At 37.2% G+C, this 114,623-nt stretch overlaps 1 protein-coding gene across 1 annotated transcript; it reads left to right on the forward strand.

The window, feature by feature from the left end:
- The first annotated feature begins 9,470 nt into the window (after nt 1-9,470).
- LOC132118511 (teashirt homolog 2-like) lies at nt 9,471-64,931 on the forward strand. The gene is made up of 2 exons (XM_059528395.1): nt 9,471-10,055; nt 61,143-64,931. Exons 1-2 carry the CDS (start codon nt 10,016-10,018, stop codon nt 64,157-64,159), a joined length of 3,057 nt encoding a protein of 1,018 aa, XP_059384378.1. The 5' UTR covers nt 9,471-10,015; the 3' UTR covers nt 64,160-64,931.
- The last annotated feature ends 49,692 nt before the right edge of the window (nt 64,932-114,623 follow it).

Consider the following 114,623-nt stretch of genomic DNA (forward strand, 5'->3'; position numbering starts at 1 on the left):
TGAGTAATCATCTTAGCATATACATAGTAATGTTTAGATTAAACTCTTCTCCACCTCACATATGAGTAAGTCCTGCTGTTGTGTGTGAACACGTGTATTTATGAATATATGGTGGATAGACATTTACATATTAAAATATAATAGTAAATATACTCTGAGAAAAGAAAAGGTGGACTTCAAAGAAGGGCTATGATGGCACAAAAGCTTAAATAGTAATTTTCTGGGCTTGTATTGTTAGTGATTTTTTATGTTTTATTTAGTAATGGCAGGAAGTATTATAGTTAAACTGTCCAGTTTGAAAGCATTTCTCTCATCAGACGCATTGATTACATAAACCATAATAGTTCATCTAAACATATGTGACAGACATAAGGGTGTGTTTTTGTATGGATAGGTGCATGTTGTGGCAAAACTGTGTTTAAAAAAACTGTAACACCTGTATTGCATATACCGGTTGTTAAGCATTGGAATAAGATTTTGTGCAATATGCATAACCAAATGCTGGAATAATGAGCCATCTGCATGTGTGGTCCCCTCCTCAGAGATGCCAAGAGCAGCACCATCTGTGATACAGCTACCAGCTGTTTTCTTTCTTATTACATGTTTATTAAAAGCCAGAGTTGTCCTCCTAAAAAAGGATGGAAAAGAGACCGTGAATATGGGTGGCAATCCAATCCATCACCTTTAAAAGGAAATGGCTGTCAGACTTTTTCCAACAGCGAGCAATGCATTTTTAAATTGAAAAATAGTGATTTATGCTATAAGAAGATTACAGGAATAGTTCACCCAAAATATTAGAATTCTCTGGAAAATTTACTCACCATTAGACCATCCAAGATGTAGATGAGTTTGTTTCTTCATCAGATTTGAAGAAATGTAGCATTGCATCACTTGCTCACCAATGGTTCCTCTGCAATGAATGGGTGCCGTCAGAATAAGAGTCTAATAAAAACACCACAATAATTCACAAGTAATCCACACCACTCCTGTCCATCAGTTATTGCCTTGTAAAGTGAAAAACTGCATGCTTGTAAGAAACAAATCCGTCATTAAGGCGATTTAAAGTTTAAACCCATCACAGTCTATGATCGAAAATAATGCTTCCTCCAGTAAATAAGTTCATCTGCTGTTGTTCTCTCACATCAAAATCAACCCACATATTTTGTTTAGAACAGTTTAGCTAGCGAAAGGTGCTTGATCTGTGCATATTTCTCTCTTGATTCAGACTAGATGACTTTTTTCACTAGAGAAAATAGTATTATGGATTGAGGGTTTTTTATGTTTTTATCAGCTGCTTGGACTCTCATTCTGACGGCACCCATTCACTGCAGAGGATCCATTGGAGAGCAAGTGATGTACTTCAAAATGTCTCCAAATCTGATGAAGAAACTAACTCATCTATATCTCGGATGGCCTGAGGGTGAGTGGATTTTCAGCAAATGTTCATTTTTTAAGTGAACTACCCCTGTAAGTCTGGATGAAAAACCAGATTGAGCAAGTGTTGTGACACATAACCGCAAATATGGTTTAGTTAACTTTCTGAAAACTTGGTTGGAAAAAACATTATGCAGATTCTTTGACCCTTAACCTGATATGAAACATGTCCTTTTCAGTGACTAAAGATGACTGTTAAGCACATAAGGTTATTTTAAGTCATAAATTATAGCAGATATCACAGTCAACATGAAATTATGTTTACTTCTGTACTGTGACACATAAATATTTATTGGCTCATGAGAAGTGTCTATATGACAGGCGTTTGAAAATTAAGAGAGATTCATTATGTCAGTCCAAAGAGCATTTCGATAAACAGACAAACGTGTTTTCTTTAGAATAACGTGCCTCAATGACTCATTTAAAACAATTCGAAAAATGTATTAAAGTAAATAGTGTCAGTTTTGTTCTCATGACTTTATCATTGTGGAGGTTAATTTTAATTTAAAGCTGTAAAGCTTTAAATGCGTAAGTTGTTCAGACATCTCGACTATTTTTTATATTGTAAGAAGATGCTGTTGATGCTTGGATGCTTTTGAGCTGTATGATGTGACATTAGCACTGAAGTGTTTTATCATTGTACACGTTTTGTCATTGCATGTTGGAAGAGAAATTCAGCAGCCAAAGTGGACTGGACAGATTTCACAAACCATTTGGTGAAGAAAATCTTTTTTGAAGGGGGTGAATATTTTTAAATGTTTCACTTGATGCAAATATAGTGTCGCAAATGCTCTTTAATCTTGAAGATGCACTTTATTTTTCTTTTTTTAATTATTCCAGAAGTCAAAGTGGATAGTTTTCACAATTTGTTTCAAATTTCATTGCAATTATTTTTATTGTCATAAAAATATTTATAATGGTTTATAATGGCACAGATGCACTGTTTTCATTCAAATCAAAGTGTAAATACACATAGAAAACATATCCATATGTTTGGATTCAGCAAATATTCACACATTTTCAGTATCGGACTATTACATTTAGCTCAAGTTATCACATCAAAGTTTCCATGTTTCCTCCAACAAGAGTTTATGAAAGTTATCATTTGACTTTTTATTTTTATTTTTATAAATGCATTCAAATTTTGCACTATTAAAAATTTGTAATAAACAAATATTTGGCACGGGAAGGTTTCCTATTTCTTCAGAATCCTCATTAGCAGCATTAGTCATGTTGTGTTTTCACTCATAATTTTAGTTTCAGGTTGTTCACTTCACTATTTTCACGTTTCCCCCAACAAGAGTACCTTTGAGATGTTTTGCTTCCAGCCAAAGCGTAAAACTGTAATCGGCACGCAGTCGACTGAACACAAAGTGTCCCTCTTTGCGCAGCAAGTGTTCTGAACGCTCGCTGTCAGACCAGAACCCCTCTGATCCAGTTTGGCAGAACTGCAGACCACCCTCTGCAGCTGTCAAAAAATTTCAAAAGCTCCGCTCTCGGACTCTGAAGTGGCACTGACACATTCCAGCTTTTGATGGACACAGAGGAGCAGTGCTGGAAACATCCATCAGTATTCACATCCGTGCACGGAAGCTGACAGCTCAGGTCTGGACAGACAGTGACAAACCTGGCTTGGACGCCCTGTCGCTGCGCACCATGGCCGTGCCGGGGAGGAAGTGACAGATCGGGCTTGGGCCTTACCTTTCTGCACGGGGCGACACTCAAATGTGTGTGTCCACGTAACAATAAATACGCAAACATGCATCTATCATTCTCCGATGATGAGCAGTCAGATGACAGGAGCAGAACCCTGGTCTGCATGTCGTCTGTTTTCAATCATTTGACACTCCACACTGAGTCTTGCTCGACCCGGATCAAATTCGATTTGTCAAAACATTGCAAGACAATGTCTATATGAGATGGCAGTTCTGTTTTATTGCTTACAGTAAGTAGTTATTTTGTAGATTAAGTACATCTTCTGTTTTTATGTTTTAAAGGGATAGTTCATTTAAAAAAAAATGTAAGTAATTATTTACTCACCATTGTTTAGTTTTGAACCTGAATGACGTAATTTCTTCTGAAAAGGCAGAATAATTCAAATATTCAGAATATTCAAAAATAGTTGTGAAATGTAAAATGAAGCTCTAGCATGATTTGTTTGCTGATGCCTTGGTTTGATATTTTGTATCCGTTGCATTGACATTTAGTTTGCTTTAAGTGTCCGAACACTATTTTGAGGTCACTTTTTTTGTGCAGAAAGACTTTTGGGAAATCAGAAGGGTAATATGGAAAATATTCTTCCTTCAAACTGATTACTCAAGGATCACTCAGTCTTCCTCAAATGTGCTTCAGATGTGTGTCACTTCACACTATATCAAATTTTCCAGTTCTGTTTGCATAATGCCTAGTGCATGCCAGCCATAGACCGAGACCGTGTGTGTGTGTGTGAGACATGGACATTTATCTTCTGAGCAGCACTAACACCTTAATGCAGACTACAGACTGAACACAGCGGCGGTTGTGTCGGTGAACAGGCCGTCGGCGCGGAGCTCAGTATGTGTGCTTGTAGGAACAGCGTTGTGTGTGTCAGTCCTCCCGTGGAGCCACGTTGCTTAAGCACCATACTTTGAAATCAAGCATTAATAATGAAGTCATTTCACAAGGCTGCTTTAACGATACATTACATGAGAGGAAATAGGTCAAGTGCTAGTGTTGGAAACACCGCCAGCATGGATCCTTATTGAGGTGAAAAAACTCCTTATGTTGGGTCGCAGTAACTACTTTGACTCAACCCCCCACCGGCAGGAATTTAAATGATTAATATTAGCATTATTATTTCTCATAAGATAAACGATGGTAAATGAGGCTATCCTGAAGCACTTTGTTTTGTTGCAGATCTTGTTTATTGTTTATCTATGGAAGCCCGTTCCACTGAGGTTATTGAAAAGATTAGGTAAATAAAAAAGGTAATTAGGATTTATTGTCTTGCCATTTTGACTTTTTATTCTTGCAATTCTTACAAAGAAGATTTTAACTTGACAGAATTGCTTGTTATTTATTGCATTTGTGAGATATCAACTTTTTTTTTTGAGTTATAGTTGTACTGTATTTCACAATTCTTACGATTTTTCCTTTATAATTATGATTTAGAAAAAAGTCACAGTTAACTTTTTTCATTTTATTTATTTATTAATTCTGTGGCAAAAGTGAATGGATTCTATACATATTTTCTAAGCATTATATTGGGTAAAGGTTCCTTCTTTGATGATTATCCTGATTTTATTCCGCATATAATAAATAAATAATAGATTTTTGTTAATAATCCACAATCAAGATACCTATAACTATCTAAAAGCAGACTACCATAAAAATTGTTGTAAAATGTTATAAAAAAAGGTTAATGTTATATAATATATTTTTTATTTGTCATTTATAGTTGATCCTCCATTTTTTTCCAGGAGTCTTTCGTGAGCAGAAAGTTCAAAAGAAAAACATTTATTAGAAATAAAAATATTTCATGACATTAGAAATGTCTTTACTATTACAATTTAATGCTAAAAACAATAAATAAATAAAATAATCACTGACCCTAAACTTTTAAACTTGTGTATAGGATTGAACAACATTAATTTTCTTTTTTTGAACTATGTATTATTTTATTATTTATTTATTCTTTTGTCTGATAAAGGTACATCATGCATGTTTACATTATCAGCCATTGTGCATGTAAAGGTACTAATTGTCTTCAGCTACAGTTGGTTTTGCTGAACAGAGCATGTCATTTGGTCAGAACAGAGCAGATACCATTCTGTTGATCTGTTTTTCTCTTCATCTCAAGGCAGGAAAATCTGTGATCGTAGCCTCTGCTACTGGAAACACACGATTGTTCCCCTCAGCTAATTCAACATCCTGTGAAAACACATCTTTACATACACAAACAATATGTTTGCATGCGCACAGGAAAAGGTCACGTTCTCTGTTATGCAGCCTTGACAAGCAGAGGCCTATTAGTTCATCAGGAGGAGCAGTTACGCGTTTGAGGTTCATTTGTGCTGTTTCCTGCACTTCAGCAAATATTTGCTGCACTGGCTTTCTGCTATAGGGAACTGAAACATTCTATCTATCTATCTATCTATCTATCTATCTTCCTTCCTCAAGTTGAAAACCACTTAAGGGAACCAAAATATAGAACGTGGCACAACATCCTACATGTGGCAGCCGGGTGTTAATTATCGCGCACGAATATTGATCGCTCAGCTGAGATTCTCGATGAAAATATCAGGCAAAACATTCTGGTCTTGAAAGGTTTCAAGCAGCACGGCAGCCTATTTAATTTCACTCGTTCTTTTCCTCGTCTTTTAATTGGGTTATATGCATTAGATTTTCAAATTAAGCATCTGCTGTTAACAGTATGCATATGTTGTTGTTCTACTTTGAAAATTGCAGCTCTCAAGACTTCAATCACCGCCTGTCCGTATCACATGAAATTTCAGCTTTGAATCAGAAGCAGGTTTGGAATCCCCAGGCCTTGACTCTTTCATCATGGGGAGTGCATTTTAATTAGCTCTCCTCGGCTCAGCGCAGAACTGACGATTTGCACCAGGGCTGCGGAACAAAACATTGAAAACCCCTGCCATGCAAATTAACACTGTGTCGCATTCATTGGCAACAGTTGCAAATATTTTGCTATGTCAGTCAGCTTCAAACTGAAACTTACAAGTTCTTTTTTTTAGACTGCACACTTAAGTTTACGTGTGTTATGAAGGCTTGTAAACTGATATGAACGGAACTATCAGCAGTGTCAATGCTCCGAGATTTCAGTGTCAAGATCTTACATTTGTTTGTTTGCATTATTTATTATGAGCCTCTGTTCTTTCAATCTGTTCTTTTTTTCCACTTGTTCATTTCTAGGCTTAAGTTTATTTCTTTACTGGCTCAGCTCAATGGAGACCTTTTTTTTACATTTTTTTTTTTTTTGACAGAATCATAAATCTTGTAACTGCTTGGTTTGATGAATCATTCATGTCTATAACTTAAATAGTTTTAAAAAATGTTGGGCTATCTGTCTATCTATTCCGATTGTTCAAACGTTCCATCTATTCTTTTATTTTTCTATCTAATGTTTGAAGGATTGTTCAATCTTGTTACTACAATTCTATCTATCTATCTATCTATCTATCTATCTATCTATCTATCTATCTATCTATCTATCTATCTATCTATCTATCTATCTATCTATCTATCTATCTATCTATCTATCTATCTATCTGTCTGTCTGTCTGTCTGTCTGTCTGTCTGTCTGTACTATCTTCTATCCATCACTCTGTCTGTCTGTCTGTCTGTCTGTCTGTCTATCTGTCTGTCTATCTATCTATCTATCTATCTATCTATCTATCTATCTATCTATCTATCTATCTATCTATCTATCTATCTATCTATCTATCTATCTATCTATCTATCTATCTATCTATCTATCTATCTATCTATCTATCGTTCTGTTTCTCTATCATTCTGTCATTCTATCTGTTGTTCTATCATTCTATTGTTTTGTTTTTCTCTATTGTTCTTTTTAACATTCTATATTAATTCTATATTCTACCCATCATTCTATGTCTGTCTGTCTGTCTATTCACTAGTCCTATACACCTTCAAAAAATGTTAAACCTCTGCCTTAATAAAAAAAAAAACAAATCTTGTTAAATAAATAAATAATACAGTTTAAGGAATTTCTTTAAATTTCACTTCATTTTAATTCTACATCCCAACATTCAGGTTAATTCCGCAACCTTTTTTGGATCTTCAGTTCATATCGAATTTGAATATGAAAGACATTCTGATTCCAGTCTGAAGCACACTAAACACACCTGTGGACTGTTAACAGATCTTAACGTCATACTGGCCTTTTGGCATCACACATGACAAAATACCCCTATGTAGGACACATAACGCTGGTCAAAAGATGGCTGGTGTATGTTGTAGGCAGTGTGCCAGCAGTACAATACATGCAGGTAGAGCTATAGTGCTGTCTTGTGTGTGTGTGTGTGTGTGAAGTGAAGTGAAGTGACATTCGGCCAAGTATGGTGACCCATACTCAGAATTTGTGCTCTGCATTTAACCCATCCGAAGTGCACACACACAGAGCAGTGAACACACACACACACTCTGTCATACAGTGTGTGTGTGTGTGTGTGTGTGTGTGTTAGCGTTTATACACAGAGGGTGTTAAAAGCTGTCAGACAGGTATGGTCAGAGTGGAGGACCAACACTGATTGATCGGCGGAGTTCATGTCAGGTTCACGGGAGGTCTCTGCCATCATCGCTCGGTGACTGGCATCCGCTCATCAGCACACAGAGAGGGAGAAAAGCAGGCTAGAAAACAGGAGGATCGAGTAACGTCACCACATAACAGATGAACAAAGGCAGCATCATCTCTCTGTATGACAGCGGGATCATTTATCACACAGCAATGGTGGGAGGGGGCGTGTGCGCTGAGGTCATCTGTAGTCTGTGAGTAATGGCCACTCATTTGTTTATCGGTGACCTCAATAATCAGAGATGGTGAGAGGTCGGGACACAAATGGTGAGACACTGAAGAGCTTCAAAAAGACGAACCATTCTGCTTCACCTTGTAGGACTACAGTTACGCTGTAATGAAGCTGTGCTGAACAATGTACCATGATGCTCATTGTGTGCGGCTCATTGTTGCTGTTACTATGACATCATAAAGGTTTTTCAGCTGAAAGATTTCAATGTTTCTATGGTTTTGGTTTAAATCAAATCACTTGTCTGGGCTCGTGTCATTATGCTGGATGAATTCGGGGAAATCGGACCACTTTTTGACATTGAGATGACTGATGAGAAGGCATGAGATCATGCCACTATTCAGTTTTGATAGAATATAGGCCTTTTCAAAAACCAGACACAAAGAACACTTTGAAAACACGGTCACACTGTACATCGCAGCGTTCATGATACTGTGTATTGCATGATATGTACTGAGTAATATAAATGAACATGTATTTAATATACTGTAATGTAAAAACGTATACAGTTGTGTTTTTTCTTTGAATTACCTTTTTAATACAAAACCTATTTATTTATTTATTTGTTTGTTTGTTTGCTGTTACTCTGGAAAGTACAGTACATATATATATATATATATATATATATATATATATATATATATATATATATATATATATATATATATGCCTAATTTGTAGCAGCTACTGAAAATAACTACAGTCTGCATGGTCCTTGTTATCAGTTCTCATAGACTACATATAGCATGGTCACTTAACATTTTCTCTTTGTTTACACACAACATCTAGTTTTTGTATTCCATGTTTTAATTTTTGGTCATATACCTTCATAAACATTTCTGGAAATGCTCAACCGTTATACCTATTACACTTAGTTGCTATAGTAGGCCAACGATAACAGGCCTAATATTTAATTTCATTCGGTACGTACAAGTGGTTGATTCATTATTAGCATTCATAAACTACACTAAAATATTTTTCTATAATAGTTTTACCAGGACTTTTTGTATATTTACACTTGAACTCTTGGCACAGTGTCTTTATAAACATGTCTAAATACATGTAATATAGGCTACACAATATAAAGTCATTGCTGATTGATGACAACAACAATCACTCATGTTTAACAGCTACAGAAAATAAGCTCTTCACACTGACTGTAACATGGATCTTTATTTTTTATACCTTTATTTAACCAGGAAGAGACTCATTGACATCTTTTTCAAGAGTTTACTTACCAAGTATAACATTTTAAGTTTTGTCTCTTTGCATTTTTTATGCCTATGCAGAATCCCGCTTATGCATATAGACACGTTAATGTAAGTAATTACCACAGCAATAGCAATTATATCTCACTTCTGGCAGCTACTAAAAATAACTCCACATCGCATGCACGTTATTCATTATTACTATGCACTGTGTCATTGCACCGAAGCGTTCTTGATTTCTCGCGCTCAGTTTCCAGCATCTGTAAACTCCAGCCTGAAGCGGCAGATAGACAGTATGAGGCTGCTCTTGTGGGCTGTCTCATGTTTTCTCCGGCCTCTGTCTCTTTAATAAACTCGTGGTTATCTAGTGTAACAAATGTCTCGCTGCCATCATCAAGTCCAGAGGAGGAGGAGGAGGAGTTTTTAATGTTCGGTTTGTTCTATGGATCGATGTTTGCTGCTGGCATCGCCGCGTGTGTATGTGTGTGATATACACTCTTTTTTTCTGCCCTTTTCTCACTACGTTTCATACGAGACCGAGAGTCTAAGCGATTGACAGCGTTCGTCCTTTCGGCTGGGGAAACAAAAAAAGAAAAGAAGAAGAAGAGACGGAAAGAAAAGCAATGCAAAACAATCCGCCATAGATCTGTCTATCTAGGAAGGAGAGGTATATTAAAAAGAGACACCTTATTTCTGGACAGCGTTTCTGAAATACTGGATTGTACGGAACTGAAGTGCATTAGAGAGTCGCTATTGCGTGTGTATCAGAGCACTTATACTGAATTTCACCTGGGCTCATTTTCACTGTACGTGAACTAAAGAGAGTTGAACATGCCAAGGAGGAAACAGCAGGCACCCAAAAGGGCTGCGGGTAAGATTCAACCTGACACCTATCATTTCACATTTATCCCGACATGAATATTGCTATTCATCCGCGTTTTCAGCTCACGAGCACACGGGGTTGTATCTGAATGAACCTCTTTTTATCTTGCAAAACAGTAGGATGAAAGTGATAGCGCTGTCTTAGAAAGAGGATGTGTTTTAATATCAGAGAACGATGCTTTGAGACGCTGCATGCGAAAGGATACGCATCGGTTCCCGACTAAATCCGGCGAAAGTTTTTAAACTTTCGAGTGCAACGAACTATTTCACGTTTAAATGAACGTAAACACGCCTGTTTAAAACGTAAACAACGTTCGTTTTACCTCATAAAATGAACGGCGTGCTTGAAAATCGCAACGTTTTGGCATTCTAAACGGACCAAGTAGTGAACCTTGTGTAACCCCTTTAACGTCTGTTATACGCTGCGAAAAAAATCATGCTCTTAATCAATATTTTTGTCACGTTTACCAGTAATAAATATGTATATTCTCTAAACAAAACCAGTTTACGTCATATTTGCAGATCGTATCTTAAAACGAGTATTAAGTATACAATTTTAAAGATTTGTCTCATTTTAAAGATGTTTGTGTGTATGAGTAGCCTATATAAATGAAGTGAATTAGAGTTTAAGCGAGGCTCACTTCTTGGCCTATTTGTATTGTTATTTTACTGCTGTTGCCAATGGCTGCTGTTCATATAATGAGGTAAAACGAATCATATTTTCATTTTAAACTAATGTGATTATATTTATTTACACATTACATAGTTTTTTTGGAGTTTAAAAGTTCAACCTTTAGCCAGAGTTTGTTGGGAAACGAAGCGTGGCGCCTTTCTTTTGCTAAATACACAGAGAGGAAATACGGAGTGATTTTGGATAGATGTGCTGTTTGGGATCCGAATATCGGTTGAACTTCCTATGAACCCATAATATCTCATAGACAAACTGACACACACACACAAACGGGGTGAATGCACGCAGACACGCGCGGGAGCGCGCGCTCGAGAGCGCGAAATATGCCAGAATAAAAACGTTTCGATCGTTTATTTAGGTTTCAGTAGCATGATGGGCGAGCTCTCTTATTTTTCTTTAACTTGTTAACTGTAGCCCATTCCAATGTTGTCAAAACACTTGTCTGTTTCAAAGACTGTCTCAAAGCCTAGTGAACTATCTAGACAGCATTTTTGAGAGCATCACTTATATAATGACAGTGATTATGTCTAGACAAGAATAATCAAGAAGCATCTTTAGTTTACCTGAAACAATGAATGAAATACAATTTTGCTTACCTTAATTGTATAACAGTGTTAGCAGTACAGTTTCTTTCACAGACCGTGTATCAAATCTCAGTGATCTCCCTACTTAGCATGTGCATGTCCTGTAGCATTCTGAATAGTATTCATAAAGCACCTATGGGTCCAAAAAATGCTGTCTAGGTAGGAAACTCGCTAGGTTTTGAAACACAGCCATAATCTTGTCATGCACAGCAACGCAACTGGCAGTTTACCAGAAGGCTATTCAGTGAAACATTTTCTTTTTTCCTTTCCCCCTCGGGCTTTCACTTGGCATATGATTGATCACAAGTCACGTTGGATTTATTGATAGATTAATTTCTAATAGATGCATTTATCACCAGTTCTTTGTTAGCCTTCCCATGACCTCAGGTGGTGGCTGATCAGATTATCAAAATGACTTTACAGCATAACTTTGACGATGCTCCCTTAACCAGGTTTTTTTTTTTTTTTGTAAAATGTAGGGTATGAATATTTTTGGAACAGAATGTGCATTTCAATCATTTGTTATTAATAATGCATTTTAAAATGTTCATTTAAATGTAAATATCTTGACCAAACTAGAAACCCATACGCCACCGTTTAAAGTGCCAATATTAAATTTGGTTGTGCTTTTCTAGACAAAGCCCATTGTTTTCTTTTCGTTTTAGAGAAGTACGCTACAATTGCAAGGAGCCAAACTTTGCTTTGTAATGCGCGTATGGCTGGTTATTGTTTTTGTGTATGTTGACGCCAGATGCTTCGGACTCTTTATGAGGTGGAAGGATGATCACTCTTTATAATAACAGTAGACAAACCACACAGATGGTCATCACACTCTGCCAGCAATGGCGGATCTTAAAAGCCCCTGAAGATGCTAAGTCCCTTCTTCCTCATTTCTACTTTGTCTGTCACTTTCCCTCGCGCGCACACACATTTGTCGCTCCCCCTAAAAGCCCCTTTCCCTCTAACAAAGGCGGCGCAATTATTGGGTGAACTTTTGCGAAGATTCCTAAGCGATCCCTTTACACGCTCTGGGCCTGCTCGCCTGTAATCTGGTAAATGTGTCAGCCCTATGGAGAAATAAGCCTTCCAGAAGAGTTTCTTCATTGTTGAGGTAATTGTCTTCTCTTTGACAGGCACATTCATCAGTGGCTTAATGGTCAATCAAAAGTTGGCAGGCAGAGTGTTTTCATTCTTTCCTATCCACTACATTAGGAATACTTAATCAAAATGTCTCCCGGTAATGGCTATGAAGAGTTCATGACTGACTGATCTGTTGTCTGCGCAGATAGAAAATTAACAGCTCGGTGCAGGAGAGACGTGGGCCCGCAGATAAACAAATTGTGCATTAATATTTCATCTTCGAGACCTGGGATGTACTATCAGCGGCAGAATATTCCAGGCCCGTGTTGTCATTTCCACCCCCCCCACCCCACCATCTCCTGACCCCCCACCTATATTCCACCCCTCAAACCCCCACCTATATTCTTGAAGGCTTTTTGCAGCTGTAACTCATTTCCCTTGATGACTTTACTGGGGTTACAGAGAGTGACGACAAATTGATTACCTGGCAGAGCAAGAATGGAGCGGCGAGAGAGACGCAAGCTGACAGTCATGTTATAATAATATGTTTAATGATGTGTGGAGGGGTGAACAAGGAGAGGGAGAGGTATTAAAATAAGACCAGAGAAGATGCAAGGAATGAGGTTTTTTTTTTACTCCAGCCCCCTCCTTTTCCCATTTTTCGTACAGTCGTTTTAAGATGTACTGGGTATAAAATGGCTTTCATTTCGTTATGCGGGCACGGTTATCCTTTTTTTTTTGGCGCTGTGGAAATACGGCTATTTAGAGTAAAGACGAATCCCTGCGGTGATGCACAGTTAATATTTGTTGTGTGACTTTAGTTAGCAGTCACTGAAGGTCAGATGTATTGGAATTACAGTATCTATCATATATGAAATGAACTGACATGCTTTTCACTCCAGTGTTATTTTGGTATAACTGATGTACTATTTATAATACATATTTTTAATTAGATGTAAGTTTTAGATTATAATTTGAAAGTTTTGGTAATTTTTATTTATTATTTTTTCAGTTTTCTTTATTTTCTTTTACTTAATCTTAGTTAACGACAAGTAACAATATTTTTGGTTCTTTCACAAAAAAACTGAAAAAGTAATGAATAAAAATCAATCAATAAATAAAGACAAAACTCTCTAATGAGATTCATGGTGTTTATATTGAATATTTGTTATTATTTTGCTGGAGATCTTGAATTTAGTAGCATTATAATTGATGAGGATTTATTTTATTATGCTTTTATTTGGCCATTAAGCTTCCTAAAGTTCACATAACTAGTTTTGCAATTATCTGAGCATTGTTTCAATGATGATATAGTAGTGTCTAATTAAAAAACAACAAAAAAAACCCTATCTTTTCAGTCGGTAGGTTTGACTCATTTTTGTCAGTCAGTTCAATGAATCGATTCTTCAGTTCACTCTGACTTCATTTATTTGGTTGCGTCACTTAATAAAAAGCGTTCAGGGAAATCTCTGAAAGGGTAGACAAATATCTTTCATTAGTATGCATTCATATATGGGTGCATATAAAAGAAAATGATTCTGAATCTAGTGAAAGCTAGTGCAGAAAACACTTGATTGTTGATTCCTAGACTTTTACGATATTAATCAAGAATTTGGAATCTACTTGGCAACAGTGTTTGTTTAGTGGAAACGATGGTTCCTATGATTGAAATAAATGACTCTTTTACACCCTTTCAGAATGAATACTAGTCACCACATTGCCCAGCCCAGTCCAGTGCACAGACACATGACTGTACGGGATTATTAGTGTGCAGCGCAGTGATATTATGTTTCTAATCAGTTTTTGAATAGCCCGTGCGTCAAACTGCTAGCCCAATTTGTTTTTAACAAGATAAATTGGAGTACAGACAAAGGCATTAAGTGTTGCATTGCCAATAAGTGAGTGACAGGGGCTTCTGGGAATTGGCTAGCTCAAAGTCCTCTAAAATGGTTCGTTCTGGAAACATCAGCGGTTGCTGCTACTCTAGTCCAGGTAGAGACGGTCCAGCACTGAATTTGCTAATCATATTCTTGTCATAGCACGTGAAGTGTTTGTTTGATAATATCATTAACCTCTCGAACGGCAGAGAGGAGTGTCCGAGGCCACGCCGCTAACATGTAGCTGTCTTTCCAGTGTTTGCTATGTCTTTGTGTCCCGTATCGCACTAATACCCCAGTGTTTGTTTATATGAGTGTAACAGTTAAACCACAGCAACGTTTATCCTGTCTCCGTGGCGGTGATGTCATGATATATCCACCAGCATGCAGGTGGAGCTGGCAGTATCACTTTGTGAGGCTTTGCTCCAGGAGTCAGACAGGGCGGTGCTGCGTCTAGGTGAGAGAGGAGAAGCTCCCGTGCCCCTGAGCGCTCAGCGCTCTACTCCTCTCCTTAAAAGAGGGGAAAAAAACCCTGCGTCCTGATTGGACCCGAGCACCGCGTCGCCTCGTACCCCCGCTGCAGCAACCGTGCGTTCACCTTGCCTTCCCTCCGAGACCTGCACCAGTTTCCAGCTAAATGACACAATTTGATACGCCAGCGGGACGATCGAGGAGGATAATGTTTTTACGTGATCATCTCGGCAAAAAGCCATTTCTATTGCTTTTTTCTTCATTAAACACAACAATGATGAGGTTACAGAGAGACTTTATTGCTCTCGGGCTAAAACTCATTACTCCTGCCAGACATCCGAGTATAAAAGAAATTACAAAATGGCATTTTGTACCCGCTCTCCGCAGATACAGCATGTCTGGGAGATTGAGGTCGAGGGGGAAAGGGAGAGTTGATCTGTGTCAATTTCTCGAGTGAAAGTCAGACAGGGGGGAAAAGGCCTAACGATAACACAAAACACCTTTTGTGCGAGCCGTATTTGATTACAGGCAGGAATTTTGATGGTGTCGCAGTGTATTTAAAACGGGATGGCGAACAGTTCTTACTCTGCAATGGACTTATTTCGGTAATTGTGGGCTCACCATATACTTCCAAAGTTGCTCAAAATAATCAGTATGTGCTCATGTTACCGTGTCCAGATGGATTTCAGACAGGGTGCTGCATCCGGACCGAGAACTGTGGCTTGGGATCAGGTTTCACATCTTGCTGTCATATTTACCCCTCTCCTCCGAGATAGGATCCTGTTGATATGAACACAAAGCTTTATTCTGTTTTTAAAGATGTTGTGATCACAAGGGAACCAGACAGACACAGTGTACCCATTACTTATTACACAAGACACTCATGTTTTCTCTTTGTTTTTTGTCTGCAGAGCCACATAAATATGACTGGTTTAAGGACAGATATATTGGCCTGGCCGATTATTAGGCCTTTAAGATATTGACCATATCTGCTTTGCTGAAAAACACAGATGTGTTAGATATCCTTGTATAAGCTTGTATTAAATCTTTTTTTTTTTTCAATTTTAAATATTTGAAATACATTTATTTATTAATTATTTGTAATAATTATTATATAATTATATATAATTATCTGCTGTTAATTATTATAATTTTTTAATTCATGGACTATAGTAACAAATGCTATACAAGGCCTGTTACTTAATATTTTTTAGCTGTTTTTACAGTGATTTTTAATCAGTACACAGTATTTTGGATCATATATTTTGAACTATATATATATATATATATATATATATATATATATAGAGAGAGAGAGAGAGAGAGAGAGAGAGAGAGAGAGAGAAAGCGAGAAAGGTAGAGAGAGACAGATAGCCTAGATATTTATTATTTATTTCTTAGTGGTCAATATGCAGTTGCATATGCAAAATATACATTTGTTAAAAAGATCTAAATATAATATATACTGTATAACTATATAATATATATATATATATATATATATATATATATATATATATATATATATATATATATATATATATATATATATATATATATATATATTTATTTTAGTATATTTTATTATATATATATATAATAATAGTATATATATATAATATATAGTATTATTATAATATATAGTATTTATTTTACATGTTCAGCACGTGTATCCATTCGTTGATCTGTGTACCAAGCCTGTCTAACCATGTTTGATTACGTTATTTTTCATCTGGTGAGACGTGTGTGTAACTCGACCTCTTGTTGCTCATGTTCCTGTGAGAATCCTTGTTTCACATCTGGCCTCCTGAGTCCCGACAGTTCATGAGAAGATGGGAGAAAACTGTACCTTAAAACAGACAGAAACTTCATTAATCTAAAAACTGTCCACTGTGTACCTGATTTGCTTCCAATCAAGTGCTTAATGAGTCTCAATTAAGATTTATTATGCAAATTAACCCCGGCCTGCTGCAGTCTATGGGGCAGGAGCTATGACAATATTTTGCTAATGGCACAATCTGTACCAATTAGAAGGGAAAACTTTCACAAGATCAGGTTTAGTTGTGGGGCCTGAGGGTCTACAGGACAATAAGAAGTGTTTCTAAATTATAACTTCTATTTAATTTCTTATATATGTTTTTTTTATTAGATTTTTATCCTTTATTTTATTTGATTTTTTTATTAATTATTTTTTACCTAGACAGCACATCATTTTTTTTTACCAAACACTTGCTGCAGCTGTTTTCAGACTATATCATCGATGTATGTAATTATGTTTTTTTTTTCTTTTTTTTTCTAGATTTTATTGCCACAAACAACAGCCTTGCAAAATTATCTCTAATTGGATGCATTTTTCATATTTACCAAATATGTGTCATCTTATTTTTACAAGCACTATATCAAATTTTAATTTCACATTATTATTAAACCTTAGCCTTGACTAAGATGCGTTAGAAAGGAATATTTAATTAAAGCATCTGCGGAAATCAAATTGATTAATGCACGCAATAAATGGATAGCTACAATACTCGCACAGATAAGAGTGCCCCCGTCTGAAATCTTAAAGGCGTCCGTCTCCTCACTACTTCTCTGGCGAGTTTCCAAACAGCACCGAGTCATAAACCTCAGGCCTTTTTTGTGTCTTCATTTAACATGGCCGCTGATGGCTTCCCGACAGCTTTATAGCTGACAAGTTTCATGGCACGTCATGCCGTGCAATTACACGGGAACTAATTTGATGAATCAACTCGATATTCCCGAGTCCTGGCTGGCCTTTCAGTCCATTTTCTACCTAGAGGTCAGCGGGAGCGCAGAGCTGTAATGCCTGCTCGGGCTGAATCGGGAAGTTTTTGTAGACAAAGATCAGGAGAGCATGAGCATGATACGATATGCAAACACAATTGTTATTCATACTTATGTTGGAGGACCATTTTAGAGTAGATCGTTTGCATATTTTTGCATGTTTTAGAGTATTTTAGAGTGAATCATTTACATATTTGTGCTCTTTAGTGAACATAACAAATAACAACAGTCAAGTGAATTTCTCCAAGCGCTAGGTGCTTGTTTCTCACTCTTTAATCACAGAAGGACAACATTTTGTGGTTAATTGTAGCCAGCCACTCAAACCACCGTAGGCTCCTAAACTAGATAGTGCAACTTTTTTTTTGCGCCAAACAGATGTTTTAAGAATGTAAAATGCTGCTTTGATGCCCGAATAGCTCACATGTGTACTATTTTGAAAACTAATTCCAAATTGTAACGATGACGTCTCTCTCATATTTTAGTGCTCTGATTGGAAACTCAAAGATGCCGGTTTTGATGGAGCGAGTCTGCCATAATAAAATGTCTTGTTTGTGTCCTTGCAGAGCTCTGAGTAGACGCCCGCACAAGCCGCGCCGTTCTTCTGAAACTAACAGCTTAATTGAAACTCATTAAACAGCTCTGACAGCTTAGGTGTCCTTGTAGGATATAGAATAATTCAGTTGTACTTACAACTTGATTAAGAGAACCGGATGAACATATTAATGGTTGGAGGCATTGTGCTGGTACAGGATTTAACAATGCAGCAGTGTGTGAATTTACATTTTTTAAATTATACTACCATTGGTACAAGTGTTTTGGACAGAGGCTCTTATGCTCACCAAGGCTGATCAAAATACAGGAAAAATTGTTAAATAATTTTACAATTTAAAATAACACTTCTATGTGAATATATTTTAAAATTTAATTTATTTTTTTGCGATAAAAAGCTGAATTTTCAGCATCATTACTCCAGTCTTCAGTGTCACATGATCCATCAGAAATCATTCTAATATGATGATTGATGAGTTCAATGTTGAAAACAGTTGTTGCTTAATATTACTCAATATTTTTATTTATTTTTATTAAGGATTATTGAAAAGGATTTTCATGGGAACAGCATTTATTTTAAATAGAACAAAAAGAATATAATCATGGGTGCACATACTGTATTTTTCAGACTATAATTGCACCTAAGTATAAGTCGCATCAGTCCAAAAATACGTCATGACGAGGAAAAAAACATATATAAGTCGCACTGGACTATAAATCGCATTTATTTAGAACCAAGAACCAAGAGAAAAGATTACCGTCTACAGCCGCGAGAGGGCACTCTATGTTTTCAGTGTAAACTACAGGAGCACTGAGCAGCATAGAGCGCCCTCTCGCGGCTGTAGACGGTAATGTTTTCTCTTGGTTTATGTTTCTTGGTTCATGTCAAATTAATCTTGATAAATAAGTCGCACCTGACTATAAGTGCGACTTAAAGTCCGGAAAATACGGTAAGTGGTACCAAAATAAGAAATGTGCGGTGTAAATAAGTAAATAAGACCACTCATTGCGTAACGACATGGTTGAAAGCTGTTACCATGCACATTACTGTTTTACTTTAGATCGACAAACTGTAATACTGTGTAAGATTTCTATTTGGACTGAAACCGTCTCGGGTTACGAATGTAATGATGGTTCCCTGAGTAAGGAACAAGGCACTGCGTCCTCTAGGGGTCGCTATGGGGAACACCTCGTTGTGACTCTCCCAGCGCCTATTTATCCATAGTTGCGCCGGTAGTGATGTCAGAGGCTGTCGCCGGCCAACTCGTTGGTGTTTTTTCAATGTACGCTTCAGACACAGGCCATGACGAGTTGTTCCCCATAGCGCCCCCTAAAGGACACAGTTCGAGGTTCCCTTGAAAGGGAACATAAATCTAGGCTATCCGCGCCATTTTCAAAGCACATTACAAAACATTTCATGAAATTTTGTTCCTTGACTCTCTTCAGTCGGAAACGCTAAACCTGGCAGCACGTACTTATTTGCCACCATCCTGCCAAAATAAAACCTTGCTGATTGTAAGTTTGAAAATGCTTAAAATTCATATAAAAATATATCGATAAGTAAATATTAGAGCTGAAACAACGAATCGATTTAATCGATTAAAATCGATTATTAAAATAGTTGTCAACTAATTTAGTCATCGATTCGTTGCTAAATAACTTTTATTTGCCGTAAGCAGCTCATTTCGTGCATATTTCAAATCTGCGGTGACCAAAGTGTGGCAGTAATGAGCCACCGGAGGTTTTACTCAGCCAGTACAACAGGAGAAGTAGCGAATAGCCAATAGCTGGCCTTGTTTTATGTCACGTGCTTCCCGAACAGCGTCTCTGCAGCCATAGACATCATATGATGTCTATGTCTGCAGCATTCAGCGTGATGTGGGAGTACTTTACATTGAGCCTTTAAAAAAGAAGAGTAACCTGTAAACTCTGCACTACTAAACTGTTTAAGGGGACGTTCACATATCGCGTCTTTTGCGCGCTCAAGTTCGTTATTTCCAACACTGCACCGCATCGAGTTAAAAACATTTCAACTTTTCAGAATGCAGCAACCGCACCGCGGGTCATGTGACAAGAACTAACCAATCAGCTTCATCCTTTCCCGTAACAACGTTAAAAGCTCAGTCAAGATGAAAGGAACAGCTGATCATAGTTGTATATGGATTTCCATTTTGAAATAAATTTAGTAGCAGAGCTACTGCAAGCGATTTTTTGAGCTGCAAATCCATTTATCCTTTGCTGAAATTTCCGCGTCTTCAAGGAGAGAGCACGTCATGGTTGCTTAGCAAAGGCAGACGCCTCAGGGGCGCTTCTGCACGAGCGCTTTGGAAAGAAGGAGAAAGCGGTGCGCCTAGCGTTTTCCACGCGTTTTTAGGCGCGATTTGTGAACTAAGACTTTCATTTGTGCAGATTCTCCAGTACAATGTTGTTTGCAAATGTTTAGTCGTGAAAGCTGATAACATTGCTTTTTAACAGTTAACATTTAAAGCTTTACAAACATGTTCTGTGATCAGTTTGTCGTTTACCAGTTCAAAATTCAGTCGTGCAGCCTAATTATGACTGAATGAGAGAGGTAAATGTAGATATTTGAAATGCACTTTTTTTCTAAGTATTATTCACTGCTCTTTTTCACACAGCAGGTTTTTTGTGTGTGTCCTATTTTTTTTTTTTACTTTAAATTGTGAGTTCCATTCAGGTGTCATGCCATTGGCACTTTTTTTGAAGGATTGTTTACAATTTCACAGCAAAAGCTATAAAGCTTTTTCCCAGTATATAATAAAATACAATGCACTGCAATTTTATTCTGTTTTATCCTTATTCTTCGTGAAAATATGTTCTGAAAGATTCCTTAAGCTTTGTTCGGGATGTTAAACTACTTTAGGAGCTCTAAGGACTGCCATGGTGAAAACATTATTTGAAATCTCCTTGTGAAATTTGCTAGAGTATGGGTCAGTGTTCTGATTGCAGAAGAGTTCGACAAAGGATTACTAACACAATAAAACAACTCCAGGTATATTTTTGATGAGGATATGACAGTGCAAAATGGTTAAAATCTCTTAAATCTATGCTGAATGATAAAGACCCTTTATTAATAATTTACTTGGGGAAAAAATGGAAAAAACTAAAATATAAGTACATAAACCGATTAATCGATTAATCGTAAAAATAATCGACAGATTAATCGATTATCAAAATAATCGTTAGTTGCAGCCCTAGTAAATATTAGCATTTTATTTGTATGTTTTCTATAAAAAGCTGTATTTTAATTTAATGCTATTTAATACTTTTATTAAATATTAGCACACTATATTATTTTGTTTATTATTTAATTAAAAATAAATAAATAAATAATATTATTATCACTATTATTTTTTTTTTTTGTATAGTTATATTTAATGGGCAACACTATGTGCAGTGTGAGGACCAAACCAAATCTTCAGGTGCTCTAATGAGAACTTCTGAATATAATAGTACAATATAAATTCTGTAGCTGGTGAATGATATTTCATGTCATCTATACTTTTTTGGAGCAAATAACCAGGTATGTGTGCAAATGCACAGGCCTTGTCGGTTAGATAATGGCAAATGATTCAGCGACACAGTGACAAAAGATTCAATACTTGACATGAGCCTGAAAAAAAAAAACACACACATCCCGCATCGTCTCTGTTGGAAATGAACGGCAATAGGAATTTGCCAAGAACTGATGGCCCCTATAATGAGTGTATGACTAATATTGCAATTTAGCAAAAGAAAATAAATGTGAGCAAACCAGTGAAATTATGCAGCATTACACTCCGCTGTGAAGAAGAACTCTCTCCGCTAAAGATCCCAGCAAATGTAATTTCTCCTATTAATTGCCGTGCCCTCTTGAAACATTTTCCAACTTTGTGAAAGCCTCGATCATTTTAGTGAGAGTGAGAGGAATGAGTGTGATGGTGCTCCTTTTATCTTATTCTACAAGACTTCAAGTCAAATAGAAAGTTGAACTTCACGTGATTAGAAACTTGCTGAGGCTCACAGTTCTTTCACTCTCCGCAGACATGTTAATCGACATTATTAACATTAACTTCTCTGCTGCAATTCACACCTTTTTTACATTTAAAGGAATAGTTCTTTCCAAAAATGGAAATTCTTTTATTATTTTTTCTCTCTCAAGTCTGTATTTTCTTTTACAGTAGGTGACAAAATGAGAATTTTTGAGAAATCGTCACTCAGCACTTTTCCATACAATGACGTTTCATGCAAACAGTAGCTGGTAGCTTACCAGCAACAACAGCATGGCAATAATGTCTATCAAGTTCTAAAAACTCAATAAAACAGTGTTTTGGCACTGTATTCAAAGTCATATGAAGCTTTATGATCATTTTTGAGAGGAACAGATTGAAGTACGTCATTTAATTTAATCAGTCTAGTCAAATGAACTAAGTCTATGTAAGATTCTGGCAAAATTCTCTCAGAGTAAGGAACAAACTTTCTTCCATTTAATGTGAATAGAACATTAAGTACAATTATCTGAAATAAATATATGGTGCTTTTATATCCTTGACAGACAGACACTAATAATAACAATGATTTATTTGTATAAAAAAGAGCTGTGTAAAGATTCCGAATTTCTCCTTTAGTGTTCCATGAAAAAAAAGCCATGTGGGTTTGGATGAATAAATAACGGTAAAAAAGATTGTTTTTTTTTTTTTTTTACAGTGAACTGTCCCTTTAAACCTTGCCTGTGTTTTAAAGTTGAAAAATTCCACTGGCGTCCTAAATGAATTCTAACATGGCACGCCAAATCCACCGTATTATTGACATTACGAGTACATTTCCCCTTTGGCATGACTGAATTCTACACAAACAGCTAATTTTTAAATTCAGATTCTCCCATAAAACTTTACATGGCCCCTGTCGACCAAACAGCAAATCAAATCCACGCGCTTCTGTTGATATCTGTCAATACGTGCATTCCTGCAATATTCCGGCGGGCAATACGCACCCCTCACCATTTTGTAAATCTGAAAGGGGGGATTTCCTCAAAGAAGGGATTTATAGCTTCATGCCGGCTTCACATGATTGATAGCACACAGTGAAGCCTTTGTACAGGAAGAAGCATGCCTCACTGTGGGCCAACTGCATCTGTCTGAAACAAAACATGATGCCAGGCCTTCCTGAACGCTCCGTCTTGAGTCATTGCGAGAAGGTTCCAGTAACCTCCTCGTGGGTGTAGTGTGAAGTCGCTCGCTGGATGTGAAAGTGGCTGCTATCGGGATGTGAATGGAGAAATGCAGATGAGCTGCTCAGAGTTTGACTGGTAGCTCTCGTGGCGATCTGAACTCTGTTCCCTTTGATTCACTGAGATTTGACTCATGTTTTGACTCACGAGTGGTTTCTACATCCTGTGATTTGCTTGTTTTTATACCTGTGTGGAAATGTTGGTGTTTCCAGTTACTAGATTGTAGGGGTGTAAAACGGTTCGGGAAATTGAGCATCTGTGGATGACTTGCTTTTTAAGTTCATACTTTATTTTGGACTCAATATAATATTTTTATTTATCCTATTTTAGAGTCAACATCAAAATGTTGACTTTTAAACACATTAACTTCCGTAATGGGACTTAAAAAAAACAAAACTATATTCATATACTGAAATTTGTAGTTTTGAAAATGAAAGGGGTTTGGGGTGGGATTATTTTTAATAATAATAATAATAAATTATTATTATTATTATTATTATTATTATTATTATGATATTGCTTTATTTTATTGATTACTTTTTATTTTGGAATCATTTGCACATGGATCAAGCACAAAAAGGATAAATAATGATTCTGAAAAATGTCATATTTAATATTGTTATTATTATTATTATTATTTAATATTATTTTGTTGTGTTTTTAGTGCGATAAATAATGATTCTGAAAAATGTAATATTTATTATTATTATTATTGTTGTTGTTCAGTATTATATAATATTACTTAATTTATTTAAAATCTTTTTATTTTTTTATTTATTTTGTAATAATGTGGCTGGATAATACATGCCAAAAAAAAAAAAAATATATATATATATATATGACTTTATGATTACATGTTGAAATTAGAAATTAAACTTGACCCAATTGGCCTTAGTAAAATAAAAATAATGTAATCTGGGTATTAATTTAAGTGTTAACATATTTTTGTATTCGTATTATTTAATCAGTTTCTTTGCCTCTGAAATTACCTTCCTTTTCTGACATCATGAAGATTGAACAAAAATATCACCCAATAATATTGTTCTATTGTTCCAATATTGTGAATAATTTGCACCTTTCATTATTTCCACTTAACATTCTGTCTTTATTGGAAACATTTTGCATTATGAAAGTGTTTTGAGTGTCATTTCATGTTGACTTAAAATATTTAAAAACTCTTTAAACCTTAATTCTGGCCGACATATTTTAGATGTTCTTACTGGTAGTAAGCTTGTGGCTTTCAAGAGGTCAAAAAGGAACCCGTTTCAACTCGTAGCCGATCAAATCAGCATATAAATTACGAACGGATGCAGATCCATCTCTCGCTCCACCCCGGAATCCCAGAATCGTTCCTTCAGTGTGCTCATCTCCTTCCCCGGTGGTGTTTCACCTCTGTGTTTGGAGAGGTCTCTCACAGGGGGCTCACATCTGTCTCCCTGCCCTTCAGTAGGCCCTCTTGACTTTCCCCTCCAAGGCGCACTGTTTAAAGATGTGCAGCTGCCTCACCGAGAGCCAGGATGGCCAGCGTGGAGGCCTGTAGTTAGTCCATCAGTGGCTGGCTTTGCTTGAGTGGATCCATGTGCGGCTGAGGTCCTCGCTGAGATAAGCGCTTTAATACCTGCCATTACGCTGCCAGAGGGAGTCATTAGGAGCCAGCAGATCTCAGTCAAATGAAGGCCGGCCTGGACGACTCCCATCAGAGCTGCAGTGAGACCCAGTGACCCTCAAGAGCACGCCTCTGCTCTCCAAACACACGCTTTCGTTTTTTGCCGTCGCTTCTCTGTTACTGTAGGCGTGTATTTTGTTAGTCGTGATTTATGTTTTGGGAATTTTTTTCTGTCGTGCATTTTGGAAATTTATTGGAGTGTCTGAATGGGAAGCTCAATAGTCTTTTGGTTGAAATTGCTCCCATTCGTCATGATAGTGACACTTTAAGTTTGTTTTAATTTCTTCTTCAGTTTCAGTTTCTCAGACTGGATGTTCACATTCAGAAAGCTTTGTAGCGTGTTGATATGCGGTTGCTAGGGTGTTCTGGGTGGTTGCTAGGTGACCGCTATATGTAATGTTATTGTTAATCTGTCTGTCTGTCTGTCTGTCTGTCTGTCTGTCTATCTATCATGATTCTGTCCTTCTCACATATTATTGTTAAGCTGTTCCATCCATCCATACATCCATACATCCATCCATCCATCGTTCTGTTGTTCTCTTGTTTTATTGTTAAGTTCTATATTTTATATCTATTCCATCATTATAGTCACTTTGATTTTGTAGTTGAAAATTGGTTTTATAAATAAAGTTTCTTATAAATTCTCAGATTAAAAAATATATTTTGAGACATTGTAAGTTATTACTTCAAATACTTTTTTTGGGAATTTTAATTTTTTATTTTACTTAAGTTTTGGTTTTTGTTCTAATCGTTGTAATATGGATGATGAAGATCTGTGGCTAAAGCGGGAATCTTGACACCTCCTTGACTTTGATATGGTCTCCGCAGGCCTTGTTGACTGCGATCCTCCCGTCTCATTGGTCAGCAGCACCCAGCAGGAGGGTGTAGAGGTCAGACGCCTCTAGATGTGTAACACCAGGGCCATCTGAACACATTAGTGTCCAGTACAGCATCAGTACCGCACACGTAATAGCCGAGAGCTCTTCTATGATCGTGTGTGATTTTATTTTACACAGTTGGTGGAAATGTACTGCATTGTGTTTTTGCCTGCATGAGCGCCACGCTCCCGTGAGCTGGCACGCGCCAGAGAATCACAGAAATGTGGGCTATTTTAGAGAGGGACTTCCTGGTGATTGTACAGATACACACAACCGTGTGCCAACCTGCTAGCAGATGGCATGAGGATGACGTCGCCTTCGTGGTCTACTTATACTACATCCATTTCCTGTCTGAGGCTTGAAGCTGATGTAATCAGACCAGGGATCTGATTAATTGTGTTTTCAAAGGATTTTTATAATGTTGCAGATGTTCACATGCACGTAACACATGTGAAGCCCAAATAAAAAATAAAATAATTTTTTTTTTTTTATTAAATGTCTAAATATTTAAATTAACAAAAAAGAACAATGAACAAATATGTACTATGAATAATTTATCTAACCAAACAAAGTGATGAATGAAAATGTTTGTACTCATTTAGAACTTTTATTTAGAGATTTACAGTGTAATTTATACATTTCTCTGTATCCAGCTTTGCTGCATTTTTTATTTATTTATTTTTTTAATAGAGTAGTTGATGCAAAACAAGTACCCAATTAGTTGATTACTGATGCAAATCCCTATTAAACATGTAAGGATCTATACTTTACTATACTATACTTATTAACAGTGATATTTTGAATACAAATAATTTTTTTTGAAAATAACTCATTTTCATCATGAGTTTATTTTTTATTTTATTTAATGTTTCCAATCATGTCTATACACATCTTTGTCATTTTTATTGGTTTTTTTATTTTTATAGCTTCAGTTTTGATTTTATTATTATTTTTACATCTTCTATTATTATCTTTTATTTAGGTTTTTGTAATTTTAGTACTTCAACTTGAACTTATTTTGGTTAGGTGCCAATGTAACATGTCTTTTTTTTTTCTCAATGTTTTTTAAGTTTAAATAAACATGTGGTTTGTTTAGTCAATCATTTTGATCCGTCCATTAGAAGTATCGGATTTTATGCAGCAATGAGCTGTAACTAGTGACTTTATTAAACACTCAATCATGCCATTGAGCTCTGTATGGCTTTGATTCACTGCAGATTGTTCTGGGAGGGCTTGTGTAACGTTTGACCCTCCGCTGGCCCCCGTGGCCCTGTTTTGCAAAGGCCCATGGGAGCTTCCTGAAGCCCTGATTCAGATCTCATTGCTTCCTGTCTATTTTGCGTGAGCTGATCAATCACGGAGACGAATGTGTCTGTCACGGCACACGTGGCCGCCGCCACCACACCTGCTCGATACCCCCGCGCTGAAACACTGCCATCTTAGCGGCTCGTGACAGATGTACCCCCTTCAAAACGTGTCTGCATGAGTGCACATCTCCTGCTTGTGAGGGGGCAGTAAACCATACGCGTCTTCAAGATATGTTTGCGTATTTAATTGAATTAATTACATGTTATTAATCAAATGAATAGCATATATGAAGATCTTCTAGCATCTGTCGCTCCACAGGCCTCGATATCTTTGTGCGTTTGCTCGTGTTTTCTCCTCATTGACTCTATGTGGCTGAGACGCAGGCATGAGGTAGCACACGGTGTCCAGATCCCTCCATCAGGGATCTCATCAGCCTCTGAATTTCCTTCCCCTCTTGCCTCAGGCCATCCATATTCATTTCCTGTACTGATTTAGGCCCAATGAAGAAAGAAAGCTGGCTTTTCTTTCTTCCCCCCCCACCGGTCCTCCCGCCCTGCGTGACAACACACTGTAATTGCATTGGATTAGTATGATAGTGTACACAGCCTGGGTCAAATACCTATTTAAGAGATCACGGCGCTAGCGTTCATGCAATTCTTTGTTTACTCGCTGTGCCTTCATTCAAACTCGTGTGCAGTTTTTGGCTGGGAGACGAAATGAGAACATAAATTATGGTCGGTTTGTTGATTGAAACAAAGAAAAACACTGATGGTATAAAAAAAAAAAAACACAACAATAAAACTGACATGAATTGTTTGTTTACAGTATATCAAACTGCTAATGTATATTTCTAAACAAATGGTGCTGTAAAATGCAATAAATGAATAGATTGAGTTTGAGATTGACACAAAACTAAACCCTATCATAAATAGTGCAAATTAAAATGTTTAATATTTTAGCCACAAAAAGTTACCTCACTATTTAGTTGTTTACACAGAATCACACTGGCAATTGGTGTACAAAAAAGTGTATATTTCTAACGTTTCTTTCAGTAGCTGGTTTAAAAAGGAGCGACATACATGTCGGTAATGTAATGTGCTATTACTATGTCGATTTTTGTGACAGATCCGTCTTTGATGTGTGCTTTTCTGGTGTCTGTCATCTCAAACAAAGAGGTGATGAGCCGCGCCATTGTCGGACGGGATGATATCGTTACATTAGCCGCACACACGAGAATCAAACCCCATGATTACGCTGGTGGGTGTAGCTTTTTGTTCTTCCAGGGGGGAGGAAATTGACGGTAATAAAAGAGAAGTCAGATGACTTAACTCTGTAATTACTGGCCTGTTTTCATGATCCCTTATTCTATTTAAAAGCTAAGTCTCAAATGGCTGCTACTTACCATTTAAGATTAATCCCACCATTAAACCTTTGGCGTTCCGAGAATGCGGACTCTCTCTCGAAAAAAGGTCTGCCGGTGAGATGTAGTGAGTGTGGATGTACATTAGACTCTGGCTCTGTAAATCTTCGACATCAAACGCACACACACACTCGGATGAAGTCACCTAAGGCTCAGATCATGAGTGCTAGGAATGTTCTTCCGCCCACAGGCACATTGAACAGACAGATACTGCGGTTTGCAAACAGCCCCACATTAAACATTATTCATGAAAGACAGTCATATGAAGGTTCTGCCTTATTTCTCTGTGTATAGAGACGGACGGCCCGCATAAAAGATGCAGTCAGATGCGCACACATGACCCTAATGTCGCAGAACGGGCGCGTGTGTTTATGTGGGCGACTGTTTGTTTGTTTGCCTGCTGAAATTACAGCCTGACGCTTGTCTTTGAATACAAATGTGAACGTGTGCTAAGTGTGTATTTGTTTTTATGGGCATTTGAATCCGTATGTTTACATGCTAAAATGATTATGTCCGTAATGAGGTGCGTTCGTTCGGTGCGCCGTTCGGCAGAATTCGGCAGGCCTGTGAGTAATTGACCCGTTTTGATAAACGCCTGTGAATGACACCGGCATAATTCACCCTAAAAGTTTGCACTGTCACCGGGATGAGCTAACTGTCTCGCGCAAATATATGGGTGCAATTTTCGAAATAGGTTTATGGCAATCCTTGGGAGAGGAGGGCGAGATAGTGATATTACTGACTTTATTACTCTAGCCGAACATCATTCGGCACCTTGCCCTTTTTGTACCTCCGTTTCTCTCTCTATCGCTGCTGTCAAGTAAGGCTAGGGCTTTGTAGTATCGGATAACCTGTTTTCAGGTCGTGGAGCTTGATAAATTGCGTTAAACGCAGGCCTCTGCAATAAGGGTCCGGCCGGCAGTTCGCATTTTTACATGCCCTGCTGACATTTTCACTGGCCCTGAGGCAGAAACGACACGTTTAGCTATTGTTTAGCAGCAGATTTTTAAATTAGGTTTCAGGAGCAATATATATATTTTTTATTAAACATTAGGATTTCTGTACAAGTGGAATTTATAATACAGAACACTTGCTTTTGTTATCATTAGTGAGCTATATGTCACTTAACATGAATGGAAAATACTTCTCAAGCATTTAGAAATGTTACTTAGTTCATTCAAACATTTATTGATACCAGTGTTATATACTATGATACTACTATAGTTTTTTTTTTTTTTTTTTTTATTAATTTTTTAGTATATATTTATTATTTTCATTTTCATTTTAAAGTTTTAATAATTTTGTTGTGTATTTTAGTCATTTTTATTTGTCATTTTTATTTTTATATGTGACTATATAGTTTTTTTTATCTATCTAGTTTGAAAAAATGAAAATAAGAAATGTTGTCTTGGCAACTAGTTCCTAAATAACTAGCTAACTAAGTTTTATTATTATTAATATTATTTCATTCAATTGAAGTTAATTTTTTTTAAAAATGTTATGGTTTTAATTTTAGATTTTAGGATAAGTTAACCATCATAAAAAAGTATCATCTGTTAATATTATTTAAAGGACACAGCTAATATGAATAATAATAATTGCAGTTTTATTAAATTTAACTAAGATTCGTAAATACTGTAACAAATGTATTGCTTATGGTAAGTTGATTTAAAAAGACAAATTTACAACAAATACATATTACCAGTAGTTAATAATTATCAATAATTAATAAATCAAATTAATTAAAAACTAATTCCATATTAAATCAAATGTGGCATGAATGTATTGAATCACAAAGAAAAAAAGAATTGCATTTACTATGTTAAATTTTTGACCACTTTGTTGACTTTTGGTTGTCATTTGCATCATGTCTCGTTGGTTTTTCAGCACCTCACTCCATGAGCACTGCAATTTTTAAGACATCTGAGCAATTAAAAACTTTTTTTTTTCTTTCTTTTTCAGTCTGCCTGAACCTCATTCACACCGACCTCATCTGTCCATTTTTGTTGTCCAGGCCTGTACATGTTATTAGTCACATTAGGTGTGGCACAATATTGCTGTTATATCATCTATTTTTAGTGTTGTTTTCACAAATTGCTATGTCTTTCTGGTATTTCCAGCAGAAAGCTTGATGCACAGCATATTTTCATAAACGATCATGACAGTCTAGGCTTTTGTTACATTAGCATAATTAGACATTTTCGGTATCAGTATCATTATTATCAGCTTTTTACGCAATTAAGTGCAATTATGTTTTCTATTTGAACTTTTCTGTGCCGTATTTGTTTTTGGGGTTGTCTGTCAGACCTGTCCTGGATCAGGTTGGTAACCCTTACACAAAAAATGGTCGTGATATATGTACAGGGTCTCTATAATGCTTGCCTTTAAAAAGATGCGGACAAAAGAATCCCTGTTGCAATGCCATCCAGCTCTGATCCCACAAAACCTTGGACCACTCCCTTCTTGGCTCCCAGTGAATACCTCCCTTTAGCGCCGGGATCGGCGTTGACTGAAAAAGTTCCTTATTCTGCACGGCTGAAGGCTTGTGGGCTGGGAATGGGCTCTGCTGACTGGCAGCAATCAATCATAAAGCAGGAACGGGCTAATGAAGAAGACCATAGTTTATTAAAGGGCTTGTGGGGAAGATATTACTGCGGCTCCCAGATTTAGCTGAGGATACACACAGGCGGCTACTGTAAAGCTACAGAGGTGTTTACCCAACACTGCTGTCCATTATGTGACCCGCTCGAGAATATGACCCATTTATAAAGGCACATTCACCATGTGTCATTGAAAAAGGACATTAGTGGATAAATAGGGTCCGAGGTGACATTCACGCAGTGGTGAAATGCATTAGCCAACAGGTTTAAGGCTGGAAGATTAGCTTTGCAATGTTTGACTGAATTACTGCTGGTTGTTTGATTGATTTCCATTCGCTAAACCCGTGACGAGCGTTGTCTTCAACACAAACACCAGATTTATTTGTGTTGTAAGCGCAGGTGAAACAAAGCTCAAATACGTGACAATTAATTAATTAAAAAATTTAATTATATTGTAATTTTAAATAAAATAAATATATATATTTTATCAGTAGGTTTGTTTGTTTATATATTTATTTATTTTAATTTTAATACTCGGGGATGCTACAGTAAAGATATTTATATTTAAGGTGAAAACAAAGCTGAAATACATAAAATAATAAAGATAATACATCATTTGTTGCAATTATGTTGTATTAACAATGTAAAACATTGTTTTAACTAAGTGCACAAGAAAATTAAAATATAAATAAATAATATAAAATAACATAAATTCATAAATAAATATATTTAAGATTATACATTTTTTTTAAAAATTGTATTGATTTTTATTAATAGAAATTAATACTTTATTCAAGGATGCTTTAAACTGACCAAAAGTGGCAGTAAAGATATTTACATTGTTATTAAAAATGTATCAGAGTTTCGCAGTATCACAGTCTGAAAAAATATTAAGCAGCACAACTGTTTTCAGCATCAGTAATAATAATACGTTGTTTTTTTGCACAGCAAATCTGCATATCAGAATGATTTCTGAAGGATCATGTTACACTTAAGACTGGTGTAATGATGCTGAAAATTCAGCTTTGCGTCAAAGGAATAAATCAAATTTTAGAAATATATTTAAACGGAAAGCTGTTTTTTTATTGTAATAATATTTCATTTTATTACTGTTTTCACTGCATTTTTTTTAAATCAAATAAATACAGCCTTGGTGTGTCAACTTTTAAAAGCATTTTTTTAAATCTTACCGACCCCAACTTTTGAATGAACATGTGTGTATAATATATATTTACTAGATTTTATCTTCTTGAATTAAACATTTCATAACATAAATGTCAATTTCAGACCCAAATTCATACAAATTGAGATCACGTATCTTCAAAAATCTGAAAATATTTTCACATAGCTAAAAAAAGGTTACTTGCCAGCCCTAGCTTAACTAAAAGATAAACAAAAGTGTTCAGGAAATGACCCTGCGAGATGCAAAATCATATTTCAGGTTTAGTTAACAACAGTTCACTCATTAAATCACTGGGCTGGGTCCGATGATTCAGATCCATAATTCAGAGTGGGAGGAGGATGTTGACACTTAACATTGAACGCTTCTTGAAAGAAAGAAAGGTGAGATTCCTCAGAGAGGGGCACACTGAGACTTTAGAAGACAAATGAGCAGCGAGGGAGTGAAAAATGCAAAGCAGATGTTTTTTAGCCATTTTTAATGGCAGTGAAACATTACTGATGCCATTACTGAGCTCTTTTATGGCTTCTTTTAATCCTTCCTCCCGCCTGAGGAAAGAAACCCCTTGTGGTGCAAAGCAGCCTCTTTGCTTTAGAGCGACAATTTGAAGCCATTTCCAATTCATTTCCTAATCTGCCACAAGGCTTTGCAGGGCTTCCTTTGCAATTATTATTTCTCTGAGAGACAGAAAAAAGGCAGAAAAGTGGAAAGGCGCTCCTTCTTTCAGGTAAATTTATTGTAATCCTTCGGATGTGTATTTCTCAGAGTCATCGCTCGTCATGGCGCAAATATGGCTCACTCACTCATTTTCTTTTTTATTTACAAAATTATAAACACAGATGCCAAGGCTCCCACACTCCCTCAGAAGAGCAGAGTTTGCAATGGGAACTCTTCTTTATACAGTAGTTACATAGCATCCCTCTGATCGCGGTTGGGAAACAATGTTATTTTTGTTTATTCTTGTGATAATAAATTAAGCAATATCCCAAATGATTGTAATCTGCACTATATATTCGATAATGTGGATTATTATGATATAATATATAATGTTAAAGAACAACAGTAACGAAACAGTCACTGTTTTATTATATGCATGATATAATACAATATATAGGGCCCTATCATACACCCGGCGCAATGCGACGCAAGGCGCAGCGCAAGTGTGTTTCCTAGTTTCAGTCCGGTGCCATTCGTTTAATTAGCAAATGCATTTGCGTCCATTTGTGCGCCCATGGGCATGCTGGTCTAAAAAAGTGGTGTGTTCAGACGCATTGCTTGCGCACTGCTATTTTAAGGAGCTGAAAATAGACTGTGCCATAGACCAACTCAAACCTGGTCTAAAGTCAATGGCGCAATATTTTTTTGTTATTTAAAGAGCGCATTGGTAGAAAATGCGCCTCTGGGCGGCTCCACAGTGTGCGTTGACTTTGCTTATTACACACAGGGATGCGCATCACACAGACATGCCAAATATTAAAAAAACAAAAGGATTACAGTGTAAAATAATATTATTGTGTAGGCTACATAAATATAAAAATTTAATGATGGATAGTCATTGCGTGTATTAGAATTAGGCTACCTATTTGCAATTCAGCCTATTACTACTTATAATGATGAATGTAATTGGCAAATTAATTGAACAAACGTGCCAATACACACACATATATATTAAGTCACTCATTGCACAGAGCTTTGGTGGATTCCTGCTTGTCCTGTAGATGATCTGCTCGCGCACTTTAACTTTGCGCACAAGCAGATCGGTTTCTTCAATTAAGAAGCGTTCAGCTTTTCTGCCATGTAAATAGCGATCCGCCCTGGCGCGAGTGCATCTCGCTCTTAAAGGGAATAGGAGATGACACCATGATTGGTGTATTAAACGTTATGCCCATTACTCATTTAGAGAATAGTGACAACCCATTCCAAAAACCGGACCGTTTTTCCGTTAGTAAAATAGCACTGTGCGCTTTACACTTTGCGTTTAGATTGTTAAAATAGGGCCCATAATGTGTGAGTGTGTGTGTTTATATATATATATATAATATGGCTCAAGTGGTAGAACATCTATCTATCTATCTAGCTATCTATCTTTCTTTCTATATATCTGTCTGTCTGTCTGTCTGTGTGTAGCCCCTTTTACACTGCACGTTGGACCCTGCAAATTGCCGGAACATTGCCGGGTCGCCTTCTGTGTGAAAGCAAACACGTCCTGGGATTGATTCCAGGATTGATCCCGGGTCGGGGGCCTAGTAACATTGCTGGGTTCAGTCCCGGAATGAGCGCAAAAGTCAGATCTAATGCCGTCTCTTAGCGATGATGCCCCTTATCGCGTGACTCTTTTACCAGGTGTTTTGAAGGAAGATCAACGTTTGCAACGAAAAAATATGTGCAAACTGTAATGAAGCAGAGATCAGTTAGTTCCTCACTTTCTGAGCTGAAACTGAGATCGTTCGGTGCCTTCATTAAAAAAGTATAACGTGCCTAGCATTTTCGACTCGTACATTACACATCACGCCGTGATGTCACGTGTCATTACGGGACCTTTACTGTTGCTACTATTGAGGTGGGATGCGGGTAAGGTTAGGCACAGGTTTTGAGGTATGGATAGGTTTAAAGGTGGGTTAGGTGTAAGCGATGGGTAAACAGTGTAATTATAAATATAATTACTGAAATTAATTACAGATGTAATTACATGCAGGTATTTAAAGATATAAGTACAATGTAAAAAACATATACAAATTGTTTTTATACAATATAAATAATATTTAATAATATAATTTACTAAATGATAAACAGATGCCGAGGCTCCCACACACTGTAGTTTTTTACACATCCATCTTTCAGCGCTTTGTGTCCAGTTTTGTTGGATGGGTCAGTGAATCACTGCGAGTATATGAAACACCCACGCCATTCCAATCCCAGCATCTGTCCAGAAACAATCGCGCTTTCCCAAAGTAAACGAAAGATGCGTTTGAATAACAAGGGCTCTGTGCCGCTATTAAATGCTTGTAAAATGTGTGGCCAGGTGCTTCAGGAGTAGCAGATCAGCATGATGGGTAGCCGGCAGTGTGTTGTGTCTGCTGCCTGCATTAGACTCATCCTATAAAGCTCACAGGAGCACTTCCAAGGGTCTGGGCTTGGGCTGAAAATGAGAAGGAGATGAACTGGAAGGCTCCATCTCTGCATCCAGCGTGCAGTATATCACTGTGATGGCAGCCGCATGGGTGTGTGTGCAAATGCGCCGCTCATAAATATCCCCCCCCCACCCCCAATAGGGGCCACTCTGATGGTGAAGGAGAAGGGATGTCGCTGTCGGAGTGATTGAATGCTCGTGGTCCACAGCCCCAGTGTGGGAGGCCCTCAGCTGAACGCTGGCCTGGGGCTCTGCTAGCACTGACGCACCGCAACGCTGTTTGTTTGTTTGGTAAAAAACTCTTGTCAGGTTTCATCTCCATTAATTGTCCTTTATGCTGTAGAATAGCCGCAAAGTGTTGGGATGGGGAAACGCATATTCATGATATTTTTGCAATTCAGCAGGTGTTAAAAATTAAGCAACATGCTAAATTATTATGAGCTTAACACAGTGAACATTTGATTCACTTCATTTTTGTGAATCGATTCAAAAGTGATTTTTTTTTGCGCATTGTTTAAAAAATGATATATAAAAATTGCTAAAAATTCAAAATTATAAAAATGCATTTGTTATATAGTAATGTTTTAGTGTATTGTAAATGTCCTATACATAATGAATTATATAATATTTTATCTTATATGGAAAACACACGCATGTATATATTTAAGAAAAATGTTTATATATTCAATATACTTATATATAATATCAAATAGAATAATATAAATATATAAATGTATATACATCTAAATATTTTTAAAGTATATACTTTTAATTGTGTGCATTTATATATGCATAATAAATAAACCCTGTACAAATATATTATGTAAACAAAAACTTATTTTGGATGCGATTAATCCCAATTAATCGTTTGACAGCACTATATATATATATATATATATATATATATATATGTATGTATATATATATATATATATATATATATATGTATGTATGTATGTATATATGTATGTATGTATGTATATATATATATATATATATGTATGTGTGTGTGTGTGTGTGTGTGTGTGTGTGTGTGTGTGTGTGTATTAACAATCCTAATCTTAGTATATATCAACATAAATATTGAGAGATATATTGAATATTTCCAAAAGGTTGTCAGGCGTTATATATCACTAGCTGTTTGATGTCTAGTAGACCAAACAGGAAGTTATTTTAAGTGCATATTTAGAACAGTAAAGTATGTACTTATGGAAATGGAGTCAAATCATGTCATTATGTTTTAGACAGGGCATCTCTCTTCTTTTTTCATGTTCTTTCTCCCACATACACAGTCTCTATCCTTTCTCATACACAGACGTTGTAGATAATAATACCAGTAATTAGCTTCAGTTGCTTTGTTATAATTGGGGGCAAGGAGGGTTATTCATTCATTGAGATTTTTCCCCCGTAATTGCATACTTACACATCACTCAAGCCTTCATATGCATTTCCTTTTTTAACATTCTTTACCATTTAATTCACCAGTGCTCGTGTTGTTGTTGTTGTTTAGTTTTATTTGAGTCACTGGAAGGTCCAACATCTGCTCGCAGGTCGACGGCGCTCTCGAAAACTGCCGTCTTTTTTCCTTTTTGGGTCCACGGCTGTCTCTTCCCTCATATGACCGAGCTTTGACACTGTCCAGGTCCGCCCTAGTTGGCAAAAGAACGAACGATAGAGAAAGGGAGAGTTTATTTCCTGTTCTTGTGAATCATATATCAGTACAATTCCCCTCTGTGCTGTTTGGCAACGGCGGAATGACGGGTGTCATTTATCATACGGACTGAAAGAGGCTGTGGGAAAGGGATTTGAATTCTTTCGGAGGTGTGTAGATTCTCCTTAGTGGAGGATCATTAAATGGAGGGGGTTTTTCAGCAGGGGGATATGAGTGACTGCTGGAGCTTTTTTCCCAGTGTGCTTAAGAACTGGCTGCGTCAATCCCTCACTGTCTTAAATTGAGGATTTAAAGCTCTCCGGTGGGTTTCTGAGGTGCAGAAATGAGTAGAAATGCTTTTGGTGCGATTTGTATCTCCTAGCTACGTGTAAATTTAGTAACAAATCTGCAGATCATCTCTAATATGTCGTCCATGAATGCCAATCGGCATTAATTTTATTTGTGAGTATTCCTAAGGAAGGCATTGCTATTGCATACTCGGGGTTAGGGATTTTAACAAACCCCATACCATATGTAGACATTAAATGTAATGTAACATTGAATTAAAAAATATAATCTAATATTCTTTTTTAATTTACAAATACATTTTTTACAGCATAATGTCATTAAATTTGTCTATCTATCTATCTATCTATCTATCTATCTATCTATCTATCTATCTATCTATCTATCTATCTATCTATCTATCTATCTATATACCGAAAATCTTTCTTTCTTTTCTTTGCTAGGAAATTGCTAGGAATATATTACAAAAATGACCACGAAATAGCACGTAACATTGAATTATACACAACATTTTAAAGTAGTAGTATTTTCTTGCAAAACCTACTGCACTTATCGGTTTTATTTAGAGCATTTATTTACAGCACTGATATTTTTCAAAGTTAATTACAAAGAAATGGCAAATAACACTGAATTAAGCATGAAATTGTCAAGTAGACAGGCTAAAATAGTGTTTTCTTGTAAAACGTACTTCAAAATATATTTTTTTAATTAAAAACTTAAAATAAATAAACAAATAAATACATTTACAGTGTGGCCTTGCATCACTCATATTTTCTCTCCAAAATGTAAAAATCTAGTTTAAGTCTTGGTATTTGTTTAAATACGATCTTTTATACAAATATAATCATCTTGGTACTGTCAGCTTTACAGCAAATACACATTTTTGCCGTCTTCTAAGCTTTGCTATCAATGGAAAAGCAGCATTCGCTCGTAATCAAATACAGCGTTGCCAATCATGCTCAGCAGCTGTCACGAAGACTGCCGATTTTGACGTTTCATAAGCATTGATCACATAAAGTGATTTTTCAAAGACAAGGTTGTGATAGCTCAGTGTTGTGCTTGTGTTTTTTTTACCCACATGAGACAAAACACCACCTCTACCTCCCATTGTGGTGTACAAGTGTAAACCCAAGAGTCTTGTGATCGCACAAACAAATCACACCCAGCAGGGGTCTGGTTACCCTTGTCAGGCTTTCTTTCTCACCACCTCATTCATGATTTGTGTTTGGGGGAGGGCAGATGGGGATATGGCTTACCCAGAGTGTTTTTTATTTGCTGGAATGATCAGTATTGGGTGTAGGGATTGAATCAGGAATCCCTGATCTCTCTCTCTCTGCATGCAGCTCCTAATTGTGGCTGTTATGCTGTCAGGTTCAGGGCGGCATACTGTACTCAGAATCAGAGGTTCCTCTGGGGTAAGTGGAAATATTAGACAGTCTCTGCAGCTTAGGAGGTCTCCGCTGGGCGTTACAGGAAGAAAGAGACATCAAGTAAGAAAGAGACAAAGAGCATATTTGATTATACCCTTGGCTTACTTGTTTAATGCATAATACGTTATCTTAAAAAAAACCTGCAATATTTTTTATTGAACTATTAGTTGTCTGTTAGAAAGCAAACAACAGTGGCTAGGCCACAGATTAAAAACAGTTGAGATACTGAAAAATGCTGTTTAGTTAGTAGCGTTGTTCATTTTAGTTAGTTACTCGCCAATGCTGAAACTAATGAATGTAATGTTGCTTAAACAGCTCATTAGATCTGTCCTTTGATTACCGCTGTTTACATATGCAGCATCTGTAAGTATCTCCCCATCAAAGAACTGAAAAGCGTAACTAGTCCACTTGAAGCCCTCGCTCTGTATCTCTTCAGATTTGGTGTGTACGTTGACATTGTTTTACCAACTCATCCAAATGTGTAATTGCAATTATAGTCCCCTTGATGACTCCCCAAGGGGCGCATGATTGCAATTAGAAAGAGAAAATTTTAATTAATTAAGCTACTCAAAGAGAAGAGCTGGATGGGTTTAACTGTGGACGTCTGACCGGAGGACACCTTGGAGAATTAACTCTTAGATGTAGATATCTCGCAGCTGTTTTAGTAGTATGTACAGTATATGCATACCTGTATATTGTTGATTTGTGACTTATGGACAGAATGCAAGATTTCAGTGCTGTTGCTGGGTAAAACAAACCAATTAATGAGGTTTCATTTAAATACAATGACAAAGCGTAGACGACAGCTATTTCATTGTTATGCCCTTTAGCATACTGAAAAGCTAAGGGCCTAAAACTTGTTTCTTCTGGACACAGCAGTTCATTGGGTTATTAGGCTGGGTCTCAGCAGAAACAGTCATTTACATTGTGACCATTGTCTGTAATTGATGACCCAACCTTTAGTTGCTGAGTTGGTATGTTTGTTCCTGTGTAATTGTCTTCCAGATGGCTAGGCTAAGTGTTCGTTAACACGTTTATGGTGGCATTGTTAAAATTGATGGCTTGGATGCTCGGTTTTCAAAAGATGTTGTACACCAGACCATCGTCCAAACAGTCTATAACAAAAACACAGAGGACTGTCTTTTGTCTGAGCTGCTGCATTTTTTGTTTTTCCTCTCTTGGTAGTCTCACAGGGATCCTGGGGCCTCCTTTATAAAACGCACTTGATCCTGAATTCCATGGATGAGGTTCTATGTTAACAGGGAAACAAATCAGCATTTATAAAGGCAGAAACTGATGTAAATTTTGAACAGCATGCATATGCCAATATTGGCTATTTTTTTCACGGTATCCATCAGTATTGGATATTGAATTGTTTATGCTTCTTTATGTCATTTTTTACATTTAGATTACATTACCGTCATCTAAAACTAACTTAATGTTAATCTTTAAAAACATTAATAAGGCTGTTAAATCATTTAGCAAATTTAAAAATAGATATCAATCAGTATGAAGATAGGACCAGTGTTTTTCACCCTGTATAAGCTGTCATAGATACGATTAAAATATCATTAAGAAACATGGGTTTGTTTTCACTGTTACACCGACAATACTGAGCTCTAAACTGGTATATGACACATACCAATTAAATCACTTTTGTAGTGATATTTTTTTCTTTGTATTTTTGTAGCCATTTTGTACATTAACTTGATTTTACAATTATATACCACTAATAAATGTGGGATTTATTTAGGATTATTTTTGCAGACATTGTATTCACATTCATATTAAGATCATTCCATGCTAATCTTAATTCTCAGGTTTGCAGACTTCCTTAAAATCCCATAATGCATTACAATACCACCATTTCAATCAAGTCATCTCTTTAATTTTTTTCTTGCAAAAGTCATGTTTTTGTAAACTTCGTTACCATAAAGAGCCTTAAAGGTGGTTTGACAAATGTGTTTTATGGGCCTCTCACTGAACCCTCAGCCTTAGAGAATCTGAGAGATCGGAGGGGAAAATGGATATAGGTGGCAGTGCTAGTCATCAATCATGGTCCCTCAAGAGAAGGTGTAGCTAAAACTGGACTGAAGTGCTATCTGTCAGCTGCTGTGATACAGACGGTGCTGTGCAGCCCAGGCCTGTATCGCTCCACCATCAGCTCACAGCAGCATAAACTGCCATGTAAACACAGGCAGGTGCTAGCCTTGCGCGCAACCTACATACCCTTACAGAAGGTCATAATTGTACTGCTAGCTTTCATAGGGAGTATTTCACTTTTTTGCTTGTCAAAGGTTTGTCATAACTTTAACTCAGTAAGCAATAGAAAAGCAGCTAGATAAAAACAATAAAAACTGTAAACTCAACGTATTTGCTGAAAGAAATCCTATAAAACCTTTGAAAATATACCTATTGCAGCAAAAAAGAGGTAACAAGAGAGCCAGTAGAAGAATAATGCTGTAGCACTTACTGTGATAAGAAGGTTTGAAATAATTTTAGCATAGTATACTATAGAAATGAAGCTGGATAAAAATTACAATATATATAATCAAACTGGGCTTGATGTTTGCAGAATTTTTTTTTTTTTTTACCCATCGTAGCAAAGATGCTAGTAGCCAAAGAGCTGCTGTGGCACTATGATAAACACAAGGTTCCTCTTTAGCTTTAGCTCCATATACTATAGAAAAGCACATAGTACAAATAAATAAATAAATACATATAATCCATCTGGACACAATGTTTGCATAATGTTCACTAGCTGCTATAAACACAAGGTATCATACATTTAGCATAGTAGAAGAGGCGAGACTACACTTACAATTTATAAAATTGACATGGGCTTGATGTGAGTTGAAAGAAATCATCCTAAAACGTTTGAAAATATATCTATCATTGAAATGAAGCTAGAAGGCAGAGAGCTGCTGTGGTGCTAGCTTGTTTTGTCACAAGGTTTGTCATAACTTTAGCACAGTATACTAAAGAAAAGTGGCTAGATAAAAAATTAAAAGCCATAAACTCAGGCTGCTGAGGACAGGATGGTCGGTTTACAAACTTCAGGGAAAATATATGCTGCCATTAGCTTTGTCTCACTGTTGAATAAAGCCACCAGGCGCTTCTCCCCTGATGTCAGGCAGCAGCTGTCGATAGCTCTCAAGATGGATAGCCGTTCTGCATGCCTATTGATTTGGCACAGGCCACAGATTTAAGTATCATTTGTCATTTCTGGAATGATATGGCGTCCTAGTTAAAACCAAGAGAGGGGATATGGCCGAGGGGGGAGGTAGAGGAGCAGGTTGTCGGACTCTTTTGATGAATGGCTCTACAGCTTTTTGGTTCTGTCTGGGAACGAAGGGGGCCATTTAAGCAGCTATTTGCTTTCACTGCATTCCAAGAAAAACAAGACAGCAAGTCCAGAGGCCCGAGCCACCACCACTGCGAACAGGGTGGTCTGACCCAGTGTGCAGGGGAGAGGGTGGGATCCACGCTGTAGAAAGTGTGTGTGTAGATGAGGACCGAACAAGACTGCGGTCTCATTATGACTTCCACTGCTGATCTGAGTTGATAAACCTCAGGGTTAAATTCAGGTTGAGTACACATCAATTTGAAACCTGCATCATTTTGACGTTGCAGCACTTTTACCTTCCAGAATGGTATTAACATTCCATATACATCAATTAATATTCCGCCGTTGTTAGTGGGCTCTGCCGAGAGGTCCGTGACAAACAAATAAAACGAATGTTTGCTCGTCAAATACAGAGCAGCTCCACAGAATCCCCCGGTGACTTTGCTTTGATTATGTTGTGCATTTGGGAGGCCGGCCAACAGGAGAGCGGACTTCATTATTGTATGGATCATCTTTTAAGTCCATTTAAGATCACAGGGCCCCAAGTCGAGTAAATACTCCAAGACAAAGAGACTCTCTCAAGTTTATTGAGTTTCTTGGTGCGTTCGCATTGCAGTATGCAATTCCTCATATGTTCATCTTTGTTGAGGATCAAGGACGCATTCTTTTTTTGATACAATCAAATTCAAGTTATGTCTCTGCAGGTTGCCGACAGCAGATGGATAGAAATATGTGGCACTAAACCTGGAAACCTTCAAACAGAGGAATGACATGTAATTACTTCAGGTGTCCATCAAGCTATGTTTGAAAATGTCAGCATGGGATCCGACATGATAGATTTACAACTTCAGAATCCGATGAAAAATAATTACCAGATTGAATACCCAGACCAATACTTTATGGTTGGTGCAATGCTTCCTCGTTTTTCTCTACCTCTCGCTAGGCCCCAGTAGTGTGTGTGTGACAGTATTACACCACAGAGCACTATTGTTGTCGCAAAAACACTTTCGGAACCGCCAAAATGTCATCGTCCAGCTAGAGGGACATTGTTGTGTCTCTTAGTATGCTCACAACACACACACTTGCACAAATTCCCACAGAGCTATGGTGTAAGGTTACAGTCTCAGGCACAACTTGCACTAAGTGGCCAAGTCAGAAGGAGGTCTGGCCTCTGACGTAAGGCCCATGTCCATGTCTTTTGAAGCGCTGGCAGCTGAGGACAGTGACATAAGAAGCAGGAAAAGAAGCATCTGAGATCTCAATGCCTCATTGTTCGGATCACAGTTTCAGTTGTCGTCAAAGCCTGGCTGGATGTTTAGACTCACATCCAGCAATGATGAGTCAAAGCCATGACAGTACTGTCAAGTCCACCCTCATTAAAATCCTTAACAATGCAGTCATCCAAAAGAGGGATGTAAGTAAGTAGTCAGTGAGTAGCACTTTTACGCACAGCGACTCGCATGTTAAAATTCCAGTGGGGGTGACGCACCCGAAGGACGCAGAAAAATGCAAGGGTGTATAAACCTTATTCAGGTTTCACTTTTGGTTGTATGACACATTTTTGATGTAGGCATCTGTTAATCAGTAAGCATTTCTGAGAAGTCCAGTTGTGGTTTTGGATATCAAAATCTGTCTATCCCTGTATCTATCCAAATGGAGCTCAACCCTGCTTTCCACACACTCAAAACATGGGACTTGAACCAACAACCTTGTTTTCACTCGCCCCGAGTTTTAGCTGCCTCACCACACTCCCCGCAGGAAGGCCATGTAGAATGTCCGCTCAATGCCGAGATGAACAGCATTTAGTTGGGTCCCAGGGTCTCATACTTCACCTCTTTCCTGTCTCTGCAAACGTCTCCATCTTGTTCCAGGCTATGTATAACAGTAGAGTACCGTTTGTGCTTGGATCCCCTCGGAGAAGTAGTGCATGAATTGATCGCATCCTCCTTTCTCTAATGCCTCTTTCCTCGAACGGAACAAACAGGCGGTGCGTGCGTGCCACCCAGGACAGATGTTTGGGATTACTTTCACATCGCTGCTTCATTGTATGCACTTTGGAGGATCCCAGCTGATGTGGAATGCTGCCTCCTCAGTTCGCCTGCCACCGCCTCTACAGGGCACATCTCTTCCCCTGCTTTATTTTTAATTTTTTACTCCCCTTCTCACTGTCTTTCTCTTTTCCTTTCTACTCATGACATCCATCAGTTTATTGGAGAAAAGAGTCACTTTGAAAGCGACCGCCGTCCAAAATTTGTTCGCCACATCCGTATAGCTTGAAAACCATCTAGTGTCTTTGTGCTGACACCAGTTTTACTGCTTTTACAAAAGCACTGCTATGAGCTGTGCCAGGATGTTTGAATTTTGAGACGCAGTCCCAGTCAGACACCTGTACAGACGGCGTAGGGATATAGAAAACACTCTTAACAGCTAGTTGGGAGGGAAAGCAGGTGTGTATTTGTGCATGTTTTGTGAAGTGGAAAGCCATTGAGCAATGAGGCCCCTCACTGGGATGAGAGGAGGGGGAGTGACGTTATCTCCAAGCCAAGCGTCTATCTAATCTGGCCACTGCAAGCCACGGGCGGAAGTGGGAGCAAGACCGGGGACGGGGCCTCAACGCATCTTTAATTACCGCTGATATCACCGTGGAGAAGAGGGTGGACGAGCGAGCGAGAGAGAGTGGAGCTCACGTTCACTTTTTAATTAAGGCTCGGTAGTGTAACTCGTCAATGTACATTATTGGAAGAATGAACATCAATGCCATTGCTTTTTCGCCCCCTCCTTTATCTCTGTCAATGATTCAAAGACATGATTTATGGTCGCTCGCCGTCTTTCAGGATCATCCATCAAAGCACCGAGCTCCGCCGCCGCCCGCCCGTTGTAAATCATTCTGAAAGCCTGTCACTCATTTCCATTAACCGTTCCTCTGTCGCTCTGGTCCCCGCCTCCCTCACCTCCTCTCTCTCTCTCTCTCTCTCTCTCTCTCTCAGTATATCCCTCTCTCTTTCTCCTCGTCTTCCTCCCCCTGCTGGTGCACAACCTTCAGTCACGCGGGGCTACGTGTTCCATATCGCCGCCTTCCCTTCCCCACTCTTCTTCCATAAATTAACCACTTTCAGACGTGCTGTGGAGGAAGGAGCCATGCCATTCCATTCTAGCAAGCAGAACCCCCCTCCCACTTCATTACTGGTTAAGACCCCTCAGCGGCCTGGAATCTCAAAAGGGCCGAGGGGTGGATGTGATCATTATGTAGACTGATAAGTAATTCACTTAGAAACTTAACACCAATTGCACTGAAAGCAGGTCACTCTGAATTAGGTGTTGGGGAAAAAAGGAACTTTTGGAATAGGGATAATTCACAAAACTAATTAAAAAACAGGATATCAATGTATTTGTTAATATAAATAGATCTGTCACTTATATCTTAACCCATTTAAGATGTAAGTTATAGATATCTCTCTACTGGTCCTATGTTAAACAGCATTTTATAATTTATTATCTAAATATAAAGGATCTTTTCATATAATTTTTTTTTTTACACTCGCCTTATTCTCTATATATATACTCTCTAGATCTAGTTTTTTTTTTTTTTTGTCAAAGATCAAGATCACAAAAGAGTAGTCTTTCTGTTAGAATAATTTACTCAGCGTCATTACAGCCATGAAGATATAATTCTGTGGAACAAATAATTTGTTCCTCTGCCACTGAAACATGATAGAAGCGTATTAGTCATTCAAAGCGGGAACTCGTTTATCCATCAAGTCAATATGAAACTTCAGGAAGTGACTCATGCTGCTTCATGGGCTATTCAAAGTTCATGCAGTAAGAGCAGGTTTAGAATCTGTACATCCTGTTGTGGTTTTTCCATCCCTTTCCAACTAAATTGTCTGTGCGGTTTGAAATCCTGCTGCCCTTAAACGGCAACTTTACTCCTTTGACAGCGCATGCAGCAACACTCTTTTATGAGGTGAAAAAAAGTTGACTCAAAAGAGGACTGTCAATCTCTCTCAGTAGCTGACACTGCTCTGCGGGGAGCTTTTGGCCTTTCAATTGAGTGGCTTCCTTTTTCATTCTAATCAACAACTCGATATCAACGTGACAAGAAAACCACCAACAGCAGAAAAGTAGCATTGAGGGGGGAAACTTTTCAGGGAATGCCTTTGCCAACACTTCTCACAATTTGGGCAGCCATTGTCTGCGGCGCAGGCTGTCAACGAGTGACAACGCTCTCCCGGCGCATCCCGAAGTCGGTGCTTTTCAAGCGAACGGCGGTCCCTAATCATCGCGCGGAGGACGTTTGACAACAACTCCCGACAAATTCACCATTAAAATGAATAGTAACCGTGAACAGAGGGTCTGTTTTGGAAGCGTTTTCCTTTCTCTCTCTCTCCCTTTGGTGTTCACTCCCTGCTGTGTTGCAGGTTTTGGCGTGAGAGTCGTCTTCCCTCACTTTATTTGTGCCGCCAAACAGCCTTTGGTCCCACAAGAAGCTGACAGCACCACGCTTCTGTTGCAAATACACTGGGAAGTCTCATTGTATTTAATGAAGGGAAAAACTGGCTATCTACTATTAATGAACTTCGAGTATAAAAAATGCATCCTTTGCTGAAATCTGCACAAAACTGCTTGAATAAGGCAAAGTGGTGACTGGAGGGGGGCCAGAATCTAATGAAAGATCCATAGAATATCTGCTTTGGAAGGGAGGGTACGTGAAAATGCAAATGATTTTAAAGCGATAGTTCACTCAAAAATGACATTTCTGCCATCATTTACTCACCCTTGAGTCATTTCAGACTGCTATGATTTTTTTTCTTCTTCCGAAGAACACAAATGACAAGTTTATGTAGAATATCCTGGTCGCTCTTTGCCATATATTGAAAGAAAATGGAAACTGGGAAAATACCTCAGTGTTGTTTTTTTTGATCCTTAACATTTAAAGTCAATGGGGGTATCATGTTGTTTAAGTAACCCATAAAATCAATCAATATAGCATTTTTTCCTTTTATTTATTTATTGGTGAATTTTTGGTAATATCAATGTGATGAATTGCAAAAAAGATAATTTGATCGTTCAAACATGATTATTTTGGTTAATCTGCATATAATGCAGTTAATTTGATTAAGATTTGAATAGACAAATTTTAAATTCATAACCCTATTGGATATCTGGACCCCTTAACATTTACTAAAATGCCTAAGTTTAGAAAGGCACGAGGGCGAGTAAATGACGACAGAATTTAAATTTTTGGTTAGCTATCCCTTTAAATAACACCATTATTCAATGAAAATCTCGCCCTCCAATGTAATTCTCTGCTTTAGATGCATTGCATCAGGTGTGATGTCACTAAGATTAAACATGGACCATCTGATGACACCATATTTTATTTATTCTATTCATAAACTATTGTATTGGATCATCAGAATTTGAATATGATGCACAAGTTGTATGGATTTTAGTGCTTTTCTGACACATTAACTTGCATTATGTGGAACATTTATGGTTTGGATATAACATGAGGGTGAGCAATTGAACACATTCTCTTTCTTTTTCATCCAAAGTTTGAGATCTATTAAACTTTTCCCTTCATGAGAACTGTGTGTGATTTAAATCTCTTGGCATTATATGAAACCTTCAACAGTTTTTGGTGGCATATCCAGATCCTAATTTTAGCGTCGGCTCATTAAAAGCATTCTATAGGTGTCAAAAGTCTCACACGGTGTCTAAAGGAGAGGGTTTACTTTGTCTTCAGCGACATGCGGTCACAAAAACAGGTCGCGATCATCAATTCTTTAAGTGTTTGCATGTTCTCAAACTCTAAAAATCAATTAGAACCTCTGAATCCCATTACGAAGTAATACTCCCTAAATAGATAAAAAGAGGAGTTATGTGTTCTCTGATCCAATACCCCACTTCTTTGTCTTTGTAATCATCGGTGCATTCAGTCCTTTTTATATATGTCAGACAAGGTGACTGTGACAAAGGCCACACGAGGGCTTTGTTCATATGAAGCACAGAGGACTGGGGAACGTGTCCCAGCGGATCTGTTTCCACCAGTACGTCCCCTCTACTTTCATTTAGGACAGCGGCAAGCGCTTCAGCAGCCGTTTGAGAGAAAGTGAGGTGTCCCACGCTCTCTTACCTCAATGTGTCCTGTGACATTTGTTAATGCCATGACTTTGTTCTGCATTTCAGGATATTTGGAATGTCTTATTACCATTATGCATGCATAAAGATTTAAAGGGATAGTTCGCCCCAAAAATTTAATTCTGTCATCATTTACTCACCATCAAGTTGTTCCAATCCTGCATGAGTTTCTTTCTTCTGAGCACAAAGGAAGATATTTTCAGGAATGTTGATAACCAAAGAGCTGTTGGTCACCATTGACTTACATAGTATTTTTTTTTTCATATGGTGACCACCAACAGTTGCATATCTAACAGGAAGCCACAGAAAATGAGTTCAGCTGTGGTTTAGTGGTTAATGAATGTGCATATATTTACACTCACATTTGAATTAGGTTCTGGATCCGGTCGGTATGATGTCCTGTCCTTTGACACGTTCCCTGTAAATAAAGTGACAAAAAGTAGTATATCAATTTCTGGTATGTGTGTGTGTGTGTATATATATATATATATATATATATATATATATATATATATATTAGATTAGATTAGATTCAACTTTATTGTCACTGCATATGTAAGGTACAAGGCAATGAAATGCAGTTAGCATCTAACCAGAAGTGCAATGAGCAGTAAGTACAGAATAAACAAGGTCTACAATATAACTATACAGATAAGTATTATGGACATAGTTTACAGATTTCAAATACTATTAGCATGATATACAGGTAGGTGTACTATGAACATACTATACAGATGGATTATGTAAACATTTATGCACACTATAGGCAGAAACTATGAACATATTAACATAATTACACTATTGCAATGGACAGTAAAGTACATAGAAAATATTTCAGTGTGCAAATGGATTATCCAGTGTTTCTGGATGAACAGACAGTAGTGCAAGTAAAAACAAGGTTACAGTTTTTTGCTTGTTGTAAATAAATAAATCAGTCAGATGTAGTGATGAAGACAACAAACAGAACTAACAATTATTGCTACATGTGTGACTGCATCATATAATTACTATTAATTAATAATATTGATAGTTCATCATCTAGCTGACTACGTCTTGTATTATTATTATTATTTTTATTTTTCTAAAATCCTGTCAAACGTGCACAAACTACTAGCTACTACTAAATATTGTAGAAACATAATTTTCTGTAAAGTTGCTTTGTAACGATTTGTATTGTAAAAAGCGCTATACAAATAAACTTGAATTGAATTGAAAACTTGAAGAGGGGGAGGAGTCTGTTCTCTCTCTCTCTCTAATACACACACACATACAGTACAGACCAAAATTTGGACACACCTTCTCATTCAAAGAGTTTTCTTTATTTTCATGTCTATGAAAATTGTAGAGTAACACTGAAGGCATCAAGGGCTATTTGACCAAGAAGGAGAGTGATGGGGTGCTGCGCCAGATGACCTGGCCTCCACAGTCACCGGACCTGAACCCAATCCAGATGGTTTAGGGGTGAGCTGGACCACAGACAGAAGGCAAAAGGGCCAACAAGTGCTAAGCATCTCTCGGGGAACTCCTTCAAGACTGTTGGAAGACCATTTCAGGTGACTACCTCTTGAAGCTCATCAAGAGAATGCCAAGAGTGTGCAAAGCAGTAATCGAAGCAAAAGGAGGCTACTTTGAAGAACCTACAATATGACACATTTTCAGTTGTTTCACACTTTTTTGTTATGTATATAATTCCATATATAATTCCACATGTGTTAATTCATAGTTTTGATGCCTTCAGTGTGAATCTACAATTTTCATAGTCATGAAAATAAAGAAAACTCTTTGAATGAGAAGGTGTGTCCAAACTTTTGGTCTGTACTGTATGTGTGTGTGTATTTTTGCCTTGAATAAATTAAGTGGTAAACACTTAACAAAATGTATTTCACTCTTTGCATTCTGTCATTCTGTCTTTTCAACGTTCATGTTTCTTCTTTAGCTGACTTATTAACTGAACAAAAGAGAGCAGTATTTAGATGAGTGGTCTTTTAAAAGTGTGGCCCTCTCTCCCTCTCCCTCTATTTCTCTCTCTACCATGCAAACATTCCTGACTGACATTCAATCAGGAAATTTAAACCAAAGCCTGATGATCTTTCATTAGCAGCACCATGCTTGCTTGGTTGCTCAGGTTCAGAGGGGTCGTAGGGGTCGGCGTGGCCAGTGCTCCTCCATCAGGCCTTATCACACTCTTATTGGAGCAGTTGAGGAGCCGATGGAGGGACAGAGAGGTAAAGACACTGTAGTGCTTGTGACCCATGTCGTAATGATAGGTGTCATTTCATTTAGTGGGAATGATGACAAAGATCAAGCACTTTTTCTATATTAATTATTAATTAGGTCAGTTAATATAGTGTTTTTTCTTTTATGTACCATATTCAGGCTGTCAATTGTCATTATTAAAAAAAAAAAAAAAAACGAATGAAAAATAAGTGCAATATTGTACGTAAATTTAGTAATAAGGACATTCTATAAAATTTTAATTTGGGACTTAAATTTCAATTGTATAAATATAAAATATGTGTGAATATAAAATTGTAAACTAATAATTAAATAAATTTTATTAAAATTATATTTGTGACCTATATTTTTTAAAAAGGCAAAAAAAAATTTTTTTTAGACATTTTATTTGTAACTTTTAAAAAATGTAAACATTTGAATTCAATTTGATACAAATGTGTGCATTTTTAATCATATATTAAAAATTGCAATCAAATGATTAAAATATTTTTTTATAATTACAAATAAATATTTAATTACTCATAAAAGCATGCGATTTTAAGAAAAGTTTCTTATTTGCATATATGTATACACAATATATTTTATATATTGTAATATTGATACCAAATAAATAAAATTGTTTTAATATAAATTTTGTTCCTCAGGTAGAAATATTGCATTATTAAGAATTTTATATATATATATAATCTTTTCTAATATTCTAGTTTTTAAGAACTTTTTGTGCTTTTTCTAATTTAGAGTAGAATTTTGAAGTAATAGAGAAGGAGGAGTCCCAGTCTTTAGCCCCGCCCACTGCTCACCCTCTATCTGCCATCATTAGCAGACTGTGAAAAGCGTCCGGTTCATGCATGAAGGCATAGTACAGTGAGAGCAGAGAGGCTGGTGTGCTGCTGCAGAAGTAGAGTTTCTGTGTTTGAGGTAGAGCCATCTCAAAGGAGCACTTTGTTTACCAGTGAGAAGATCACCAATGTTTGTCAGTTTGTGGAGCACAAATGTTCGACACAAATGGTGAAGGATCAGTTTATAACAGATGAGGCCTTAGTGACCGTTTCTTGCATGTGTAAATATTACTTTTAATCATTAAAAAAGGAACCTTTGATCTTTTAACAGTGTTCTCTTGGTTTTGACTTTAATTCACCCAAACGTGTTCATTCAAAGAACGTCTTTTGATATAGAGTATGACACAGCCGCTTCAAAAGCTTCGAATCAAGACCACAATTGCTGCAACTTTCCAGTCCTGAATTCAATTCGATTATGTTATACCATTAAATATTTAATGCGTGGGTATATGAAAGCAAGGCATTTATCTGCATGAACTGCTCCTGTTTAGTCAAGGAAGTAATGTGCTTTAAGTAACATCTCTGTCATGCATACAAAAATGAACGCTAATCTCTCCGCCGCCTGGTTTCCAGCCAGAGCCCTGGAAGAGGTTTGTAAAGCAGTCAATGTGTCTCAGCACAAAAACAACACATAATACTTTATTGCAATGCTTTAATAGCCATTTTATTGATTTAATTGCATTAAAATGTAAATTATACTGTAATATCTAGGGAAGATGAAACTGTATTAAAATATAAATGACACTGGTAACAGGCAGAGGAGAATAAAATGTTAATTAATATTTAATAATATTTCATCATAAACATAAGTATCATATAAATAAGTATATTTATATTTTATTTCATTTTATTTTTCAGATCTATTGGATTTTTCACACACTTTGTCTTGATAATCACAGGTCTGTGTTGTTACTTTAAACGATCTTGGTAGAATCTGTTTCAGAGGCCAGACTGTTGATGATAAACATGTTTTTGTGCTTGATCCGTATCTGGTGTTTCTCACTTCTGGTCAGTGTAAATGTTAACGTGGAGAATGTTCACACTGCTCTCTGATCGCCGGCGGTGATAGACTGGGAAGAGATTTCATTGGGCCTGTTAAGTATTAATTGACGTCACTGCTTTGAACTGATTTACTAAAAACTTTCAATGGCATGTTAATCATTGATTGTAAGTTAAATGGCGAAATATATACATAATTTTATTTATTTTTATACATTTGAACTTTTAACCTTTTAAACTCTTATTATCAAGGCAAAGTGTGACAAATCAACTATTTATTATGGTCAGAATAAAAAAAATAAAAATAAAAAACAAGCAAGAAAATGAAAAGCAAGGCATTTATCTGCATGCATTTTATATATTATAAATACACTTAATTAATGTATTCCCTTTTTTTCTATGCATAAATTTAGAGGAAAATTTATTTTAAATATTAGCAGTGTTGTTATTGTTAATTAAACTTAAAAAAATAAATATAATTAATTGAAGTAAAGTGGAGATAAAATAAGTATTATTGAAAACGCTAACGGAAAAAAAAAAGTTGAAAACAAATAAAGCTAAACAGAAATATATAAAATAATACAAAATTTAATACAGTTGACTAAAGCTTTACAAAATTGACTAAAACTGCATAAAAATAAATTTAAGTTAAATGGAAATATAAAAAAATGACAAAATCACGTAGTTTACTAAAACTTAAAAACTGAAATTAAAATAAATGGAAAACAAAAATACAAAAGCACTTCAAATTTATTATATGAAATAAAGAGAAATATAAAAATAAATGACAATAGCACTTAAAATTTACTAAAGCTAAACAATATGTAATTAAACAGAAAAAATATTTTAAAAAATGACAAAATAGCTTAAAATTTGCTTAACACATTTGCTTAAACTCAAACTGATATAAAAATAAAGCTAAACAGAAATATAAAAAAATTACAAGCACTTAACAAAAAAATAATAATCAGCTTAACAAAAATAAAATAATCAGCTTCAAGTATTGTCTTAAAACACTTTTAAAAACACAACTAACACTAGCTTCTCTATTCTTTTTGCATTCTTATAATTTATTATACAATTAAAGGTGCTGTATGTAAGATTTTGACTCTACTAAAGCATTAAAATACGATAATATGTTTGCGGATATTTAAGAAACATATTTGTTTATCTGAAAATCAATGCTACAGTCAGTTATTCTCCTTTGAAAATCTGTGTTCCAGGTCGTAGTGTCGGTCTTTGTTTTGGTTTGTGAAACTCACCCACTGCCAGTTTATCCAAATATATTTTAGCACTCCGGGCTGCCAGTTGCCGGGTGAAAAACAACCCTCTCCATTATTTTGAATTTGGACTGAAATACCTAGTTCAACCATTCGGTGTCAATCCTACATACAGCACCTTTAACAGAAAGCAAAAAAAGAAAAAGAAAAAAAGAAGCCTTTAACACTAGCGTACTCTATTCTTTTGCTATTATGTCTGTTTTCTTTTTATTATATAATTTAAAAAAGCCCTTGCTATGTGGGCTGCGTTAAGCTAACTGAGACTTGTTATAGCACTTGCATATCATTGCACTTTTGTTGATTTGGTTGCATCCTTTGTCCTCAATTGTAAGTCGCTTTTTTATAAAAGCGTCTGCTAAATGACTAAATGTTAAAAATAAAATATGAATAAATAGTATAACTCCATCTAGTAGAAAGAAAACTTCTTCTGTCAGCTTTGGCAGTCCTCGCAGGCTTGGACTGCGCAGTCTGAACAGTTACTGCACATTGCTTTTGCATCTACCATATTTCCTGTGCTACACTGCAGACGTGTTGGGAGTGGCAGGCGTTGGTAAATGAGAATGTCTTGCAGTTGCATGCGATTTATCAAAGTCTCCATGCGCCGCAGCTCGGCACGCCGCAAGACTCTTGAACTCTATTTAGAGCACAGTTAGGTAAACCCACAGTGATCCTGGCTGTCATAGCTTATGACAAAAATCAATAGCCAAACCAGTGTGTCCAACAAAGGCCTGCCTGTGCAGCAGCGACTGCAGTGGAGATTCCAGCGCTCGCATGACCTGCTTCGTTAGCGCGCCTGCGTGTGTGAAGGCTTTTTATGTGGGACACGAAAATCTTGCCTTTTCTCTCTCTCTCTTGCTCTCCCCTTCCATCTCTCTCTTTTTAAAGCGTGGCATAAATCCAGGAGATGAAAATGTCATGGAGCAGGTTCATTTTGCAAAGAGGTTTTGATTGCCATGCGCGTGTAATTGATTGTTCCAAGGACAGGGGGAAATCTAGAAATGTCATAACAGCCTCTGCTTAGGTCTCTCCTGCTGCTAGACAATCAATGAAAAGTAAAAAGAGCTATTGATCGGCGCGCGGCAAAAACTGTAGCCTGAGACGGCAAGGAGATCCGTGGCCAAAGTGGCACAGACCGCCAGACCTGTCAACAGCGCCTCAGAATTAGAGGGTCTCCTGCGACGCTAGCGTTACCTTTCGCATTTTCGCGGAGGGCCAGAGATGTTGCAGCTGTTCGCCCTCCCGAACCGATCGATGATAGAAATGTTACCGCTACGGAGGTAAATGTTTGATGACGTGCTCATAGAAACATTAGCATTAGGGCAGGTGGCGTGAGTGGAAAACGAGAGCGCGGCGGGAAAAGTTCTTGCCTGAGTGTTGCGTTTGTTCTTGAACTAATGCAAATCACACCCTGACTGAACGCTGACTGACAGATTTACCCCCAACAGAACCTCACACGTCTCGAAGGGGATGATTAGCCCTCCGCAGTGGCACGCTAAAAGGACACGTCCAGCAAGAAAACCCCAATGCCTCCTAGAGCGTGTTTTTAACTGTTATTATTACAGTTCCCTCTGTATTAGTAGAGTTTTAAAGCAATGTGTCTAATTCTGTTGCTGAAGTGGTGACCGATGCCGTATATGAATTATTGTTTTTTGTTTTCATGCTGTGTCCTTTTTAGCTTCTGCCATATTTGACTACAATCTAGTATCTGTGGCATGAGTTTGATTGGACACATGGCAATTCAATTTGAAATGTTTTACATTATATTATTAAACTTGATATGCTATAAGACAAAGTAAATGAGTAATCAGTAGAGAGTAAAAATAAATGAATATTTTAAATTACATTTTTAAATAAAAAAAATCTAATATTTGTGACATGAGTTTGGCTGGACACACTAACATCAAAAACCATATAAACATATATGGGTTGGATGATGAGTTGTATATCATTCTATCTTTTTAACTATTAAATTTATACTTGATAAACAATAATAAAATGTAAATGACATCAGTAATTGAAAAATAGGAATAAAAAAATAGACATTAATATTATCTTTTTAAATAAAAAAAATAATTGTGGCACGAGTTTGACTGGACACAACATCACAAAATCAAAATATAAGCTGTTGGTTGTAATATATATATATATATATATATAATTAAGAATTATTTTAATAAAAAGAAATAAAAAGAATAAAATTTAATTTAATAAAATAATGAAACATTTTAATTTTAAATATTACATTTATTTTATTATACTTGATCAGCTTTAAAACAATGTAAATGAGTATTCAGTCATTGGGAGAGAGGAAAATATATATATATATATATTCCTCTCTCCCAGGTCATCTGGCGCAGCACCCCATCACTCTCCTTCTTGGTCAAATAGCCCTTGATGCCTTCAGTGTGACTCTACAATTTTCATAGTCATGAAAATAAAGAAAACTCTTTGAATGAGAAGGTGTGTCCAAACTTTTGGTCTGTACTGTATATATATATATATATATATATATATATATATATATATATATATATATATATATATATATATATATATATATTTTTAATAAAAGATCAAAGCTGTGTCCGAAATCGCTCACTCATTCACTAATCCCTAGTGTATAGCAGTTGAGTGGACTATATCAGAAAGGAGACGGTTTTAAATACCAACCCTACCAACTGTCATTTTTAAATATCCACCAAATGCTATTATCATTTTTATAAATTAACAAAGATTCCACCTTAGTAAATTAATAAAATATTAAACTGAGTTAATGCCTACATAATATATTTAAATATAATGCATGAAATAAATGTTATTTAAGAAATAATAAAGATGTACACATTATCTCTCATTCAAACTTGCCTGCTCCCGCTCTCTCTTCCAGATCCTCGGTTCTCCTCATTGGATTGTGGGAAATAGTGCTTCAGCGAGTGTTCATCTGTTGTACACTTGAAATCAGAATGCATTGTGGGTAAAAAGTAGTGAACGAATGTAGGGAATGACGTCAGCTCTACAAAATGGTTCACACCCGATATAGTGCACTATGCAGTTATAAAATCTAGTTATAATACAATTTATAGAATATTGTATCATGTTTGATTATAATAAATGGCTACCAGATTTTTTTATTTGTTAAGAATTTAATCAAACTTAAAGTTTGTCTTTTTATTTTAAGTTTATAAAACATATTTAATCTCACTTTTTAATACATTTAAGAGTTGGAAATATTTTTGCTTGATGCAGATTTGGTATTTTTTACTTTGAGAATTTTTTTTAATTTGTGTTTATTTAGGCAACTATTAATTAGCATACGAAAAAGACATTTGAGCTGCTGGGGGTCGTGACCTTCTAGTCTTGACAGGTTGTAGCTGTGGTGCTCATGGGGGTAATTCAGGTTTGCGTCTGGCTGGTTAACCCCGAAAACTTCCTGATACTTTCTACTTCATCTATCAAAAAGCCAGAACATGAAAAATAAGCCTAAACTTAATATATTCTAAATGAAAAGTGCAAAAGTTACATCTTACTTGTGTCATTTCTATTGTTCTGTATTGGTTTTAAAAGCTGCTTCAATCAAGAGTTGAACACAGACGTCTGATGGATCCTCATTTTTAAGCGCTGTATTAAATTACACACGTATATTACATTTTTCCATGCTTTTTTTTTTTTTTGTAACTTTTTCGCCTCTTTTTTAATATCTTACTCTTTCAACTGTCTTTCTTAAACTCCTAAAAAAAGGCCCATATAACTTAATTTTAGGTGCATGAAATTTCAAGCTGCACTTTTTTTTTCACAAGTATATTAAAACGACGGTGCTAGAGGAAATGATACAGATTACACTCTCTTTGATCCATCAAAGTGCAAAATCAGTAACTCATTACAGTTTTTTGTAGGTTTAGAATATGGTTCATCAAAACGTTTGACACCATTGTGCAAAAAAAAAAAAAAGGAAATACATAACCGTCTCTTTTACAATTAAAATCGTTTTTGTTCCAGCCTTTGATCACACTTACAGTAATAAGAACTGACTCTTAAGAAAAAAACATAATAATACCGCTACTGTATATATGAATCAGATGTGAAAAGCGAATTTAATGCTAGAGTTTCTCTTCGCTCTTCTACAACCATTTGGCTGGGAATCAGGCAGCTCTTTGAAATCCAGCTGCCGCTGTCTTATGCCAGGAGTCTTTCCCAATGGATTAATGTTATAAACACTTAGTGGCTGATTTATGATGGACACCTTCGTTTTTTTGACCTCTGAATATCCCTGTCTGAAGATATAAATTTGTTGTGACACAGATTGGAGGGTTTACAGAAGTTTATGACATGCTAAATCTCTGCTCGGGCATGCCAGTGCCTTATTTTGTAAGCCTAGTTGGACTGATGGCTGTTTTCATTGCTCTGATATGGCGCAGAAAGCCCAACGACGGCACGCGGGCCTGCAGCGAACGAGCCTGGCTTCTTTGAGAGGTTAAATGAATGAGGTGCCATGCACGCACAATTACGAAAGGCATTCATGTATGCTCTGCTTTGACCAAATCAAAATAATACATATTGAATATTACTGAAATGAATACAAATAGCCCACGTCAGGGATCAAATTATGCTTTGGTTGTTCTATTGGCTCAGACATCAATAACAGAACAGGGGGGAGGGATTTGACTGCTGCTGGCCTGCTAGCGTGGCCGCGTCCTAGCAGTGGATTATGGGAAAGGCTGGTGTATCTCATGTCTGTGGGAGTGGTGTCCTTGTGTTTGATCTTGTACTCCGAAATCCTGCCACTTGGCAGGGATCACAAGCTGGCTACAAATGAGTAAGGAAGGGAAATGTAACCGTTCATGAAGGGATTTCAGAGAGATCTGGGCCTGGACGGTTAACATGTGCCTGTGGTTGTATTAATGTGTATCCCAGATGCTCAGACGATGGAGAAATTGGAGCCCAGGGAACAGTGACTGCAATAATGCCACCCACATCAGTTTATGAAATGGGTGCCTTTTCCAGCTTGATAGGGTTTTTAAAAGAAATCAATTCATTGTTTTAGCAGACAAATAATAATTAAACTAAATATATTTAAATACTGAAGAAACTGCTTAATTTAATCGCCAAACAAAATTAATTTGTTTGCTAGGCAACACTGTCTTAGGTGATTTTATGCATAGCAATTTGACAATTAATATGTCAAAATACTGTAAAATTAGCAAGTATTTTGTTTAGATTGTCTTGAAGTATAAGAACATGGTTGCCAGGCTGAGTGGATCTAGCAGCATGTCCAAGTAATGAAACATGCATTAAAGCATTTTAATTGCTCTGAATGAGGCACTCCTCAGACCTGTCCTGATTTTTTATTAGGTTGAAGAGTATTACATGTTCACTAAAATGCAGTGTGTTTGACTAATGCAGGATTCATTTGGCCATCTATCTTTCATCTGCAGTCCAAATAGCAGTTGATTGATTCTTCCAGGTGTATGGTGTCATGGTTACTTTGCTTGTTTAGATTGTAACTATCGTAAAATTCTTATAAACACAGAGATATGCTGAAACATGCCAGTCACTGAAGGAAAAAAGAAATCACATTGCACCATGATGTATTTCGTTGTAATAGAACGAGGATTGTGCAACAGTGCAAAGGAAGACAGGGTTAATTTCAGTATCCATATTTTATATTTTTTTATCCCATACATCCTGTAAATCATCGAAAGCTTAGCAACTTCTGCTGTCCATCATTTTGCCAGTCGACTGGTTGAGTGATTTACAAACCGTTGAGACACCAGCCACACAATCTCACTCCTTTTATTTCAAAACTACATATACACATTGCAATACATAAAACATGATTCTACTCTTGGAAACCACTAGTGCATGAGCGCATTTTTGGGATGCAATCATCCATTAGAGTCAGTCATTTGAGAAATCTTCATTGCAGAAGATCAAGGTCGTGGCATGTTGGGAAGCTTTCGTACGGGCACGACGGGCTCCTTGTTGGAGGGACCCCATTCTTTGGGTTTGTTTGGAGAGGCTAAATCCCAGCTCCATCTTTATCCATTTGCTGACATCGGTTCCCCTCCAGGCTTACTCCTGAGGCACCTTTGAAAAATTGATAAAAAGTCTTATTTTCAGAATCCAAAGGCACAGGACATGGCGAGGGCTACACAGTGTAGCACTTTTAGCTCTCCTATTTGAGAGTTGCTCTCATTGAGCATCACCAGCTCAGAAAAATATTAACCACATGAAAGGCAAGTGCCTGGCCCGGGCTGTTAGGTCCTATGTATATTTAACTGAGCACATCTGCGCGTAATAGCACTTCAAATTCAAAGTGCTATCCAAATATGTGTTCATAAAATATAGATGATCTTGATTTTTCTTAACCGCGGCGATTGATGTAATTGACGGCCTTGGATATATTTTATTAAGTGAATAATACAGTACGGTTTAAGAAGTGATGAAAGACATAGGAAATAATTTTGAATCTAGTCAATAATGGCTAATTTGTAGCCAGCAAATATTCAGCGGGGATCAGAAGGATGCCAGGTTGCATTTAACTATTTTTAGGTTAACTGCATTTATGTGGTCTTATGATGTTTTTGTCTCATTCTGAATGAGAATGATTGACAGTAAATAAAAACTTTCCAGACATTGTGAACCCACATTTAACAGTAAATAAAAACTTTCCAGACATTGTGAACCCACATTTTAACTGTTTAATCTTTAAAAGTGAAATTTATCTTCAGATCAAGTTTATCACATACAAGTCTATTTTATATTAGGTTTTGAGATATGCAGGAATCAACTAGGCTCCTATCAAATGTGATAATGCTCATCACCTTTTACTCTGCAACCTTACAGTAGTTGTAAACGGATGAAACCTTTAGAAAACTAAGTCAGTGAATCACACACACTGCCAAATTGCCCTCTATTACCAGAAGAAGATTACAGGCACACAAGCTTCTGTGAGAAAGGATTATAATGCTACACTTGAAGGATGACAGTATTTCAGACACGATTTCTAATAATAAATAACATCAAGCTTCATTTTTGTATTCTCCTGTTTTCCCCTTAAACCTTTGATGCTCACACATATATTGTATATATACCTAAAAGACAATCCAATTTTTTTTTTTTTGTACAGATATAACTAGGGTTGTTTTTTTTAAATACATTTATATGTAGTCATTAAAAAAGGCAATAAAAATAGTGCTTATGTAACATACTAATGCACAAACTGATGGTCATGCATTTAAAGCCTTTGGATTATCTGCATTTGATGTCTTTTCTCATGAAATATTGATATATGTGATTATTTATGACTCATCTGATTAATCACTGTATCATGTAATTAATCCAATTACATTTCATTTGACAGCCCTGATGTGTTTGTTCTGTTTTCAGCATACGAGCCAGATGATGATGTTGGTGTCCAAGAGTCGATCACAGGGGAGGAGGGCGAAAATGAAATGCAGGCCGAGGATGAGAATTCTGAGAGGCCCACATCCAAGGACAAAGAAGACAAAAACATAGACAACAAAAGCAGCTACAGCTTCCAGAACTCTCCAGTCAGTGTCCTCTCCAACCAGGAGGTTGAGCTGGAATCCCGTCTGAGCGATGGCAGTGACAGACTGTCTGACTTTAAGACCTCACCACCAGGAAGTCAGAAGGACACAGAGAGCCAGGGCTTAAAACTGAAGGATGACATGCACAGTAGCCTGGAGAAAATGAGGGCTGCTTATGCCAACTTCCTTTCAGACTCCTACTGGTCAAGGATTGGACTAGATTTGAAGGTTGCTAATGCTGGCAGCAAAGCAAACTGTGACAGCACCAATGGGAGCACCAAGAGCGAGTTTGACTGGCACCAGGACGCACTTTCAAAAACCCTGCAGCAAACGCTGTCCCCGAAACCTGTGTCAAAACCTAATCTATTCAGCTCTGTCCACCTGTACAGACAAAGTAGCAAAGCGTGCGGCACAGTCTTTACAGGAGCCAGCCGTTTCCGCTGTAAAGACTGCAGTGCGGCATATGACACCCTGGTGGAGTTGACAGTACACATGAACAAGAGTGGCCACTACCAGGATGATAACCACAACAGACAAAACATTGCCTCCACTTCATCATCCAAGAACCGAAAGAGGAACCTTCAAGACATGGAAGGCAAGGAAGATGCACAAAAAGTGCTGAAGTGCATGTTCTGTGGCCACTCCTTCGATTCTCTGCAAGACCTGAGCGTCCACATGATCAAAACAAAGCATTACCAGAAAGTGCCTTTGAAAGAACCTATTCCAGTAATCACTCCCAAATTAGTCCCACCAGCAAAGAAACGTGCATTTGAAGCCACAAGGCCTTGTTCGCCCGACTCCACCACAGGGGCTTCGGGTTACAGTGCGGCACAAAGGTCTTCTGGCCTCGCCAACGCTCCCAACAACCGCTACGGCTATCAGAATGGTGCTAGTTACACATGGCAGTTTGAGACATGCAAATCTCAGATCCTAAAGTGCATGGAGTGCGGAAGCTCCCATGATACGCTCCAGCAGCTCACCACTCACATGATGGTCACCGGCCACTTCATTAAAGTGACAAATTCAGCCTCCAAGAAAGGCAAACAGCTAGCACTCGATCCTCTAGCAATAGAGAAAATGCAGACACTTGCTGAGCCACCAGTGAACGAACTTGAAGGAGAAAAGATTTCTCCAAAAAGTACAGCATCAGGTGACTCTGAGAGGGCTACACCGAGGGATATGTCACCAGACAAAGCTGACAAGGAAGACAAACCAGATGAGGAGGATCGGAAGTCCACTGATGCTGGTTTCAAATACCCGTACTTGCGAGAAGAAGACCTTGAGCAGGGGTCCAGCGGAGGCGGTGACATTCTCAAGTCTTTGGCAAACACAGTGGCTTCAGCAATCAATAAAGCTCAAACAGGGACCCCCAGCTGGAGTGCTTACCCCAGCATTCATGCGGCCTACCAGCTATCAGGGGTGATCAAAACCGCCTCCTTTTCCTCTTCTTCTCCCATCCAGCTCAAGCAGAATCTTAACCACAAGCACAGAGCCATCGCACCCAAAGGGAAGTTCTATCAGGGACTTCGGGGACTTGAAAGTTTCCAGGGACATCACAATTCGGACATCAAAAAGGAAAGAGGTGGTGCATCTGATGGCAAAGAGAGCCAGAGCAGTAGGTTTGATCTGTTGGAGAATGATGACAGTGATTGTCAAGATGATTCCTCCTCCTCTTCAAAGCTGGATGCAGACTGTGTAAGTGAAGAGAATGACACAATCAAAGGGAAGTTGAGCCCAGCTTTCTCTGACAGAGGAAACCCGTCACCTAGCCCCCCTGCCAGCAACGGGCACAGCAGTTCTTCAGAGCTTGTCAGTGACTCCCAGGAAGTCCTTAGCATAAACCCTCTAAGCGCACTACAGTCTGTCTTGAACAATCATTTGGGTAAAGCAAACAAGCCCAGGCCCGAAAGCATACTCTCTCATCGCACACAATCCATCTTTTCAGAACTGAATAGAGGTTTAGAGAAACCAGTTTCAGCACTCTCAGCATCTGCTGCCATCAGGCACAGCAATAGCTTCATGTACACAAATGACGACCAGCCAATAGACTTGACAAAACACAAACACAACAAACCAAACGCTTCCCTCTTGTTGCAGTCCTCCACTCCAGTGCCCCAGAAACATGCACTGTCTGACATTGCTGACATGGTGAAGGTTCTTCCAAAAGCCACAACCCCAAAGCCCTCAATGCCAGCGAGAGTGCTTGCAATGAAGCTGGAGACTGACGTACGACGATTCGAAGACGTCTCCAATGAAATGTACTCGGTTCACAAACGCAAAGGAAGACAGTCCAACTGGAACCCCCAGCATCTGCTGATCCTTCAAGCCCAATTCGCCTCCAGCCTTTTTCAGACTTCTGAGGGCAAGTATCTCCTCTCAGACCTCGGGCCTCAGGAGAGGATGCACATCTCCAAGTTCACTGGGCTTTCCATGACCACCATCAGCCACTGGCTCGCCAACGTCAAGTACCAGCTTAGGAAAACAGGAGGGACCAAGTTTTTGAAGAACATGGACACTGGCCATCCAATCTTCTACTGCAATGACTGTGCATCTCAATTCAGAACACCCTCTGCGTTTATATCCCACCTGGAGAACCACCTGGGTTTCCAAATCAAGGACATGAACAAACTACCCATAGAATATCCGACTAAAGTAACAGAGCCTGAACTTTCAAAGGCGCTCAATGTCCGGCCGACGGATTCGCAGATCACAGAGGAGGAATCTGACTCAAAGTTCAAATGTAAGCTTTGCAGTCGGACATTTGCCAGCAATCATGCAGTCAAACTTCACTTGAGTAAAACTCACAGTAAATCCCCAGAGAATCATTCACAGTTTGTGGAAATGGACAAAGAATAGCTTTGTTGATTTTTACTACTTGTAGTTATCTTGTTGGTAAATAACTGTAATTGCTCTGCTTTTATAAAACACGGGTCAAGTTGTTTACTTTTTTTTTCATAATGTTTTAAGTAGCATTACGTAGAATGCTTAAACTTCAACTTCAGAGTCAACATTTCATCATATCAAGGACTAAATGGACACACTGGCTGGGTTAGAATGAAGTGTACTGTTAGAAAATAAATAATTATAAAAAGATTAAGAAGTCATTGACGTAAGACTTTGCACCCTGTTCAAATGCACCACCAGTGATGAAATGTATTACTGCTTGAGACATAAATGCTGATGTTTGCATGCAATAGCTCTGGCTATGACTACTATTTATTTGTATGATATGGCAAGTTTTAACTGTATTACGTTTAACAACAAATTGACCGATGCATTACCTGTAATTTGCAGATCTGATCATGCACTTGTGAGAACACACAGGTGCTCAGATAGGTGGCCATACACACATTAAAAACATTTACTGAAATGTACATTATATTTGCTCTGTAAAATATTTGTGTCGCAACGATAGAACAGAAAAGCACTTTAATAAAAGTTTAATCATGTTTAGGCGCCGATTCAGTGTGTGGGCTTACAGATTTGGACAGGTTTGACGTGAGGAAGTCTCACATTAATGTATATTTAGCATCTTAGAAAAAAAAGTGTCTCATCAGAAAATGCTTAGTGAGACAAAAGAACACTGCACCTTTTATACCAATACAAATAAAGCATTAACATTTTCTAACTGTCTACAAGTCTTCACTTCAAATCCATTATTATTGACTGGAACAAAGCAGAATCATTGTTTTGATCTGTTTTTTTTTTTCAATATGTTTCTTTCTATAATTAAAAACAAATATATTAAATATATTAACTAATATTACATGATTTTTAAAAAATAGTTTTATTATAAAATAAAGTCTGTTTAATGTCAGATTGCAACCCACACATACAAACAGTGTTATTAATTAAGTTTTTTTTTTTTTTTACTGGGAAGGGGTGAAATGATTCAGTTTTCATTGTTTTTGTAGCCAAGACTACATAAATCATGATATATTCTTTCATTAATTGTCACCAATAACAATTAACCCTGATGATGTCACTCGACTAATATATATATATATATATACCATCTGAACTTGCCACATTTTATGTGATTTCCTTCCTTTTTTTTTTTAACAATCAAGCCACCAATTATCACTCCCCATCGTATCTTTTTTATAACAGGAAAGTGACATTTGATAGTAAATGGGAGAAAGCACCTGGTGATTTTCGCATCCTGACACCGGCGTGCCCTCCATTGTTGGAAATGAGCAAGCAATCACGATAGCTCATCAGATGACTCCTAATGCAGTTAAAGTATTCTGCAATAATTCCTCCTTGCATTTATAATTACAGCCATAGAGCTCACACCTCAGTGCACAGATTAAAGCCATAAATTATTTAGCGCCTTGCCTCACCGATGGATTCCTGATTCCGTTGAGCCATTATGCTTCAGAATACCAACTTCCTTTAAATGGAAGCCCGAGGATGATTTAAGATAGGCTGAACAATATGACAAAACGAACGCAATATTCCGGTCATTTGTGTTTTATAATTAAAATTGAGAGTGTGCCTCTGAAGTGTCTCGTCAAATGAAAGCGTGCCACGGCCGCGGTAACTCACAATTGAGTCATTTAGCCTTTGCGGTTAATGGCGAAATTTGAAACGACCCTGCCACTGGATGGGCACGTGTGACGGGGAGCATTTGAAATGGTTTTCGAGGTAGCCACTCAATGTCAGAGATTCACATTAAGGGCCTGGATCCTTTAGTCATTGTAATCAGGGGGAGGAAATTAGCTGTTTCTAATATTAATTCAGAACAATAATTCAAAGTCATTTGAGATTTATTGCCACATTAAAGGCGAGCTCCAATCGGATACACAATCAGGGGTTTAAACAAGCCCGCAATTAATTAACTGTGTCTCTTATGTTTATACGCATGGCAGTGGAAAAAAAATAAAAGCAACACCGCATGCTAAAAGAACAATAGGTTGAAAGTAAATGAACAAGCGATTATCCCGATTATTACATTACAGTCCTGATAAATATTGCTGGGCAATTACCCAAAGGCCTTTTTTTAAGATCAGGGATGTGTTTCATTTCACTCCCTACTTCCTAATTTGTATATCACGAACATAAATTTGATTATTATTGACGACTTGCAGTAAGAAAACAAAATTTCTGGTCCTGTACCGCATAAGTGAGTACGTGGTACTAAACTAGTGAGCATATTGAGATACACCCCTGGTTATCGACTTACGAATGCTTTTGGACCCCTGCACTCTATATCATTTCAAAGTCTTAGTCATTCAGAAGGAAGATTTTTTTTTTTTGCAAAACACATCTACATAGACAGAGCTTCCTGCTGAATGCCTAATCCAGCAAATGTGCTTGTACCGTCTTCTGCGGGCCCGTGTGGATCATCTTGTCAGACAGCCACTTGAGAAGTGTCAGTCCTCTGCCTAATTAAGTCACAGCGGTGGAAAAGGGCCATGTGCATCCAGACACTGATTTTAAACCGCAGAAATAAAGCATTTTAAGTGCACTAACTGGACTGAAAATAAACTCAAATTTGTGGGCAAAAATGTCAGAGAGTCGTTAAGTGTCACATGTCAAATGAACAGCAAAATAATGGGGGCCCCTGGAGTGAAATGTTCGGAAAATGACTTGTGTTGGAACATATCCACAGTTTTCTCCTCTAAGAGACGGGTTAAAAAGTGAGCTCGTCATTTAACCTGGGACGCCAATTATTTGCGAATTAGTTTGCAAATTTATCAAAATGTTATGCTTGCAGAGAATGGCAGGTAATGTCTCTGGATAATCTTATACATCAGACGTCCTTAAAATGTATAATTGTTATTTTTAATTAAATATTAGCATACTTTGATATGGCATAAGGCTGCAACTAAATGCTATCAAATCTGAGATTTTGCTACAATCTATATAATATTTTTTTTCAGACATTATCTCATTGAATCACAGCACAAGCCTTAATATCTGATTTGTGAACATATGATTATTTTTAACTCACAAGTCATATTTTGATGATGTTTGGTAATGGACTTTTTTCATAGACTGTGATGAAGCAGTTCCATAGCTAATAATAACATTGTAAATCACTGTAAAGTTTTGTTATATATACTTGCATATAAGAAAAATTAATACAACTCCATAGTTAGTTTTAAATCTCTCAACATTTATGCATACAGTTTTCACGCTGGAGTATTTAAGGAACATTTACATTCCAATGTTTAAATGTTCTGTAAAATAACTAAATAGGTCAACATAACAAATACGTTTTTACAAAAAGTGATAAATTGATAATTATACTGAAACATTTTATTATTAGCAGTTTCATTGTTCAATTTAATTTTTATAAATAAATAAATAAATAAAAATCCTGATAATCACTGCATGCTCATAAATCCGTACGGAAATGTGTGATCACATTGTAACTTTGTTTTAGACTTCACAGGCTTTCCAGAGCTGTTTACATGAATGCAGTCTGTATCGGGACGGCGGGTTTGGGCAGGACATATGGGCTGTGCTTTGAGCTTTGGGTCAGTGAACCCCGGCTATGTTTACAGGATGAGGGGGAAAGCTGAATCCTAATGGAGTCACAGCTAATTCATATGTCGTTGAGTGACAGATAACCTGAGGGCTACCGGCCTGACAGCAGGACCCATTACATCCTCCTGGCTCGCGTGCTCACAGATGGCCTGCACGTGATCGCTGGAGTTGGCACACACACTTACTCATGCACGCATTAGCTCAGATATACACATGCCAATAGACAAGACTGTCAAAATAGATTGAGATGTACCAACAACAGTAACCCGAGGCCTTTTGGGCTCCATTTAATGGAAACACATAACTGATGTTCCATTTTTCCACTGTCAGCATCAGGAACGCAGCTGATAAAGGCAATTGATAACCATTAGATGCACGCTCACATTTATACTGCACTGACATGCTATATTCATGCACATATCACAGTCTACATCAGTCTTACATCACATAAAGCTGCTGATATCCTGTTTGAGAGTGTTCAGAGACAGTATAAAGAGGAGACAAATGAATGGGAAAAACTGCAGTGCTCAACGTGGCAGTTTTTGGCACAGTCATCAGTCCATTCTCAATGTGCATGAATGTTAGCTGGCCCAACCTGACCTGTTAATGTTTTAACTGTCTTTGAACGAATACTGCAATACTGTTAAATAATTGAAACATAAACAAGTCATTCAAGAAATTATATATATATATATATATATATATATATATATATATATATATATATATATATATATATATATATATATATATATATATATATATATATATATATTTAAGATTGATTGATTTTAATTTTGCCACAAAATACCAACAACATGAAGGTTTAGTAAAAATACATGCTGAAGTTAAAATTTAAGTTGATTATATAATATATGAAGGTAATATATGTTACAGATAGACAGACAGAAAGAAATAATACATAATGCTTACATTTCCTAAAAATAAAGAAATAATATATAATATAATATATAAAACATATACACATGCACATACAGTAGATAGATAGATAGATAGATAGATAGATAGATAGATAGATAGATAGATAGATAGATAGATAGATAGACAGATATATCTAAAGTTCCAACATAATATTTTATTTATATCTTCTTTGTAAATTATGAAACTTTATGTAACTTTATGTAAATGTTGTACTTTTCTTTATGTCACTACTGTCCATTGGCTGTGATTTTAACTACGCACCTAAATTAATGGACAGGAAATGTTCCTGTGTCCCCCTCTCTAATAGCTACAAGGTGTGAGAATTTAAATCTCATCATTTCAAAAGTAAAAATAAATCAATAAATAAATTTAAAATGTGTGTAGTTTTAAGGAATGTCACAATAAAACACCTGTTTTCTACAATTAAGCACACTTTTTTGGGAGTTATTCCATTTAGTTTTCATATGTGTATTACTGTTCAGAAACGTCCTAGCTAACCATGTGCTGATTAGCATCTTTGAGCTAGGTTTGAAAGTGTCTAAAATTTGTTATGTGTTTCGGTAGTGACATCTTTGTTCTTTTGGAGATTAATCCCATAGAACTGTCACTACCAAAACATTCACTACTGAAACATGTCATCATTGTTTCAGTAGTGACAAAAGGGAACACATAATCCTCATATTCGTGGCAAATACAATTTTAGTATATTTTAGTAGTGTTTTGTATGTAATGTGGTCGCTACCAAAGCATTATCTGTCACTACCGAAAATGTGCTGCCACTACCGAAACATGGGATGTTTTATCAAGATATTATGATAGTTTTTGGTTCAATGTATATTCAAACTTTGAAATAAGTATGATCCACTTTTTGCCTTTTACAAAGAAAAACTGAATTGAAAATACAAATCTTATAAATTTCATTTAAAATATTGTTAAAAATGTAATTGTTATTGATTTACCTCTGATTTATTTATTTCTTTTTTTTATAAAGTAACAAAAATATATATTTACAATGTAGATGTATGCAAAATCTTAATAGGTCAATATTACCCTTCTAATTAAATTATTTGTTACTGTGTTTCAATAGTGGCAAAATTTAGGGAGTATTCCCCACACGGCCACACGGCCAAGTACAACATGTTCCTGGATCAACATCCTAATTGATCCTGGAACAACATTCCAATCAACCAATCAGAATTGAGGGATACCTTTTCACAAAATATCTGTTTTAGTATTACAGCCAGAGTTAGCTGCTTCTACACTCTTGTTAATCAGCCATCATTTCCCACTGATTTAAGGAATAAATTATGGGTAAGGTTAGGTTTAGTGGTAGGGATTGGGTTAAGTCTATATTTTTGGACAATAATGTTGACCCAGGATAAACAAAAGATGTTGATCCAGGAACATGTCTTACTTGGCAAAATCACTTCAACCTTCCATACACACACACACACACACATATATACATATATATGCATATTTATTTATTTTATATATTGTGCCATATGGTACCATAAAATACACACAACATTAAGATGAATTTGAGTTGATTATATTATTATTATAATTTTTTTATTTATTTATCAACATACTGCAACACCTTAGCAACCACAATGCAACACTCTGGCAACCACCAAGAACATCAAAGCATCATTGTCTGTAGTTTTGCATGCACAAACACAGCATATTTTCTTTTAAAAAAAAAAAGAAAAGAAAAGAAAAAAAAGTAAAAAATGGACACTCTTGCAAAGTAGGCTTGCCAAAGTCTTTTGGAGATTTTGTCATTTCCCCCTTCAAGCCGACAGAAGCTGTAATTGACTAGAAATAGCTGCAGGAGGGACTGGCAAGATGGGTGCTGACTGTTCTGACTCGTTTCGGGATGGTATCTGCTCCTAACAATTCACCGTACAATCGCCCCACAATGGCCAGTCTGCCGTGGCTGTGCTGGGATAGAAAACGGGGCCGAGACTGCTGTCTGTGGCAACAGGCCACGTTCGGCACATTTCTGCTTTGCTAGCTAGCAACAGCTGGAGCGAGCAGTCGGACGGTCTTCAGGAATCAGCGTGGCAGCCGTGATTGTGCTGACGCCGGCACAGGGCCTGGCCAGGAGATCAGTGCCCAATGAAAATGTGTGATTAGTTGCTTTTAGATTTGGGTGATGTCAGCTCCAATCTGAGGTGGCTCTCCGGCCCTCGGGCAAGTCGCAGGGACACAACCACATACTGATGAAGTGCTGGCAATCGGCACCCAGTTCTTTCATCCGGGCCTTAATGGAGGCCTAAACCACTATGCACTCTCTCATTCGGATGTGCTATTGGCATTCGCTCACCTCTGAAGAGAAAAATGAAAGAGTGCCATCGACCCCATACATCTTTAGGCACTGTAGAAGTGGCTTGCGATGAGCAGCTTGATTATAGTTTTACACGCAGACATTGTGATTACAAGAGGTCAAGAAAAAAGTCTAAATAACCATAGTGAATCTTTCCAAATGTTGTGATTACAAGAGGTTTTGCTGGAGTTATTAGTATTGAATGTGATATTGGCTGTGGTACAAAGAAGTGTAATGAGATGCTATCATCACTTTGATTTAAGACTGGCACGATGGGGCGTCTGTCTTTATGCAGTCTGTTCTTTTACCTTGCATGCACCTTTGTTAAAGAAGTACACTTCAGATGTGCAAATCAGGAACTGGCAGACTAGGAATTCTGAGATAAATTTCAATTATATCTATTGTAAATTAAAGAGATGTGCTTAGACTAACCATGATTTGTTATAGAAATCAAATAAAAGGTTTGATGATAATGCAGGGTTGGGTAAAATTTGTCATTCCAATTTGTTTCACAGGATGTTAAATTAAAATTTGAATTGAAATTATAGGATGAGGAATTTATTGAAATAAGCAAGTTTTGAGACATACTTAAAGTTTCGAGGCAAATAATTAGTCTGATTACACTGTTAATTTAATCCTACAATTACAATATTTTTTTCTGATTAGCCATTTCATTAAAAACTGTTAAAAATGTTGAATGAACAACACAGCCATCAAAACTATTTCAATTTTGCTATACAGCACCACAAAATGACCATTACAATCATAGGTTTTCATACAAAAACAAAAATAAAAAAATGAAATAATAATCCAATAAAATAAAATAAAAATCTATTTAAAATTATGCATACTTGCCTTTTGGAAAAATATTGAAAAACATTAAATCAATGAAATGAACAAAAATAAATAAATAAAAAATAAAATAAAAACATGGTAATGTTTATTGGTAATGCATGCTGAAAAGGCTCATTTAAATGTTCAAATTTATTTTTTAATTATAAATATGTCATTTAAAACTACACTAACAGTTGTTTGGCTCTTTCAGGAACAGAATTGGAATTTAAAGGCATTCTGAATAGCGAAGCTAAAAGTGATACTAAAACAAGGTTTGCTACATCAGCCGGTTAATCACAGCCACAAGACGTTGAGCAACCTGGTTTGATCAAGCCTCTTTAAATTCACTACAGCAGCCATACAATTAAAATTTCATGCTACACATTGTTTCATATGGTGCATATTTATACAGAGCTACTGTAATCTCCATTGATGGGTAACACATGAGCTGCTCAGAGACTTGAGTCTACATCTTTTTTTTTTTTTTTTTGAGGGGGGGGGGAGAGCGACACTCCATCTATCCTTGAAAGCATGTCTGTCTCTCCTCCGCGCTTCTCTCCATCGCTGACTGTGCAACACTTTATTTCAGCCGGCCTTTTGAAAAGGTGACTGGAAGTGAGTGACGCTTTGCTAAAACCTTTCAAACGTTCTCGTGCAGGTAAAAAAGGAAATGTAGACGCTGCTCAATCATTGAGCATGTCTTTTCTGGGCCGACCCAGCGTCAAACACAGAAATGAAAGAGAATGAATATTTAAAGACAACCATTACAAGTCAAGCTTGCCACAAAGAAGACAGAGAAATGGAAAGGAGAAGAGGAAAATAGCGACTGTCCTGAAAATGATGACGCTGTCTGTTGGTCTGAGGTACACGGTATGATGGAGGACTGTTCCAGATATTGCTGTACGCCAAAGAGCTATTTAAAATGCCAGAGTTCCTTTACCTGAAACTTTTATAAAGCGAGGTTTCAGATTGTCATCTCTGTCAGTTTTGTTTTTCAAACACGTCGTCTACAGTTAAAATGTTTTGAGAGCTTTTAGAAGTGCATCTGAAGCAAAGCATGAAATCAAAATGGGAGTTTTGCGGCTTTTACAGTAGTTCACGTCTGCTAGATTCGAGGGCATCCATATGCTAGCACACTGCTGAAAGTTAACTAAATTAACTTGTAAGGCACAATCGCCTTCCGAAACAAAGATAGTTTTAGTTTAACACACAAGTCTGAAGATTGCTGAGAATGAACATGTAAAAAGTTGAGATTTTAACATCACCACACAACAAAAACTGCATCAATTTGAAGTAATATTGTATATTTTGATATTCTTTGTAACTACAAGTCAACAGTGTTTGACTAGTTGGGGCATATCATTTGGGGGGGGTCATTTCTGTGTCAAGGTAGGTGCTCTATGGTTTATTAGCAGAGATATTTGGATCTCAATATGGCTCCAAGAGTAAATTTCACACATTTTCAGTGGTCAGAAACCATTTGGCATACAAATGTATTTAGAGAAGAATATCTGAAGAATACATCATATTGAAAATAGAAATGTATCTTGTTCCCCTCTATCAAAACAATTGCACAGTATGTCTGTGTTCCATTCATATAAGTTGCCTGCCTGCAACTAAGCAGAATTAAAGATACTCCAATATGATTTAAGAAAATTTTTAAAAAAAAAAATCTTCTTTGTCAAGGCCCTATATGGTTTAGTCCAATATATATGGGAATCTCAATGTGGCTCTACTGTATGTCCAATTTTTTTTTACTGATTAATATACTGTAAGTGCTTTTACCAAAAAAAAAAATTTTTTTCCCGCATTTCTGCCTTTTAGTCCTCTGGAAAAATAGCCCAGTTTTCTTCTAGTTAACATAATTTTTTTATTTTTTCATGAATTATCATAATTTTCTGACATCTGCCACAAATGCTGTCAATGTTTAAATGATAAAAAATGAGTTTAGTTCAACTTTGACCTCACATTTCAGCTCAAGTAGGAGGAAGGAAGAAAGATAGCTGATTGACATCGCTGTTTGTGATTATGAAGATCTCACAGAAAAGAGCTGAGCTTTCATCTGTCACCCAGGTCAACTTCTGCCGATGTGTTGACATCACGTACATGTAAAAACAGACTTCTCCCACACATGTGGTCATATTAACTGACAATGATTCATTTAATCTCTGTTCATCCACACCCAGATACTGCGAACAGGACAGAAATGAGAGGAACAGCAAAGATTTCTGCAAACCTAAAACCGAGATTTGTCAACCCACTGATAAAAATTGCAAAATGGAAATGAGTAGAAACCACATCAGATGCAGGTACTTTTTATACTGAGTATATGAGGAAAAAGCTATCTTTATTGTTTTTATTTTTTATGTTTTTATATGTTTATATTAATCATTAAAACCATCAAAAACATACTATTAAAATTTTTTTTTACATTGCGCAAAAAATACAATGTCTTAAATTCTTACAGTTGTATAATAGCTAGTTCCACCAGTGAGAGGGAGATGAATAAAAATTAACAAAAAAAACTCACTAAACAGATATATCAGAGGCTGTCGTTTAGTCTTTATTTCCAAACTTGGACACCACATGCAGCTATTGACTGACCACGAACAGGAAATAGAACTTATTTGCAGCATTTTTTATTCTTGCGGTCTTGCTGTGTTTTATTTATTTATTTATTTTTTACAATTACATTTTGGTCTAAAAGTGTGTTGTAACGCAAGCGTTACTGAACTTGTACAGAGTAAAATATTACTGAAAATTGATTAGTAATGCCTTACACTACTGCGTTACAGCAAAAATTAATGTTACTGTAATGCATTACTTTTGTAATGCGTTTCTCCCAACACTGGAACTGGGGTATTTATTTTGGCCCAAACACTTCATGAATCCCGAAACCTCCTAATCGAATAGCACCCACGTTAACATCGCAAGCTCATTGACCATTTTATGTTGCCTTCAAGTCAGTGTTGATCCAGAGAACACACAGTCATCAGGAAAATACAAAGTGAGGCACAGAGAGAGAGAATGTTTTGTGTTTATTCAAGCAGGCAAATTTCAATGCACATTTGGCCCATTACAGCGCATCAACATCAGAGAGCAGCACGCTAAAGCGAGCGAGAAGCGTACACTTATCATTATTTTATAACATGTCTAATGACAGATTGACAGAGGATTTGCAAATGTGAGTCGACGTCGATTTTGCCAAGTTCGGTTTCCGCCGCTGCCTGCGTGATGCAAGCATACTTACGTGGATAATTTGATTCTGCAGTGGATTTATTAGTACATTTTTATAAAAAGAACCTCCACGCCCCGTCGGTGTGGTGAATCTAAGATGTTCTGATGTTTTGAAGCCATCAGACTATGAATAATAGGAATTATGACAGTTAGGAGGCTTAAAATGGTGTAAATGCTTCAAAACAATTTCATAAGGAGTCAGAATGTACGTGATGGTACGGGCAAGCTGTTCATTTTGATCAGCTGCAGAATCATCAAGCAAAAATAAACCTGACCGTGGTGCTAGTTTGTGACCCGAATGCCTTTCAGATCCCCAAGAATACAGCGCGGATGGCAGTCCTAGGATTGATTTATCTACAGACGCTTTAAGATACTCCACAAATTTAAACTCTCTCCCTTTTCACCCACTTTCTGTCACGTAATTTTGATTCAGTACGCGGGCCGCCTCGTGTGCACCCTACAGAGTCAATGTGCAAATGAGGTGCAGGATTCCTTTAATCATTGCTTTTTGCTCAGACTGTAGCAGATCAGGGTTCACCAGAAGAAAGGTTGTAATTAAGGTGGACATGTTAGATATTAGATTAACTGTATTAATATGGAAACACTTGAATTGAATAAACATGAAGCTCAAGATAAATTGCTTGCCAAATCTTCACACTCGCATGACAGTGAAGTAAGACTCGCGCTAGCGAGTGAGGATGATGATGGAAATGGTTTTTTGAATGCAGCCATGATGATAATCATGATCATAATGACCGTAACTGCACACGATATGGAATCACCATTTTTTCGGACAAGTTTCATGGTAATACCATTGTATGCTTTGATGTACTTGGAGTACAAGGCAAATACCATGGTATACAAATATGGAGACCATTTGGAGCCATGGTGTTACCATGTTTTTGGACAAGTAACATGGTGTGCTTTAATGTACTTGGAGTACTATTCAAATGTAATGGTATATAAATATGGTAATCATTTAGAACTATGATATACAGTATATAACAATATACCACGGAATTACCATGTTTATGAATAAGCACTATGGCAATACCATGGTATGCTTTAATGTACTTTGGAGTTCTGTGCAAATATATAAATATATAGTATTATTTGTGAATTTAAAATCAAAGAAAAAGATGTGCTTTTGTGAAAGTATTAAGAAATATTACCAGGTTTTTTGACAAGTGCCATGGCAAAACCATGCTTTGAAGCACCTGAAAGAACCTTGCAAATACCATAAACATGTTTAGAGCCATGGATAAAGCAATGTACCCTGATATTACCATATTTTTGGATAGGTAATACCATGGTATATTTTGAAAGTACCATGCAAATATAATATAATCACTTTCAAAAAAAGTACCATGATACTAGCATGGTTGTTTGGACATGATATTGTGGTATCTTGGACATAAAATTATCATATTTGGACATAACATATATTTATGTTATGACATATGGTATATTTTGAAGTACATTGGTGTACAGTGTAAATACTATGGTCACAATTATAATAAAAAAAAACAACAGCAACATAGTACTACCATGGTATTTTGGACATGTCTTGGAAGGACCGTGGAGTAAATAAGATACCAAGAATGTTGCATGGATATCAGTAGTACCATAACATAAGGTCACATTCACCCTTGAGATAATTGCAAATATATAGTAATGCTTTTTTGTTTCTGAAATTGCTATTTGCTCATATTGCTATAATCTTTTATACAATAATGAAAACTGCCATAATGTGCACTGATGAATTGTTCCCTATAAGACCAGAAATGTGTGTAATAGGAAAGTAAATATGCTCAAATTTGATTACATGTTGACTTTAGCTGTTAGCCAGAGAGTATGTAATTGTACAATAAGACACAGCAGAGACTGTCCTTTGAATATACAAGACACGGGGAGCACAAGTTAGTGTTTAAAACAGCAGTCGTGCTCGAGCTGACAGTGAAAAAAACAGTGGAATCAATAGAACACTCTGTTATCTATCTCTATATCAGCATTTAAAGAGAAAGATTATATGTCAGGACTGGGTCTGACCAGCCGGAGACAGAGATACATCATTGTGAAGAGTCAGTGGTCTTTTGTGTGTAAATCATACGTCACATGGCCTCCGAGTTCATCCTCAGGCCACGGAATACATTTACAACACACACAGACCTCCATATTTCTCCTCCGATTGGCTGTTTCCTGTAGATGTATGTAGATTATTGTACAGCACTGCATTTGCCTGATATTTATCGTGGTCAAATGTGCCATATCTTTTACAGTGATTCTTTGTGTTGCTATACGTAGATCTGAAAATAATGGCTTCATTTTTGGAGGGAAAACAAAGCATTAATCTTCATGATGAACAGTCGGTCTGACATCATGATGGCCAGTTCTTACATTAATGCTAAGGGAACAAAAATAGCCTAATCCACCACACTTTTAGGCTAACACAAACGCTAGCTACTATTTCACGCATTGTTGCACTCTAAAATGTGACAGAACAGAGTTCATAATGCAAACTTAGAACACGTTTCAGAGCTTGGGTTAGTTTTATCTTCAGGTCAACTAAAGTTTGAGGATAATTTTTTACCTAACTTGTTTATCACATTGATTTAGATAGGACAATCTAAAAGAGAAAGAAAATCTATTCCATTCGTTCCAGCATGAAGTGCATTATATGTCAAAGTTTAATGAAATAAAATGATAATTAGGTAATTCAAACCAACATGAAAACGTAAAATTTAAATAAATACAACAATCAAAACACTTTAAAAAAATGAAATGCTATAACTGTTCAGCTGCATGTCATGTGACCAATGTGAATAACATGTAATTATTTAATCAATAAAAACGAATCTGATTACAAGTATTTAAAAATGTAATATAATGTAATAACAAGTACTTAATTTTTATTTTTATCGATTACTACCCAGCACTGACTACAGTTTTGAAGTATCTAAAGGTACCATGCAAATACTGTGGTATTATTTGTGGTAATTATTTAGAGTTGTGATATATAGGAAAAAAGTACCATATTATTACCAAGTTTTTAGACAAGTACCATGATAAAAACAATGCTTTGAAGCACCTGAAAGAACCTTGCAAATACCATAAATATGTTCATTTATAGCCATGGATAAAGCAATGTACCATGGCATTACCATTTTTGGATAGGTACCATGGTAATACCATGGTATATCTTGAATTGCACCATGCAATATGCTCTTCTTTTGAACTCTTTTCATCAAAGAAAAGAGTTCAAAAGAGTTTTTCCGAAGGATCATGTGACACTAAAGAGTTGAGTTATGATGCTGAAAATTCAGCTTTATATATTTTAAGATTACATATATTTTTAAAACACAGTTGTTTGAAATTGTAATAATATTTCTCAACGCTACATAGGTTCAGCTAACTGTGGTTAGGAACAGATGCTATGGAGTAGATTTGAGCATTCCTAAGACTCATAACATAACAGCACCTTTTGCAAACTAAGTTATCTCTAGAATAATTTATCATTCATCACATGCTTTAGAAAAGACAACACATTGCCGCTTGGCACAAACAGACAGAAATGTGATATTAAGATACATGAGCAAAGCAGATAAAAGACATCCAACACACTTAAACCAACACAAAACAAGGAATAATATATTTTTAAATAAAGCGTTCCTTCTCAGAGATGCCGTGAAGTAATATTACCAGCTTTCTGGATCTTTACAGGAATAAGATTAACAGCCGGTGATCGTGCAGCGTTATGAACATCAGCTTAAATGTGGTGGGTGAGGAACGAACAAACACGCTCCCTTATTTGCTTCAGTGTGAACTCAGACAGTCATCTAAACCCTGAAAAAAGGCTGTGAAAGCCGTAATTGGCAGGCTGCTCCCATTCCCAAGCATCTTCTATCAAATTTTAGAGTGCCAGGGAGCACTTTCACTTTGCTTTAATGAAGTTTTTAAAAGTTTGACTGATCTTCAGTGTAAGTCATCCAGAATGCCAGACCATTTGTGCTCGGTTCCCACTTTTTTTTTCATTATCACTCTCTGTTATGACTCTCTTTCTCTGCATCTATGCCATTTTATTATGAAGGATAGAGCTCCTTTTTCTTCATGGCCAGGGCCTCCATCATTTTGTCTGCTTTCTTTACAATCAAAATCATATGTACACCTAAAACGCCTCTTTTAAAAAGGTCAGCAGATGTAGATTAGACTTGAGGCTGGATTCATTAAAAATAGTTAGCTTGCTTGTTTTGGCTGGCAACTGAGCCATATCAAGAGACCAGAATATCACAGAGACTTGATGGTGAACCCTTTGACTAGGTTGCCAACTTCACAGAATATAATAATTCTCTAGCAATACCCTAGCAAACATCCAAGCAGTAGGCTATAGGAACATGCTAAGCTAGAACACCTTAAAGTTGCTGTATATTCTAATGCGTAAAATCACTATACCATGCAGATATTTAGGGAAACCTGTTAAGGTAATATATTTTTTTTTAAACAAACAAACAAACAAACAAACAGTAAAACAGTAAAAAATGTACAGTTTTTCTGCTTTGAAATGAGCGTTCCTCGTCAGAATGTCTGTTTTTCGTTTGGTCTGTGTGACTCCGCCCAGTGCCAATTTTCAGTGATTTTCAGTTTGTGGCCAGTTTGTGGAAAAGTTTGCACAAACGGCCAGTTTGTGGAAAAATCAGCATACTGTAGAAAAGGAAGCCAGGAAATGAACCTGTCCAGAGGTCACAGATTCTACCCGACTTAAAAAGCTATACTAAGATGACCAAAGGTGTAGGCTACTAAATTCGGATTAATCAATTTAAGCAGCATTTTCACCGAAATTCCCCAGAACAATTGTACCAGAAATGTTTTTTCTCAGGAACTTTTCCCCCAGAACTGTTTTCTCCATTTCCACCGCAGTGTAAAGTACCGTGAAGATTAGACAATAAGTCTGGTGACGTAGGTCTGCGCACAAGTACGCAAATTTCAGACTTGCATTCTCGGTAGTTCGGACTTTGCAAGTTGACTCGGGAGTGTGATCTCCCGCGGACGGGAGGACGCAAGTCTGGAAATTCTGCAAACAGCAGCATAGCCTACTTAATAACATCAGTCAGCTTTCCTTGGTTACTGATATTTTCCTCGCTGTAAATTTACAATAAGACGATATGATATCAAACACCACTGCCTCCTTTCGTTTTCATTTAAACATATTAATAGCCGCAGAAATGTAGTTCAGGGAAATGTGTATAGCCTACATTACAATGAAATGGAATATTATATCAAACAGTATTGCCTCTTTTTATTTTCACTCTAACATATTAATAGATTAATTGAATAAATACCAAAGATTACATGTTAGATTTACCAAAAACAAATGATATTTTATATTTAACCACTAAAGAGACATCAGAGCCAGAGGCAAAAGACAGAAGGACTAGCCAAGTCGAGACTGCTTTTGGCGGTAAATATGAGCACTGAGCTCCCGCTGATCGCGTGGAGCTGATCGTTTCCTAAATTGGTGAAACAAATTTTTAAATACGTGCTTTCTTTATAAATTAACCGCAGATTTCAGTTTTAAACAACTACATTCTTGCATGGAATACTTTTAAAACGACATTTCATGACACAATAACAGTAAAAAAAAATTATTTTCCGAATGGTGGTTGAAATCACAATGCTTCGTGAACTCAACCAATCAGCATGTTTAGCGCCTAAGTCCCGCCCCTGAGACTTCCAGACCTTTGAAAAAGTACTACCTCATGAGCAGGGACTTTCTGAGGGGTAATTTTTTTACCTGGAAATGTATTTAGATCCTGGTTCCTGCAGTGGAAACACAACGATTACAAGCCCAAAGTCCCTAGTTCCTGGGTAAAGTTCCAGCGGTGGACATGCGGCTTTACAGTTTAAGGCTCGTCGCAATCGTTCTTGTTGCATATACTCAATCTGGCAACCCATGTACTGTCAAATCTGAGGAGTAGGTGGCGGGAAAAATATTTTTGAATTTGGAATGCAGTACTTAGGCCTACAATCGCTGTCAATATCACATAATGCACCTTCAATATCACAACGGCAAGTTTTGCACAGGTAAGCACCTCTCCCTTTCATAATACAAATATAAATTATGTATAAAGTGTCAAACGAAATACTAGATGCTTAGCAACAGACACATATAGGCTTGCTATTACTATGCTTAGGACAGTGATGGAAACACTTCGCAATCAAATAGTGACAATTTTTTTTTTTAATTAGAGCAAATAACAGACTTGTTCTTACATTTATAGTCCTTAAAAAGTCAATTTAGGAATAACTTAATTGTACATGACTTGACAGTACATAACACTAAATTAGTTAACCCAAGCTTTTATAAATATACAGTGTAAAGCGTGAAACAAGATACAGGTCGATTTACCTCAGGGTTAACTATTTCAAGTGTGAAAAGCTATTCTGTTTCTGAAGACCATGCTGAAGGACAATAAATGTTCTCTAGACATTCTACAACAAATCTTTACAGATATGCTGCTCATTAAAAGGTTTGTATACTAGATACATTAAATTATTTGCTGCAACTGGAATGTTAACGCCAAAAAGATGAAAAAAATTCAAACAAATAGGCTAAATAACAATAATAATAATAATAATAAAGTCTGTTTTAACAATGAACAATAGTTTTACAGCATTTAATGTTCATTTCTGTATATACTAATACATTTCTGTCTACATTAATGTTATAAAATAAATACAATAAATTTTGTAGGATGTTGTTCTTTGTTAATAATGATACCTAATAGATTAACAAAAGGTTAATTGTAATCATTGTAAAGTGTTACTGCAGCGTCAAATCGACTGAAAGTCATTCATTCTCAAAGAGAGCTGGCAGGTGATATAAGCATCTGAGACCATCGGTGATGCATCCAAACTTAGAGTTCAACCTTATGCAAATAGGCATGTAGCAAACTACCACTGTAAGTGCAGATAGAGAAGCTCAGTTGGATACAGCAGTCAAGCAGAAACACATTATAGCCGGTTGGTCCATCACAACAGCTTAAATTTCATGTGCAGTAAGTTACTTTAAAATCAAGTCTCTAAATGACAGCATCTGTCACAAAAAATGTTAAGCTATTCCAAATAATGGAACTGTAGCATTAATGTGCAGGAATTACAAGTCTTATTGTTGTACATGGAGTTATGGTTTGTAAATTCAGTCAAGTGTCCATAGACAAAGACAATGTCCTCTTTGCAGTCAGGGTGGAAAAAACCTGAAGCATTTGAAGGCCTAAGGCTTCCACTAATACAAAAAGTCTAATCAGAGCAGCAATCCCTGATGTTAATGAAGGTGTCACACATTGCACAAAGAAAGTTGTGCCTGGCAATCTTCCATTTTTCGGCTGCCTACACCAGTGACATTTCATCTCACATTCAAAGAGCGCCTGGGCCCTTAATGAAATGCATAATTAACATATTCTAATTGTGCTGAGCTCGGTGATGGTTTTGACAGAGCTCACTTTCCATGTCTAATTCAATGCTAATTTAATCTGTTCTTTTCCCGGCGACATGACCTTTCTTGATTGAGTTTCACCGCAAAGAATTTTTTGATGGATTGATTTATCAACCTCTTGGAATGCAACAAAAGCATCACTTTGAGACAGAAGTGTGTGTGTATGTGTGTGTGTGTGGGGGGGGGGGGTCTTCATCAGGGAAAACACAACTGAAAATGAAGACAAAATCAAGAAACAAAAGGAGGAAAAAAAATAAATTAAAAGGGAATAAACTCAAGCAACCTGAAAAATGTTTCTGATGATTTACTGTGCTATTAACCCCTGGTGCACAGATTCACTCATCGTCATCCAGAGCCGTAATGGCGAATTTTTCCAACCATTTAATCTCACTTGCTGAGTGTCAGTAAACCAGGGAAGTTGCATTACCTTTTTATGCAGGCTACTGGGCAAAGTGGAGATGCTGGAGGGTCTTTTAGTATGCTATTTGCATGAGATGACCTGTTGTCCCCTTTGGCCATAAATATTTGTATGCATATTCCATAAATTATTGTAAGCATTAATGCATATTCCGTATAACTTACCTGCGAAAACTCTGCAAACCTCTAAAGACTCATTTCAGAGTTCTGTGGTGGTTAAAGCAGCTCAACTTTTAGAATTTAAAATGGAAACATCATTAATAAATAATACATTTGACAATTTCCGAATCCACTAATTAAATCATTCATCACAATTTTTTGTATGCCAATCACCAGAAAAAGCATTGTGAGTGTGACAGTCCTTTTAATAGCTGAAAACAAGCAAATTAGCCAAATAATTGATAAAAACTCAAGAGATGTGAATAATGGGGACTGAATTCTGCAGAACTTTCTGTTCAAGCAGATTCAGTGTGGATCTGTCCATGACCACTGCTGTGAAAACAATGTCTTTACCCTGCAATTTAGCTGGATAATAAAAGCCTTCTATGGAACTAACCATGCTGGTTAAACATTAAAATACCAGTGGCCTTAAAAAGCATGTGGACATTTTGTAACATTTAAATTGTCTGAATGTCATTGTATGAGATACAAAATATCAAATCAAGTGGGATCTGTGTTCAAATGCTGGAGCTTATCTAGAACTTCACTTATCTGAGCCATTTTTGCAATGTCTGTTAACCAACTAGTCCCAAGGTGATTTTTGGTGGATGTATAGTTCACACGGTTGTTATATTACACTGATAGTACAACCCGAATTCCGGAAAAGTTGGGACGTTTTTTAAATTTTAATAAAATGAAAACTAAAGGAATTTCAAATCACATGAGCCAATATTTTATTCACAATAGAACATAGATAACGTAGCAAATGTTTAAACTGAGAAATTTTACACTTTTATCCACTTAATTAGCTCATTTAAAATTTAATGCCTGCTACAGGTCTCAAAAAAGTTGGCACAGGGGCAACAAATGGCTAAAAAAGCAAGCAGTTTTGAAAAGATTCAGCTGGGAGAACATCTAGTGATTAATTAAGTTAATTGATATCAGGTCTGTAACATGATTAGCTATAAAAGCTTTGTCTTAGAGAAGCAGTGTCTCTCAGAAGTAAAGATGGGCAGAGGCTCTCCAATCTGTGAAAGACTGCGTAAAAAAATTGTGAAAAACTTTAAAAACAATGTTCCTCAACGTCAAATTGCAAAGGCTTTGCAAATCTCATCATCTACAGTGCATAACATCATCAAAAGATTCAGAGAAACTGGAGAAATCTCTGTGCGTAAGGGACAAGGCCGGAGACCTTTATTGGATGCCCGTGGTCTTCGGGCTCTCAGACGACACTGCATCACTCATCGGCATGATTGTGTCAATGACATTACTAAATGGGCCCAGGAATACTTTCAGAAACCACTGTCGGTAAACACAACCCGCTGTGCCATCAGCAGATGCCAACTAAAGCTCTATCATGCAAAAAGGAAGCCATATGTGAACATGGTCCAGAAGCGCCGTCGTGTCCTGTGGGCCAAGGCTCATTTAAAATGGACTATTTCAAAGTGGAATAGTGTTTTATGGTCAGACGAGTCCAAATTTGACATTCTTGTTGGAAATCACGGACGCCGTGTCCTCCGTGCTAAAGAGGAGGGAGACCTTCCAGCATGTTATCAGCGTTCAGTTCAAAAGCCAGCATCTCTGATGGTATGGGGGTGCATAAGTGCATACGGTATGGGCAGCTTGCATGTTTTGGAAGGCTCTGTGAATGCTGAAAGGTATATAAAGGTTTTAGAGCAACATATGCTTCCCTCCAAACAACGTCTATTTCAGGGAAGGCCTTGTTTATTTCAGCAGGACAATGCAAAACCACATACTGCAGCTATAACAACAGCATGGCTTCGTCGTAGAAGAGTCCGGGTGCTAACCTGGCCTGCCTGCAGTCCAGATCTTTCACCTATAGAGAACATTTGGCGCATCATTAAACAAAAAATACGTCAAAGACGACCACGAACTCTTCAGCAGCTGGAAATCTATATAAGGCAAGAATGGGACCAAATTCCAACAGCAAAACTCCAGCAACTCATAGCCTCAATGCCCAGACGTCTTCAAACTGTTTTGAAAAGAAAAGGAGATGCTACACCATGGTAAACATGCCCCGTCCCAACTATTTTGAGACCTGTAGCAGAAATCAAAATTGAAATGAGCTCATTTTGTGCATAAAATTGTAAACTTTCTCAGTTTAAACATTTGCTATGTTATCTATGTTCTATTGTGAATAAAATATTGGCTCATGTGATTTGAAAGTCTTTTAGTTTTCATTTTATTAAAATTTAAAAAACATCCCAACTTTTCCGGAATTCGGGTTGTAAGAGCTGTCACTGGGGTGGTACCCTTTCAAAAGGTACTAATATGTATACGTTAGCTACTTATATGATAAAGAAGTGTACCTGTGTACAACAACCAGATAGTATATCGTTTTTTGTTTTTTTGTTTTTTGTGAAATGCCTCGTTTGAGAAGTGTTTCTCTAAATTTTCTCAAAAGAAATCCCACTTCGTTAGATAATTTGTAGCATAATGTATAAAAAAACAATATGCAACATTCAAACATGTATTCCCCTCAATATTTAGGTGTGGATTAAGTGTCCAGATATTTATTGGGGTCACTATATATAGTTTGAATATATTTTGTCATAATTTAAGGTCAAATCTTATGGTTTTAACAGTTGAACTCATAGCCCTCTTACCCATCAGCAAGCTGTTTAAGAGAGAAAAACACTACACCAAAGACATCACAACGTCACCATTTTTCCATCTCAAAACAGGTCGGTCTTTCTGTGTCACCCCTTTATTTTGAAGAACCGCGAGTTCACTAAACTGCTCTCTGTTTGCCATTTGCACAGCGAACGGTGCGATTCCACCTCAGGATGGAGCTTTCAGCTCACTCAGAGACCTGAGAGAAGCATACGACAGCTCAAAATCCAGAAGCACTACAGTAATTCCCTTCACCTGCCATTTTGCTTACCCCACATTTAGAGTAGAGTTAGCACAGAGAGATGCTGGGGAACTGCATTCAGACTGCAGCTGTCTATCTCCAGGTGAGACGAGGGATTATGCATTCACTTGTATGCACACACACAACTGTAATTGCAACACTGCCGGGCCCGCCCTCATTTGCATCTTTCCCTTCCATAGACTTTGATTGGCAGCTGTACATGAAATGCCACATCAGTTGAAAGTATGTTGTGAGCTGGCACTAACGATCCCCATGGCTCCGGGGAGACCTGCCATATTGTAATTTGGTTATCAGGCATGAAGGAAATAATTCTAAGTGCCAGGATATGCGAGACAGAATAAATGCTTCAGTGCCACACGTTGCCCAGGGTGACAGTTTTTATTTAATGTACAAGAGGCTGCTGTTGCCGGCAGCATTTGGGTAGGGGATCAGCAGAAGCAGAATTTCTCAGTCTTTCCACGGATTGGAAAAGAGAGAGTGGAGGGAGGAGCAGGGGTGGGAATGTCGACCGTGGAAGAGCATAATTTTTTAAGGCAGGTGTCAGTCTCCGGAAATTCTGTACACTGCAAAATCTGTAATTACCTCCTCAGTGATTCCATAGGATGACAGAAGCGGGGGCCTCCCGTAGAGATGATGCTGAATTGCAGGACAGACTGGCAGAGAGCCGCGGAAGACTGTGGAAGATTGCCTTGTGTGCTCTGGCGTCGACGCTACGGTGAAGGGCGGTACTGATCGAGGCTCTCTCACAAGTGGCGGAGGCCTTATTTGTTTTGATGCACTGTTTTTGCATGGGGAGCCAGACCCCTTGAGATGGAGCTGTCACATTGCAAAGAGAGGCCCCTGTAGCTGGCAGCAGCCCCCGGGCAAAATGAACACAAGTAAGTGGCATACATGGAGGATGCCAACTTGCCTTTTTTCCTGAGCAGTTCAATGAGAGTGAAGCAGTCCAAACTCACTATGCACCAGTTGTAATCAATGCTTGCTGATAAATGGTGACAAAAGTTTATGCGAAGTAATTAGGTGAATGGGCTATGATAGAAGGGAATAGAAAGGTGCATGCATCATTCCACAGGTAAAAACATAAATGCATCCACAGATCAAAGGTCATCGGAAAAACGAGAATAGCAATCAAGAATTCACACGGCGTCTTGGATACGGCCCACCCCTGCCTCACACAATTAAGCTAATCATTAATGAAATGGAGGGTTAAGAGAGCAGCCCCTGCCAAAAACTTCAAGTGAGCTGATTGAAAGGCACGAAGCCTGACATTCCCCGGGCAAGCACGGATCGTTTGTCCGTGGGGATAGAAGCCACTCCGTTCCAAATGCCATGTGTGGGGGACACACACAATAGGCTCTGTGCGCCGCTATTATCCCTGATGTCAGCAGCCTGTGCCCTCCTGCGTGAAGAGGTCTCCTTGTCGGCAACCATGCCACTCTGCAACACATCATTTGGTAGTCTGTCAATTTCCCCCAATGTTATCGGACCGGGTGTAAAAATAGCAGACAGACCTGTCATCCAGAACCTCTACGCACCCTTTCCCTTCATCCACTGGAACCCGAGTGCCAGTCCGAGAGAATCCAGATGGGTGGCGTTTAAGGAACGCATGAAGGTCATGTGCTCAACTCACGGAAGTCTAGAAGCTGGAATACACTACATGACTTTTGCACAGATTACAGTATGGACGAGTCAAAGATAGAGCTAATCTACAGATTTTAGTTGAGATTTCACAGAAAATCACATAGTGTAACAGACACAGGCTACGATTTTTTTAGCTTCAGACTAAGAATTTTTCCAGTCTGAGCATGTAAAACATGTTTGATATTTTGAGCAATTTTTTTTAAAGCACATCTGTCTTTTAAGCCAGTTTTAGCCATGTAACCCTTTATGAAGTCAACAAGCTTATGATACTTAGTGATTTAAAATCTTAAAGTTATTTTGTAGAGTCAAATAGGGTATTCCAACCTTATTCTGATCTGCGAATGCAGGCTCACAAAAAATCTGCAGAGGTAAAGCATGCTCAAATTAGCCAAAACGTACAAAGGGCTGCAGGATTTATGGAAGGTACAGACTGTGGATGTTTACTGAATAGGGCCTGGGGCCTAAAATTTATTAAAATCAAGTTTGGTACATGACATGGCCAAAGGTTTGTGGAAACTCTCTAAGGAACAGGTTTAACTATTACTAACAGTTAAAAAGTGTATCTAATGGTGTGGAAGAACTTGACTGACCTGCACAAAACCCCAGTGAACACCTTTGGTATGAATTGGATTAAGAACTGTGTGAGACCATCTGACCTTCCTGATGCTGAATCGGAGCAAATCCCAGCAACAATCTAATGTCCCCACATCTACTGATCTACCTTGCCAAAATAGTTAAAGCTATGATAACAGCAAAACGAGAACAGATTTTTTTAGCAGTGCCCATGGTTTCAAAATTAAACACTCAATCACTCATGCAAGAGTGGGGTTCAGGTGTCCACATACTTTTTTTGCCATCTTGAATGCATCTCTTTGTGTACAACCAGATGGGCGACAAAGTTTCAACCTAGTTGTACACATCAACACCACCATTTATATAACACATTTTAATCCACAATCCAAACCCATTCCTAATTAAAGATAAAACCTTCCATTGCTTGAGGAAAAGTGCAACCAAAGGCAAGGCATTGGCCCTTGATGACCCTCAGTCCCAGAGACTGACTGGTTGACAGGGTGAGGAGAGCTGATTGATCTGATGACAGATCCTTCTGAACCTCAGCCTCCACTTTGCTCTCTGCAGCGATATCTGTGGAGATCTTTGACTTGCAGGGTTGATACCTGATCAAACAGGCCTCTGAACTGCCAAACACGGGGCATCATTAGCAGCGGCGGCCCGTCGCTGGGGAGATGTCTGCTGGACGATGGCCATGTGGTGTTGATGCCTGGGGAGATGTCTGGTGAAGTGGGTGGTCGGCGGGTTGAATCTTCACCTCGGGTGTGTGTGAGGAAGGTCTGTTCACTAGCAGCCAACAAACTGGCCGTCAGCTCTTATATGAAAGGTTGAAGGACTGAAAGCAACTAAATCCACCTTGCACAACCAAACAATTTTAACGCTTATTTTCAATTAATTGTGGCTGGTAACATTAAAAGTGTCATTAAAGCTCAAAGTGGCTCACCCAAATGATGTTAGCAGCAATAGGAAAGAGAATTCAATAAACTTTCAAAATATGAGAGTTTTTGCTTAAAGCCTAATCTCTTTTCTATTCACAAGCACTTTTAGACAATCCAGCACAATTAAAATGGTAGGAGCAAAAAAAAAAAACTCAAACACAGTCCAGGGGCATACTAGTTTTCTAAATAATGAAATATCCAAATGTTTGGATATTTTATTGCGGCCTTTTGCAGTGCATGACAGTATCTTTTACAAGTTCTCAGAGCAAGTCTTTGTTTTACCCTTGGCAATGCCAGACAAACTCATATGCGTTTCTGGAGATGGGAATGTTTCAGGCACTCAGATACGCCCGAGAGAATTAGATGGTAAACCATCAGTTTGAGGGGAGAAATAGACTTTGCCAGTGGTAGTTTTTGAGATGTGAGAGCTTGTTTACTTTGCCGTTTTAAGCGTAACTCTTGCTGGCAAACAAAACCAAATGGAATCACTTATGATTATGTTACAATAATGTTTTGCCTTTGAATAAAAAGACTCCCCTTACCATAAATTATTGATTTTGAAAACCAGATACACTAGAAGAAGCAGCATCATCTTCAAAAGTCAAAATGTAAACTAAAATGTACAACAAAATTAATTCCATATTGTGTTTTAATGTTTTGGAATGGAATTGTTATGCTTTTGTGTTCCACACATCCTGGTTTAAGAAATCCAATGCGACTGCCAAACGTTTGGTCTGTATTTAGTATTACCTTCATGAAACTAGAATTAGAAGTGCACTGTCATAAGTTCTTACAACCTTAAAGGAAAAGTCCAACCAAAGATTTTCAATATTTACTCACCCTCGTGGAGCAGACAAATAAATCTCTTTTTAATGAAGCACAGAACTTACCCTATAAGTCAAGCTTAAAAAAAAAAAAAGATTTTTGTCAGTTGTCAAGCTCTGTCAGTTGACAATGTCATTGTCGTCAATTGACATTTGGTCAGTGTGAATATACCGAACAGAGAATAAGTTCTGAGAGCAAATTACAAAATCAATTTTAGCCTGTTTTTCTAACAAACCCATTATATGACTTCAGAAGACTTACATACTTATATATAGCAAACAAAAGGAGCATGTGACTGAATATTCTGAAAAAATTCTCCTTTTGTGTTCCACCCACAAGAATAATAGCCTGCTGTTTTAGAATGACACATTGAATTTTTATTTTTGAGTGAAATAACCCTTTAGCAAATGCAATAAATTGGTGCGTGTGAACGCAACCCTCCTCATTTAAAACTTTTGAGAATGGAAAACACATGGCGCAGGTACCAAAAGTACTGTAAGAAAGAACACAAAGTACAAAAGCAAGTACAGTCTCCAGAAGACAGTGACTGTCTTGGTTTCAGTCTTATCGTCTGTGATTTTGCGGACTTCAAACAATCACGCTGCGCTCTTGATGCAGGAGTGGCGGAGCGGATCTTGACATTTAGCTTTGACATCTTAGACAATTGGGAAGAGAAAGGCAACCTTCACAACTTTGAAGCGCACATGAAACTTAGATCAACTGTATTTTTAAAGGTGCGACGGGGGGACTCGCCATCCCCAAACCAGGCCTAAATCAACATTTCAAAGTCTCCACTGAGCTCTTCACTTCGGAGTCGGATCACAGAGCTGTGGATCGGCAAGGTCTCATTTACATGGTTCTGAAACCGATGGCTACTTCATCTCACTGAGAGGAGGTGGGGTTCTATCAAGTACTGTTTATGAAGCCTAAAAATACAGCTATTTCTTCTGCAGAGAGAAGAAACATTGAAAACTAACTACACTTCGAGATCAAAGGTGGGCATAATTGACATGTTACATCTGCACAAATAGAGTAGAAGTGGGAAGACCGCTGAATGATAACCAATAGCCACTTGGGACGCTAGGGTGGGTGGAATCATGTATGAGTCATTTTATATAACAGTAATGGTACATAACATGATATAGTTATCTTTTTCTGGAAGTTTAACAAAAATTAAAAAAATAATGTGGTAATGCCTATTTATGGATAACCGAGTGAATTAGATGAAAGGTACTTAATCTTGAATTTGATGGACCACTGAATGTGCTCTGATAGTCATGTTTTGATTTCACTGTCTATAGACAGACAGCTTGTCACTAGGACAGTACCCTTAAAGAAACTAATTCTACCTTATTTACCCTAAAGAGGGTCTTAGTTCTATATATTTCTACTCTGAGGTACTAAAAGATGCACCTTTAAGGGGTAGATAAAGTACAAAGTTATACTTACTGTCCCAGTGATGAGATACTGTATACATAAATGTATAATTTTTGCACTTTTTTTTCTGACAGTGGATACTACAGTGGTGTTCAATTTCCTCAGGTTAATATAACTTGCTTGGCTACGATGCTTCATTTGCAATACAATGTACCACAACTGAAACCACATATACACAAAAACATTCTTTGGGTACCCTAAAATGTGTTAAGATTAAATTTTATAGACAGAATCTAAAACATAAAGGAGTAAGAAAAGGTGCATTGTAGCTCAAGCTGCGAGGTTCCTTTGCATTACAAATGTAAATATTTATAGTAGGTTATTAAAAGTATTAATAATGTAGATCTGTATATTTAAACTAATTTTGAGGATGGGACACTTGGTATTTGTTGAAAGATCTTGCCGCACTTTTAAGGCAGTGTTTAACTGTATGTACACTTTTGGTGTAGTTTTATGGCTATGTGAGCAGAAACAAAAGCTACTGTTCCATATTATTTTCCCATATCTCTTTTCGTGGTCATAAGTAAACTGCATAAGATTATTTCACAGTATTAGATCTAAAGATCAGAAAAATACCATATATACACCTGCCCATAGACCTTCCCCTAAAAGAAATAAGTAAAGTGGTTGAAAGTGGATAAAAGAGATGGATTAAAACAGCAGGTATAAACAGGAATGTGTCTTCCTTATCTATTTACAAACAAAAAGTGTCTTAGAAAATTTTTATCAATATATTGTTTTCTGTGAGTGAGTAAACAAGATGATTTTTGTTTACAAGAAACAAGACAAATTCTAGGCTACAAGCTCCAGTTCTCAAAAGTCCCGGGAACCAATGTTCTGTGTGTGTTTTATGGCCTTATTCAAGTGATTTAACATTTTTAGTTTTTCACTTGCCACGCATAAACATTGTTTTCTCAAAAACACAATCATGTACATACATGCAGCTCACATATTATTATAGCCCAGTTTGGGCTAATTACAGTGAGACTAGACTTTAGCCATTTAGATGTTTATAAGCAACTGGAAAAAGCACAAATGTCATGACAAAACTTCTCCAGGCCCCAAAAATACCCTTAATTAAAAAATTCACTTTCAGATGAATACAATCTGTCTTATAATATAAAATAAAATAAAATAAAAAATGTCCAGGCTCTTCCAAGTGTCATAATGCCAGTGAATGGGTATTGTTTTTTTAATGGTCCAAAACAATTCCAACTAACCGCATACATCCATCTTAATCTATCTATAATCCACATACTCCAGGGTGTTTTTAAAGGCCTCCTGAAGTGAATCAATGCATTTTTGTAAGAAAAATACCCATATTTAAAACTTCATAAACCATAATCTCTAGCTTCCGCTAACTGCTGTATGTGTGTTCAGAGTGGTGTTCCAGCAGATGACGTGGGATGACGTGGGATGCAGGGAAAGCGTAAGCTACGTCTCACGAGAACCAAGTTTTTTTTTAGTTTTTTTTTTTATACAGTACCAAAGAAATCAAAGTTTCCTTTGTTCAGCACAGGAAAACCAGTCTCTTCTGGCCATGCCAAGCCATGGCTTGTATCAAAATCCTCCAACATTTTTCTTTACAAATCCTTGTTTCGCACTTCTACCAGTGTTTTGTTTTGCTCTCTCCTCTATGCTAGCGCGTTCATAAGTTCCACATTTATCACCGTGTTCACCTGCGCCCTACATCATCTGCTGGAACGTCACTTTCGTATATGACAGTAAGCGGAAGCTAGAGATTATGGTTTAAAATTTTTAAATATATATATATTTATAATTTTTTTTATATATTTTCTAGGCCTGGGCAATGATTAAAAAAAAGAAAATGATTAACTAATATCACAATTAATTGCATGATATTTTTGCGATTAATCACATTATTATTCCCAAAATACAATAATGAATTGAAAAGTAATGTATTGGGCACTTTTTTTCATTTAAAAGTACCGCTATATGAACAAAAGTGCAATAACATATGGTTTACAAAAACTTCAAACAAATAGGTGCAATTTTTGCAGTAGTATTGCTTTAACATAGTAGCAATTAAAATACTTATATCGCGGCACTATCGTGGGACCCAATGTAGCAGAGTGTGGTGCGGGGCAGCACTTGATGGGTGAGTGCGGGTGCGGGTGCAGGTGGGTAGACACTCCTGTGTCTGGGATGCAGGAGAATTACCATGCCGGAGCACGAACTTCTGATAACTTTCTATTTCCCACTTATGAAGTCGTGATTGCGAGATTGTTGCATTCTTTTCTGTTTAAAAATAACAGTGGAAAGTGGTTTGGAATGTTGATGCATAGCCTAAATAATTTTATCGGGAGCGTTAATGTGACCGTTGCTGCAGTCTTAGGCCCAACCTAAATGCTCTCATTGGTTGAGACGTGTGATGACACACGTCCCAAGCCGGAAACTGATCAACATCCCACCCCTTCCTGTGACACATGGTCAGTGTTGGGGAGTAACTAGTTACATGTAACGGCGTTACGTAATTTAATTACAAAATTGTAATTAGTTACAGTTACTAAGAAAAAATGAGTAATTAAATTACAGTTACTTATGAATTTTTTTATGATTACAAAGGGGATTACATTTGAATATTTACACACATCCACATACAGATTTAACTGATTTCTTTCCCAAATTGCACTGACTATTCTGAGACATACGCCCTAATAATTTCCGGGATGCGGAAATACAGTCTGGTTTGTAGAATCCAGTCATAAAAACGAAATGCCTAACGCGGACGGAATATGCCACATTTTGGATGACTAAATCAAAAGTAGGTCAGTACACTTGAATCAAAACATGACATCGACTAGTGTCTGTGAATATAAAGCCCCAAAAATGCAATATATGACTTGCACATTCTGCGTGTCTGTGGAAATCAGGCGCGGACTGGACACCGGGAGAACCGGGACAATTCCCGGTGGCCTGGCAGCCGATTTTGCCCCACTATTTAATATCATTATTGTATAATTGCCTGCCGAATGTACTAAAGCGATCATTTGCGAATCCGCCATTTGATAATTAAATCTCTAATAAGTCATGAATTGTCATGACTCGCGCGCTCTCCGCGCCTCCGCCAAACGGTTTGGATCAGACTCAGTAATCAATGCGAGAGAGAGAGAGAGCGAGAGAGAGAGAGATACAGAGAGAGAGAGAGAGCGAGAGAGAGAGAGAGCGAGAGAGAGCGAGAGAGAGATACAGAGAGAGAGAGAGAGAGAGAGAGAGAGAGAGAGAGAGAGCGAGAGAGAGAGAGATACAGAGAGAGAGAGAGAGCGAGAGAGCGAGAGAGAGCGAGAGCGAGAGAGAGCGAGAGAGAGAGAGAGAGAGAGAGAGAGAGAGAGAGAGAGAGAGAGAGAGAGAGTAGGGTGCACAGCTGGAGCAGAGAAGCAGAACTACTGTTCAGAGTTTCAGGTCAGTTTCATCTGTAAAGATGCTTTTTTGTCTTAGTTTTTTTATTTAATTAATCAAGCAGCAGCACGTTGCTCATCAGTCATCACTCAAAATACTATATAAAGGACATCATTATTATCTGTTGTAATGTTACAGTAGTAATTTAGCTGAAAAAAAAAAAGATTTTTTTTTTATAGGTTTAGGGGGAGCTACGACAGACAACAACACAACCCTTACGAAAATTAACATTTTAATATTTAACTATAAATCCAGAGAAAATGGTTACTATTGTTTAACCGTGATAACCAAAAATGTAAAATTATTTTACAAATGTATTTATTTAAAAATAAATACAAATCCATTTGCAAAAAAAAAAACAAAAAAAAACAAGGTTATTTTACTTTTATATAGGCTAATAAAAGCATGGTAATTTTTTGTAAGGGAAAAACATGACTCGTGTACAGTATTAGGATTTTTCTATAAAGATATTGTAGTATTGTAGAGTATTGTATTGTAAAGTATAGTTTTGTTCAATCTTGAGTATTAAAGTCACGAGAGAGATGGATAACAGGGCAAAATAAAAAGACTGAAGAGAAAAATGGAAGTGAAGGTGCAGTTCAGGAGAGAACTTTAAATTATTTTGCATGTCCCCAAACTAAAGATTTAAACCTTTTTTATGTCAGGTCCATACAAAAATAGTTTTGTCCATGAATTTGTTTGTATGAGTTTGAATTTTCCAGTCTGAATTTTTTTCCCAGTCCGCCCCTCCTGTAAATTAATGGCAAAGACATGGTTTCATTTACTACACATTGGCCTACTGAAGCTCGCAGTGTTTTCAACCTCTGTTGCCTCAATATAGGAGTACACGAACACATAAACATAATTTCTAGAACTGCTCTGTGTCACTTCATGTGCATTTCACTTATTTTGAGAAAACTATCATCATATACAGAGACAGCAGTTTCAAAAAAACACCAATGTTTCTGGAGTTTATTACACAGAATACGTCACATGCTTATTAGATAACAGTATTTAAGTTGATGTATATGCTTTTATTTATTATTCTTTAATTTTCACAAATTTAGAAAAGTAATCAAAAAGTACTCAAAAGTAATTAGTTACATTACTTTAATAAAGTAATTGAAAAAGTTACACTACTATTACATTTTAAACAGGGTAACTTGTAATCTGTAACCTATTACATTTCCAAAGTAACCTTCCCAACACTGCACATGGTATGTGAAATTAAGAATCAGTGAGCAATAGGGTTTCAAAATAATAATAATAATAAAATCTGCATTAATGCGCAATAAAATAATTGTCTGCATTAATTAATTAATGCGTTAATGCCATAAATTGTTAACTTGCCCAGCCCTAATATTTATATATTTTAAATATTAAATAGGGATATTTTCTTTTTGGGGGTAAACTATCCCTTTAATATCAGGCGTAAAGAGGGCCTTGTTGCTGTGATTAATGGTTGCACGCTAGACTATTATATGGAGATGGTTTGGAGATGGTGTTTAAGTCACACGATCGCTCATTTAGAATATTCCAAATTCTTTAACATTAGAACGTGGTTTACAGAACTTCTCCCATGCATATAAACGTGAACAATCTATGTGACTATTAGTCAATGAAACCCACTGTTTCCTTTGTTTGAGCACCTCGACCAGCCCAACACTGCAACACAGGCTCAACCAAACACATGAGTTTGGGGGTGGGACTATCTAACTAGATTGTGTTTGACACTCATAATTTTTGTATTTCTCAATATTCTCAATATCACTCAATATTTTTATATTGTTTAACAGCATAGAAATTACACAATCTATCTTTAAGTCAATAACGTCAGTTACTCCTTTAACACTCATACCACCCCACAGGAAGCTGGCATAGATATTTTTGGATTTCCTTCCAAACAGACGTGTGGATTTATAGCTTGTAATGGGGAAAGCGAAAGGGGGAAAAGAAAGCGCTGAAGAGAAGAGAAAGTAAGTTTGAGTGACTCCTTGAACGAGCAGGATCTGTGGTCCTGTCAGCTGATTAGCCCTCTTGATTAGCATTTATAAGAGGCCCTGGTGCTCTATTATTTGCATTCCTATTTAGCCATGATTTTGTGGAGGGCGCTCCGTGATTAAACTTGTCACCGGTCCTGATTGACAGGGTCAAATCTTCACATTCCACTTGTCTGAAATGGAAGTGCGCGAGAAAGAGAAAAGGAGGGGGAAAAACGATTGTCAGCTATTCTTCGCACTCCTGACGAGCTTTGTGAAGCATCTCTTTCAACTTCTCTCATGCTTATCCCTTTCTTCCCCCCTCTTTTCTAACTCTATCACTTTTTCTCTCTGCGTCTCCTGTCATCTTAGATAGGTCAGGAATGTTTTAATTTTAGGGATAGATTTGGCCTGTCATGGAGGCGATATGACGTGTTGATATGACGTGACTCAGGAGATGAGACGTGAAGGGTGTAAAACAATAGAAAAAAAAGTGTGAAAAAAAAGAGAAAAGTGCTCACTTTATTAGACAGATTTAATTACTCTGAATAGGGATTAAAACAGGCCATTCAGTGAAGTGTGAAATTAACCCTTGATTACTGATGAATCTCTGAATGAAGGCTAAAACAACCATTTGGAGGGGAAAAAAGCAATACTCTTCAACAGTAATTGTTTTTGGAAAGGAGATCACATTTCCCTCACATTACCATGCCTCTGGTGTGGCGGGCTGATGTCAGGTGACTACATTATTAACAGTGAAAATGCTAACAAAGACATGACATTATGTGAAATCCAGTGCTGCGCTTGCATCAGGGACCACTAACCTTTCGGAGAGACTGGACTGCCTCCCCAAGGATGAGCTCTGGGTAAAAAACAACAATTAAAAATGCAGAAATGAGCCGAGTTGATGCGATATGTCCAATCTGATGAATATACGGCAGGCTGAATATTAGACGTGCTGTCTTAATGGGGCCAAACTGTTGTTGGTCGCCATTTCTGTCAAAATACCAAGAGCAGGAAAAGTAATAAATTACTGGACGGTGTCCACATTCGCTTTGTGATGAAATAACATTTCATTTTGTAGAATTGTGATGGGGAAAATATAAGCGTTTGGTGTCAACATCTGAAAAGGAAAGAGCAAATTGTTATTTTGATCAAATGAAACAAAACAAGCATCTTTGAATCAATGAATCAATAAATATAAAGAAAGTAATTACTGTATATTTTAATTAAAAATTAAAATATTAAAATTTTTCTTAAGTCTCCATTTCAAACATGACATTGTCTATTTAGCCTTTTAAAGATCTTTTACACATTTTTAAACCACCTCATGATCTGATTCAGGTTAAGTTTTGACATTCTGATTGTGATATACACCATTCAAGTACAAAATCCTCTAATAGGTGCCTCAGCGAGAGTGTGCGTGTGCTCATATAATTAGTAGTAATTAATGATGAAAAAGTGAGGACCCGTTTGTATTTCAAATTATCCCATTAGCTCTTGTCATACTCGTGTACACAAAACAGCTTGAGTTCAATTAGTTTTTTGTCACACAAAAGTGATTATAAGCAGCCAGTGCAACCTGATTCATGGGATATCTCCTGTCTAATCGTAGGCACTGATTTAGTAGAGCACCGGTACTCAACCTGAAGAATGCCAGCTCCGTGCATGGAACTTTTTGACGGTATTGCATTTCAAAGTTACAATCATTAGATGATATTGAGCAAATTTATATTTCAAAAAGAAAAGCTATATATAAACAAAAAATGTAAAAGGTAATTGCAACTGTTTATTCGAGAATTCCAACTTCTTTATCAGAATTCCAAGTTTAAATTTGACTTTTTATCTTAGCATTCTGGCTTTTCTTTTAATTGTAACCTTGCAATTGCGAGATAACAGCTATAGAGACGTAAAGATAAAAGTTTATAATATAACTGCAAGATAAAAATCGAAATTTATGAGAATTGTGAGTTTAACCACATCAACTCTGGGGACCCACCGGTGGGTCCAATATTGCATATGCCTAATTCTCAAAAAATCAAAATAACAGCTCAAGTGGTTAAAGTTAATATCTTGCAATTCAGACTTTATATATTGTAATGTATATCTTTGCATTTGCAAGATATAAAGTCAGAATTATGTGATCACAATATCCTTTTGTATTTTTTAATCCCATGGTGGAAACAAGCTTCCATAATAGACACATGCATACAATACCTCTACTGGAACTTCTTATTTAATAGTGAGATTTTTTTTCTTATTATTTACAACTGTAGCTCATAATTAAGCTTCCTTTTTTATTTATTTATTTTTACTCTGAGATGGAAACAGCCTTCCTTATACATCTGCCAATCTCCAAAAAGGACAAAAAATACAGTAAAATGAGTCCATATGGCATGCTTTTTTTTTTTTTAATTGCAAACATTATGCTTAGAATAACTTAGAATATTTCTTCAAAACAAGCATTTCAGTCAATTAATAAGCAGTTGACCATTTGAAACCGCCTTGACTGAAATGAATAATGAACAGTGCCATTTTGAAGCATGCACTGCAGTCTTCACCGGCACATCTAGGCTGATTCCACATGAAAACATAGAAAGGACCTCCACTAAATTAGCATACGTCCTGCCAGCTTTGTTGGGAGGGCCAGTACTTAGAGGCTCTTTGCTGTGACCTTACTTGACCTCTTCATTGATCCTTCCATCTGTCTAATTCAGAAAACAGACATAATCAAAAGCTTTCAAAATCGATCAGATGTTGTAATGCACCCAAGATGGCTTGGCAATGAGCATATGGACAAGAAACTAAAACATGATCAAATCAATGGGTTTTTAACGTATCAATACAAACCTCATATTCTAACAAGCCTGTCTACCGTGGTCACGTGCACCGGTCTGAATGTTTAAACAGATCCTCTGCATTTCTCCCTGTGAGCTTGCATAGGGGCTGCTATTTCTAGGCTGAGTGAAACTTTAACAGATGTTGCTGTTAATTACTACAGGAGGGGGGAAATGCGATTTAAACACTTTTATTAATTAGTTCCAATGGAAGTGCGATGCCGGAGAGATGGAAAGGCTTGAGGGACAGTCAAGTACTGAGGTGTCAACAGTGCCATTGTCTGAGATCAAAATAACATGCTTCAAATGGAGCGCCATCACAAAGCTTTGAAAGAAACCGTGCTTGCCGGAAACATAATTTTAAGTGAGAAAAGTAATATAACAACATGTTCTTAGTTCTGAGATATAAAATATAGACGTCATCACGTAGGTACTAGAGTACAACTGCAGAGAATAAGAATAAAGTCCGTGGGCCTTTATATATGTAGGTTTATATGTATGGGAAAATACATATACAAAACACACACATGTACATATATATATATATATATATATATATATATATATATATATATATATATATAAAATTCAATTAATTTTTTATTTATTTTAGATTTTTGATGAAGATATCTGAAATGGGAAAATACACAAGTCCCAATGACATATTTTACTGTATTAATATTTTCATTGATTTTAATATTTAAAAGCATATACACATTAATATATACATTCTTATATATATATATATATATATATATATATATATATATATATATATATATATAAAAAAACACATACATTTAAATTAAATCAAATATTTGTAGTTCTATATAAAACTTTTTTAAGATAATAACCAAGATGGAAAAATACATGATTTCCAATTACATATTAAAATCGATGAAAATATTTATACTGTAAAATATATTTTAAAAAATATTTTATATATAATTTACAAAAATATTACATTTTAAATACTTTGCACAGTCAAAATTGATTAAAAGATCATTTTAAAGGGGTCATATGATGTTGCTAAAAGAACATTATTTGGTGTATTTGGTGTAATGAAATGTGTTTATGCGGGATAAGTTAAAAAAAAAACACATTATTTTCCACATACATTATTGTTGCTCCTCTATGCTCCACCTTTCTGAAACACACATTTATTTTTACAAAGCTCATCGTTCTGAGAAGCAAGGTGTGCTGTTATTGGCCAGCTATCCAGTGCACTGTGATTGGCCGAATACTTCAAGCTGTGCACACAGACAAGTGTGACATCATATAACTCTGTAAATAAATACATGACATCATCGCAGAATATCCTGTGATGTCCACTTCACAGGGCACTTTACATTCGAATAGAAAAAACATCTGAAGTGATAAGAGAGACATACAAAATGTGCAGAGCAGCGGGGCGCGAGGACTGGAATTGAGAAGCGCTGACTTATACTGTTTTTTTACGCATTGCATCACGTTGTGTAAATATAAAATAATGTCTGCATTTGTGATTGGAGAAAGAACAAACAACAACCGCTGCTCTACACTGCTTAAAATTCTCATTTGAATTGTCAGTGGCATTTTAACATTAAATATGTAAACGTACTTACAGACTGTGAGTTAGAACCAGTGTTGGGGTAGTTACTCAAAAAATGTAATTAGTTACTAGTTACTTCTGTAAATTGTAATGAGATTACTTTACTAGTTACTGCATTTGAAAAGTAACTTCACTACTTATTACTTTACTTTAAAAAAAAAAAAATAGGGAATTTTTTCCAAATTCCGTTTAAATTTTTCTGGATTCCATTTTTTTCTGCATTATTTTTTTCTCAACTCCTTTTTAATGGTTAAATTTAATTGTATTAATCAAAAATCATGTCTAATTAATTTAAATCATAAAAATCGTTTTCACAGCAATTTATTAAAAGTTTTTCTTAAAATAGCCTTATGAAATGTTTTTTTTTTTTACCCTCAGAAATTCTGTTGTGTATTTACATTTTTCTGGTTATCAAATGAAGGCATAAAACATTTATTTAATTTTTTTTTTAAATATTGAAAATTAAGCAAACTTTATTTTTTGGTTAACAAAGGGGATATACTATTAAAAATAAAACATGGAAGAAATGTTAAGCAGGAGATGCTTTAAAGCGCCAGAAATAGAGGTTACAAACGCTGCTTAATCAGGCATATAACATGCAAGTCTTCCTTCAGAAATACAGTGATATAAAAACACCTGTGTCTCGTTTTGATATTTAACATATAAAATGTTAGGAATTATTATTATTATTAAACGTGCAGTATGTGCTCATGTTTATTCAACAAAGCCTTTTGGAAAATCGTTTAGTTTTAAAATCGTGGCGAGTCTCCAAAAATAAATAAATGTATAGGAAACACATCCCTCAGCACAAACACCTGAGCCCAACTTCAGTCTACTCATCACCTGGACTTTAACTGTGTTTGTAGAAGGCACTGCAGCCAGACCGATATACACAACACAGACCGGAAGTTAATTTAGGGCCAGGCGCGTGCGCCCGATGAAACCGTCTGTAAGATGACATTTTAGCACTTGACAAACGGAGAGCGACTCCTAGGTACCACTTGAAGCACAGCTGTGCGATTGCTTTACGTGCAATGTTGCGAAACGCACATCAAACAATAACGAACGATCGTAAAATTACTCGTAGAAAACACTCTTAAGCGCTAAGATCAATCGTTATCGGGAAACCCGGCTCAGAACTTTACACACAGGCAAACATGGCATGTGTAACGCAGGAAAGCGCGTTCCGAAAGTCTAGTAAAGTAGTGTAGTTACCAATATTATTAGTGTAATGCGTTACTTTACTTCGTTACCCAAAAAAGTAATATAGTTACTGTAATCCGTTACTTTGTAACTCGTTACCCCCAACACTGGTCAGAACAGCCGGCGTTGTAGTCTATTCTCCCAGGATCAGGAAACAGTCCTTCATAAAATGCCCTGCACACATCTGAATATTTGGGTTGAACTGTTCCGGAACAGTGTTGTAAATACAACTTAACCACTGATTTCTAGTCGTGTCCTCTTTTGGAAGGCGAAACAAAGTAGTTTCGCTTTCACAACAAAACACACAGTGTCTCCATAACATGGCGGCTGCGGAAACAGCGAATATAAAAGTAACGCCTTCACTCTTTGCATGAACATTTGGGTGGCATTATGCAAATCTTCCCACATCGTGGCGTAGACATGTGGGGGTGTGTTTAAACAAGCCATTTTAGGTAGGCATGGTTGACTCAAGTTTTATAGAAGAATATCTCTTTGGATTTGAGACTTTAGTCTTTGTAACTTTACAGATCTTCTTTATGCACCAAGAACTTGTAACACTCCAAAGAAAAGGAAAAACTGAAATCGCATCATATGACCCCTTTAAATAACAATATATTCAATATTATATGACATAAATAAATTGAAAAGATTATTTGCTAATTTTAATAAAACAGTATATTATATTATTATTATTATATAAAAATATCCCAATTATTTGCTAATGCTTGAAGTTACAAATTTTACAAATGGTATTTACATTTTAAAAAAATTATTTAAATATTCCAAATGCAAGGTTTTCATTCAGTATATCGACTTTAATAACTAATCAGAAGTCAGCTCTTTTCCTATCTTATTTATCATTATCTGAAAAATCCATCATTGGACAATTTATCTACATGAGGCTGCTATATAATTCTATAGCAGCTTTGAAAAAACGGACATGAAATTCAACCTGCTTCTCGATCTTTCTCTCCACACATAACCAGCTTTAACCCAGAAATTATGGACAGCCTGGTGTGACTTTGACGATGTTCTCCCGTACCGAGACACACTTGCCATTTTGAGTTCTTTGTTTGGCCAGCATGTACGACAAAACAGACACCGACAGAGAGCTGAGCATCTCAGCCGGCCCATGGAGCAGAACCGTGCACATATCGTGAAATATGTACGCTGTCTGTCCGTTAATACACCCTCACACGTCTCACTCCCAACACTAGATGGACAGGAGAGAAAAGGCCCAGTGGAAAAATAAAGTGGCATAATGAATCTAAAAAGCATGATTCAGACGTACTCAGGGAAGTGTCACATTCTGCCAAGCTCCCTGACCACTGACAGGCCTGTTGCGATGAGAGAGGGGAGAGCAGGGGCAATGGCGACGGTACGCGAGAGTATAAATCCTAATTATGCACAACATCACCAGCTGCAAATGGCCGTCTTTTTCAAAGGCAACAGATCTGGATGTTTTTTAGTAACCTGTAAATTGCAAAACATATTAAATCCCCACAGAAGAAACAAGGCTTTATATGTGTGCAAAATGCTAAAAAGAACTCAGGAAATAAGTGCATGAAGCGGGGGAAGAAAGAGCCAGTAACCTCTGCATTGGGCTTTGAAAGAAAGGTAACACAATCAATTAATCCTGGCAGTAATTGGGTGTTGGGAAAAAGGCAAAATCCAGTAATGAAAGTCATCCGTTGTGCTCGTCTTTCTCTCTCGGCCTGACGAACCCCCCCACCCCCCATCATCTGCGGGATCTCAGGTGCTTAGCCATGCAAATCTGTCTGACAGCTCAGTACATCTCTGTCTGCCTAATTGGACAGTATAGAGTTGTTTATGGATATTGAAGACATTTAAGGCTCAGTCGGGGGCTGCTCAAAAATCATTAGCCGTGGGCCTCTGATACTGGACTAAGTCTTCTCCCTCTGGCGATGTCAAACTTGGCCGTAAAAAATGTTTATCTTTGTCACCTGCTTGGAAAGGGGCTCTGGGAACGTGCACGATCTTAACGTGAGTGAATGTGCGAGGCTTCAGTCGTGACAGCTCAGACAATGGTCTTCCAATTAGAGACGTACTGTGGAGATAGCGATGCAGCGTAACGCTCCTCATCAAAATAATTTGCTCTAAATTCTTTTATTCCTTCTCTTTAATTTATTTATTTAGGCACCAGAGGATGGCTTAGTGTCTTCGAGCAGTTTGAGATCGTATCACAAGTCATATTACTGTATTAAAAAGCATCTGGTTGTCCACCATTTAACGGACTGAAGTAAACAAAACAAGGACAACAGCTAGCTGAAATCATCACCTCCAGTCTGATTAGTTTGTTTCTATGCAATTCTGGTTGTCAGAGTGCATTTTTAACAAATGTGTTTCTGAAGCTGTTACAATGAAAACTTTAGTGCACAAACTAGTAGCTGCATTTCAAAACAGCTCAAATCAACAATTAAATTCTGGCAACAAATTTGCATTAATTTAGTTTCTTAGCTCAAGTCATGATCAAACAATTCATGTTTACATTTGTGCTTTTTTTGCAAACCCTATTATTAAAAGTGACTTTTTATGTACATTTTATCAGTTTATGCATTCCCAAGTGATCAAAGCATGATGCTGACATTGCTAGCGTCATGCTGTAGTGTATAGGAATGGTATTGCAACATATTGTTTTAAACATGTTTAAAATCTGCAATCAAACCTGACAACAAATGTAGCATTTAGTTAGCCGCCTAGCTCAAATCATTTTAAAATACTGTATTTTTAACATTTCAGATCAGCAATACAATTAGGATATAGCATTCATTAAGTATGGAAGCCTGTTTCCACCACTAAATAAAAAAGAAAGGTAATTTCGACTTTTTATCTCACAATTCTGACTTTTTTTTTTTTTTTTGGAGAATTGTGAGTTTATACCTAGCAATTCTGACTTTATATATCGCAATAGTGAGAAAAAAAAGTCAGACTTGCGAGACATAAACTCGCAATTGCGAGAAAAAACCTCAGAATTTCAACTATATATTTAGCAATTCTGAATTTATAACTTGCAATTTTGACTTTATAACTCGCAATTGCATGTTATAATGTAAGAATTTCAAGATATGAACTCGCAAATTTTGAGAAAAAAAAATTAGAATTGTGAGATAAAAAGTTGCAATTACCTTGTTTTATTTTATTTATTCAGTGGCGGAAATGAGCTTCCATAATTTAGCGTCTTAACAATAAAGCAAAAAAAGCCTGTTAAAATGCTACAATAGGCTACTGCATTTTAATAACCAATAAAATTTGGCAAGCAGCATTCATTTAGCTTCTGGGATCAAATCATGCCAAAATAATGTATTTTTAACATTTCAGATTTCTAATAAGTAAATAAATAATAATCTGGTAAACAAAAGTAGCATTCATTTATTTTCCTTGACTCAAATAATGCCAAAATACTGTATCTTTAAAATATTTCAATCTGCAAAAACATTCAACAAAAGTTGAACAAAAGTACCATTCATTTAGCTTCTTCAGCAATATTTTCAATCTTCAATCAGCAATAAAATCTGCCAATAAAAGTAGAATTCTTATACAACCCGAAGTTGGGACGTTTTTTAAATTTTAATAAAATGAAAACTAAAAGACTTTCAAATCACATGAGCCACATGAGCAATATTTTATTCACAATAGAACATAGATAACATAGCAAATGTTTAAACTGAGAAAATTTACAATTTTATGCACAAAATGAGCTCATTTCAATTTTGATTTCTGCTACAGGTCTCAAAATAGTTGGGACGGGGCATGTTTACCATGGTGTAGCATCTCCTTTTCTTTTCAAAACAGTTTGAAGACGTCTGGGCATTGAGGCTATGAGTTGCTGGAGTTTTGCTGTTGGAATTTGGTCCCATTCTTGCCTTTATATAGATTTCCAGCTGCTGAAGAGTTCGTGGTCGTCTTTGACGTATTTTTCGTTTAATGATGCGCCAAATGTTCTCTATAGGTGAAAGATCTGGACTGCAGGCAGGCCAGGTTAGCACCCGGACTCTTCTACGACGAAGCCATGCTGTTGTTATAGCTGCAGTATGTGGTTTTGCATTGTCCTGCTGAAATAAACAAGGCCTTCCCTGAAATAGACGTTGTTTGGAGGGAAGCATATGTTGCTCTAAAACCTTTATATACCTTTCAGCATTCACAGAGCCTTCCAAAACATGCAAGCTGCCCATACCGTATGCACTTATGCACCCCCATACCATCAGAGATGCTGGCTTTTGAACTGAACGCTGATAACATGCTGGAAGGTCTTCCTCCTCTTTAGCCCGGAGGACACGGCGTCCGTGATTTCCAACAAGAATGTCAAATTTGGACTCGTCTGACCATAAAACACTATTCCACTTTGAAATAGTCCATTTTAAATGAGCCTTGGCCCACAGGACACGACGGCGCTTCTAGACCATGTTCACATATGGCTTCCTTTTTGCATGATAGAGCTTTAGTTGGCATCTGCTGATGGCACGGCGGATTGTGTTTACCGACAGTGGTTTCTGAAAGTATTCCTGGGCCCATTTAGTAATGTCATTGACACAATCATGCCGATGAGTAATGCAGTGTCGTCTGAGAGCCCGAAGACCACGGGCATCCAATAAAGGTCTCTGGCCTTGTCCCTTACGCACAGAGATTTCTCCAGTTTCTCTGAATCTTTTGATGACGTTATGCACTGTAGATGATGAGATTTGCAAAGCCTTTGCAATTTGACGTTGAGGAACATTGTTTTTAAAGTTTTTCACAGATTGGAGAGCCTCTGCCCATCTTTACTTCTGAGAGACTCTGCTTCTCTAAGACAAAGCTTTTATAGCTAATCATGTTACAGACCTGATATCAATTAACTTTATTAATCACTAGATGTTCTCCCAGCTGAATCTTTTCAAAACTGCTTGCTTTTTTAGCCATTTGTTGCCCCCGTGCCAACTTTTTTGAGACCTGTAGCAGGCATTAAATTTTAAATGAGCTAATTAAGTGGATAAAAGTGTAAAATTTCTCCGTTTAAACATTTGCTACGTTATCTATGTTCTATTGTGAATAAAATATTGGCTCATGTGATTTGAAATTCCTTTAGTTTTCATTTTATTAAAATTTAAAAAACGTCCCAACTTTTCTGGAATTCGGGTTGTAGCTTCTTAGCTCAAATAATGCTAAATTTCAAATCAGAAATTTCAAATCAGCAATACAATTTGGCAACAAATATAGTATCCATTTAACGTCTTGAAATAAATAAACTAAAAAAGCCTGTTATGAATACTTACATTTTAACATTTCAAATCAGCAATAAAACCTGGAAACAATAGCTTCTGCTTTTGTACAAATCATGATAAAATAATGTATTATTGACATATTTCAAATCAGCAATAAAATTAACAAAAGCAGCATTTATTTATATTATTCTCAGCACAAATTGTGTTAACTTGCTGTATTCAGTAAGCCAAGATAATGTGCATGGCATGGAGTAATGTGGAGTAAACAAACTGAAACTACATTCCTACAGCCAACATAATGAATGTCGCTGGACAATTTAAGAATTGCCTGCCATAAACATTACATAAAATGGCAGTTCTAGATTGATTTTGGTAATGTAGACTTCCTCACCAATAGTGAAAATCCTGACTATGGAAGACTAGTAACAACACAATTCACTCTCTGCTACATTCTACACACTGATTCCACAAATAGAATAATGCGTGCAAATAAACAAAGATCTGTATTAAGTAAAGAATTTATTATTGTGTAAATCGATGCCTTCATAATGAGAGTTTGCTTGCCAACGACCCAATAAGTCCACCATAATGTCGTGCGCACCCAGTAGACTTAGAGATATTGGTGAAGTCAAGAAAGAGAGATTCCCTTTCCTTATCCCCACCTCTCTCGCTCTCTTTCCAGCTATAAAGCAAATGCCCAATCAAAGGCAAACTCAGTTTCTATTATCTGTTCTCACCAACACCCCCCCCCCCCCAGCCCTCCTTCACCAGTGCCCCCATTACAGAAATGTTTCTTCCCATCAAAGCCTTTACTTATCACTTCACCGGTGACATTGAACTTCCCGTGCCCCGGCCGCAGAGACACATCTCTGAACTCTTGCAATCACTCTTCATCCCCAGTAACAATTTAGTAATGAAGTATTGATTTCCAGATTCCCTTCTTATGGATGATATTAGATTTGGTTTGATAAACTGTGTCGGGGGCCCCTAATCTGCTCCGTCCCTTTCCCCGCTGTCTGTAAAACAAAGTGCCACTAGAGGGATAATGACCAGGGAACATCGATGAACTCATTTCATCAATTTGTAGCACTTGACAATGAAAAAGGGCCACCGTTTTTCACACACCAATGTCAAAGTTTATTGCTCAGGGTAGGGTCTTATTGGAAGCCCGACATCTTGGCTCTAATTTACTGGCCCCTGTGTGCTGGTTACTTTGAAAGAAAATGTTTGGATACGACTGGGATATTAGTGTTGCACCTGGTCTGGCTGGTTTTTACATGGCCACCGGGGATCTATGCATCACGTCTGCAAATACAACAACAACTTGCAGCCGCCGAAGCTATCTGGCCATTAGGAGAGGGAAAGTAAGGGGGTCTATGACATGCATAAGTCATGAAATGATGCTACGTCTTGGTCAGACGGACTCCTGAAGGGATGAAAATAATTCACAGAATGGAGCGAGCAACAAAGGCCCCAGCTCTTTTCACAACCTGGAGAAGATGGACTCAGCTAAAGAGTCCTGTGTTTACATTGCTAGTATAATTCAAGATACTGATGAGTTAATGCAACCTAAACATTTCCAAAGCTCAGCGCTCCAGTTGTGGCCTCTAACACCATTTTGATAAATCTTTTTTGCTTTGCATTTGAACCTTTTTGCATTGAACATTGCAAAAGTTGGATCTCAACAAATCGCTTGCTAGATACATGCATTTTCTACGACTAGGCAAAGAGTATCCCTCTAACTTCCAGCCAGTCTGCCATGAGATAATGTTGTATCCTGCCCCGGCTGATGGACAGCTGAATCTCTTTAGCCTTTGTTCTTTATTTACAACAGTCAGACTGCTCTGCACGCTTGCCCGATTTCACAGGTGAATGCACACTATTCTCTGGGAAAAACAATTGAGGTACGGCAAGAGGATATAAACCAAGAAAAAGACCAAGTCTCTCTGAGGCGGAAATAGATGATATCTTTCTCAAAAACCACAGCACACCTCTCAAATTACCTTTCTCCCTTTAGTCAGTAAAACAAGCTGATTTATTCTCCTTTTTTCATCCTCTTATTCAAACTGTTACTAGCGCTAAAAGGCACTACATGGACAAGAAGCAAAAACCAGTGTTTTCTTTGTCTTCTTCAAATGTGTTTTTTAGAAGCACATCCCTCGGAGCACCAGAGGCCCTTTTACTGCAACTCTGGCATCATGGGCTCTGCTCTCAGTAATCACATTGCCTCTTTCCCCCCAGAGATCTACGTGCATAGTGCTTATCAACTAGATTACCGCCAGGTGAAGATGAATAACCCAATTTGCGGCTCCTCATTTTGGTGGGTGTAGTATTCAGTGTCAGCACGCATTATCGGATAAAGTGTATTGCTTTGCTTTGGTGGGTGTGGCTGAATCGCCTTTAAGATTAAGACATACATGCACTTGGGCAGATGAGATGTGTCCAGAAGCACAGCTTGGACCATGAGCTTGAGTAAACTTTAGGTTCAGGTCACTGCATGGACTTTAGTTGGGGGGATGCCACATTGATGTACAGTCTGGTCATTAACTTGTACTGTTGTGTACCTTGTTGTTTATTGTTAATAGCCAACCAAACATTGAAAATATTTCTAGAACCGTGGTTCCCAACCATGTTCCTGGAGGCCCTGCCAACACTGCACATTTTGCATGTCTACTTAATTAAACACACTTGATTTAGATCATCGGCTCATTGGTAGAATCTCCAAGACCTGAAGTGGGTGTTACAGAAAAAGGAGACAAGCTTGGGCAGGCCCGAAAACACAAAGCAAATGTCAAGCCGTCGACGAGTATCTGTTGGGCTAGTTTTTTTGTTGTTGCTTTTGTCGTATTCTACACAGGTCCTGCTTTGTTTACATTTAGTATAACAGCATATATCCTTGTTTTGGTTTCTCCATTTGAATGATGATTTGATACTAATAGTCATTGACTTGACTATTGATTGAATAGACTATACCTGCTGATACAGAGATTTAACTTTTACATGCAGATGCAGAACACACATGCTAGTTTGCAGTACTGTTGTCAAAAGTACAGACTTCAGAACCAGTCGGTACTGAAATTTTAAAAACATATATTTCCTGCTAACATTTGAACAATGTTGAGCTGATTTTTAAAGATTGCTGATTGGCCAATGTGTTCACATGCACAAAAGATATGACTGTGACTGGCTACGATTGTCATCTCTTCAGTCCCTTCACCAAGCGCTCACACAGACATTTTTCAAATTTCAGTACCGACCCAAGTCGGTACTTTTGACAACACTAGTTTGCAGTCGGTTGTAGTCTATGTAGCCAAAGCTTGGTCCAGACACAGCTGATGCAAGGTAGCAACACCTTCAGCTTTCGTCACCTCTCGAGTCCTAAAAAGGGATAACTCACGCAAAAATGAAAAAAAATGAAAATTCTGTCATTAATTACTCACTCTCATGCCACTCAAAACCTGTAAGACCTTCGTTCATCTTCGGAACACAAATAAAGATTTTTTTTCTGAAATCCGAGAGCTTTCTGACCCTGCATAGACAGCAATGCAACTGACATGTTCAAGGACCAGAAAGGTAGTAAAGACATTGTTTTGCTGATGAATAGCTTGGAGATGCTGGTTGACCAGCTGAATCTGGACTTAACATGCAAAAAGCTTGGACCTGCATTGAAAGTCATGTTTGTTTAAAAACTGGTCCTGGATGCATGCACACTGCATGCACAGTTCACATGTACATAGCTAAGCGTGTTTCATTTTTCACAGTTTCTGGGAGTTAATGAATACCAGTGACACATAGAACCAGTCTGAGTTTTGATGTGTCCCAAGAGGTGTTTTTCCTAAGGCCTTGTACTTGAACGCTAGTGCCTAAAAGGGGTGACTACACTTGATGTTACCACCGGTAATGCATTGCAGGGTTATCGATGGGCCCACTGTCCACTGCCTCTCAGTGCAAGGGAGGTCAGCATCTCGCAAACGAGTGCCATGCTGCCCTCTAAGGTGATTACTGATAAAGAATGACATGCTGAAGGGAGACGCAGGGGAAATGTACGCCAGAGTCCAATCGCCTCTCCTGCCTCAATACATTCTCTCATCGGGAAGGCCTGTATAAATACAACGAGAACGAATACTCGCCTCTCCTTATGAGACACTTCATCTCCAGAAGAGGACAGAAGGTCGAGTCATCAAAAATGCAGGAGGCTTTTGGCGGAGTGTGCACATGTTCGCTCTGATATTGTGATGAGGTCTTGAATATTTTCAAACATGCTGCATTTTCTCTGTACGATACTCCCTGTCATAGTGAAATGGCCTGTGACACAAACACTGTAAAAGACACAGGGAAAATGGTCCATATGGGAACCCTATAAGTTTAACGCATTTTTTTCTGATTATATTATCATGCACAAGCATGGCTATCATACAACACACATGCAAGAAACAGCATATTCACTTTCATTGTTTAAAAAACAGTACCTTTTTAAGTATAACATCTTGTCACTGGCGCCGTACCCTTAAAAGCACAACTTTGTACCTTACCTATCCCTACAATGTACTTTAAAGTAGTAATACTATGCCACCTCAAGGTACTACTATGAACCTTATAGAAGTAAATAACAAACTGTTGCACCCCTAAAAGTACAATATTTGAGCAGTTTTCTGAAAGTGTTGGGAGTTTTGTCCTTACCTTCCAGGTGTTTGGCTTCTGTTTCTATGATGTCACACTGGGTAGCTCCGCCCATAGTGAATCCTCATTGGTCCAAGTTCCTGCGGCAGATAGCATGCCCTAGCATGCAATTGTAATATCCGACCATTACACACTGTTTAACATATGATACTTGAACATTTTTAAAACATGTTAGTGCATAAAAACACAAATTTTTGTCTTTTGACTTGTAGAATGGCTAGCTAAAATAGCCATTTTTTGCTTTTTAAAACCCCAATATGACCAGGTCCATCACCATAGCTGAACTTTTCTGTCACAAATACTATTCATAGACCAATATCTATTTATTAAACTAATTCATGTGCATTAAATTAACCAGAATACTCCTAGTAAGATAAGATCTTCAACTCAAATCCTAGGATGTGTTTTCATACCCACATACAAAGAAGTAGACTGTCAGAGAAGAGAGTCCATACTGTTTGAGTCTCTGTGTGTGCACACATATACTTGAAATATTAGGTTGTTAGCAAGCACCATTACGAAGTGAGAAAGGGAGGCGAACAGAGAGCCATTCTTTCACGGGGAGGTGCCATGTCCCAACCATCACACTCCCGGCACATGAGGACTCCAATGGCACCTGAGGGGGAATCTCATGGCTGTCATCCCAGAAAGCCTCCTGCACTGATGCAGGCCTGCCATCTGCTCTCCATATGAGATAAAATGAGGAATTGTCTTCGAAAAGCCATCTTTTTTTGCTTCTTCAACTCACCAACTGAAAAATCGTTGTTATTGCTATGATATTCTGGAAACAAAAACAGGAAGCCACACCATAAGTAGCTGGTTGACTAACAAAGTGGGTAATTACCTTAAATGCTAACAGAGTTTTTGGGACATTCCTGTTATACAGTACACTTTAAAAAAAATAAATAAATAAATGAGCATGTGTTGTAATTTAAGTAAGTATTTCTATCAAAGTAGGACTTATGAAATTTATTCTATTTACACATTTGCAAGAAAATAAACAGAATAGAATATAAATGTTAAATTTAAATGTAACAGCATAGAAATAAACACCTAAAGCTTACACGGATAGATCAACTTAAATTGAAATATATTTTATCTGCTATTTTAAAAAAGAAACCACAATACATCACAGAGTGAGTCAAATCCATTGCCTAAACTTACAATTGTTTCTGCTGTTGTTTCCCCTCCAAAATGATGCCACTTCCTGGAGGATGATGATATTAATGAACAGACTTTTGTTTATTTAAAGGGACATAACACAAAATGTGAAAAAAATGAAACACACTTGATTTCCCATTACAACAGTATTTCTTAATACACTCTCAGTTTTCAAATTTTAAAAATAAACATGACAAATATAGCACCATCTACAACAATAGTAGTCAGATTATTTAAAATGAATCCTCATATTTACTTAATTGTGATATTGCAAGGGGGAAAACACAGTCTCTCTTAAGAAAAAAATTGTTGAATATTTATCAAATGCTAAAAATGAAACCTAAAAAGTCCCTGCACAGCAGGAATGACAATCCTATATTTAAGCATATTTAAATGTAACAATACAGTCATGGTCCTCCTGTAAGTAACCTCTCTATGCCTTTTGTTTTGTCACTCTGCTCAAATTATCCGGGCTCCCACAGAGCCTATGAGAAATAGCATTATTTTATGACACCAGGAGGAGAAACAGTAGAAAAAAGGAGAGAGAAAAAGGGAGATGGGCAAAAAAAAAGGTCCTTCAGGGAACATGGTGTAAATGAACTTCCAGGAATGACACAGGCGAGCAATGAGGCGTGGATAGAAAATATACGCTGCACATCATCGGATAGAGATGCCAGTGGAAATGGCTTCATTGAAGTGTCAGCCCTCATCCATCAATCAATCATCCGCAAGAAACAATAACGGCTGCGGCGATGGTGTGGCTTTTATGGGGCTTACTCATGGGTATCGGCAACAGCACTTAAGGGTGGCTCTGACACAGGAGGAAAAAGTGAGGTTAGGGGTATGCAGACGCATTTCACATGCAGGTAGAGCACAGGAGGCAGAAAAAGAGAGCGAGAGGGGCGGGGGGATCACACTTAGTGGACGTGCTTTTGCAAAAAGAAAAAGAAAGAAAAAGCTAAAAGAAAAATTGCCCACCGCCCCCTGTGCTCCTGGTCCACTGTGAAGAAAGGTGCAA

This window comes from Carassius carassius, chromosome 37 (genome assembly GCF_963082965.1).
Source record: "Carassius carassius chromosome 37, fCarCar2.1, whole genome shotgun sequence".
Classification (NCBI taxonomy): Eukaryota; Metazoa; Chordata; class Actinopteri; order Cypriniformes; family Cyprinidae; genus Carassius; species Carassius carassius.

Excerpts from the sequence above, each read along its gene's own strand:
- LOC132118511 (XM_059528395.1), top strand. The coding sequence starts at position 10,016 with ATGCCAAGGAGGAAACAGCAGGCACCCAAAAGGGCTGCGG. Across the intron at positions 10,056-61,142 it reads GGCACCCAAAAGGGCTGCGG|CATACGAGCCAGATGATGAT; the intron begins GTAAGATTCAAC and ends TTCTGTTTTCAG.